Source organism: Festucalex cinctus, chromosome 11, assembly GCF_051991245.1.
Source record: "Festucalex cinctus isolate MCC-2025b chromosome 11, RoL_Fcin_1.0, whole genome shotgun sequence".
In the NCBI taxonomy this organism is placed as follows: Eukaryota; Metazoa; Chordata; class Actinopteri; order Syngnathiformes; family Syngnathidae; genus Festucalex; species Festucalex cinctus.
Genome location: NC_135421.1, coordinates 12623327 through 12767505, shown reverse-complemented (window position 1 = coordinate 12767505; position 144179 = coordinate 12623327). Strand labels below are relative to the sequence as shown.

Below are 144179 nucleotides of genomic sequence, written 5' to 3'. Positions count from 1 at the left end.
TTTTTCTAGCCTGTACGACTGTATGCTTAGATGCCCAACATTTCCAACTTATTGAAATCTTCAGACTATACAAGAATTTAATAGAAAACACACAAACAATTCCATAGTGGAAGGGCATCGATCAATTTAATAGATTTCAGCACACTTCAGCAACATACTAAAAGTTCCTACAGCATCGGAGAAGGTGGACTTAAACCACAGTCTGTCCGCAGGTGTAAATAACCAAAATGCCACATCGTGGTCCCGACATTGAAGGTTCCCTGACATGCAGGAGGCATCCTGCTATTGTTACAGCTTTGCTAGAATCTCGAAAGGAGAAACATTGCTTTGCACCCCCATTCACTGTCAGTGAGGATTATACAGTACAGCAACACAGAAACTGTGTGAAAGCTTGTCTGCATTCTGCATTTTTTTTAAAAAGGCATAAATTGATTATTATTGTTAACACTCCTTCACCCCGAACCAAACTCGGACATCCAGGCTTCATATCTTTCCAGGTCTGCAGCAGACACAGACTTGGAGATCTTCTTCAGTGTGAGCGTGAAGTCCTCCATCATCACGGGCATCTGCAGTTCTTCTTTGGACAAGGCTTGGATCTCCTTGGGGCTCAGACCATGGATTCGCCGCCGCATGGCCATCATGGAAGCATCCCTGAGGGAAACGAATGAAAAGATGGAATTTGTCTTTTGTTCTCGGACCAACAACATCCTGTTGACAAACCTGCAGACGTTGGTAATGTCGGCTCCGGAGTAGCCCTCCGTCTTCTCGGCAATCTGGTCCAGGTCCACGTCAGCGGCCAACTCCACCTCCCGCAAATTGATCTTTAGAAGCTCCACGCGACCCACAGCTACAGTTTACAAAAAAAAAGCAACGTTAAGATGGCACACATAAGGAAATTAAGTGACCAAGTATCACACTTTCTTTCACACTGCGTAGAACATTGACTATGTTTCTGTGTAACTTATTTCATGATCAACGAAACGCAGAAAGGGGGGGCAAGTCAACTATGTGTCCTTTGTAGCATTAACTGTAGGAATAATTGTAAATAATAAGTTATCATACATTTGCTGCAATGAAGAATGCTTTGCTTTGCACTCACATTCACATAGCCTAACCATATATGTTGTCTCATCATATTTGCTGCCATGAAGGGCTGCTTTGCTTGCAAAGAAGAATTGCTTCTGCTTGCAATGAAGAATGCTTTGCTCTGTTCCCACTCACAATCACATAGCCTGGCTATTTGAAGATGACTCAAAAAGCTGAAGAACCACAAAATCTAACGCAGCAGAATGGTTCCAGCATGTCTGCTGAGCTCGCCTGTTTTCTGTTAAGAAATGATTGCAAACTTGACATCACATGTACTCAGCAATCTTTCACTCACATGCACAACACATAGACAAACAGCTACACTATGTTCCAACTACGCCTTGTATTTGCATTTTTAGGGTTGGAACACCCATGTGTGGAAAGGGCGTGGAAAACCAAATAACTCGGGTGAGGAGAGGAATCTTCAGAGTGCAGGAGTGAATTGTATCAGTCAGTTACTCTCCTCTCTCCTCGCGAGCCCTGAACTGTTTTCCTGTTCTCCTTTTTTTGTCGTGTTTAATAGATGTCATACAGGTAACCTTGACATTTACATTGATGATTGACAGGTCACCTGTTGGCAGAGGGATGTAGATCCTCTTCTCCAGGCGTCGGCGCAACGCCTCGTCAATGTCCCACGGGAAGTTGGTTGCGGCGAGGACCATGACCATCTTGGAAGGGTCGTCACTGTGCTGGGCGCCACCCACACCTGGAGGAAGGAAAAAAAAAGAAACAATGTGATGCGAATATAGGTTGAAATTTGAAAAAAAAAATTAATAAATCCTGCTGTCAAAGTGAAAGCTTTAACTCATTGATTAACCACAAAATAAATTAATCATGTATTCACACAGATTAATCACACTATTAAACTTCAGTCTTATAACTACGAGCCACTGCATTTAACAAACAGGTTGTAATCTGGTTCATGTTTGAACAGCATTGAAATAAAATATTAAGGTGTAATTTTCCATTAATATAACATTCTTCCATGCTTAACTTATTTCCTCCCAAAAACGTATAAATACGTTCTATTTTAAATGTTTTAAGTGTCCCAAAGACGTATTTATACATTGTTTTTTTTTTATGTTTTTTTTTTTTTTTTTTACGCTAGAGCAAACAGATGGCTTTGATGCAGCCTCTCAACTGCAAAGATCAGTTGAAGAAATGATAGTTATTACTCAAACGGCCAGCAGGTGGGAGCAGAGCAAAGGAGATCAACCAGGGCCACGGGGAAAAAAGCTCAATTACTCAAAATTCTAAATAGATTTGTGAATAATCCATCCATCCATCCATCCATCCATTTTCTTGACCGCTTATTCCTCACAAGGGTCGCGGGGGGTGCTGGCGCCTATCTCAGCTGGCTCTGGGCAGTAGGCGGGGGACACCCTGGACTGGTTGCCAGCCAATCGCAGGGCACACAGAGATGAACAACCATCCACACTCACAAGCACACCTTGGGACACTTCGGAGCGCCCAATTAGCCTGCCATGCATGTCTTTGGAATGTGGGAGGAGACCAGAGTACCCGGAGAAGACCCACGCAGGCACGGGGAGAACATGCAAACTCCACCCAGGAAGGCTGGAGCCTGGACTCGAACCGGAGTCCTCAGAACTAGGAGGCGGACGTGCTAACCACTCGACCACCGTGCCGCCCGATTTGTGAATAATGATTAGCTCTATTCAAAAGCTAATTGCTGCAAAAGGGAACCAGATGGAAAATGCATTTTTTTTTCCTGATGAAAGAAGAGACTTTAATCTTTCTTTTGGTCGTTTCCATGTTTATAGAATAATAGAACACAATATTCTGTGGGCCTTGAAAAATTAGTCAAAATCCAGTAAAACAGCTGGGAGTGAAGGGGATTACTTCTGTGAAAATGGCTGGGAGTGAATGAGTTAAGATTTGAACCCTAACCCTAAGTAAGACGTTTTGTTGAACATTTTTCTATCAAAAATGAATGTCTATATATATACATATACATATAGATATACATATATATATATATACACACATAATTCTCTTTACCATCCATTTGAATTAGAAGCTCAGATTTGACTCTGCGACTGGCTTCATGTTCATTGGACGTTCCTCTTCTGCTGCAGATGGAGTCGATCTCATCTATGAAGATGGTCGTTGGCGCATAGAAGCGAGCCTGTGTGAAGCACACAAATCATTGCCTTGAATTGTATTCTAGTCAATCGCGAGTTGTCACAATAAATGTGATGTTACCATTTCAAAGAGCAGACGGACGAGTTTCTCCGACTCGCCTCTGTATTTGGAAGTCAGGGTGGACGAGGACATGTTGAAGAAAGTCGTCTCGCATTCTGTCGCCACAGCTTTGGCTAACATGGTTTTGCCTGTACCCGGGGGGCCCACCATTAGCACGCCCTGTGATATAGGAAGTTCTGTCGATGAATACAAACATGATGCCATTTTCGACAAGGCAGTGCTTCTTCAATTAGTTTTGGCTAGGCCCCCACAGGAAGAAGAAAATATTTTGCGCCTCTCACCACTGTGACTATAAATAGTATCATTTTCTACAAAATGGGTCTAAGTAAACCTTGGAAGAGAAGCTAATACTGTTTGTGCGTGCTATGACAGTGAGAGTGCCACTGCCACCTACTGTAGTGGATGTACAATTACACTTGATTCTTTTTCTACACTCAACAAAAATATAAATACCGCACTTTTGTTTTTGCTCCCATTTTGTATGAGATTAACTCAAAGATCGAAAACTTCTTCCACATCCACAATATATCTCAAATATTGAGCACTTCTCCTTTCCATCCCACCTCACAGGTGTGCCATATCAAGATGCTGATTGGACACCATGATTAGTACACACTTGCACTGCCCATAACATAAGTGTTGCGTTTATATTTTTATTGAGCATATATGGTACAAAAACAAAAAAACAAAAACACGTTCTTTGGAGTCACACCCGCCCCTCCTGTAATCGCATCATGTGTGTGTATGTACCTTCCATGGCCGTCGAATGCCCTTGAAGAAGTCAGGCATCCACATGGGCAGCACCACAGCTTCTCTTAGCAGCTTCTTAGCTTCCTCCAGATCAGCAATGTCGTTCCTTTCCAAAGAATTAAGCGGTCAGAAATGTGTGGCGGGAAAAACAAACAAACACTGCAGTACTGTGTACGTGTGCCTTTTCATACCAGTGTACATTAAGGTTGCGGGACACAATGTCTCGCTCGAGTGATTCCACCAGCTCGGAGTCGTGTCCCGCACCATCAAACTTTTTCTGCTCTTTTTCACCTTTCTTACCCTTATGATTGAAAAAAGGACAATCGTTAGCGTGCGGATAACAGTTTGTGACCTAGCAAATCCCAGATTTTCCTGACAATTACTTCGAAGCTAACCTCGCCGTTAGATTTCATGCTGCGAGCGTCTCTGGCACCCGGCCGTTCTGCTTTAGATTTGGCCTGCCCGCGACCTTCATGTCCTTCCCCTCGATGATGCAGACCAGGCGAGTCTTTCTTCTGCTGCTTCACTCCACTGCTGGGACGCTTAATCGCAACAGGATTCCTACATAGTGGAGGTCCATTACATGTCAGCACAGTCTCATTCTGATCAAGTTCATTTATTATTATTATTTAGTATTATTACTGCATATCTAACAATCTTTTTTTTTTTTTTGCCTAAACACCTAAGGAAAAATATCCTCTAAAGTGGGACAAAATGTCAGCTTTCAAACTGCCATTAATTGAGATGTCAATAAACTTCAGCTAACATTAAAGGACTGTTTTTTGACTCTTTTCTGATTTTAGTCAGCCCCATTGTTTCACGTCCTATCTGCCTGCCATTTCGTTGAGTTTTCCCAACCTGTCTTTGTTGTGCGCCAGTTAGTCTTCTTGTAATTTGTTAATTGCTTTCTTTGAATCTGTGTCAGTTCCTTTTGTTTATCTTGTGAGTTGTCTTGTGTAAATTGCCATTATCAAATGCTAATCCCAGGAAGCATCTTTACTAGGGGTGTGAATTGCCTAGTACCTGACGATTCGATTCGTATCACGATTCACAGGTCACGATTCGATTCGATACCGATTAATCTCGATACGAATCTATAAGTCGATTGTTGCGATTTTTTTCATTCAAATTTAGAAAATACTAATCAGTAAGCTTGTAGAGTGTAAGATTTATATGAAAATGTATTATTTATTTATCTGAAATTTCAGTCTTATAGAGGTTGTAATCTGTTTCATGTTTGAACAGTATTAAAATAAAATATTAAGGCTTAATGTTCCGTTCATATAACATTCTTCCATGCTCAAGGTGTGAATCCTTAAAAAAAAAAAAAAAAAAAAAAAAAAAAAAAATCGATTCTGCCGATTATTGAATCGATTCGAGAATCGCGCGATGTAGTATCGCGATATATCGCCGAATCGATTTTTTTTTTAACACCCCTAATCTTTACCCTATGCAGCTTTTGCATTTTTTTTCTGTCAGTCCTCCAGTTTTCTCTCCTGGTATTGATTTCTATGTAAAATAGATCCTCAACAGTGCAATCGCCTGAAGATTATACAAATGTATAAAAGAGTAATATAACGTGACATAGAATTGAATTGACTTTCAGATTTAGTCCTTGTGAGGATTGAGTGGTGAAGAAAATGGATGGATGGGTGTAGGGCTTCCCATTATGGAAAAAATAATGATCCTGATTATTTTTGGCAATAATTGAAACAAAAAACGGCCAGCAGGTGGCAGACGAGTATAAGAGATCAACCAGGGCCATGTTGCAACAAGCTCTTTTCCCCAGTGTCTTCAACAGTTTTGTGAATAATGATTAAACTTAGCTATATTCTAATGCTAATTGCTGCAAAACAACAGATACAAATATACCTTTTCTTCCTGACAAAAGAAGAGACTCTAATTTTTATTTTGGTAGGTTCCATGTTCTTATAGCAATAGAAAACAATATTGTGTGGGCCTTGCAAAATCAATCAAAATCCAGTAAAACAGCTGGGAGCGAAGGGGGTTGGCTTCAGTGAAAATGGCTAGGAGGGAATGAGTTAATAAACAGCTGAAAATTGCATTGGTGACTATGGTAACAGTAAAACGTCCTAAAAAAACAATTTCTTATTTGCATTGGCAGTCATTTAAAATGTCCAATTTGTATCCATATTCGGAAGAGGCCTGATTCCAACTGATGATATCTGATGTTTTTTACTTTTCTATTTGCACTGCCATGATACATATCGAAATTGTGCCACTTGAACCATACAGTGTAAATCCACCCACAGAGCAGAAACCATATCAAACCATCAAGCATTACTAAAACAAATAGTATGGCGGCACAACACTTTTGCACACAACCCTATGCTCACTTGTGTTCCGCAGGCGTGGGTGGCGGCCACGCTGCCAGGTCCTCGGCACTTCCCCCGGACTGAGGGACCGGTACGGTCACTGGCTTCAAGGTCTTGAAGGCTTCCAGCACAGCCACGATACTCTTAATTTGCTCCCACTCCTCAGTCAGCTCCTGTTTCACCTGCTCAAACAGAAAACTCCAATTAGCCGATTTGAGACGGCGTCATGAAACAAAGCACCCACCTGCTGCCAACGGACTTTAAGCGCTGGGTCCTTGAGGGTCTGGCAGTGCTTGTTGATCTGCTGCAGCACGCCCTGGTAGTACACGCTGGATGAGTCGTAGTTGCCCAGCAAAGCATACTCGCGACCCTTTTTGGCGTTGTCATCGATCTCAGACAAATTCATGGTGCATGACAGCTAAGAGACAAAGACGAGAAGAAGAAGAAATTGATTTACTGGTCAGTAATAGGGATGCACATAATTGCTGTACTGCATTCTTAAGTTGGGAATGATGCTAATCGGGTTTTGAAGGAAATGAGGTTAAAAAAATAGCACAGGTTCATCAATTAGTTGATCGTCTCAAGTGAGATTCACACACAATAACTGGTCCAGATTTGAGCATTACGCACATGCTTACAGATTTTTTTTTCCCACCGGTCATCCATCCAAATCAGTTATGATGTTAAAAATTGGTATGTGTGTACCGTGCTGAAAGAACGCACCACGGTACTGTCAACTACAGGGAGTGAGCAGTGATGACAATTCTGAAGGCCCATTACTGACAAGAGCACTAGAAAATGTTATTTTCAATGTGCAACATTTAGCCACAAATGAATATAAATCAATAGCTGCACTCAAACATGCTCTTATCTCGTTTTAAAGAGGAGCTAATGCACATGTACAACTTTAAAGACAGTCTATGGAGTTTTGTGTCCCCTGGGTAGATTAATCAATAAACATTTTTGATAATTGATTAATTGTTTCAAGTTGTTATTTAATTTAAAAATGTCCAAATCCTCAGAATTTCAGATTGTCAACAGTAAATAACCTCCAATTTCTGTTCTCGTCCATTTCTTCTGACATATTATGTGGCCAAACCAGTTACCTGGATCTTGCCCTGTTTATGAATAAGGGCATGAAAATGAAAACTTGTTTTCAAATCAGATTCATTTATTAATTTACAAAATAATTAACAGATTAATACAATTATTAAAATAATTGCTAGTTGCAGGCTTGCAGCCCTAGAAACAACTTTACCCATCATTAAAGTAACAGTGCGCAGAAACTTTTGCCATCTAGTGGTGAACTAATAGAATACAATGACCTAAGTTTAAAACACTTCAGTGGCTCAGAGAGACCACACTTTGCAAGCCTATCACCAATTACTACATTCGCTATGTTTGTCTCTTTTGCGTATGATATGCGTAGTAGAAAGATGGTGGCGGAACATGTCAGACTGATGAGGCATGACTATGAGTATAATATAATAAGCGATTACTACACCTAAGATTATATATGAAAAAAAAGTCTGTTGATGTGATTGAGCATATATTTTTTGCATTTTATTTAAATATTGTTTCTTTTAAATGAATTGAACATTGAAAAATCAAAAATATTCTACACACTGTCCCTTTAACTATAACTACATGTATTTTTAAAATGTGTTTATTTTTCTACTTCATTTCTATTCCATAATGTGGTGGGACGGCTGGCCTCTACCTACCCACGCCGCTCCCCCAATAAGATCTAATACATGAGCTGCATTGACGAAATCTGCCTTTACAGATAAACTAATGCTCGCTCATATTGTTTATTATGGTGGTTTGTAGTGGTTTCTAGTTTTATATATTTTCAAGCCTGATAACGTAACCATCTGAACACCATTTGCATGCACCTGTTTGCCACATCCATCCACTCGCCTGCAATCCACTTCATTGAGTCCACAATCATTGTAATGTGGCTAGCTGTTGCTAATAGCATCGCTTCCAGGCTATGAAGACAGCAACAAAACGGGTGGCGTTAAATAATTTTTTTTTAAAAAGACACACCTCGTCGTTTGAAAAAACGAACAGCAGCAGAAGCAACAGAGACTGTAAGCGCCTACTGGTATTGTTGACAACAAAAGCAACAAGAAAATAATCGTCATACTTGCGTTAAAAGCATATGATTGTGGTCTCCTCTTGAATCGGAAGTCCACCATGAAGTGTTACCATGGCCGCGGAGACGCCTGGTGAAGAATACAGATGGCGCGATTACTGTGCTGCGTTCACGTACTGCAGAAACGTACGTAAGTGTAACACTTATTATATTCGCAGATTGCACATCAAAACTCATTTGTTTTTTAAATTATACATACGTTGATCGTGCTAAAAGTCTATCTCTCAACAGTAAATACGAACATTTTCATTTATCACACTAAAATATGCAAATTAAAAAGATTGTCACGTATTTATCATATTCATGTTCTCCTTTAATTTGATATGCAAAACTAACATGAGGTGGTTCTTCGCATAATTCCTTCCATTTTTATGGCTTAACTACTTCTTAAAGTTACACATAGTAAACCGACCAGTGGTTAAAATTGTTTTGACGTCATAAAACTCACACGCTCCGAGGTTATTTGAACGCAGCATTAATAATGTCAGCGTTGAGTAGGCAGTACCAGATGCCCAAGCTAGACGGTTTATTTTACTGAAAACATAAACAGTAAATATACTGCAGTGTGGAGGTAAAATGTAGCGTAAGCTTATGCTATAAAAAAATATATAGATTTTGTATTGTAAAAAAAACAACAACAACAACTTGTAGCTGTTTAGAACGTACCACACACAAAAAAAATATGATTAAAAAATAGGCAATACATGCAAATTACATTTGGCCTGCTTGTTAATCCACATAAAAAAAAAAAAGTGGGAATCAATTTTACAAATTACACATACAGAATGTTGCAAGAAAAAAAATATGGCAACAAAATGAAACTATTAACTACCAGCAATATGTTGAATTAAATATAGTCAACCCAACCTCAACTATCTGCATCAAACCATTTTTATTTTACTAGTTCACACACAAGACAACAATCACTTCTAAGTTACATCAGTCACTTCTGTGGCATGTTCCGAAATTCAAGGTGGTCCAGAGGAATGACTGCATTTCAAGGCTTGTGCACCAAAATGAGAGAGACTGAGAGAGAGAGAGCGAAATCACATATCAGTATCGTTCATTGTATTTTAGTGAGAAGCTGAGATATAGCTGCTTATAATAATATACATGTTGAAGAAAAACACTTAAGCACAGTCTATTTCACTTAAAAAAAATAAAATAAAAAAATCATTGTCCCTTTAAAACATTTTTAAAGGATTGCACTTGGATGCATAGTTGTGTTAATAGTGTCGCTACATTGCTGATAGCTTATCATCTTACTTACGCCATACTACAGCGGAACCTCCAGTTGAACATTTTAAAGCGTGACCAAAATTTGGGGGAAAATATCTTGTTAAATTGTTAATGAACCTGTTAGATTCAACTAGGGCTGCTTGGTTATGAAGAAAATATTAATCACAATTATTTTGGTAATAATTTAAATCATGAATAGAATGATTATTTATTTTTTGGTACAAAACAAGAAAATGTTTAAAAACATTAAGACAAATATAATTCTTTGAAACAAGATAATTATGGTAATTATGCAAGTTCCTTTTGGATGAAACAAATTAATTAAATTAGTTATTTTAAAATTTAAAAAAAAAGATTCAAATTGTATAAATTTAAACAACTCAACTCAAATTAGTAGGGCTATTAATATATATTTTTTTTATGATTATGCTGATTTTGTAATTGTGGAGTGTAAAAATTGAAATTGAATTTCTATTTATTGCACTACTGTTAAAATATTATGAAAAACATTGTACAGTCAATGAAGCTTTGATATTGCTGGAATGAATTAGCAAAATTATAATGTGCTCAACTTCAGAGATGCCACTCTAAACATAAAGTGCACCCAATTCTATTTTGTAAGCTAAAAAAATATTTGCTACACCACATGTATATTTTTGCATGCATTTCATAAAAATATAGTGCAAACTGGTCCCTCTGCGCTGCCTGTGAAGTGCAGAACAACAGGCAGATGACAGTATTACTATAAAGTCATAGAGGAAGCTTGTGGTTGGAGGCTAACTATCAACACTGACAAGTTACCGCTTCCTGCTCTCTGGCTTTCCAAAGATGCCTCACGTCGCTCTCCGAGGGCGGCTTCAGTCTCAGAGGTTTGTGGCTCTTGAGCCTGTAGGCCAGCGTCAGGAAAATGGCATCCACGTGCTCCTTCTCGGCAGGGTCCTTGGCCGAGGTCTCGAACAGGGGAATGTTGTGCCCGTCGGCGAGGCGCTGCGCCGCCGACGTGGGCACCTCGCGGCGGTCCCGCAGGTCGCACTTGTTGCCCACCACCACGCGGGGCACCAGCGGCCCCACGGCGTGACGGCCGCACTCCTCGATCCAGTCGGGGATGCTCTGGAAGGTGGTCAGGCTGGTGACGTCGTACACGAAGATGACGGCGTGGACGCTGCGGTAATAGTGCTCCACCATGCTCTTCCGGAAACGCTCCTGGCCTGCCGTGTCCCAGATCTGCAACTGGTCGCAAAGTAACAAATATTAAAAACACTGAATGGCTGAATTAAGGATATATATATGGATTTTTTTTTTCAACCTGATGCAGATTCTGATATTAGGCAGAACAAATTACAATAAATAATGAATCTGTAGGTCAATTAAAAGAAATGTTTTGGCCCCTAACACAACAAAGATATGAATTACAGGCACAACATTTGACAGTTTTAGTGTTTACCAAAACAGAGAGCTTTCTAGTACAAAAACCTGCAAAAAAATAAATTAAAAAAAAGAAGCATGAAATAATTATTATTTTTTATTTAGGCTATAAATAGGCACGGACATAAGCAACATAATGTGAAGTTACTGGCATTCACAGTTCTTCTACTTCATTATTTGGACCATCTAAACATTTTACCTTGTACTGCCACTTGCTGCCGACTGAAAATGACATCACAGTTCCTGTTTTCTGGGTTTGGTCATGTGACGTTCGCAAAATGAGCCCTCGGGCGCTATGATGTCATTTTCAGTCGACGGCATGTGGTATCACAAGATTATCCTGTGGTCTGAGGTATGTTGAGAGTGAAGTTGTTTTGAATTTGAGGAACAAGGAAACAGATGTGCAGTAAATAAAAACAAACATGTCTTACCTGTGTTACGAGGATAACCTCACCAGCAATTAGCTTAATTTGATAACTCACCTCGCTCAGATTATAAAACTCACTTTCCACTGTCACTTCCCATAATCTTTTTTTTTTCATTAAAGGGATTACACCACAGTATTTTAAGCCCTTCCAACAGTTAACTATAGGCATATAATGATTAAATCTTACCATTGACATCATGGCGATGTATTTTTTAAAAAAATTTTTTTTAATGAAACATTAGGTGTTTTGCCAGTTATTTTTCTAACGCGGAAGTAAAACACCCGGTTCAGTAAAACTCCGCCTCTCCCCATGTGACTGCTGCGCCCCCTGCGAGCCGACTGCAGTATGCTGTTGGAGCACTCCTCTGAATGCAAACCATCAATTCTTCAATAAACATTTGAAACAAAATGGCTCCTTGCCGCAAGAAATTGTGGAGGACGAGAGAGAAGAGAGAGGAAAAAAACAAACCTGAGCTGGTTCCGAACCGGGGACTTGGTGCTTATAGAGCTAGCACACTAACCTCTATACTATTCACTCAGTTAGGTTCAACAGTCCAAAAGAATTACTTGTAGTTTACACAAGTGTCAGACAGAACCTTTGTGGGATTTTAAAACAATTGTCAATGAACTTACCTTACCTTACAGATGTTGGCTACACCGGGTAAGTACAAATTCATATTTGTATATACAGTAGATACACTGAAACTAACATATTCTTGTAATAAAACAAAACAGCGTGTCAACGTTGAACAGTCACCATCCTCCATGCTCTACAATTGTTTGGGTACTCTCGGAGAATGCTCCGTGCTGTCTTATATCAGGATTAATTTTCACAGAGAGCCTTCAGTGTAATGTAACAGTCGAGGTCTTACCTTAATGATTTCTCCATCAAGCTCCAGTGTCCTCTCCCTAAAGTCAACACCAATGGTCGCCTCGGGGTTCTTCAGGAAAGACCCGCCGCAGAATCTGTACGTCAAACACGTCTTCCCCACGTTGGTGTCTCCTATGACGATAATTTTAAACACGCGACACGGAGAGGTGCTGCCGTCATATTGCGACGACGACGACAACTCCAGGGAGTCGAAAAAAACAGAGTCAAATTCCTCACCGTCGGTTTTGTTTTCTATTGCCATCGCTCATCGTCTCACCGAGTGCAGTGTGGACTGTTCATGGACTGGTGTGAAATCTCGCGAGAGTGGTGCGAGAATTAGAGCGAATATACACCGGAAATGAAAATTCGATTTGACTGACTACTGTAAATGTTAAATAAATAAATAAATAAATAAATAAATAAATAAATAAAAAAAGTTTTAGGTTTTTGTATTCATTTATAATTATTAAAAAACAAAAACCCAATTCTATTTGATTTAATTCTGTTTTTAAGACCGATTAAGTTTTAACAAATGCAAACATATAAATACATTAAAAATAGTAAATTAATGATCAAAAGGTAATATATTTTTATTCAAATTATCTTTTCTATTTTTAAACTGAAAGCTGTATCTTAATTTTTTGTTTAGAAAAAATGAGAGCATAATGTATTCCACATCCCAATCCTTTTAAAATGGGAATATACTTTTTAATTTGCTTGGTCTGTTGTGTATTATTCACTTAAAATGAAAATTTCTCATTAACATATTATTATAAACATCCTATTATAAACAAACCTATCATGATGCCTGCGATTGGCTGGCAACCAGTCCAGGGTGTATCCCGCCTACTGCCCAAAGCCAGCTGAGATAGGCTCCAGCACCCCCCCACCCGCGACTCTTGTGAGGAATAAGCGGTCAAGAAAATGGATGGATGGATATCATGATGCAGTAAAATTAAACACCACTCACCTACAACTCCAAATATAATCATCTACAAATTGATAAAAGCAATTGAAACTATTATCATTCAAATATATTGAATCTTGTTCAAATCTAGTGAGACTAACATTTTAATGTAGTAATCAAAATGCAATTAAAATGCAAAGTGAGTATAACAATATTAAATGTTAGAATGTTTTTGGATTGTGTGATTCTTCCATGTAAAACAAAGCACTGCTATTCAATTACACGGTTGGTTTATTGACAGGTACAGTATAACTGCCATTGTAATCCAGTTTGTTTTTCGCACACATCAAAAATATATTAAAGTTGCATTTATTCACCATATAAAACACACGCACGCACACACACACGTACTGATACACATTTGTAAGTAACTAATATGATATCACGAATATAATACATGGAACAGAACAATTGAAGTTGTACTGTAGTTTGTGTTAATGAACATATCAGTGGGAACAATAACTATTAATCAGATAACATTGGAAAATAACTGAGGGTAAAATTAGGCAAAATTACAAAAATTAGGAGAGCAACGAAACAGAATTAAAAAAAAAAAAAAAAAAAAAACACAGATAGAACCCCCCACCAATGTCATAATTTTGTTAGAAAGTACAAAAAACAAAACAAAAAAACCTGAGTATGCATAATGCACTCACTAGCCATGTCGTTATGTGCAATAACCGCACCCAAAATTATCAAATTTGAAAAAGAACAGTGCTCAGTTTTGACTGACACAATGGAGGTATTAATCTAACAATATGTGTATTACATTTTGTAAGAGTAATGTAACCAATATAAAACAACTCAGTATGATGCAGTGCAGGTCTAGTAAGCACAAGAATAAAGATACAATATTGTTAAATTAATACCTCCCTGAAATGTTTTGGCCCCTGTGAGTGCGGTGCATAATTGGCTACAATTCAACACAGCACATATGTGCAATCTTCATACGCGTTAAATACAAAGATGGCAAAATCGCTAATATGATATCCAGAAACAAAATGGCCACCTTCCACAAAGCTGAAGTGCAAGAAAATACACTTCACAACATGTTTGGTTGGTGTCAGCCGCCTCGCTCGTCTGCTCGCTTTGAACTTGGCACACGCTTTGCTCCCTGAATAAACATCGGAAAGCCGGACTAGCTTTGCTGGGCCGTTTTTGCAATTTGACAAACTGGAAATTGAACAGGTAGAAGCAGCCTGACCTGCACACTGGTCTGGAGTCAATTTTAAAGATCATTTTGATCCCTGCATTCAGATTGCAAACAGTCCAGTGTGTACAACACCTCGCAGCATCTTAAACACAGGACAAGCCAGGAAAAAAAAAATGAGTCAAGACAGGCTTTCTTGGCAAATGACTTTGAGCCCTGCGATTAACTGTTCATTTCAGGGTGTACTCCGCACCGCTTGCCCAAAGCCAGCTGAGTTATAACGATTCACCCCGCCACCAAATGAGGACAAGCACTATGAAAAATGGATCAATGACTTTTTGGTTCATATTCAAGTCATTCAATGTGTTGGAATACTTTGTCAAAATGTGATGTATTTTAGTAAGTTGCAGTACTGGGAAGGAACCAAAAGTTTTGAGGAAAGCCTGCCCTAAAGAATAAACTCCATCTTCCCTGTGAAGTGGCACAGAAGACGGATCTACGTATTTAGCTTGAACCCCGCAAAAGTCCGACTACCAGTTTTCATCCGAAAACGAGCTGGAGCTGGCGGAGTCGGAATCCGGGTCCGTCAAGCCGTCCAGGTCCCAGTCGGCGCTGGACCCGCTGTCGTCGTCCTCCTCGGTCGAGAAGCTGTGCGCCGAGCCGAGGCACGCCGGGTAGACGCGTGTGGAAACGCACACGGGCCCCAGCGTGGACACGTAGACGGCCATAACGCTCTTCCAGCTCTCCCGCGTTGGCTCGTACTCGTGCATGAGGACGCGGTTCTTGTTGTGCTGCAGCAGCGTTTGAGTGAGCAGCAGCAGCTTGCCGCCGTGCTGGATCACCTGGTAGTTGAGGGCGCGGCTGTCGATCGGGATGTCGGCCAGGCGCCGCCACTCGCCCCGCGCCGGGCTGTAGGCCTTCACCACAGGGATGTCGCACACGCAGACGATCTGGTCCTGGTACACGCACGCCTTGTGCAGCTTGTCGCGCCGGAGCGAGCCGCAGTGGCGCCAGCGGTTGCGGCGCGGGTCGTAGCATAACATGCGGCGCTTGTTCACGACATACAGGTGGTCGTTCAACGCCACCACCTGCATTTTGCTGAAAGAGTGCGGCAGAGGAGCCACGAAGGTCCACTGGTTCCTCTGGACGCTGTAGCATTCCACCTCTTTCAGCCGAGCGTCCGTTACGGGGTTCCTTCCTCCCAGGAGGTACACATGACCGTTGAGGTAGCCCATCCCGGAGTGAATCCTCCCGAGCGGTCTCTCCGCTAGCTCCTGCCAGCTGTTCTGCACCGGATTGTACTGCCAGAAGTGTTTGGAGAGGTGAGAAGCCAAATAAAGGTTGTTTTCTGGGCTGGAGCATGCAATGAGGGACTCCATGGTGGAGCGTTTGTAATCCTGGCTGCTGAGATCCAGGAGAGGAGGCGTGACAAAGTAGAGGTCCTCGGAGTACGGGTCGCAACACATGATGTTGTCGTTGGGAAGACCGAAGAACAAGATCATTTCTTTGGCGCTCACACCGATCCGATGCTTGGGAACGTCCAGAGACGCGGCCACGCCGCAGGGCCTGTTGAAGAACGACTCCAGGTACTTCTCGATGAAGGACCTCGCCGCCAGTCCTTCCAGGTAGCGCCTGTCCCTCTCGGTGAACAAATTCCAGCGTACGCACCTCAGCGCCCGCAGTGTGTCCTCCTTCTTGGGCGGCGCGTTGGCCTCGATCCAGCGCAAGGCGGCCGAGCACACCTCGCGTTCGCAGGCCACGTCCAGCGTGTCAAGGGAGAGCAGCTCCTCCAACTGGTGCAGCTCCAGCTCACACAGCTCCCCCGCGATGCACAGCTGGCCGAAGTTCCTGGCGATGAAGGCCCGAGCGCTCTCCTTCAACTCGGGGTTGTCATAGGTGTCGGCGAACTTCAGAACACCCACGCAGTTGGTGAGATCCAGCCTACGGGTCATGAAGCCAGAGCAGGCCTTCCTGATGTACTCCAGTTGGAGCATGTTGGCGGCGGCATACAGTCTCTGCACGTTGCCCTCCGTGATGGTCACCTTACCCGTGTAGCAGTAGTCCACGATGACCGTCATGGACTCTGCGTCCACCCCACGTATGGCCACCCTCTCCTGAACACTCTCGGTCAAGCCGCCGGTGAACATGCTCTTGAAATAAGGGCTGGCGGCGGCGAGGACGTTGCGGCTGCAGTGGAACAGCTGGACGAGGTCGTCACCCGATGGCCCTCCACGTACACCACCTCCGCCGGGCTCAAGGGGTTCTCCGTCAGGGTCCACTTCTATGGTAACGTCCGAGAGGAGGCGGCTGTCGTACAACGCCTTCAACTCCCCAATCAAACCTAAAGCGTGACTGACGTCCTCCAACACTTCGGGTCCATTGAAGCAACCTAGCACCGAAGCCATTTTTGGGTCTAGTTTTTATCTCACGTCGCGGAAGCTTTCTGATAAGACACCGCCTCGCGCTCCACCTCCACGGCTAGCTGACAAGGACACATCCGCTTCACAAGAAAACGTCAAACATATGCTTTAAAAAAAATGGGGGGGAAAAATTACCAGCTACCTCACGCTTTAGGTCGACGTTAGGGTACCTCAAAGTTGGTTTTAGCTTCCAAATGACCATAATGTCCACTTGAAGTCCACCGTAAACACGTTAGTTTTCTCCATTCAACTCCGTGTGCGTTAATGCGTTTGAGAGAAACGGAGTCCGACAGACGGATGAAGGCGGGGGACAGTGATAAAAATACACACTGTGGAGTGTCAAAATAAAAGAAATACAAGTGTGTTTATCTTACATCGTTTTTGAATAACTCTGTTTTACAATTTAAATTAATAAGTTTGCTAAATGTATCCAAAATAGTTGTGTTTTACACATTTTATTTGACATTTAGCCTCAAATTGGAAGAATCAAGCCCTTGTTCTGAAGGCACCAAATACCACTTCCGCTCTCCCCCACCGCAAACTCATACATTTTACGTCAGAGCAAAAGGACGACTGTGATGGGCTGTCATAACTGGGTCAATTTCACATGGATAAACATCATTATGATAAAATAACTTAGCAGATTTATACACTTTAATTTTAACTGCCCCCACCCCTATATATTCGAATACAATACATGAAAACAATGTTCGGGGAGAGAAAAAAACAACAACAATAACAACATATCATTATTATGACATTTATTTAGCATTTAATTTCAAATTTAATGTAAAGTTTTATTATTATTTTTTTGGTCGCAGTTTGCCAGGAGTATTTGCACTTGAGGTCTCCCTGTGAAGTTCATCCTGGTACTGGTGTGTTGTGGATGGCGATGAGGAAGGTGGAGGGCAGCAATATTTTGTAGCACAACCTTTGAGGCAATCAATGCAATTAAAAGACGTTTGAAACATTCAATAAGGTTTCAGCATCTTTCAGTCAGTATTTTGGCCCTCTCGTCTTGAGCAAACTACTCCAGTTGTCTCAGGTTTTGAAGAGTGCCTTCTCCAGACAGCTTGCTTCAGCTCCTTCAGCAGACATTCTAAAGGACGTAGTGCTCAGAAGACCGCTTCGGGATAGTTCAATGTTTATAGCAATGTTCATAGCAATTCTTGGGTGTTTTTAGCTGTGTATTTTGGGTCATTATCCTGTTGCAAGCTTTCATAAACTACCTGTTGTCCACAGGAACCATGTTGGTGAGCCATGTGATAAGTGGCATAGAACACAGAAGCATGGTTTTAATTTTAGTTGAAAAATATAATTTAATCATAATAAAGTATTTCCAAAAATAAAACAATAATAAGATAATAAAACAAATGGAAAGAAAATAATCAAGAATTATTTCAATAATGTATTTATTTAATTTTTGTTAAATGGAAGAAACACAATGTTTTCAAAACCTTTTTATTTCACCTTAAAAATTCACCGTCTCCTTCAACTCCTCATCATACAGATGGAAAACTCATCAAAGATGATGTGCAATATCAATGCAGCGGATGATTACATTAAGTAAAGTACTTTTTGAAAAACAAACCTCAATAAAAAAAATAAATAAAAAAATAAAAACACCAAAAATTCACATCAAGAATTGTCATCATTTAAGTAACCCAAAACAAACAAAAAATGTTAGTGTTATTCACATAATTTTGATAAAAGTGCTGCCGGATGAGGCCAGTAAATAGAAGTGATATGAATATGATGAATGTGACACCACTTCCAAACAGGCACAGGATGTAGCAAAACAGTTTTCATAATTTTTATACCACAGTGACAAAAGTTTGTGAGATATTTGAAAAATGCATGTACAGTACAAAAGCGTGACTCTTTTTTTTTTTTTAGTTTTTAGCTTGCAGACGACCAATCAATGCGCACACTTACAGTAGTAAAGAGTTCACATTTAACAACTGGTTAGCGGAATATTGCAAGTGTCTATAACAGGGGTGGGGAACCTTTTTCTTATCAGAGGCATTGTCAATTTTATAAAGTCCTTAGTAAATGTATAAGAAAATATGATGTGCCCATCAAACAAATGTTTATTAGTATACTGTGTATTTGAGTTTTGGGGAGTTCTTTTTTTTGTTTTTTTTGTTTTACAATACTTCCTCTGAGTTTTTATTTGTTTTTGGTCCGGCTCAAATGCTCTGGTGGGCCATATCTGGCCACCGGTTTCCCACCCCTGCTTTCTATTATTACGATCCAGCCTGCTGGATCCATTTATTTCATCCCTCAGACAAGAAAAAAAACAGTCATTCTTTCTTGGGTGGCAGCTCAACAAATGCTGTTACAGTCAGTAATGCAGCGAGAGACCCTGTTTATTACGAGTAGTAATGTTATCATTATGACGATACCTGTGGAACTTTAATAGCAGCCGTCTTTCCAGCTGGCATCCCTCAGGGTACTTAGAGGGGTTAGGCTCTTTGGGGGTGTCAGCAAACTGCAAGGGAGAGGAATGAAAGGAATAATCAATGACTCGTCTCTCATATTTTAACCATTAGTAAAATTCTTCAAAGTAAATTAAGTGTAAAAAAAATTAGGGCTGTTCAATAACACTTTTTTTTTTTTTCAGACCAATACCGGTACTGAACTCTTGATTAGTCACCAATACCAGATACCGATACCACTAGTACATCCCCCCAAAAATGATATTTTTAATGAAAGAACTATGAATCCCAATATAGTATTTTTCCTTAAAATTAGATGAAATTAATCGCAATTTTCTATTCCTCACATTTGTAATTTCTATTTCCTGATTGTAAAACGGCCACGAGAGGGCGGCCGATACTGGTATCGGCCACCGTCACGAGTATAGATACCTTAAAATAAGACTGGTATCGGGACCCATACCTAGTATCGGTACTCTCTCATCCCTAAAAAAAAATAATGAAAAAAAAATACATATTTCATAAACTATTTTGAGTTAAAAATATATTTTTATTGAACCAAAATGATTAAAATAAGACAAAAACAAAATTTAATATTAAATAACATAACAAAATAATTAGCATTTAGACTTAGACTGATTTTATTTGATAGATTTGATTTTATTAAAGGCCCCATGCCACCAATGTTTTGCTTTTTTAATCTTGATGTCCTTTTATTAAGTTTGCAAGACAATTTGGATTGGAAATGCATCTTAATCATTTTCAAGCTATTTTAGTTGGTCTTAAATGTCTGAGATGTAAGAAAGTTGAATTCCTGACATGTAAATAAGCTTTGCTCTGATTGGGTCACTGTTTTCCTTAATTTGGACTAGGAAACAGCTGTCCTCTGATTGATAGATGCCAATATGCCGGTAACCTGGGCCCATCATTTCCTTAACATTGTGTTGGATGTTTTGAAATTTAGAGGGCCGTCTGCATAGTTGTGGCCAGCCAAGTTGCACTCCGAAGTGGCCATGGTAGACCGGAGGAAAATTTGTCCTGCTTTTTTTCTCCTCCAAGGTGGCACCCAATAGCCACCCAGTGAGCACACTAGCAAACAAATATATTTATTAAAAATTGGGCCTTCTTCTGAATCTTACCTGCGGGTGGGTTGTGTGAGTTTGCTCGAGCGCGGCACTCCACCAAGGCCCACAAAGGAGGCGGGGCGAGGGAGCGAGCTGCGGGGGACAGCGGACTGAGTGGTTGCAGCGGGGGTCTTTAGGGGCTGTGGTAGAGAGCTGGCGGCAGGCTTGAGGGGCTGAGGCAGTGACGTGCTGCCGGGGATGGAGTGCAGGCTGGTGGAAGTGGACAAGGCGGAGGGGCCCTGCAGGACAGTGGGGCTGACGTAGGCTGTGGCTTTGAGCGGGTGACGACGGGCAGCGGGGAAGTTGCCGACACTCTGGACGCGTTGACTCAGCTGGCCTGGAGAAGGAACTGTAGCGCATAAGGCGGATGTTGTAAAATCAAGGTAAAATAGGCTAAGATGAAATTCCCTTAATTAATAAAATAAAATATGCTATGTTGGTTCAGAAAATGGATGGATGCATGAAAACTTGAAACAATGCTAAGCTAATATTAGCAAAGTTAAGACAAGAAACTCTAAACTAATGCTTGTGCAGTATTGGTCAAATACAATATTGTCATAGATAAAGCATGTTAAAAAATCATCTAGGGAGCTGAAATTTCAACCAGATTGTCCAAACATGTTGACTTTCAAAATGGCACCATCCATCATTTCTAAATTATTATTGCGATTATTTTATGTGGGAGACAAATTTTTTTATTGACGCAGGTAGTATTTGTCCAATGTTTGACCCTATTGACTCCCATTATAAATCATATTTGTTTCATATGTTTGATGCACTGTACACCTGATGTGTTATAGTTCATTTCCCATGATTACCCAATTTATATAATAATCCATCAAGTGGTGCTAGGGAGAAACTTTTTAGTTTTGCTTGTGCTAATGTATGTCTTTGTCAAGTGACCATACTTGCACCAAAACAAGCCGGCGTGGTCTGGATTGAAAGAACAGGCCTGTGTATTTGTGTGTACGCAGTAACACTAATATTCTCTCTAATTTTCCGTGTGACTGTGCATTCACGCAAACTTCTTGAGCAATCCATGGATTACGGTGAGTGACATCCACGGATTTATATACAGACTCACAATGCCACTTATTCACCATAGCGAGAAGTGAAGTCACCGGCAGCCATCTTACGTTGCCACCCACTAACTTGAAAATATTCGTTTATTCGTGTGTGGCGTATGGTTGTACCAATAAGACTGCAAGAAGTGCTACATGCACATTTAATTGTTATGAAATTAATGCACATATAAATTTTCTCTTATAAGCTATATCTATGAGGGCTATTCAAAGACTTGTCTGCATCATGTTGTCAGAACCATGAACAATTAAATGAACACAAAGGTCATCAGGAAAAAAATTAGCTGTGAAATGTAAACCCAACTGAGTCCATTTATATACAGTAAGCTCTTGACAACATCAGACATGCACATGGCAGCCAAACCAGTATTACACCTGTCCAAAACCTGAGATCATAAATTACATGATGTATGTATGTAACAAAAAAAATTCAAACCACTTGTATGTCATGTGTCAGACGATTAGATTCAGCCCTAGTTTGTTACTTGTTTTTTATCACAGGTTATTTTAAGCTTAAGTCTCAAAACATTTTTTTTTATAAATATGGGCCCACATCGTCCACTCAAAAATAATGGAAAACGTAATTTATTAAAGCGTGAACATTTCTGAAACACGTGAAGAGACTCATTGAAGAGGCTCGTAAACTCCGCCCATATTTGGACCTCCTGAATGGTGCGGTTGCGTGTCGCTTGCAGTCTCGTCAGTGCTGAGTGTGAGTGTTTGCATCATGTATACATGCTTCAAAGTGCAGTAGAACAACTGTGTGCGCACCCAAACTGCTATTAAAACTGTAAGTGAAGTGGGAATGGTGTCCTGTTGTGTGCGTGGTACGCGCGCCGGCTGGCGTCACCGTAGTGACGTGATGCCAGTTCATTTTGAACGGAGTCGCTCCGTCCCACAACACGACATGGCTGTTCCCCTTGCATTTAACATTTAAGCTTTTATGTCACATTTTACTTTCCCACTCCATTAACCACATGTACTATATAACGTTTTAATTTGTTTATAGGAAGATAATATAAAAAATACAAACAGTAAATACAGCTGCAGGTTTGGATTTTTTTTTACTGCACTACAAGACACTTGCTGTGCACTGAGGTGGTGAGAGCACTGCGCAATTGCGCATGCGCACAGCTTACCCCGGGTTTTCACCGGATGCGGTTGCGGTGCGGTCCGGCGACGCAAGCAATTAGATTCCATTCATTCGAATGGTGCAGTTTACACCGCTTGCGGGTGCGTTGCGTGTCGACTGCGGAAGGCCTGCGGCGTGCCGCAAGCCTTCCGCAAGGATAGACCTATTTTCTATTTTTGCCGGACGCCGCAGCGGTAGGCCTCCGGCAAATGGCAAGCTAGCACAAAACACATCGAGCGGGACAGGAAGACCGAGGCAGTGTCAAAATAAATTTCCGGTTACCTTTCAGAATAAAACACTCGCCAGCTCCTATTTCGCAAGTTTTTCAGCAAAACGTGACGTGGGCGTCGCCGGGCCATGTGCTCATTCACGGTTTAGACACCAGCGAACATGGACGAGGAGAGGTTTATATTGGAGGTGGAAAACTACAAAATAATATATGACACGGCACATCCTTTTTATAAGGACTGTAATGTATTGTGAGTTTGATGTTCGCGATTGCTTGTTGTGCCCGTCTCGCTTGCCGTACTGAGCGGCAGCCGGACGCGGAAGACAGAAATAAAGAGTGGACCCGCACTGACCCGACTCTCGTTATTAATATACTTTACAAGGACAACCAAAAAAAAGGATGCTGCATGGAATCTCATAGCAGAAGAAGAAGAAAAGGTTAAATCAAAAGAAGTCCACCTCTCTTTCTGCTTCTCTGTTGAGCACAGACTTTCTGTATGTTTGTCGTTGTGAAATGCCACATGATCGCGCGCGCGCGGTCCCGCGAGACACGTTGGGAAGTGGGCGGCGACGGAGCTGCCGGACCGCAGCTGTGCGGAGCCGGTGTGGATTGACAAAAAAATTGACCCGTCCGGAGCACGCAGTCAAGACGCACCGCACCGCAACCGCATCCGGTGAAAAACCCGGGGTTAGAGGGAACATTGAGTAACACTCACGTACGTGCACACATGTATGTGTGCGCGACGTGTATGTGCACGCACGTGAGTGGTCAAGGGGACTATTATGACAAAATGTGATTCAAATACATAGTTAGTTTTGCTCATTGCCCACTGCTAAATAAATAAACACATAAAACTATATATGTATGGATAGATCTGATGCCACTGAACATTTTGAGTGGTCAAAGTAAAAAAAAAAAATTCATAAATGACTTAGTTATCACACTTCAAAGAGGGTGCCAATTCTTGACTGAAATACCACGAGAGGGGCATTTTTTTTTTTTCGCACAAGGGCTATTAGGTTAGGCCAAACTAAATCAAGACACTTTTATCTCAGATAAAATAAGCTAGTATTTTCTAAAATAACATATGCTAAGAAAACAAAAGTTGAGCTGAAGTAAGCAAAGCTAGCATAAGATACACTAGGATAAGAAGCCTTAACCATGGATGTGGTCGTAAATTGGGCGTCACGTCACACATGAACGCACATACAGGAGCTAGTAGGGTCTTACTGGAGGACTGGAGGCGTGCGAGGCTGCTTGATGAGTCAAAGCTGAGGCTGCTGCGCAGGGAGGACATGGTTGGCAGGGAGGAGGGGCCATGGGATGAGGGGTTGACTGGGGACGTCAGGCATTGCATACTGGGAACACTCGGGATACTGGGAACACTTGGCATGCTGGGTGCTCGCATCAGGTTGGGCATGCTCCTCCGCAGCCTAATGTCTATACAACCATGGCAAAACAAAACAAAACAACGTAAGCTAAAGTATGCTAGGATACTTAGCTCTGTTATATGCTAAGATAAGTTAAAATTAAATGACCAAAATCTTACCCAAACAAAACATAGCTAAGCTAAGACAAAACAACATATGCAAATATGACACGTGATACATTCCAAGCGCCCCAGCAATAAGTGAATTTCCGCAAAGTAGAGTTTAAGTGACCAAAAAATGTTTACTTGCCACATAAGGGTTTTTTCTGTGAAGAGCAAACCGACCTGCATTGTTCCTGTACGCCGTCTGTGTTTCCCCGCTCAGGCTCGCGGCCCCTGTGTAGGGTGCCAGCCCCCCGAGCGAGAAGGTCGAGGCGGTGGAGCTGCGCCTGCAGTCTCTGAAGCTAGAGAAGGTGTGCGAGTGAGGCAGGCCGCCTCGCTGCACGGAGCCCGTGCGGAAGAGTCGAGGTTGGGGAGGAGGGAGCTGGTCGTAACCCTCATCCTCGTCCTCCTCGTCGTCCTCCTCCAAATCCACGTCGCTACGCCGGAGCGAGTTCAGAGAGAAGCTGGAGCAGCGACGACTGACTGTCGCTGAGGTAGACGCATAGTCTTGACGCAGACCTAGTAGGAGGAATTTTTAACATTTTATTTTAATACAAGTACAATTTTGGGATGACTTTCAGTGTGAAAAGTTGACTCACTCTCCTCCTGAAGACGGGCCATGACCTCCACGTCTGTCATGTCCTGGAGTTTGTACCCCATAGAGATGGAGTCATCCTCCAGCTCCGAAATGCCTGCCTCGCTGTCCAGGGAAGACTGAGGGCTGATGGCTGCGTGCCGCCGGCCAACATCTAAAACGCACCAGAGGTATAGCTTGTCATGTCATTTTTTCCTATCAGAAATCATACAAATAATCCATAGGACAATGATGTAATTAATTATAGACCACTGACGTTTTAATTGATTGTATGCAAATAGTTGGGTCTGCCCATCATCAAGTCAGAAATTATATAACCAAGGAAGTCTTGTTATCTGCCTGTTTCTGAAAATATGACTGCAAGCGAGCCATCCTGCACTAAACTAAAGGTAAGCGGAGCTGCATCGAATTTTGTTGGATGCACAAATAAGCTTCGGCTAACAATATATTTATTTTGGCACAACGATACATGTAAGATGTGCATATAGTTGAATGTCTTACGGTGCAGGGTGGAGTTGGACAGGAAGGTGGGGGCCCTGTCAAGGCTGAGGCTGGGCCTGAGTGGGAGGGCGGGGCCGGACGATGACGGAGACGGCGGCAGAGCTTGGAGGGGAAAAGGATAACAGAGATTTTAATCCCACTGAGGATAACATGCAAATCCAAAGTGCGCTGGCACGCCACCTTATACGTGCAAAATATAACATGAAAATGTGGATGAAATTCAATTTTCATATTAGCCATGTTTGAGCTCTCAATCTCTTTTTCTGCCCATCTAAGCTGCTCACTTAGGAAAAATAGAGTGCACTACTCTGTTGTGACCAGCAGATGCGTTGTTGAATCACTCTCAAATAAGGTTGCTGTCTCCGGAAGCGTTGAACTGCCATTGTGGAGTAAACATTTTTGAGTAGCAAATACGTTCAAAAATACTTGCAAATATTCTTCAAACGTATTTGCAAGTATGTTTAAATGTACTTTTAGGCGAAATGCTAAAAACCTTTTTTTTCCCCATAATGCCATGGTGCAAGTAAAAAAATAAATAAAAAAAAAAGTCAATGGATTGCTCAATTTGTTTAGCATTTGGCCTACATTATAATAATAAGTTCATAAATTAAGCAAATAAACATTGTTTATTCATAATTTTTATGTAAAAAATGCCAAACAGATCATCCACTTCAGACAAAAAAAAAATAAAATTCTGAGTAAACAATATTTACTTACTTAATTTATGAACGTACTGGTCTATTGTGGACGAAATGCTACTTTTTTTTTTTTTTTTTTTTTTTTTTTTTACTTTCGCAAGCACAATTCAATACACTGTGGCATTATGGGATTTATTTATTTATTTATTTTTTGCATTTAGCCTACAAGTACATTCAAACGTATTGGCAAATACATTTCAAGGTATTTGGTAGCTAAGTATTTTTTTTCCCAAGCTGCTGCACCTTCCCTAAAGTCTTCTGGTACATCCAAGTCAAGTCAAGTCAAGTCAAGTCAAGTCAAGTCAAGTCATCTTTATTTATATAGTGCTTTCAAAAATTCAAACAGCCTTAGAAGGGAAGCATTCAGTAATAGATAGGCAATGTTAGCGCATGTTATGTGTTGACATAGTGATTGTGCATTAAAAAGAGCACATGAATGATTTTCTTATTTTTTTCCAAGCTGCTTTGCCTTCCCAGACGTCCACTGCTGTGCCCCAGGGGAACATCGGGTTAGCTGTGTTTGTGTAGGGTTAGGAGGCGTTCAAAGCATATTACTTTGTGTTTACATTGTGTGTATGTAAGAAATTTTGTTATTTTTCTCAATTCTTTTCAAGCTGTTGTAGTTTTAAAACATAAAAAAAAAACACTGGGTCAAACATAACCTAAATTGGGTCAAGAAGGGAGTGAAACCAATTTCACCACAAAAGTTGTGTCAAATGGATAACCCACAAAACACTTCAAACAAAACAATTTTGGGATTGTTTAGTGGGTTATTATTTATTTGGCCCAACTTTTTGAGTTAAACCAACAAATAACCCAAAAAGTTGGGTTTGTCCTTTGTTGACCCAACTGGTTTTGTTACCTGTGGCCTCGGATACTGCAGGAGGTTTGGAGTAAGGCAGGACGGGGCAGCTGAGTGTGGACATCCCATCTATGCAGCTGTACGGTCGGACGGTGGAGACGCCTCGCCACCGCTTGGCTGGACACACAAACACAGTGAGAGGGGTCGTCAGCAGTAGCACGGCAGATTGATTATACTGTCAGCAGTCAGCCCAAATATTAATCTTCGGCCGACATACCACTTTTGATGTCGTACATGCATTGAGATGAGCATTAGATTACGAAAACAGATTACTAGATTTTTTTTTTTTTTGGAGGGATCGTAGGATAAGCAGGGATTGCATATGTATGTTGGTTGAAACCCAAAACACAATCAGACCTACTTAAATGTATATTTATGTATTAATAGTTCAATTTCATTAGGTTTATGAAGCATTATTGGTCAATTTAAATTTAATCCGAATCCAGAGGCTTTGCTTGTGCCTCTCGGAGAGCTTGAAAGGGATACCAAGAGACAGGCTGCAATGTGTTATTTGTTGTTTACTTTTACTTCAGTGCATAAGTATTTATTTTTTCAACTGCAGAGACAACATAGCTTAGTTGTACAAGTGGTCTCTTTTGGACCCAACACTGGGTTAGCTATTTCACACAGTTGGGTTACTTTTAACCTATAAATTTTAAGAGTGTAAGATACAATATCATAGAGTGCTATTTTTATGATTAAAAAAAAACAAAGTTTAGCGTTATGAATATAGTCATGGAATGAATTCAACTCGGAATTCATGGCACCACTGCGTCAAATTTTCACAAATAATGATCTGGTTGTTTATTAACTCACAGCCATTTATTAAGGGCATGCATTGATGTTTAAATTAATTTCTGTAATAAAGCCTATTTTCCTTTTACTGTGGCCTGGGCGTTTAATTATTAGAGGGGAGGTTGCAATTTACAGGCTATACAGTACAGAACTGATTTGTTCATCACTGACAACTACAGAGCAAATAATCTTTATTAGATTTCATGTTCAGTGTTACAAGGTGTTTGTTGGCGCACGTGTAGGATGCGGAGCAACATGTGTCACAGCTTAACATCACATGTCCACAGCCAGAGGGACAGCTGTCCACATGTGGCTGCTAATCCAAGGGGTCGGGCGGTGCTCGTGCAGGTTACCTTGGTCCAATCTGTGGCACAGCGTCATCCTTGCCAGCTCCACTTCTGGTCCCGGGTGGTCCAGGACCTGCCTGCACCACTGGAGAGGGCTGAGACCGCTGTCACCATCTCCGCTGCGCAGTTTGGCTTTGGTGCTCACATAAAGCCTGACACACACACACAAGCAGCAGTTTTATTGCTGACACTGACAATGTCTCTCACTGTTGCTTGAAATGTCAGCGCCTTTTACAGGGCCACCTTTTAAACAGCATATAAATGGCAGGGAGCTTTTATGGGGTCATCCTCCCGTGTGGCTTATTAATGTCCATCAACTGATTCATTGTCTTGAGGTGCCATTTCCTAAAACAGATCTATAAAGTAAGACATCGTAATAATAAATTACACATCTTATTATCTTTATATGGCAAATCTATTGCTATTTAGTCCATGCAATTTCAATAAAGCATTTGAAAACCTAAAATGCTCATAAAGTGTCAAAAGGTCTTTATTGAGAACCGAGCGTCAATTAAAGCCAGCATCTCACTGAGCAGTGCAGGCTTGCGAGGGTGCGCACACATTGCAAGTGTTCAAAATTACGGTACTCTTCAACAAGAAAAAAATAGTAGTATAAAGGGGGTTTGAGAGCATCTGACAAATGTGTTTGCAACATTTTGCAACACTGAACGAAGCCTGCCGAAAAAACAACACTCACGCATGCAGGCACCCTCGCAAGCTTGCATCCATCCATCCATCTATTTTCTTGACCGCCAATTCCTCACAAGGGTTGCGGAGAAACTAATATACTACTACTACTACTACTACTACTACTACTACTACTACTACTACTACTACTACTACTACTACTAATAATAATAATAATAATAATAATAATAATAATGATCATTTACTCAACTGCTGATGGAATCAAATGTCTAACTCTAATATGGATAAAGTGTTCATTAGGCACATTTATTTGTATAATTAAAATAATAAAAGTGTATTTGTATTTGTTCATGTGGTGTCCATATTATTTACTAACTCCTGATAGGACCAGGTATCTATCGGGGTAGTTTGTTTATTTGGAGGCAGGGAGAATTTACTAGTAAAAAAAAAAATTGCATTTTCATTATAAAACCATATTTGCTTATGTAGGGGCCTGGGGCATTTATTTACTCAAATTCAAAGTGTTTTTTTTTTTTTCGAGGGGACTGCTTCAAATAAAGACTTATTAAAGGGGAAGTCAACACACACACAAAAAATAATTATTGACAATGATATGTTCTATGCAGCCCCACTAGTCTAAATATGGTATTCTGTTTATTATTGTGTCAGTGGAATATGAGTTAGGCAACAAAACACAGCAGTTTTTACAAGTATCAGGAGGTGGCCATTTTGCCAACAACCAATCACAGCTCCTGTTTTCTGAAGCTGACCTGTGATTGGTTGTTACCTGAGACCTGAGCAACTGTGATGTCATCTTCAGTTGACAGCAAATGGCAAAACGGCCGCCCCCTAAGATGGATAAAAACTGCTGGATTTTGGTTCATAACTCTTATTCCACAAATGTAATATTAATCAGAATGTCATGTTTAGACTAGTGAGGTCATATATATAACATATTGTCAAGAAATGTTTAAGGTTGATTTTCCATTTAATAAAAAAATATACAGTATACAATGAAAAAATACTCCATATTCAATCGAATATATTGAATTAAATTATTTTGACCACCACTCAATAAAGGGTCACTGATCATTTTTGTTGACATTACTCACTTGTGTATTTTCCCCTGCACTGTAATTGTCAGCGTTACAAATGCCACTTCTGTTCATGGCCTGACATCAGTCATAGAAAACGTTAATTACATGTACCTGAGAGGAAAATGGCGGCATCTTATTTGTTAACGTGGCGATGAATTGAGGCTGCGATTGGCTGGCAAACAGTCCAGGGTGTACCCCGCCTACTGCCCAAAGCCAGCTGAGATAGGCTCCAGCACCCCCGCGACCCTAGTGAGGAATAAGCGGTCAAGAAAATGGATGGATGGATGAATTGAGCTACGGTGTGTGAGCGTGGGCCACCATTTCACCAATACAAATATCCTGATCTGACTATATACAAATTCACAGAGTTCAATGAGAGTGCATCTCAACTGATGCCGACCCATTTTATTAGCATCTAGGTCACAGTTAAACGCCTACACGGGGCCATTGCTTGTCTTCTAAATGGAGGATGTCGGCGAGGCAAGCGGCCCAATGTTGCCTCCTGTCATGGCTGCATTCATCCGTGTGCTCCACTTTCCACATCATCACGTCACACATGAGCAGCAGTTGGCGTTGTCATCGCAGATGCGAAATACTGGCCTGCTTTCAAACCCATAACGTTGCTCTCATGCCTGAAAGTGTATACACTGGCAAGGATCTCTTAAGTCTTCGGAGAAAAAAAAGTGCACTCAACGCAACACCCTCCCCACAATGCACAGCTTCATCTTTCATTCTTGGCAGAGAATTTGTTTATCATCCACAGTTAAATTCATCGGAGAAACTGTATACATGCTTCATAGGGGCTGCTGTTTTGGTTCGCAGCAGAGTTCAAGCGCCCATCAACTGAGAAATACATATTTCCGTATATATTAAACCAGATCCTTATTTATTAATTTACATACATTTATTAAGGAGAATGCCTTTCAATATACTTTTAGAATAACATGTATCCTGAAATATGTGAATATTTGTGTGGAGGCCTTCACTTTTACTCCAACATTTTTCCTCATATATTCTAAGTGTCAAAAGTGTTTATTCAACTGCAGCCTATCAATCAGCTATACGGTGTTTTGTACAAACCCATTTTGGAATAATGCTGATCTCTTATACTCTATTTCTAAATGCACCAACCGTCTATTAGAGGTAAGGCGTCCATTAGGGAAAAGTGCTTAATTTGCAAAAACTGACTTTAATGATTACATACTGTATTTATTTATATCCTGTAGGTGTTTATTGACTGAACTACAGAGGGGAATAATCTATTAGGGGTAAGGCATTCGTTTTTACAAAAACATTTTAAAGTACAATATCTAATCATATAGATGCCGGTGGTGTTTGTTAACTTAAATGCAAATAAAAATCATGTAATAGGGGTAAGGTGTTTAATCAGGGGGAGTGTTGACTTAATGTAATATACAGTAGAAGCATGTTTCGGAAGACTACCACATTTCCTAACATAGTGACAAGACAGGACCTATCTTTTATACTCAACGGCTGAGCGTATCAGGCAACTATTAAGAGTATTGGGTTCAATGAAGAGGAGGTATTTGTTTAATAAAATACACAGAGACAATTGGAATAGTAACGAAATTCTTCATATCGTGGCAGAAGGTAATATTTTTCTAACCCACCAGGTATCTATCTGGGGTAAGTTAGCCATTTAGTGTTGTGGGGTCCCTTTTATAACCTCCTTGGCTGGGTGGATTCACTGCAACTGCAGACAAGGCATTTATTATGGGGGACTTGTGCAAATGCATTTGATGTAAACAGTTCAACCCACAAATGACATTACAACATAATATACACACACACGGGCTCATAAATAAACATACTCTGGCAATTTTTGCATTTTTTTTTCCCTCGTCATGATATTGCTATTCTGATGATATTTTTATTTGAATCTCAATTAAAAAAATGAAATGAATATATTTTGTCTAATCACTCATGTTAATGATGGTACAAAATCTACCACTGTAAATAATCTTTGGAGCAAAATGTAGGCGATTGATTACAAGAAAAAATTATGTGTAGGGCAGGCAATGTAACAGTTCTATACGTCTCACAGATGGATAAATATCTGATTAATATAGTGATGTAGGCCTAACACAAGGCCTTTTTGCATTTAGGCAATCTTTAACTTCAATTTGAGGGAGGAAAAAAAAACATCAATTTTGCATTCTGCAAATCAAAAGTATGAAAATACAAGATATGATCTTATAACTAATAGTATTTAAAAAGAGTATTACCAGCTATCCGGTTCCGAGACAGTGAGGACGATGCTAAGGTCCAACACGTCAACCTCATCCAGAACCGTCGTGCCTCCATCCTCCTCCTCATCCTCCTCCACAACCCCGTCGTCCTCCTCCTCCTCGGCGGCATCGATAGACGACGAGCTGGGTTGAAAATAGGCGAAGGGCTCCCGAGGGCTTTGGCTCTCCCACTTAGCCGGGAAAGGCTCCTTGGCTGGGGGCAGACAAGCGGCCGGCGAGCCCGTCTGGAGATGGAGGTGGTTGTTGTGGAGATGGTGATGGCGGGAGGCGACGGGACAATTGTTTACCGCGTTGGCCCTGCTCCGCAGCTGCTCGTTTTGCTTCTCCAGCTTGCGGACGAGCTCTTGCAGCTTGAGCACCTCCAACTCGGCGTTGGCCAGTTTATTGTTGCCGTTCACGTCCGCCATCACGGGGGGGCCCAGAAGCACCTCGGCGTCCATTTGCCTCCGACCAGCACATGGAGAGACGGCCACGTTCGCGTCAAGCTCTTGACACTAAATAGATTCCTTTCTGGTTTAATTCGAATGGAGGCTGCCCACGTACACGGTTTGAACACGCAACACACACGCACATGCACACGCATTCACTCACACTCACACACAATCACACACATGCGCGAAGGATGCTGATGCTGGCATGACTTACAAGCTGTTTTCTGATTGGTCAGCAGCTTCCTGGACACCGCATGGCCAGGAAGTGTTTCTTTTTTTTCTTTTTCTTTTTCTATGTGGGGTGGGCATTTTCAAGGAGAGACTAAACATCGCATGTTAGACAATAAACCTCATGTGTGCACTTTTTCTGTTGTATTTTTACTAAGATCTCCTCAAATAAGTGCTAAAACTGATTGGTGTTTGCTATTTGCTACAAATATACCAACACACAATTTTGGAAAAAAGTTGTGTAGGTAAAGCAAAACGCCAGGCTTTTCATTCAGTTTGGACTGGTTGCGACAGAAGACAAATTGTTTTTATATACTTGGCCAATAAATTTTATTCAGATTTCTATGTACATACACATTTTGGAAAACTGCAATATTTCATCATATATGGCTGAAGGTCTCTTTTATATTCAACTCCGGAGGCGTCTAATAGAGGCTATTAGAGCGGAGGTCCTTATTTGTAAAAACTGACCCTTGCATATTTCCTCACATGGGCAAAAATGTGGTTAAGCCCTCTCTTAATGAAAGAATAACCAACAGTGGTCACACAAATAAATAACATTTATTGAAAATGAGCCAATGAAAATCAGACATTGCTTTTGAATTGTGGTTGAACATAATTGTTTAAAAATCAAACAAACTCATGAAAAGGCCTGGACAAAAATGATGGAACTACTACAAAAGACTAAAAAAAATAATTGGCCCAATAGGGACATGTTCAACTAAGGTGTATGCTCTAGCACATCACTGGATTTTTTAATATTTATAATGTTAATGTCTATCACAATTTCAACTGCAAACATCATCGTCCATGGGGATTCCAGTCTAACCTCATATGTCATCATTATTGCAAAGCGGATCTGATTGATCCCTGGTGCAGTCCCACTTCTGCTGTGATATGACAAAAAAGATTATTCTATTTCTATACTTCTCTGTCAGACACACCTGACAGCTACCGTATTTTCCGCACTATAAGGCGCACCGCATCATAAGGCGCATCTTCAATGAATGACATATTTTAAAACTTTTTCCATATATAAGGCGCTATAGTAGAGGCTGGGGTTACGTTATGCATCCATTAGATGGTGCTGCGCTAAAGGGACTGTCAACAAAACAGTAAGATAGGTCAGTCAAACTTTATTAATAGATTACAAACCAGCTTTCTGATAACTCCATTCACTCCCAAAATGAATAAACAGCTGTTTTATTATTTTCTCTGAGGTAAAGTATCAGTATTAGCTAGCGATCCAAGATGGCGGGATCTTCTGCACATGCGCGTCACCGATCGTGCAGGGTCACCGATAGCGTCTTGACAGCGGACCTGTTGCAGCTCAATATCGATCCATATATAAGGCGCACTGGATTATAAGGCGCATGGTCGGCTTTTGAAAATATTGAAGGCTTTTAGGTGCGCCTTATAGTGCGGAAAATACGGTATTCTGCTGTCCTCCTACATGTCTAGACTATTCTAACATATTTTTCTGCCACTATAGATTTCCTCATGCAGTTAAGGCTTTCTCTACATCTTCAAAGACACAAGGCAGCACCTTTTGCCAGTTATGCTCTATATAAGTCGTTTGGTTTCTTACTCTTACCTGTTTTTTTTTAATCCCCGTAAGGGCAAAATGCTTGTTTTGTATTTGTTTATAACTATGGAGGACTTACTATAAGAATGACAATGACACAATAGCCTTATATCAATACAGTGACTGCTTTTATTGCACACAAGGAATAACAACCCCGGCCATCCACATCACAGTATTGTTATCACATCACAAACAAAGAGTCCCTTAAAAACCATCAGAGAATATTAGAAATAACATATTGAATATATTATCCATTGAAACGGTCTGCTTTAATATGTGCTACACAGACTTGTCCATCCTTCATGATCATCCCAAAACACCTGAATTGATACAAACATAAATGCAGCAGAACCCTTATGGCCAACCCCCTATAAATTTTTATTTATGTATTTAATTACTTGCTTTTTTTTTTCACCGTTGTAGTTGAGGTGCCAAATCAGTGACGCCATTTCTCTGCGGGGATGAAACATATATTTTATTTCTTACTCATCTGCCTTTCCTTTGTATTTAAAAGCTTTGAGATGTGTTTCTTACCTCTAGTCACATCAAAGCAGTTCTCGCAGTGCACCATGTGGTTGTACACCCACATGCAGTCACCCGCTTTTAGGTGGCCCAGCGTGCCATTGCACACCTCACACTGCATTGAAAGGACACACATCAGTTTTCCATGTTTAATTGAAATACAAAAAGTTGGAGGTCTGGTCTGGTGAGGGATGTGGGAGAACAACTATGTGAAGTGAAGCCTATGTGGAGTGGTGCATAATTATGAAGTAACATTAGTCTGTGTGGAAAAATGTGAAGCTTTGAGGCAGAGATTTTGCATTCAGTTGTTTTTGAAAGAAAACTATTCAATTAATCCTTTCAGTCCTTATCTCATTCACTCACAGCCATTTTCACTGAAGCAGCCCCCTTTTACTGGATTTTGACTGATATTGCAAGGCGCCACAGAATATTGTGTACTACTGCTATAAAAATGGAACCTACCAAAAGAAATATTGAATCTCTTCTTTCATCAGAAAAAAAGTATATTTGTATCTGTTTCCGTTTTGCAACAATTAGAATTAGAATATAACTAAGTTTCACCATTATTCACAAATCTGTTTAAAACTGTGGGGAAAACAACTTGTTTTCCCATGGCCATGGTTGATCTCTTATACTGTTTCCACCTGCTGGTCATTTTTGCAATAACAACCATTGCTTCAACCGTTCTCTTCAGTTTAAAGGCTGCATCAAAGCCTTCTGTATGCTGTTGCATAAACAAAACACGTATAAATCCGTCTTTGGGACACTGGTAATATTTAAAATAGAATGTATTTATATGTTTTTGGGAGCAAATGAGTTAATTGCCTCGAGCTTTAAGTAGCTGAAATATTTAAAAAGTTGTTAAAATAAAGGTAATAAATTTTACCCCTCTCGTCTCCCATGGAACTGTATTTTGAGTAAAAAAAAACAAAAACAAATAAAAAACCTCACCTTGAAGCAGAACGCATGGCAGCTTATCTTCATGTCATCAAGGATCATCTTGGCATCACCATTGCAGGGCTTATGGCAGTAGGTGCAAAGGTCCCTATCAAGGGTTGACCTACATTTTTGACAATATGATATGTGATATACAGTATGCAAGCACTACTGAAGTCAATTTTAATGCATGAAAAGCATTGAAATCTAAAGCTGAAGCACTTTTCTAACCTATCAGAGCTGGAGTAGACGGTCTTGACGGATGACGACATGGGCATGTTGCTGCTGCTGTAAGAGTAACATTAGAATTTTTTCTCATTTTAGAAAAAAAAAAAATCAAGTTTATACCACAATCATGTACCTCCTGTATGTAGTGGAGGTGTATTCAGTGGGGCCACTGATACTATTGTATTCATAGGTGGGCTTGGATGAGGTGGAGGAGGAAGTGTAGTAGTAGCTGCCGCTTTTGCTGCCATATTCGTCACTGAGTGCACAGACATACATACAGCAGCACGTTAGTGAACAAATAAAAAAGTGTGTATGTGTGTGAGTGTGAGTGTGTGTACCCGGGCAGGCTGCTGACAGTGTAAGAGGTGACACGGGCGCTGGGAATTTCATCAGTGTAAGAGCGGCTGCATAAGAGGAAAGTATGGTATCGTCATTTATTGGTGTAAAGTAAGTTGACGGAATTTCAATGTGTTGTAAAGAGCACAAGTACTCAAATTTATTAAACTTCATGTACTGTATCAAATATAATGGCTAAAGTCCTAAAAAATAGTAATACAAAAATACAATAAATAAGTACATTGCATTCTCCATGCATGCATGTTTACCTGGTGGAGCGCAGGGAGGACGAAGAAGTTAGCGGCACTATGCTCTCCATCGTCACTAACTCTCTCTTTGTCACGCTCGAGGTGCTGACACAAAGACTCAACTCAACTCAACTCAACTCAACTCAACTTCATTCACAAGAACAATGTGAACGAGTCGTGTCCATTATGGGATGTGAGCTCGTCGCACAACCATGGATTTTATCTTACCTGTAAGATGAAGACTGAGTGGAGGAGATGTTCTTTGGCAGCAGGGTGTCATACAGCTCATTTTCAGCCCTGTGAACACATGAAAACATTCACATACATGACTCATGTATACAGTCCAGTTTATCATTTATTTCACTGATTAAATGTAAGACTTACCCATTAATGCTTCTTGTCACAGTCCTAGTCTCGCTGCTGGAGAGACTTGTTCTACTGCAGGGAAAATAATGGCATTTTTACTCAGTTTGTCACTACTTTTAACAAATAAAAATCAATGTATTCAATGTGACTAGTGGATGAATGTCTCACCTGTCTCCAATGTCATCTCTGATAGTATTGGGGATGAGCGAATCATAAAGTTTGTCCTCAGCACTGAGGACATACAAAAATACAAAATCTTTTTGCCATTTCATGCCATTAAAGCAATAGAAAGGGAGCTAATGGTTATATACTGTGACAACCACCTCCCTCACTGTCACACCTAAAGATATTTTAGAGCAGGGATTGGCAACTGGCAGCTAGCCCCCTCATTAATTTACAATCAAATAAAATAAAATAAATTGAAAACAAATCTTAAAAAAAAAATGCTGATGAACACTCAATACACGTTTTCCACAACACAACAAATTGGGTGTAAATGGGGGTGGGGTACTGAGAAATCGGGTCCGAGTCCAGGCTCCGGCCTTCCTAGGTGGAGTTTGCATGTTCTCCCTGTGCCTCCGTGGGTCTTCTCCGGGTGTTCCGGTCTCCTCCCACAAAAATTCCAAAGACATGCGCGGCACTTGGCAGGTTAATTGGGCGCTCTGAATTGTCCCTAGGTGTGCTTGCAAGTGCAAGTGGTTGTTCGTCTCTGTGTGCCCTGCAATTGGCTGGCCACCAGTCCAGGGTGTACCCCGCCTACTGCCCAAAGACAGCTGAGATAGGCTCCAGCACCCCCCGCAACCCTTGTGACGATTAAGCGGTCAAGAAAATGGATGGATGGATGGAGGTGGAGTTGGGGGGCAGAAAATAACAAAATATAAATAATATAAACCAAAAAAGAAATCTGTTAAAATGCAAATTTGTGGGTGCCAAACTGAAAATGTGCATCGTCTGTAGTTTTAAGTTGTACATGCACCATTCACCACTACATGGCAGACATGGCTCCGTTGGACAAACAGTGCCTAAATAATATTAATATTTTGAGTGAGTGTATTTTTGTGAGAAAAAAAATGTATAAAATGAATTCTTGCACTAGCTGGTTTGATGTTCAGCAGTTTTGTGCCATCCTTGAATGGTAATTTTAGGCACTGGTAAAACAACAACAAAACAAAACAGTATGTGCTTATTTTGTTGTTTGCGTCAAACCCTTTGTTGTTGAGTTAGGATAGTGAATTTTTTATATATGCATAGAGAAAGGTAATATGACAAATGATATACATTAAGAACACACATATTACACATATGCATGTATTTTGTCCATATCTAAAAGAGCATTTTTGTCAAGCATCTTGTTCGAAAGTATGTGGTCCTACAGAATGTGGCCCATGAGAAGCACTGATGACAAATTGTGGTTCCCCCAAGCCTTTAAGTTGCCATCCTAGATTTTGAGTCTTCAATTAATCTACCATGCATCTTTTACGAATGTGGGAAGAAACCAGAGAAAACCCACACATTCACAGCAGGAACATGCAAACTCCATGAAGAGCCCACATTAAAACCTATATGACCCATGAACTGTGAGAAGGATGTACTAGTCAGCAGATATATCTTTTGGAATTATAGCTCAATAGTTCAACCTTGGTCTCATTGGACCATATGACAATCTCCCAAATACGTGAGAAAATGTGTTATTGAAATCAACAGTAAAAAAAAAAAAAAAAAAAGAATGAATAGATTTAATTAATCAGTTTTATGGGGAAAATTGCTAAACTAAGGCAACAAATATTATACAGGACTCTAGAGGTCACTGATGTGGTACCCAAGTGCACTAATGACCACGTGAGTAGCCTGCAAGCCTGTTCTAAATATATCTAACCAGTAGGGATGTAATGATAACGGTAATATCGTGATATCGCGATATTAAAACTCCCACAATATATCGTCATTGTCATGTCACAATATTATAAGCAGCACATCTGTTAAAAAGTCAGATTGATTTCCATTTGTGCAGTTCTAGCACCCCTTGGTGGCTATTTTTTTAATGCAGTTTAATTTTCACAAGGCATGTTTTGGCCCTTCTATGTTTAAAATCCACACTAATGGTTAGATGAATATGCATGTGAACCGAGTCAATATGCGTAGGAACTCACTGTGTGCGTGCATTAGCATAAGTGCATCAATATTTTTTATATATATTACAGTTATATATATTTTTATATATAATATTTATATTTTTTATATTTTTCATTGCTTTAATGTACAAAAGCATGATATTTATTGTGTGTGTGTGTTTTTTGTTTTTATATGAGCTCTTTTTTTTTTTTTTACAATATTGTGACCTTTTTTTTGCATCGCAGACGGGGGTTGAAGACGGCCTCCAAGTTCCCATCCAGAGACTGAGGCCAACTGTACATCAACTGCAAGTAGAGATCTTCTTGCAGTTCCTTTTAAATACATTGGATCTCATTCTACTTTGAATTTAAAGGGAATGAGGGAAGCAGCTTCCAATTGGCCGGAATTCGACTGCGTTCTCACCCAGTGAAATGTTTTTTGATGCACCACATATTTGTCATTCTTTTAAATAGCTTTTACCCTTTGCTGAAGGAGTGCACTCGCTCGCTGAATGTCCTGGTAGGACTTGTTCTGCAAATAAAAACACAACAGTTTTGTTATAATCTGACAAACAACAATCCAATGACATGACGGGGCACTCTCTACCTAACACCTTGGCTGGTGGTGACCGTGGTTTCGGTGATTTTACCATCCTTGCTTACTGTGGTGGTGGTGGTGCTGAAGACAGAATACAAGTAGAAAAAACTAGGGCTTGCCGCCAACCTCACGATACGATACGTATCACGATACAGGGGTCACGATACGATACGTATCGCGATACATGTTATTTTATAGTAACAGTCATGTATACCTAAACGATATGTTTGTTATACTGACTGACAACAATATTTTTGTTAGCAGCTCTTAAATGTGCACGCACTGCAGAGCAAGGAGTAGCTTTCACAGACACACCGGGAAAATGTATTAAGAAGCATAAGCAGATATGAGCAAAAATATCAAAGTATTAAAATTACACCTCTAAAATGTACTTATTTGAAATATTTGGGGAAATAAAAACAACATTTTTTTTTCATGTAACACATTCTATTTCTTTTTTCAACAAAATATACGAAAATTGGTACATTAAGAGTAAGACACATGGCATGTTAAGTTTAGAAGTAAATTGATATTCTTCCTTTGCTTTCATTTTTCTTAGCAAGACAGTGTCCAATCACTGGTGAGCTATTTTTGCATTAATTGAAGGCAATTAACTTCAAAGACGCTGCTCTTTTAAAAACATTTTTTTAGGTACAATGCAAGCTGCAACGGCAAACGTTAACTGCATATTTAAAGTTAACGAGCAATATCGATTCTGACGCCTGCGTATCGATATGTGTATTGTAATGAGGCCCGCAACGATATATTGCCATATCGATTTTTTGAGCACACCCCTAGCAAAAACATATTTTCTCGTGTTTTTTTTTTTCCTAGTTTGGATGCATGAATGACTGTTGCTGGCGCACCTTGAATCCGGTTCATCGGTTCTCCTGTAGGAGGGCGAGCTGGCGGAGACACATTAACACTTATAATTTGCATAAAGGGCTGGAAATTACAATATGTGCTGTAAATTTTAATATTTGCAGCCGCTTTACTTCTTGCAAAGTCAACTTGCTTGATATTTCTTTTTTTTTTCTTTTTAGGAAAATCTACCTCTGAGTGTAGGTGACTCGGGACTTGGAGTAAGAACTGCGTGTGTAAGGCAGAAAAGTAATAAATTAAAGGCCTTACGGCACTTTTCGTGAACATTTTTTGAAACAAATTTGACACAAACCTGGATGGCAGCTCATCCTGACTTCCGCTGAATCTATGACAATAGAAATGACAATCAGTGGTTCATATCGACATCCTTGCACTACAATTTCACATTGTTAGTTTGGCTGATTTAATTCATTATTTACAGTAGTGTTAGTGGGCTCTACAGTATGTTGGTCAAATGCCATTTCCTCTTTCTGTGGTCCTGGCATGTTAATGAAATAGCAACAAAATCCCTGCAAACGCCTGAAAATGCTAAAAAATGACAACCTGCTGAACCAGATTTTTACCTCTTGCTGAGAGACTGTACAGATGATGACCTGGTCATTTGTGTTTTGTCTGTCACAGGGCTGTAGGCAACACGCAAAAAAATAAAATAAATAAAATAAAAAGAAATAAATAATACTTTAGTCCGAAATTAAATAAAAATCAGCCACTAATTGAAGTTTAAAGTCCCACACGATGGCAGAAAAAAAAAGAAATAACTAACTGATAAAAGCAAGTCACACCACAACAACATTCCACATACATGGTGACATGTCCATTATTATTGTCATTATTATGACATTTTTATACAGTAGAACCTTCAACATGGAAAACTCAGGGGTAGATTCACTAAAGGTTTGCGTGGTGCTTACCGGTAAAAATGGAGCAATCCGGGAGCGCCTATTTCACTAAACAAGCGCAGATGGGGAAATCTGTCACCAATGCTGCATTCGAGGATAGTCGGAACTCGGACTTTCCCAAGTTCAAACCAGGAAGTGTGTACGAGAACGCCACCTTGAACCCGGAAATTTCACTTGCGAAGTCGGAAAAAAAGAAAGACACCGACTTCACCGACGGACTACAAGTGACGTCGTTCTACACACACCACAGGCCGTGAATGGTAAAACACAATTCACTCGAGTATAAAACTCGATAGCTTTCTTCATTCATAAATATTCGAAATATAACGTCACGTAACACAACTTACGTGACAGTATGCCACTATCTCCCTGCATGAAATTATACGATGAACTACTGAACTGTATGAAATGAATATGAAATAAGATAAAAACAATAAATGAAGCAAAATTGCGACAAGTTAAGTTTGCTGGAGGTCAAAATGAGTTTTGAGGACCAAAATAAAAATGAACTTTTCACTATCCGCCATTTTGGTTGTTTACGTTCGCCTCGAACGCTTTCAGGTCGGAACTGGAAAAAAACAACTAGGATATATGCAACTTCCGACCACCCTCGAATGCAGCATTAGTGCGCTGCACACCACATTGCGTCACGGCGCGCCGGTGTTATTTGCGTGTATGTAAATTAGGTAATTTGCATACATTTAACGCAAAATATGCCTACTATGCAAATGAGACTCATTGATATGCAGCGTCTAATTCACTAACGCTAGCGCAAATAGCTACACAGAGTTTGCGTGACGCAAATAACGTTTATGGAAAGCATGTATAAACCTGCCGCACCATGATCATGACAGCAGTGCATGGTATGGAGACGCATGGTGCACGTTATGAATGAATGACGTTGTTGTCGTCCTCTCTGCTCTGTACAACTTTGGCGCTATAAACGCTTACTCTCGGTCCAACCTCGCTTTCTGATAATGTCATCTTTCTCGCAACTGTTACTATACCACGTTCTTGGCGCAAATCTGTTGCCATGTGTGGTAAATCAGGTGCAAATTTGCTCCAAGCTGTCAGTTTTGTGGGCGTGTTTGCGCCGGTATATGATTAGAGCAATATATAGTGAATATCTGGGTAACTGGGCGCAGACTGCGGGTGCAGTCGTAGTGCAATATTTCGTGCTATTAGCGGACGCAGTGCATTCTTAGTGAATCTATCCCTTAGTGGGTTTTTTTTTCTCCAAAAAAATGCCTAAAAAGTCAAACAAAATAAAGCTCAACTTGACTGATGCTTGGTAAGCATCCAAATGCTTCACACTCCCCAAGTGTTTACTTGTTCTTTTTAATTATTATACAGTGGTTCAACTTGTTATTATTATTTTTTTACACTTGCATGCAGTGGAAATTTAAAATGCTAAAATGCTTTTGGAATTGGAACATCATGGAAGTCAACCAGCTACACAGAATCGATTGTGTTAAACTTTGGATGTTCTGCTGTCACAGAATAAAAAGTCAAACCGTGTACAAAAATGAGCCATTATAGTATATTCACACTGGGCTGTTTTCCAGTAACATTAGCGCCGTCCGTCTTGACTATCCAATGAATAGCATAGACTGTACAATATTGTATTTTCAAATGTTGTGAAGTGTTCTTTTTTTTCTTTTTTTTTTTTACCCTACAGAAAAAGTAACATTTTACCTGCTGAGACTATCAGTGGATCTGTAGTGGCTGAGAACAGTTGAGCCATAGTTTGCATCTCGGCTGTGGAAGAAGAAGACAACAAACGAAGGCAGACGTAAAAGTTACACCCAAAACTGATCTGTACCTTCATCTCACCCCCCTCCCATGTTTGTGTTAGGTAATAACTGTACTCACTCGACAGCTTCGTACTCATCCACGTCTTTTCTGATCCAACTGCTATCTTTCAGCAGAGACATGGTGCGGACGCTCTTGGCTTTAAAAAAAATATGATTATGAATAATAATAATAATAATAATAATGTTATCTTATTATACAGTAAATATATAAGGATTTTGTGGTGAAAAGAGAAGGACAAGAGAACGACATTTTCAAAACCAACACTGTAAATCCAGTACACACTACCGTACGATGGCCACTAGATGTCACTGTGGGCTGGGCTTCTCAATGGCTCTCCTACTGTATGAGTCCTATGCCTCAAACTGGTAACACCTGAGATGTTATGTGTTGAATAAAAGAGCTGCCTATTTAAAACTGGTTTGTCTGGATCCCAGCCCACATTGAACACACCTCCACGTTCCATCCAACACACACCCTCGCTAAACACAGAAATACATAGTAGAACATATGAATAACGTGAGTCATCATTAGTGACACTGGTGATCGCTTCTGCATTTTTTAAAGATGTGTGTAAAGCTTCAATGAGCGTTTCTACACTAATGGGAAAGGGATGAGCACCTAGCACACCCATAATAAAACTAAATATGACTTATTTCGAGTTTTTACATTCAGACTTAAATGTAGCCTATTGAAAAATAGTAAAACATTTAGAGTACAGTAGACTCTAGACGCAAACATTTGCATACTTTGTGACAGGGGTGCGCAACGTATGGCCCGTGGAGTATCTGGAGCCCCCCGAAAACATTTGACATTAAGAAATATAATCTCAAAGGAGCTGTTATTAAAAAGTAATATAATAAATGCTTGTTAGGCATAGCTTCAAAAGGGTGAGTAGTTTTACATCATTTGAATTTTATTATACAGTAGCTTATTTCGTTGCACGTGTGTGAGAGTTATGAATGGTAAAATGTTCCTTTAAAGAGGATAAAGTGAGCTACCCCCCCCAACACACACACATAATAAATTTTGTATAGCCCTCAGACAACTAAAAAGGTTCCTGATCAGTCTCTCATAATTAAGTCCCGAGAATTGACAGCCAACTTAATAACCCTAACCCTCTGTAATGTGTGAGCTAATGAATAACACAAGCAAGTCAATGAGGCGCGAATTTCATTACTCAATATTTGTTCTTAATTACCGCATTATAATAATGTAAGCAAGAGAAGTTGGATCGAGTTTCGTTAATCAAGTGTGGAGTCTGTTGACATTAAACAGTAAGTCAATATTTGATATTTTGGGAGTGCATACTAATCAAAGCAAAGGAAAGTGCGTACCTCTATGGTAAGTTGTGAGTCCCAAGCAGGGCGGAAACGAAATGGAGCTCTAAATCCTTCCTTAACGCCTGTATATTACAGTGCAGTGTGCAATTACACCCTCGTCAAAGCACTTTTAACCCGAGGGGAGGGGAGTGCAAAGTCACCCTGGGGCAGGCGGGGCCTCACTAAAAGAGAAAAGTGAGCTTTCTGTCGCCTCGCCGTCAACGTGGAGCAAGTTTATCGGCCGTCGAGCCCGCTGAGACGCGGGTGGAATTAAGGTGGAGCGCTTTGAAGGACCTGAACGTCAACTACAGACGTCAGAGTGGGTGTGGGAGTGCATGTCAACGCGTCACTAAAAATGTGTCAAATGTGTCAAATCAACTTGTTTTCTAGTAGGTTTCACTTTGCATTACATGTCTGTTCCTTTAATAGATCACCTGGGGACTTTGCACTGTATAATAGTAGTAGCTCACAAGGTGAGTCTAGTGATTATTCACTGAGCAACGTCAACAGCCTATACACTCACAGGCCACAATATTGGGTACACGTGTAGGCAACTACCTACAGTAAATCAATGATTCCCAAACACATTAGTGTGTCAGGAGAGATCATCAGATGTGGGAAATATTATTTACTTTGATATGAAATGATTTTTTTATTTACTACAAATGATCTTTATCTTTCAATGGACAAAATCAAAAACAAAAGAAAATCAAAAACTATTACAGAAAAACTACTAAAAAAACTACTACCGTCCACTCTAAAATTACAAAATCGGTATACAGTGTTCCCTCGTTTTCCTCTGGGGTTAGGTTACAAAAAATACCCGCAATAAATGAAATCCGCGAAGTAGTTAGCTTTATGTTTTACAATTCTTATAAATGTTTTAAGGCTCTAAAATCCCCTACCACACAATTTAGACACTTTTCTCATTGAGGCATTTACATGTTCTCACATTTCTCTCTTGTTCAATCATTGATAATGTTCAAACCTTCATAAATTTTATAAAATGGGTATATTACTGCAAAAAAATATGCAAAATTGCACTTAAAAAAAAAAAAAAAAAAAATCCGCGATACAGCAAGACCGCGAAAAGTGAACCGCGTTATAGCGAGGGAAGACTGTAATCGTAAAAAAATGATAAAAGATTAATAATGTTTTAAAACAACTACTATAATTTAATAAATATTGTTTAGTCCAAAAGGAACTTGCATAATTATTGTGTTTTTTTCTGTACAACCCCCCCCCCCCAAAAAAAAATTTCTAATCGCGATTGCAATTATTACCAAATTAACCCTGATTTATATTGTCTTCATAATTGAGCAGCCCTAATCTGAAGGGCCATTACTGTAGAACCTCGAAGAGTGTGCAGACATAATTCTAGGATTGATGGATAACGATATGAATCAATGACTATCAAAATCAATGTATATGACTGATGCATTTCTTAAGAATTGATGCTGATGCGTTATTAATAAACCATGGCTTCAAACCGTCAGTTTTTCGGATATTAATGTTGCAAATGATGTGATCGATGTGGCCTGTTGTAATAATGTGTCCGAAAGGAAAAATGAATAAAACAAATAAAACAAACAAACCTCAAATCCAATGTTGAAGACCACTTTGCGGGTACAACTGCTCCAGAAAAGCTGAATAATTACAGTGGAGCTGCAAAAGTGGCACAAAAATTATTTGGAGTTACAAATGTGCTTTCAGAAAAAAATATGTCCCAAAAGTCAAATAAAAACATGAAGTATACAAAATCACCCCACACATTTTCTTGCCCCTTGCCAATAATTTCTAATCAAATAACTTTAAGGTCATAGTGATACTACATTTTTTCATTATTTAGGGTTTCAAGATTAATCATGAATTTTATCGATTATTTCAAGTTAATTTGTCTCGACCACTCAACGAGGGGGCTCAAGACAAGAAGGAGAAACCAGCTCGCAATGGTTCAGTTCTTTAGACTGAATGTCACTTTATATTTTTGAAAAGTGTTTTTTTTTTTTTTTTTATCAATTAATTAATAAAAGCTCTACATTGAAACAGTTTGGCCATGCCCATAAAATTACTTCATTTAGATTAATTTTGCAGTGTTAGATTGCATAGAAATGAAATGTCTGAAAATAAATACGATAGAAGCTGGGTAATGGGTCATCACAAACACACACAAATTTTTTTTCCATTAAAGTTTTACCACTGGAACGCTACCAACACATTACTGTACAAGTTTAGAATCCAAAGCTTCTTTTTCTGCTATGGAACTGTGACTAGTTGAATGATCAAAAGTTTGAAAGGCTCATAGCATGCCAGGGTGTGACAACATGATGCTGATAGGCAAGCCTCGGTTGCGATGACAGGAATGCAGACTACCCAGAAATGAGCTCGCTATTGTGTTTTGTTATGCTAGGTTAAGCCATTAAAATGGTTATCGGAGAGGAAATAAGGAAGCACGCATTTGCAAGAAAGCATTTGGCAAAAAATATCTATATCAACACACGACCTAGATTATTTTCTACCAGCCACAAAAATAGTGTCCGTATGATGTACACCAGGACACCCCAGACAGGTTCGATTTGTGGTTGTCATAAGAGTAAAGGGCACATATTTTGGATACTTTGCTGAAGTGAGGGGGCGGAGTTATGGTGGGGGAAGATTCTGGAAAATACTTGGCAAACATTTTGTGAGGGTCTGCTAGGAACGTCTAGCAGACTCCTGTCAAAAGGAGCCCCATCAACTCCCATCTCTGACAGAACTGTGACCCGTACCGGGGGCGGTGGAGGATGATGAGTCCAGGTGGGCAATGCCCCCATTGTTAAGGCGGTCAACAGGACAATAAATGGCTGTACGGTGGTCGTGGTGGTTTTGGCCTAGGTGTTAAATGGGCAGTTTGTTTGAGACGAAATTTACCGATCAATCTACAATCTCACCCTCACCCATGGTAATGCTGTGGATCATGACCAAAAGAACAAGACGAGCGACCTAAATGACGTTCACGTAAGAGATAGGGTGAGAAGCTTAGTTGTTCTGATAGACTGGTAGACAAAAATGAATAAAAAAATCCAAACAGGTGAATCCTCATTCTCATTCCTCAGACTAGTGTTGGACATTCTCTACCAGTGACGCACCCCGTAATACTGAAATGACGTACACTAGGCGGTGAGATTGTTTTGCATTTAAAGACAACATAGATGGCTGTGGAACACTAAAAACAAAAGCAAAACGCAATTAAGTTGGTGCAGCAAAAGTGTGGCGTTCAAACATTTTCTGTAAAGATACACCTCAAAAGTTGAATGAAACTTGCAGTTCAAGCCATCATGTGTGAATCAGTAAATCTAATAAGAATTCAACTCGGTGAGCATTTAATAGATCAATAACTCTATAACTGGGTTTTGCTTTTTCCTTATTTTTTTGTGATATTTACCCATAAGGAAATGTTAAACAAGTTATTAATTCCAACCATACCTATGAAACTCCACTAGGTGACAGTATTGATCTGACTACCCCTTTTAGTTCATTTTCTGTCACGCATCTATGGGCGTTAGGTAGCTTTAAGGGTGAGAAGTTTTACTTTATTTTAGTTTTTTTTTACGGCAACAGTTCCGGCCATCCATTTTATATATCACTGGTCCTCACTTAGAATCAGAATCAGATTGTGAACAGGCAGGTTTTTGTAATTTGAGAGGAAGTCAAGAGTACCTATATAAAGGAAATTCAACGCAAGCATGGTGAGAACATGCAACTTCCACACAGAGCCAAGATTTGAGTACAGAACTTTGAACTAAAATGTAAAGCTGAATGTAATGTTTGTTTGTATGCCCCGCTAGTGGCTGGCGACCAGTCCAGTGTGTCTCTCACGCCACAGTCAGCTGTGACAAACTAAAACTCAACTCAACCATCCATCCATCCATCCATCCATCCATCCATCCATCCATCCATCCATCCATCCATCCATCCATCCATCCATCCATCCATCCCTTTCTTGACCACTTACTCCTTACAAGGGTCACAGGGGTGCTGGAGCCTATCCCAGTCGGCTTCGGGCAGTAGGCGGGGTACACCCTGAACTGGTTGCCAGCCAATGAGCAGGCCACTAAAACTCAACCACTACAGAAAATGAGCAGATTGATGGATTTGTATGTGTACCTACCTGTAAGGCCAGAAGCTGAACTGAAAGCCATGGGTGACGCATCAGGGCATTCTGAGAAAAACAAACAAACACGAAAGACAACATTAACGAACAAAAATTTATTCATTTCATTTTGTTTATTTAGCATTAATTATATTATTTATATTAATTTATGTGTTTGGTGATTTCTAAGTATGTTCTTTTATATTTTATCTTGTTTTATTTTCCTATTTTATGTGCAGCACTTTGGTTCCACTGTGGATTTTTTAAATGTGCTATACAAATAAAGTTAATTGATTGATTGATTGATATAAATTATGGTGTGGGTAAACTTTTGCTCAAATAGCCACGTTTGAATTTTAAAACAGACAATCAGGCGAGGTAACTTGTTAAAAAAAAAAATGTTAAACTTTCAAAAAGAAACTATTACTTAATTTTAATTTAATTTCATTTTATTTATTTTTTATTACAATTAATTAACCATTTATTCAAAAAAGTATATAGCATAAATGGCGATGGACATGATCAATATGAGAAGTAGACAGTGAATTGTTTAGTAAAGTGGCTTCCCCTGTTGAAGGTTTGTTTTGTTTGTATTTTATACATAACAATGGTTGTGTGTGTTCAAAAAGGAAATAAAAATTGAAGTGAAAAAAAAGTATATAGCAATTATTAAACATATATGTACACTTGTTTATTTTACAATACAAGAGTTTTAACAATAAAACCCATCCATCTATTCTCTGTACTACTCACTAGAGTGACTTGCTCACATTTACATTTATAGACATTTTTGGAATGTGGGAGGAGACCGAAATACCCTGACAAAACTGACGCAGCCATATAGGGAGAACATGCAAGCTCCAACAGAAATGCTGGTGTAGGTACAACAGAGCCTGGATTTGAACTCACAACCTTACAACTGTGAACTCGGCCCCGACATGGCACTCCACCCTTTTCCGACTGGGGACCATGGTCTCGGATTTGGAGGTGCTGATTCCCATCTCAACTGCTTCACACTCGGCTGCAAACCGCTCCAGTGAGAGTTGGAGGTTGATGAAGCCAACAGCACCACATCATCTGCAAAAAGCAGAGATGCAATGCTGAGGCCACAAAACCAGACTCCCTCGACGCCTCGGCTGCGCCTAGAAATTCTGTCCATGAAAGTTATAAAATAAGATCAATAAATATATTTTAAGTTCACAATTTTAACAGGAAGGGAATGAAAATAACTGTGGGGCCTATTTTGTCCAACCCTGATCTACATTATACTGATCTGGAAAAAAAATTAAGAGAACCTTGCAAGATGATCAGTTTCCCAGGTTTAGCTATTTATCAGTATGCATTTAAGTAAAAAAAAAAAAAAAAAAAAAATCGATCTCGATTTTTGCAGATACAGATTTTTTTCATAACAAGGAGCATAAACCTTCAGTGTTCTAATCTTGTTTTATAGGAAAACATTGAACAATACGGCGAAATAATACAAATGGGTTGTTTTAACTGCACATGAAATAGTTATCTCAAATAAAAATCATATTAGTCATCTCAGCAGAAGAGGACAGTGGCTGACTTTTTCAGACCTCGTAGGAGGGAGATGAGATTGGTGGAAAAAATCGGTTTATTTTTAAGGGATTGGCCGATCTTCCAAAATTAAGGAAATGGGGGCCGATAAATCAGCCGGCCGATCGATTGGTGCACCCCTAAAAAACAAAAACATTTTTGTTTCATTCAATTAACAACTGGATACATAAGTAACTAAACAATGTCATAAACCCCACATTTCCTTTTTTTTTGGGGGGGGGGGGGGGGGGGGGGGGGTATGGTTTCTAGAGTAGATACACAGCAGACACAACAAAACCGTTTAAAAATAGAATGTCAACTTGTTGTACACTGGGAGATATTCCACAGAAATTCTTATTTATCTGCAAACATGCTGCATAGTTAAAATACCAAAGGATGATGATAATGTTCCTGAAGGCTAATAATAATCCCATAATGAAAATGTTCCGGCGTGCAGGCGAAGCGACGCAGCACACAGTGCAAGGGAGGGGAGGGATGATGGAGCTAAGATGGCAGACCGTCTGAGGGTGCAGCCGCTCGGGGGTCAACGCATTTCCGAGGGACAAATGGCAACGAAACCACAAAACAACGAATACTCTTGATATCTTTGACATTTTATAGGGAATGTTTTTGTAGTGCGACGAAGAGGCGCGGAGGAGGAGAAGCAGAAAAGGGAGGAGGAGGAGGAGGAAGACCTCGGTCGCTGAATTAGCCCTGATAACAAGCGCCGATCCCGGATACAGTTTGTGCCATTATCCGCAACGGTAAAAAGGACATATTATAGGCGCGCGGTGGATTTAACAATACACATATTGTACCCGATGGCCGGGCGGGATCTAGCTGCTTTCTGTTTTGCGTGATTCATTTATGCATTGTGCTCCTAAACGATGATGTGTGCCGCTGCGGCAGCGGCCGCCGCCTGTGGGGGGATTCTGCCCATTTCTTCGCCGTCGATGGGGCTGGGAGTCCGGGTCATTTACGGACTAGGAGCCGACCTCTCCACCATTGGGCCAGGCATGGGTCCCTGCCCGACACCCGGAACCCAGTCCGACTGTCGGACTCGGTACCAGCTTTTACTCTCAGGGAGAGCCCTGGCGGAAAGATACAGGAGGATTTATACGACTGCCATTAACGATAAAGAGCAAGGAATAAATCCAGGAAGGTGAGTGGGGATATTTGGCTGTTCGGGTAGAAGCTGGCTTGTCATTCGCGGGACTAGCTTGGAGCTAAGCTTAGCTCAACGTCAAAGCCCTGGCTCGACACAGCTATCTTAACGAAATGTCATTTATGTATCATGAGTTAGGCTAGATTTGATGGTTCATACCGCTGTCGCATTAGCTCCCTAAATAAATAAATAAATAAATAAATGAACCCAAGAAGTGCGCTGTTTTGAGAAGGGGTGGGGGCACTCCCGGTGAGGTCAGCTTGCGAAGGTAGCATTTGGTCCGGCGACTTCCTTAGCCTCTCGAAGCCCAAAGTAGCTCCTGTTAGCTTCGGTCAACATGCACGAGGGAGTTGTTTGGCTAATGTTTTTTTTTCTTTTCTTCCTTTCTTTTTTTAACCAATACAGCACTTGTCATTTAAATAACACAACCTACTCTGTCTGACGTGTAATGGCACGCACCTTAGGTTCATATTTAAAGCCCAAGCTATGCCGCTCTCAGCTCAGCTGTCATGAGAGCAATTTAAAAGATTTATTTCCTAATATACCACACCACAACTTAAAGCGACCAAACGTGACAATTATATCACAAACTGTCCAGGATGTATATTGTTACTTGAGTCGTGGCCATTCGTGTGTGTTTAGGCCCAACGGCGTCACTATTTATTGCTAGCTAGTTAGCTTGTCAGCTAGGTGGACATCACCTAACATGGGAGTAGCGTTAGACCTTCTTCGTCTCAAGGATTTTTTTTAAGACTACACAATAATGACAGTGACACGATAAAGTGCCTGTTTTTTTTGTGCGTGGAGGTGGGGGGTGATCTGAAGTGGCATTTTCTTTTTGGTCTAAGTGGGTAATAGAGTTACGTCATTTATTGTCAGTCAGGTTGGAGAGGAGCAGGGCATTGCAGCATCCTCCCTCACTCTCTGCTCTTGTGTTGTCAGCAGCCCTCAATGTCAGTTTGTAATGAGGAGACTTTTCTTTACTACAAGATGGTGTGATAATGAAACACGATTACAGTTTTGGTAAATATTGTACATGCTGGGTCAAATGTTGGTATGCACTATACAGTTTCATGATTAATGGCCAATAATTTCAAGTCAAGAACAACAATTATTCTAAAGCAGTCTTGAATGAGTAGCAAAGGAAGAAAAAAAAGTAGTTTTAAGCATGCAAGGGAGGATGCAAAGTATAAAGCAGGTTTGAAGGTAGCCAGAAAGCAATGTAGGATGGCATGAAGGAGGTTATGTAGGAAAGAGGAAACATCAGGGGGAATGAGGTTAGGAAGGATGGCAAAGAAGCAGGTTTAAGTGATAGAATGATGGATGCACGAATATAAATAAGTGTGATGGAAGGAAGGAAAGAGGAAGTGGAGGAAGGAAATCTGAAAAGTAGTTTTAAGTAAAAGAAAGAAGGATGCAAAATAAAAAAGCAGGTCTGAGGGAAGGAATGAATTTAGAAGTGAAGGAATGAGGTCAGGAAGGAAAGAAGAAAAATAGGGCAAAGGTGGAAGGAAGGAGGTGAGAATGGAAGGCAGAAAAGCAGGCATAAGCGATGAAAGGAAGGATCCATGAATAAAAATGGGTGTGATGAAAGGAGGGCACGAAGGACTCAAGGGAGAAAAGTAGGTTTAAGCAAAGGATGGAAAGATGCATGATTGATTTAGAAGGAAGGCAGGAAGGAAATAAAAGTGTAAGGAAATCAGAAAGTAAAAGATGCCAGAAAAAAAATAAGAAATTCAAGAAAGAGGTCAGAAAAGAAGGAGGGAAGGTAGGAATAAAGGAGAGCAGAAAAGTAGGTTTCAGTGATGGAAGGAGTGGACTTAGTGAAGTATATAAAAAAGATGCAATAATAATAAGTAACTCTGTGGTAAGGTAGGAAGTTAGGAAGCCAGTAAAGAAAAGATGGCCGGACAAACCTGTATTTCTTAATAAAATAATCTATTAAAGTGTATACCTATTTGTCTCACCCTCTATTAGATTAACCTTCTCATTGGCGTCCGTATACTATTGTTCTCCCCTCTAAATGGCCGTGCTTGAGGACAAAACACATGTTAGTGTTGTTATACATGAATGCACAGATGTGTATTGTAATTTTTCAGTCATGGTCTCTCAAGTTCACATTTTCATTGACCAAGAACACAAGCAAACCTGTGTAGCATATCAAATAAGACTTGGAACGGCGGCATAGTGTGACTCAATTAGAAAGTGAAGTCCCACAGCCACCAATACTTTCATTTACGTAAGATCAGGGATCTGTGTTTGACTATAATTCTTTGGTTGCCTCTGGGGAAAATGAATAATAAATTAATTGATTTGTAACCAGACCCAGACCCCCTAAATGTATGCTTTTAAATGTTGCATCTTATCTAACAAATAGCATAGCAGACATCATGCAAGTCAAGAGTAAATGGACATTGCCTCTGCTGCTTGCAATCAATTGCTTCAATCAACAATCAATTTCCCATGCTATTTTTTTAATTTATTTTTTACGATGTTAGTGTCTAATCGCTAGTTATGCATCCTGAATTGAAGTTCAATGGTTAATTATGAAGTGCACCTATTGCGCAAATAACATCACATCCTCAGATAGAGGGCGGGAAATTCAAAACCAAATCCAGTCTTAAAACTATTGGCCACAGACTTGCAGGGACTGGGAGTATCCATTGTAAACAGCTATGGTGGTAATCTGCCAATTGGAAGATGTTTGAGTCATAAACGGTCAAATAAAAAACCTATTGTAAAGATATTTTGGGGCAAATTGCTCCACCATAGAGAAGCTTTCAGCTCTTTTTGTATAGTCCTCTCCCAAGTTTTCAATTTTTTTTGTTTTCACTTCAGTGTCTCTATTACCACTTATTTTTTCCTGTTGTAATATCACTAAATCACAAATAATAATTCCCTTTGATTCTATAGAGTGAACACATTTAAAATTTGAACTGTAACGCTCTCAAAAATAGAGCACAAAAGCAATTAAATAGTTTTTGATGTATCTGTCAAAATGTGGAATATGCAGTGTAGTGACAACACTGCGAGAACAATTAAAGGTGTTTTGGATTGATATATGTCTTTTAATTCACGAAAATCATCTTTGTTGACAAGTTACTGCAAAAATGATTTGCATATCATGTTAGCTGGGATTTTACTTTTAAGCTTATTGTTCAATTTTGCTCCCATTAAAGTACAAAGCATTACTCACTGGCACTGCAAAACATAAGCATAATTGCATCCTCGCTTTTGGAGAACATCGTAATAGTTCAAGCTATAGAAAGCCGTTTGACAGGTGTCGTTTGCACTCAAGCTTCTATGAATACAGAGACCTTGTCAGGGGCGAATTCAACTTTATAAAGTCTTCCCACGGGCCATGCTAAAATTTATTAAACGTATAAAAAATATATATAATGTCTTATGATTATATATTTGGGGAATTACTTTGAGATTTAATTTGTTTTCAGAATTGCTTGACTATGGTCCTCTTGCTGTAGGTTTCCCTGTAGATATTCTTGATGGATATTCCTTGTGATGGATGATTTGTTTCTCTCAGGGGGAAGAAAGCCTTGAACAAGAAGAAGCTGAAAAGGCGACAAAAGGTGAAGTCCAAAGTCAAATCGAGGACGAAGGTAAGAGATGCTTGTCAATTTGATGTCATTTGTCATCTTCCTGTATGCACAAACAAACCCGCATAAAATTCAAATAATCAAGTGTAATTTTACTGATAGAAATCATGATTGGTGCTGGACTCCATCTCATCCTCAAACGCTGCCAGGGGTGTGCCAAAAGGCACAAATACACCGGAGGGGGGGCTTCGGAGGCTCATCCATGTTAGTGACGGCCTGTTGCCAAGCGACCCAATGTGTTGCGCATCGCCACGGCAACAGTTGCCTGGCTCCAACTCTTCCATCCGAAGGGGACACCTTGTCTGTACTCTGTGAGGATGGTGGGGGGCGGTTTCCTGCCTCTCTTTGCAGACTGAACATTTGTTTTTGTGTGGTACAAGATCTGTTTTCTCTCCTCAAGGTCAAACACAATCTGCTTGACCTCTGGTTTGCTTGCATTTTGAAGCTATTTTCCCCAAGGGATTGAATGGAAATAGAAATCATGTGTTTCAGGGTGAAATTGTCCAAAAGTTGAAGTCGATGTGGTGGTATAGTGTTTTTTTAATTTCAACTACTCAACCACCAACTTTTGATGCAAATGAGGCTAAATGGAGCACACTATGTCTCTGAAAGAAACTGGCACTGTGCAATCACTCAACAGTTTTGTGTAATAAAGGACAACTTGACAAGTTGTCAGGGCTGTACAGTAGAAGTTCAGTTTTGTTCCCAAGTTTTTTGCTGCAGTGTTTCCTCATGGGGCAGCCTCCACACTGGGAGGGATGGCTGGTCTTCCCCTGCGGGTGGGCGGTCGTCCTGGGGGCCCCTTGGCCCCAGGGGACTGTGGCATGCTTCACTCTGTGTGTGGCGAGCCGCAGTCAATCTGGCCCGGGGTCTCTGGGATGACATTGCTCGTTGTGGTGTTTGGCAGTCATCCCTCTCAGTGTGGATGAACTCCTCCTGGGTGCCTTTCCTCACAGGGTTATTCTGTGCCCCACCATGTTGTGGTTTGCGTGTGTGTTTGCATTTGTGGGTATGATCATGGGGAGGGCTGGGTTATCTTTTTATTGTACTATGGATGCTTTAACTGTTCAGCACCTTGAGTTGCATTTTAATGTATGAAAGGTGCTATATAAATATAGTTTGATTTGATTTTGGAAGTTTAGAATACAGTGGTCCCTCGCGACTTTGCGGTTCACTTATTGCAGATTCACGCTATCGCAGATTTTTAACCCCCCCATTTTAAATAGTGTATACGCCATATAATTCTTTATTTATGCTGCCATTGTTGTCATTTGTGATATTTGAGTAAATATAAACAGCTCATTGTTCCATTCAACACAATCTATTACACTTTTATCAAAATATAGTATATTTGGTAAATTAAGAAATGTGTATCATGATAACTTTTTAAAAAAAGTTGACATTTTTCTTTTTAATGGGGTAGATGTCACGGACTTCGGACTTACGGGTTTCACACATCAGCGCCGTTTCCGGCCACTGCTGGCCGCGTTCCAACACTCGCACTCCCACCCCTGCGCCCCCCAACCTCGCGCTCTTGCTGATGAGTTAATTGAATGTACATAACTTCAAAAAGGCCGTGTGTTTACCAACTCCACCTATTAGTGTTATTGAAGAGGGGGATAACATTTTTTTTTTTAAACGACCTTCTACTTCACGGAAATTCCCCTATCACGGCTAGGCGTGGAACATAACACCTGCGAAAAGTGAGGGAACACTGTATTCAGAAAACATTTCTTATATCCTATTCACAAAAAACAATAATTAAAGCTGGAATTAACAATGAACAGGTCTTTGCATCCTCTCTTTAATGGTGAATCTTCGAAATAATAATAAAGCTTTAGCTTTTAATGCTATGCAATATTTTTTGTGTGTGTTTCATGTTATTTATATATGTATATATATATATATATATATATATATGTATGTCCAACAAAATCTGCTTTTATCAGTTAAAACGATTCACGGGGGATATTTTCTCAACTTTTCAAGAAGCGCTACTGAGTGGGTTTTGGGGGATCTTGTTGGAGACTGCTAAAATCTGTATTTACAGAAGCATATATTTGTGGGCAAAAATTGGTTAGTTTTTCAGACTGTTGAGAGTGAAACTCCCAAAATCCACTTGTATATCAAAATTATGTCAATTAAAGAGGGTCTCTCTTGGTGCTTGGGTTCTAATGATGCAAATAGCTGTTAATTTTCCTGTAAGGAAAGGAAAGTAGTAGTAGTCAGGCATGGTTGTCATTCTGACCATGATTGCCACCAGGATGTTGTGGAGGAAGTTCAATCCTTTGAAAATTTTGGTAACATTACACTTGTTTTAACAGTTCCTTGTTTTTTTTTTTGTTTTTTTTTTTGTTTATCTGTCTTAAATTCTTAAGAGAACTGGTGATCAAGCATTTTGCAGTTTAATCAATGAATACCACTCGTGTGAATGATTGATTAACTTAATATTCACACAATTAAACAATGGTGCACTGGTCCTCATGTTTTTTCCCTCCCGCCAGTGCCAAACACATCACAGCTGATTAGAAATTAATCCTGAATAACAGCCGCCTCCTCCTCCCACTTCGTCTTAAAATGACTGAGTGCAGCGTCTATACATTTCCTACACAGTAAATTCTGTAGAGTCAATTGACTCTATTGAGATACGGACCAAATAGACTCAGTTTTAGAGTAATATTTACACTTGGAAGAGAGTAATATAAAGAATTGGAAAAAATACAAAATAAAAGTGACTCAAGGTAGGAACAAACTCACGACCTTCAGCTTGCCGACCTACTGCCTGAGCCACGCAGCTCCTGCTTTCTGCTTAGTATATTGCTCATGTCATCTGCAGCTGATTCCATGATTGCATGGAATCTTCCTAACTCCAACAGACCAAAAACGATCTTTGGTCGCTCGGAGAAAAGCAAACAGTAGGAGGGGCATAGCTCAGGTGGTAGTGTGGCAGTCTCCCAAGGTCCTGAGTTTGAACCTTTACCCTTGAGTCAGTTTTATTTCTCTTCCTAGTGTAAATCTTAGTTTAGTCTAAAACTGAGTCTATTTGGTCCCTATCTGAATAGAGTCAAAATTTACTCCAACAGAGTCAAATTTACACTTCAGAATTTACTGTGTACGTAATATTATTTTGAATTATTAAATGATGTGTGATGCACATTATCTAATCACACCTCCAGGGATGAATAGATCACATTAAATGAAACACTCACGTGAATAGTGCACCGCAGGCCAGGTTACATACATATGCAGCGTTGCAGCAATTATGGGAAAAAAAAAAAGTGTCAGACAGCCAGCATCTTTGATAAATACTGAAGTGGTTTATATAGCCCAGTTTTACTGTAAACTATGTAAACGAGATCTGCTCAAATAACTGTGAAAAAACATTTAACAGATTTTGAAAAGTGCTATACAATTTAGAGTTTATATTTAAACTTTTTTCGTTATTTCTTTATTTTTCATTTTTTCCAAATTCTAAATTGCAGGCTAAGTTACATATGCAGCGTTGCAGCAATTGTGGCGAAAAAAAGTGTCAGACAGGCAGCGTCTTCTAATACAGAAGTGACTTAAATAGCACAGTTTTACTGTGAACTCTGTAAACGAGTTTAAACCACTCAAATAATTGGGGAAAACATTTCACTCATTTAGATTTTCTGTTATTATTGTTACTTAATTTTATTTCATTTCTTTCTTCTTCTTCTTCTTCTTCTTTTTTTTTTTTTTTTTTTTTTTTTTTTTTTCTTAAGGACTGCATTCTGTCTCTGGTAGAAACTGCCTGCCTTTCATGGAATTCTGACAAGAGCACCAGATATAGTAAACACATGTTTTGGGATAGAAAAATATTGTGGCTACAGTTCAGTACTTAAACTAAAATATCTTTTAAAGACAAAAAACAAATGTTGCCATGTGATTGCTGCTGCTCCTGGCGGCATCATATTTTTGTACTGTGCATGTGCAGAGCTTTTTTCTTCTTGAGCAATCAGTCTTCTTAAGAAGCAGCTAATATTAGCTGTTAGACTTTTTCACCAGAAGAAAAAAGTATATATAGATGTGTGTGTGTGTGTGTGTGTGTGTGTATATGTATATATATATATATATATATATATATATATATATATATATATATATATATATATATATATAGAATTATTTTTTTACCTTTATCTCATTCATTTGTAATCGGCAGTAGTACAGTGGTAGACTGGTTAGCGCATCTACCTCACAGTGCAGAGGTTGAGAGTTCGAATCCGGGCTATGTCATGTGCTGTCGTCTGTGTCTGCTCAAAGATGTCCACATTTCTGCCTTACAATAGTTCCATTTCAAGAAACATATTGTGGTTTTCTTTTTAAGCTCTCTTTGGTGAGCCTCTTATGCTGTTTCACAAGTGAAAACAAAGAAATTTAAAATCATTTTCGAATTCTTGTGGCTGAATTGGCCCAAAGTTGGTCTTTCATAAGGATTTAATTTGTTTAGTTTGTGATATTGTTGGGCAATATCTGAAGTTGCACATTCTGGCTTTGTAATTTTGTGTATTTGGCGTTCATGCATTGATGAAAAAACAAATCTGAAGTCACTCACCATTTACTCAGCACTGGAGGTGTTTTCTTTTCACTGAGAACTTACTCTTAAGTAATTATTAGAGAACTATTTTTTATGTAAATGTCTTATGAATGAGTTATGTTTTTCCAAAGGTGGTAGATCCTCTAAGAATGTGCTGCGTCCTCTAAGATCGCTAAATATTGCTCCACAACTGCACCCGCAGTCTGCTCCCTGTTAAACACCTATTCATTAAGGATATTGCTCTAATCATATACCATATCAGCAATTATCGACCAATTTGAATACAGATAAACCGGATAATAAAGAAATCCGCCAATAATAATAGACTGCCACGTAGGTCCATCTGTTGTGGTTGTTGCTCAAGTTGTGCCCAACTCCTCAACCCCTCCCCTCTCCGATGATAGTGTTGTATGTTTGTGACATCATAATGCTCTCGACCTCATGTTCACAGAAGATGCATCATGGCGACATGGAAGTCGCCAGTGTGGGCTTTCTTTACTGTCCTGTTATGGAAAATAACTATTTAAAACATATTAACACAACTTTATACTGTATTGTGGACACCTGTATTTTTTTTAACAATGGGCTTATCACTTCTTGTACATGAAGCAATATCAAAGTGACCTTGACTGATAAGTCTGCTCGGAACAGACCGCTTGCTTTCCTGTCTAGGTGAACCTCCCTTTCTCCTCCCAAAACCTAACCATCCTGCATAAAAATGTTCCCATGATAATTTACTATGCACACTTCTTGTAGACTGCTCTCTAAGACTTGTGTATATTTGAATCTTCAAATATAAAGAAACCCAAAAGACAAATTGTTTTTCAGACTGTTTTATTCATCTCGCCTAACTACTGGAAATTCCACAACACTCCCCAAAATGTTACCCTCGCAGTTTTTTGTTGCATTTTTAAAACGTGACTTTTTTTTGTTTTGGCAAACTCAAAATGAATTACTATTTGTATTTGAAGTAGATATATCAATAAAATACAGATTCCTGGTGCTTTACACAATGTTTCAATATATTTTCAATATATTTAATTTTTGGCTACTCTACCGATGTTTGCCTCTCCCACGTTTGCACAGTTGTCAGGGGTTATGTAGATTGTAGATTGTTTTTTGAGACCCATTGACTCCAGCATATCATTTAATCCTTCTGTTATCTGCTTCACCTGCATGCTCATAAGGGAAATCTGTTAGAAAAAAAAGTCTGTTAGAATCGGCTGGCCAGTACCCAATCATCAGTTATGAATTGGCTCATGAGGCTGATATAAGGCACAATGGTTTGCATGTTGAAATGCTTTAATTCACAAACTTCCTCTTGCAGCACAGTTTGGGTATTTCTGTCTCTTTAGAGTACCTGTGTCTCAAATGGCGGATCAAGGGTTTGTCTTGTCTTAAAGCCTGCCATGTTCCATTGTTTTTTAAAGGTACCATGTCTTTGCCTAAGTGTATTGTAAGCCTAATGGCTTTTGTAATGTGATTCCAACCCTTAGTCTTTTTGTCATAGGGAGTATAAGCTTGTGCGTTATAAAACTCAGTTGTTGGGTAGTACAATAAAGCAAATCTTTCCTTCCTTCCTGTTTCGAGGCAACCTGGGCATTTAAATCAGTCGTACTTTCGATGGTAGAGTGAATTTCTGATGTTATTTCAGTTTGCAGGCACGGTCACTCGACAAATCCTGCAAATGAGATTTTTGTGATCACAAGCTGTTATCTGACTTTTTAAATCAATACCAAGTCCAAATCACTGACATAGCCTACTTACCTACATCTGATCTTTTTTTATTTTTATTTTTTTATTTTTATTTTTTTAGCACAACGTCCTTCAGCACGTTCCACATCAATTGTCCTATCTTTCCTTTCAACTGTCCTCCTCTGTTTTGTTCACTGACATTAGCACCATTTTGATTATAACATCTAATAATTTTCCGTGGTCTTTGCTTGAAGTCATAGCCACATTGAGTTGAGGGAGATGATGATGATGTTGGCAACAAGTCTTAGCACGATTGGTTGTTAGAGTTCAGAACCAGATTTGTATCATTTATACCGTCTACCTTACGCCTGAAGTTGTTTGCCTTTTTGGCGGAACTATCAGCTAGCTGGCTGCAGTGCGTCGGTTAGCGCTCTATAGGGCGCCGCGCAGTGATACGAACGAACAGAAAAGTAGTGGCTGGCGGTAATGGCGTCTGACTTTATTCAGGAAAGGAGCATTGTGATGGAAATGTATCACACTTTTGAAAACAAATAGTTTTTAGAAGAAAAACACTTTATTTCCGAGACCCCAGCCAGCTTGCTGGACTATTTTCCTCTCGTCCAACGCCGAACCAGAACGCGTGTCATAGAACGCTGTCAGTGCTGATCGTACACACAGGAGGTGAGGATCAAGTTGAGATTCATGTTAAAGAATCCGAACGATCCCTTTAAAGTCCTCGTCTTCTGTATCCAAAACAAACTGGGCAAGTTGTCCATCAAACACACCAGGCTGAGGCTCCGTCTCGTTGACGTGCGCTCCTCGGAAATCATGCCGGCTTTTGCGTTCGCCCAAGCATTCACGAACCATTGATAAATTGTGGTGTAACTCACGGCACTGCCTCCCAGTCTCCCATTCCCGGTCATCCAGACCAATTTGAACACCTTGTTGACACCGATGTCCAGCGGCTGAAGAAAGTTTCTTCTTCGTTGAATCTCACGGCCACGGCGGCCCCCTCTCTCTCTCTCTCCCTCCCCACGCTCATCACGTAATCTTCGCATATTAGTGTCAATCAAACAATTAACTTTAAGTGGCTCGTTAAGCCCTAAAACAAGTGAAAAAGAAAAAACAAAAAGAGGACACATGCTCACTGAACATGCACGCTTTAACTTAAAGGCAGAAGTTCCCCCCCTTCTTTTCATGTATCCTTCCGCCGATGGCCTCATTCACAGTGAATTTGTCGATGGGAAATCCTCCCACACAGAAAGAGAAAAAGATCAAATATTGTTTCGCTTCCAGTGTTAATTTAATTAATTTTATGACAACAAATGCTTGTTACGGTTCAAATTCATATATTAGCCGCATCATTGTATAAGCCGCAGGATTGAAAGCGTGAGAAAAAAGTCGCGGCTTATAGTCCGGCAATTACGGTATATGCTTATACCTATCACACATGCTTCAAATGATGTAACACTACTACCAACCTCAACGTGGAGTGTTGAAGAACATGAGCTCAGAAGCATAAATTTTGTAAGTTATTTGTCAAAATAAAGGCCAAGTGTTTGTTTTTGGTGAACCTTTTTCGCACTTGTGTATATTAAGCACCTGAAAAAAATAGGATGTGCATCTGTGACACAAATCAACTTTGCATTTCACCCTCATCTTTTATTGTTTTTAACATGTTAATTTCACAGTGTGTGACAGTTGTCACTTCATAAAACTACAGCTAATGAAGACTTTATGATGTGACAGTTTGGCCTGTGATTTTCTATGAGGCAAACTGTGGTTGACAAGCATACCAGCGAGCGCACGTACAAACTTGGAGGTCTCGCTGCATTCAGAATATCTCTTCATTCCGAGAATGGCCCATTTCAAAATCAAGCCTTCTCTGCTCATTTACAGCATGGGATTTGTATTACATGCCTTTCTAAACCCTTGTCCTTTTAAACTGTACACTAAGTGCTACAGGCAAGAGAGCAGCAGACGCCCTGCTAGATGGAACTAATATCCTCCCTGTTGCTTTGAGCTGAGTATGAATGACCTCGTCCCAACGCCCGCTCTTGCCTCCCCCTCCCAAACAGATGACATCACCTCCTGTGATGGGTATGCCCAAAGGGCAATGAGAGGCAGTGGCGATCGATCATTGAGCTTCGTCCTCCCTTGGGGTTGTGTGGCTAAAAATGCTGCCTCAATGGAGAAAGCTAATCATTCAGTGCGCTCATCCTGATTATTATTTGATGGACACTCTTAGATGTACTTCATGGCGATTCTTTTACACCCCACTGCTTCATATTTCTATCCTCCAAATCAATAGGGGTAGCGCTGGTAACATATCGGGGCGTGACTATAAACGACTCACAACACGCCCTAAACATATCCCTAAGTACTACTACAGTACATATAATTAATGATATGAATTGGTAATATCAATTAGTAATGACCGATTCCTACTTAAAGTGTGACTGCCACAAATGCCAACTTTGCTGACTCGACTGACAACTTCCCCTTTGTCAACTTGGCTCCTACAGATGGAGAGTTTCGATGGCACCCTCTGCGTGCCCGACATCAAACTGCACAGCAACCCGTCCGCATTCAACGTCTACTGCAACGTGCGCCACTGCGTGCTGGAGTGGCAACAGAGAGAGGCCTCGTTGGCGCTGGCCTCCAGGAGCTCGGTGCAGAGCGGGGACTCAGACAGTGAGGAGGAGGAGGAGTACCGCGAGCCAGCCATCAAGCTGCCAAAGGTAAGGACACTCTTTTATCATTATGCAGTAAGCTTGCTATAGGATTATTATTATTATTTTTTTTAAGAAATATAATGAATGGTTTGATATCACCTTTCCAGACTGTTATAATCTCTATCATGAGAATTAACAACGTTGCCCGGCCCACATTTCCCTTGGACTAATTTTAATTTCCATTCATGAGGAGCTACCAGTCTAACATAAGGAGTGAGATACTGTTAAAAAATGATTGTCATCATTTACTGTTCATGGCCCGTTAAATCTAACATCTGCACACGTGCAATGCTCCTGTATGTATCACACAGCCGTTAATTTGTTTACTGCCTGATTATTATATTCAATCACAAGATAAATCTGGTAAGACTTCAAGTTACACTGTATTTGGTTGCTTACAAGCACTGAGAAAGAAAGCATCCGTATACTGTATCTAATACAAGCCTTCTTTGTTCATTTCTCCATGTTCTCAAATGGGAGCGATACACAAACTCGTAATGGTGATTGCAAAAGTACACCAGAGGATATTTTTATAAATGCTATAATTGGGCGTGTGAAGCCTGGTTCATACGGCAAGATTTTAAAATTGTCGGCCGATTTCCAATCTTTGACAGACCCCACACGTGAAGAGAAAAAATCACGGGAGTTCCAGTTTTGAACGTACCATGCGTGGTGTGCGGCCACACTGCACAATCAACACACTCCACACGAGCCGAGTTCATTCAAGAATGTGACGGGAAGTCTCGCAAAACCTCTCGAGATTAAACGTGGCTTCCGAGTCGTCAACATGAGTCGATCCTGGTTTTCAGCCTAAAAAGCGGCATAAAAAGAAAAGGTGTTGTTTAAAGGAGTGTAAATTGGCACTGGCGAGACATCGCTTGCCCTCTGTTCGGTGCTGGCGGCGCGGGTTGGCGTCCCACCCAGAGACCACGTTTATTTGTGGCGAATGTGTGTGCTTGTATAAAAAAATAAAATGATAATAATAATAATTAATTTAAAAAATATAAAATAAAAAGAGTGTAATAGCGCCAGCACGGACTTTCTGCTGCGTAATGACTTTTTTGATTTTGGATTCACCACCGGCTTCCTCGCTGGCTCGCTTTCTGATTGGCTGCATGTCACCGTCAATCATCTACACGGAGCGAAGTCAGGCCAAAAAATCCAACATGTTGGATATGCCCGATGTCAAGTCGGGGGTCCGATATCGGGAGGCGCCGTGTGTGGTGACAAGACACACGGCACGATTATCTGTGAAGATTATCGCTTGCATCTCGGCGCGTCCTTACGATTGTCGGGAGGGGAAATTCGGGGCTAAAATCGGGCCAATTCTCCTGCCGTGTGAACCAGGCTTAAGTTTAGACCGAGAGTTAAATAAATAATTTAAGAATGAAACGGTATGAACAGTAGCCTATAGCTAGTTTAGCTTTCTGCTCTGATTTGTCTGTGCCCGTAGATCATCGGTATCGGCCTGTGTGGGGTCTTTGAGCTGATAAAGGAGACACGCTTCTCGCACCCCTCGCTGTGCCTGCGCAGTCTTCAGGCCTTGTTGGACATGCTGCAGGGGCAACAGCCTGAGGGTTTCCAGACTGAGCCTCCCGACGTGCTAGGTGAGGAGTGCTCATTGATGTTGGAGAAATAATGAGGGAAATATTTTGTATTGGGATAAAGTGTGTGTATTGACCCTGTGTTGTAATTTTATGCCACAGTGTAACCTGTGGTGTATCTGTGCTTTCATAGTGTGGCGATTTTTTATTTTTTATTTTTTATCTTTTAATTGTGTGTACAGACCACAGCCTGCAACTTTATATTTGTTAAAAAATAGCTTAGTGTGTTTTTAACAGTGCTTGAGATGAATGTGTCACAAAATGTTATGGCATTTCTTCATCTTAAAATTGAATGCCAGTTTACATCAACTTTACCTTATTGAAATGAAATTAAATTGAATAAGTTGTTGCTTAATGTTTATGGACCACTGACAATGTTTAACTCATTTGCTCTCAAAAACATATAAATACATTCTATTTTAAATGTATTAAGTGTCCCAAAGACGTATTTATACGTTTTTTTTTTTTTTATTGTTTTTTTTTATGCTAGAGCATACAGAAGCCTTTGATGCCGCCTCCCAACAGCACAGAATGGGTGAAAAATGGTACTAATTACAAAAACGGGCAGCAGGTGGCAGCAGAGTATAATAGATCAGCCAGGGCCATGACGAAAACAAGCTGTTTCCCCACAATTCTCAGCAGATTTGTGAATAATGATGAAACTTAGCTATATTCTAATGCTAATTGCTACAAAACAGGAAAAGATAGATATACTTTTTTTCATGAAAGAAGAGACTCTAATCTTTCTTTTGGTAGGTTCCATGTTTTTATAGCAATAGACCACAATATTCTGTGGGCCTTGCAAAATCAGTCAAAATCCAGTAAGACAGCCGGGAGCAAAGGGGGTGCTTTAGTAAAAATGGCTGGGAGTGAATGAGTTATGGTAATAAATGTATTAGCCCAACTGTCATAAAAACAAGGTGTCATCCAGCAGCATTTACTACACAGTAAATTCTGTGTAAATGTGACTCTATTTAGAGTGGGACCAAATAAAATAAGTTTTAAAGTAATAGTTACACTTGGAAGAATAAAATAAAGAATTGAAAAAAAAATAAAAGTCACATGGGATGAGGAACGAACTCAGGACCTTCAGTTTGGGAGACAGCCAATCTACTCCCTGAGCCACGCAGCTCCTGCTGTTAGTATATCGCTCGTGTCAGCTGGCATCTTCGGAACTCCAAAAGACCAAAAACAATGCGTTTGGTCTCCTCTTGGAGATAAGCAGTAGGGAGGGGTATAGCTCAGATGGTAGTGTGGCAGTCTCCCAAACTGAAGGTCGTGAGTTTGTTCTTCAACCCTTGAGTGACTTATTTTACTCCATTCCTAGTGTAAATATCAGTCTACTCTAAAATTGAGTCTATTTGGTCCCTCTTTGAATAGAGTCAAATTTACTCTACAGAATTTACTCTGTACTTAATGCAGACTTTCAATTTTAGTGAGATCTCAATATTTTGCCATTTAGAACTGGTGCGCAAGAAAATCTTTGTAATTTGACATCTTAAAGTGTACCTGTGGCATTTAGAAGGAGAAATGTATGCATGGTTTATCAAGAAAAACTGCATCCAAATGTGTTTTTTTTTGTTTTTGTTTTTGTTATACTGGTTGTATTAAAGCAAGCATGTAATAGCTCGCGGAACGTAACGTTCATTGAATACATGTTGTCCTCCAGAATCCCTTTTCCAGCTGCTGCTGGAGACCACAGTCCGAAGCACGGGCCCCAATGACCCGACGGGACAGGCCATCACTGCCCTGTCCTGTGCCTGCCTCTTCAGTCTGGTGGTATCCTGGGGGGACACCGGCAAGATTCTGCAGGCTGTCTCCGCCATCCTCACCAACAATGGCAGCCACGCTTGCCAGACGATACAGGTGACTGGCCAATAGTGGTGTCTTGAGATATGACTTTAATTTTCTCCATTACCATGCTACTCCATGACTTTGCGCCTGCAAGTCAAAGCAAAAAAAATAAAACAACAGCTGACGGATCACTCGTATCTCAATATTCCTAAAGTCAGGTTACTCATATCGCAAGGCACTACTGTAGTTGGAAAATTTATATTTCGTTAACCAGCAACAGTGAGGAAGTGTTATGTTTGTTTGTTTACAAGTCATTACAGAAAACATCACTGCAACTCCTTTGTGCATTTCTTTTAAGCAATATGGACAGACCAAATTGAGTTTGGGAAAATGTCAGCCGGCAAGCAGTCCCCTCACTAATTAGTTTACCCTTCCTGATGACTTCTTCTGTTTTGCCAAGACACTGGTCCTCTCTCTCTCGTCTGATTGCATCTTTAGCTTTATACCGTATTTCTCAAGACTTCCTCGCACATTCTTGAAACATGCATGTTAGGTTCATTGGAGGCTGAAAATTGTCCATAGGTGTGAAAGTGAAATCTGTTTGTCAAAGTCATCTTGGATTTGCCAGTTTAGTGCGGTAGAAAATGAGTGGTTGGACTATTCCGAATGACTTCTTCCATCTGCAGTTCAATACATACAGTCTCTCAGCCATACCTGCGCTAGTCATACTCCCTGACTTTAACATTAGCTACCCCTAAATGTACCCTAATGTGTGTATTTAAAAAAAAAGAAAAAAAAAAATTCTGCCCATTTGAAGATGACTACAATGGCACTAAGTAGAGCACAAACTAGATTTTAATATTTTGTTCTGCATTTGTAATTTAGCCATGGATGTATTTAAGTAACCAAAACAACTGATTACTTTAAAATGCCATTGATACAGTGGTTCACAATAAACAATTTTAATAAACAGTCTGACGGCATCAATCAAAATTGAGCATTATTATACTTTTAAAGATTTATTTATTTATTTTTTGCTTTTGTATTGGATCCAATTAGATTGTCTAGGTTTACCTAATATAGTGTCAGTTTCCCGCCAACAGACTACTTGTACAAGCTGTATTTTCCTTCTGGGTTCTTGACTTTAAAGCTTTGACGATGCTGAGTCATCACAGAAGCAGGCTGGCGGGAAGTGTGTGCCTCTGCACACCGCACATTTGTGTGTGTGTGTGTGCTATAACTGCCGTGGTAATGTGATGTTGAGCTCAATGAGACGAGGGAAAACTCACACTGCAGGTCGTAATACTATTTAAACGAGTCATCAGCAGCGCCAGGAGCATCACTTGCTTCCCATAATAACTCCCAATTATGTCACTAAAGGGCCAATGTCATGCATTCTATAAGCTTTACTCACACATGTGATTCCTTTAGGTGCCCACCATATTGAACGCCCTGCAGAGAAGCGTGCAAGCAGTTTTGGTGGGAAAGATCCAAATCCAGGACTGGTTTGGGAACGGCATCAAACGTGCGGCATTGATGAGCAAATGGGTGCTGAAAGGCGTGACCATCGATGAGGACGAGCGTTGCCTCCTGCAGACCGATGGCTCCTTTCTCTACCTGCTCTGCAAGGACGGACTTTACAAAGTGGGCTCGGGGTACAGCGGCACTGTCAGGGTACGTGACACCAAAAAGAAGTTCCACAATTGTACCTGTAAAATAAAGAAGAAAAAAAGAAAAATCTTCTGTGAGACTCCATAACCACTTGATAACGTTTTTTTTGTTTTTTGTTTTTTTTTGCAATTGAACAGAGATGCTCATAACCATAAATAAATGCAAAAAATAAGTTTACATTTTTGTTATATGGTTATGTGAAAAAAAATAAAAAATGAGTAGAGATTGTTCATCCTTTTGTTGCTGACTGAGTGGAGTCTCAGGAGATTTGCATTTTTAGTAGTCATATCGAGAAGTCAGGACAGAAATGCAGAGTGCTTTCCTACGTGGCAAGTTCAATTTGCTGTTCTACTGTCATTGTCATGCTTTCTTTTTGCCATTCTGTTCTGTGTTAACAATCACAAAATGTTTTTGTCTGTCTTCGTGAAGTTTGCTTTTATAGTATTTTTAACCATCTGTCCCGAGATGCCTAGACAGAGACAAATGCAGCAGCTTTCTAACAGTGAAATTGTTGTTCCATTCCTTAACCCATGGTTATCTAATTTCCCTCAGCTATCAGTGGCCTTTTGTATTGAGACTAAGCAGAAATATATATCTCATAGTTGCTCACAGAGTTGAAATCTCATGAGATTTGCTTTTATTGTAGTTTGTCATCACGTTTCCTTTATGTGGTGGTATCCCAAAAACATACAAAAGAGCAACAATTTAGTTAATCATTGTGATGATTACTGACCTAAATTCTATTGAAAATTATTTTCCGACACAAGGCAGAAACGTGTGTAAACGTTCTCCGGCGTCGCAACAAGTTTAATTTCCTGCTCATTCAACTTTAGAGGTTCTCCCATACTTAAAACTGCCTGAAATTCAAATTTATTTATTCCCTTTTTATGCATCAAGTGTTGGCTTGTATGTGGGCTTTTTTTGCTGATGTATGACTTCTATATCTTTTCCTCAGGGTCATGTTTACAACTCCACATCTCGCATCAGGAATCGAACAGAGAAGAGGTCGTGGTTGGGCTTCGCGCAAGTAATTTCAGCTCATGAGTTTGACTCGGCAACTACATATTGGGGTGTAAAATGTTTTCAGCTAAACCGCATCAAGAATTTATACTTACTAAGCCTACATTAGTGATAATTGTTTTGAGAGTAAAAATGAGCAGCACATTTGTTTTGTCCCTTAGGGCTACTTGCTGTACCGGGACACAGGTAACCACAGTTTGTCAGCCATCAAGATCAATCCGGAGACACTGGAGCCTGAGGGGGCTGTCACCATGCCAGGTGCTGACATGTTTGTTTACTTGCTTAACTGTCTTTGGATTTTTACTTTTATGAATAGCACTTTGTATGTTTGTTTTTGAGTTGAGTTTATTTGATGCCAGTCCCCCATGTATTGTACATTCTGAGGTTTTTTGCTTCTCGTTGACGTAAGAAGACTATTGATTTTGCAGTCATCGACAGAAAGATTGATTAAAGTAGCACATGCGATAAATAGTGAATCTTGACAGTCATGTTCCTCTCTTCAGGTCAACACTCAGATGGACAGAACATACTCTTCACGGACGGCGAGCACATCAACCAAATAGCAGCTTGCAAAGATGTAAGTCTTAACATTCTCCAAGTCATTTACATGGGAATTCCTCAACATCTATAATGAATTCCAGACATAAACAAGTACTTTATTATGAATCACACTGAATCACTTTTAAATTCCCCAGCAGTCAAAAGCTCTTTACATTTGTACGAAGCTTCTTCTCGTATAATGCTGTCATTTATTATACCGAGAGAGCGCTTAGCACAGCGACGAGGGTCGTGCTTGCGTATTTGCCAGAGTTTAATGTCAGAAGCTATCTGCATAAGCACATAAACACTGCGCTGTGATGCAGGTGGGGGGAGGGGACCATGTGAAATCATATAACTGCCATTGCAGTACAGCTTCCAACAAGGGAGCAGCTTTGGGGAAGCAAATCAAGAGGGCTGCTGCGCATATGGTAAATTATTTTTCATATCCCTCGCTGTCTGCTAAATCTTGAGATTTATTGCCATTAATATAGGTGCAGAGCTGTGTTTTATTGTTTTGATTTAATTAATAAGGTTTGAGAGCAAAGTCTAAAAGATAAAGATTTCAGAGAACAAACACACATTCTAATTAGATTGAAAATTGAACATTTTCCCCAGCAGATGCTAATATAGATAAACTTATTTCACTGTACAAGATAACATGCACTTTCATTCCAGCAGTACCGACAGAACACATTACTCTCATGTTTCCTATCTATTATGTGTTGGGCATCTTCAAAGCATGAATAGTTTTACTTTATTTTAGTTGTATTTAGTTTTATAACATAGCAGTTAACTTCCCTTAGGTTAAGGATATTAAATAGTAGGGCTGCTCAATTCTGGAAAAAAAATAATAATCACAGTTATTTTGGCAATAATTGAAATCACGATTATTCAAACGACTATGGGGTATATTCGCTAAGAATGCGCTGCGTTCGGTAATAGCGCGAAATATTGCACCACAACTGCACCCGCAGTCTGCGCCCAGTTACCCACCTATTCACTAAGGATTTTGCTCTAATCATACAAACGCGCAAACACGCCCACAAAACTGACAGCTTGGAGCAAATTTGCACCTGATTTACAACACATGGAAATGGATTTGCGCCAAGAACATGGTTGTTATAGTAACAGTTGCGAGAAAGATGACATTATCAGAAACCGAGCTTGGACCGAGAGTAAGCGTTTATAGCGCCATTAAGCTGTACAGAGCAGAGAGGACGACAACGGTGTCATTCATTCTTTGTACAAATTATTGGTGCGATCGTTTTTTAGAAATATATTTTCAGAGGTTGGCGTTGGCCGTACAGTATGCATCTAGCACGTAAAAATATTCGTAAAATGCCTCCCCGCCATTGCCGATCAGCCCGGGTTACGTTGTCCTAAACCAACATTGAGGAATGTCCCTTTCTCTCTCTCTCTCTCTCTCTCTCTCTCTCTCTCGCTCTCTCGCTCTCTCGCTCTCTCGCTCTCTCGCTCTCTCGCTCTCTCTCTCTCTCTCTCGCTCGCACTCTCTCTCGCTCTCGCTCTCTGCGTGAACAGCCAGAGAGCGACGTTGCACCGTGCCATGCACTGCTGTCATGATCCCGGGATCGAGTTTGCGTCAGGTTAATACATGCGTTCTAAAAATTTTATTTGCGTCACACAAACTCTGTGTGGCTATTTGCGCTGGCGTTAGTGAATTAGACGCTGCATATCAATGAGTCTCATTTGCATTGGAGTGGGCATATTTTGCGTCAAATGTATGTAAATTACCTAATTTACATACGCGCAAATAACACCGGTGGACCGTGGCGCAATCTGGTTGGCTGCGCACTTAGTGACGGATTTCCCTATCTGTGCGTGTTTAGTGAATTAGACGCTCCCCGGATAGCTCCATTTTAAACAGTTAGCGCCGTGCAAAGGCGACGCAAACATTTAGTGAATAGTAGGGGTCTGCCAAAAAATCGATTCATAAAAGAATCGAGATTCTCATTTATTAATCGAATCGAATCGATATTAATATCTAAAAATCAATTTGATTTAAATTAGAAATGAAGAAGAAGGGGAAATGGCAGTTGTAGCCCACATGCTGTTTTTGTGGAAAAAAGGCACTTACAATACAAAATTAATAAACGTTTGAACAAAAAAACAAAAACAAAACAAAAAAAAAAAAAACAAAAAAAAGACACTTTAAAGGTCTCTATTTGTCGTTTTGTCTTGCAAGGCAGACTGGAGTAGATCATGACAATGTTGCGCATATCTGTAAATTGAGGCAGAAATCATTTGTCAATCAAATAATTTTGAATCGAAAATCATTTGAATCGAGAATCAAAAATCGATTCTGAATCGAATCGTAGACCCAAAAATCGCAGTCGAATCGAATCGTGAGACAGTCAAAGATTCCCAGCCCTAGTGAATAGGCCCCTATGTATTTTTTTTTTTGTACAAAACAAGAAAAAAATTAAGACCAATTACAAAAATTAGAAACACTGTAATTATGTAAGTTCCTTTTGGATCAAATAGAATATATAATAATATATATTTATAATCCCGCGACCCTTGTGAGGAATAAGCGGGCAAGAAAATGGATGGATATATTTATAATAATATTTATTTATTTATTTATGTTTGCAAGAACTTGAACTTGAAGTTGGAGTGCAGCATGGGCACTGCAGTCGGACGATCATTTTTTTTTGGATACAAAATAAGAATATGATTAAAAGTAAAAAACAAAAGAAATATTAAGACATAAAAATTTTTGAACACTTAATTATGCAAGTTCCTTTTGGATGAAGCAAAATTTATTAAATTAGTTATTTTAAAATTTAAAAAGGTGCAAATGTATAAATTTAAACAACTGAAAAATTTGTATTAGTAATCTGTTTTATGGTTTTGCTGATTTTTTTTTTGTGTAGTGTAATTGAAATTGTAATTGAATTTCGATTAATTGCACAACCTTATTAAATAGTACTTAAAACATGCAATACGTGTGCTCAGCGGCATTATGAGTGTCAGCAATCAAATGACTGTAAAACAAGCTAGTGCGTTATCGTGTGGTGTTCCTTTAGCAGGACGGTTTTGTGGTGCGCATCTATACTATGAGCTCCGATCCAAGTCTGCAACAGGAACTGCAGCTGAAACTGGCGAGGAAGTGTCTGCACGCCTGTGGCATCTCCCTCTTTGACCTTGAGAAGGATCTGCACATCATCAGTGAGTTTATGCTAAACTGACGTGACGGTGTTTTCAAATAAACCTTATTTTCTCATATCCACACCTTAAAATAATCGCCCCAAGTCATTTTTTTTTTCAGATTTTTCAGGAAACACAATTTTTTTTTTTAAACATTTGCATCATGAGGAGATGATTTAGGCAAAATAAAATAACTTGGGCAATTATTTTAAGAGGGTGACGATATAGTGGCTGGAGCGGGGTCTGGGGTCTATGGTGTTGAGAGTACTCTAGTATATGCTTATTATTACTGTTTCAACTGCATTGTACAATATTAGCATTACTGGTGTATTCATCCTTGCATCCATTATCTGAACCATTTATCCTCATGAGAGTCGTGGGCGTGGTGGAGCCATTGAACTTATGGTCCAGTATAAACCATGGATGCACAGTACATAGTTGAGCGATCACATTCAATTAATGGTGCCCCACTTGATCAGCTACTGATCATTATTGCCAGATTTCCCTGGAAAACTACTTGATCAACATATTTCGATCAATACCTTTCAGTGCCGGTCACAAATAATCAGCAGCTCATACTTTGCGGCCTACACCCAACTAGAGACCAGCCTGTGTGCAGTGTAGCATCATTTCTCCCTTCACTTAAAGGGGAAGTCAACCCCAGTAGTCTAAACACGGCATTCATTGTGTTTGTGGACTATAAAATAAGCCACAAAATCCATCCGTTTCTATCCATCAGCGGGCGGCCATTTGCAACTTGCTTTTGACTGAAAATGACATCACAGTTGCTCAGTGCTCAGGTAATAACCAATCATGGCTTGGAGCTCATAAATGTCACATCACCAAACTCAGAAAAATAGATGAGCCAAGTTTGCTTGTTACCTGAGTACTGGGCAACTGTGATGTCATTTTCAGGCGACAGCAAGTGGGAAAATGGCCGTTCCTGGTATGCATAAAAACGGGGGAATTTTGCTGCTTAATTCATATTCCATGAACACAGTATTAATAAGAATGTTGTGTTAAGACTAGAGGGTGTGCATACAACATTATGTGGTAAACAACATTTTTGGGTTGACTTCCCCTTTTAACACTGCACGTTAAGACCAAATCAGTAACTGAATCAAACATATGTTGTTGCATTTTCTGCATTGTCAATTTGAAGTAATGCCACATTTTTGTACAATAAAGGAATGTAATGTGTATATTGGATATACAATGATCAACTCTAAAATTGAAAAAAATATATTGATAATCCATGTGACCAATGTCAGAATTGGAATCAGCCGATCTCACGCATGGATGATTGGTATTGGAATCGTTAGCATAAAACCCTAATCAGAACATTCCTAGAGTTTGATTATTTTACAGATGATTATGCTTCATTAAAGTGCATATATTACAATATGATAAGTGTCTATTTGAGGGAGGGATTTGTTTATTCAAGCTGATGCTACATGTGGTTATTTGTAAATGCAGTCGATTAGAGTCTAGTCCACTATGAAGGAAATACAGTATGTATCTCACTGTAGTTGTAGTGTGTGTTGGCCAGAAACTATCTTGAGCCCATGAGGCGATAACTCAAAACACTGTGTTGATGTCACAGGCACGGGCTTTGATGAGGAGGCGGCGTTGCTTGGAGCTGGCAGGGAATTTGCACTGATGAAAACTGCCTCTGGGAAGGTGAGAGTGAATATCATGTATTATTTAAGTCACACACTCACTGACCACATCGTTCAGTCTACCCACACAATCAAAAAGTGTCAGATTGATTTGATCAACACACAAAATAGTAGAGATGACCTAGCCTTTCTATCTATTTAGGGCTTAATTAGATGCACGTCTACCTAATGTTACAGGGATAAAGAGGCTGAGAAACACTTTCTTCATACAAACAGGAGTCGATGCCGAGTATGTTGTTAGGCAGGGGTGTGGGCAAGGCGTAGCTGGTTGCTTCTGTGCAGTGGGTGTGACACAGTGTGAGGCCTCGCCAGATAACAAGAGGCCAGCTTGGTTGTTGATCATTTCTTTGGACCCGATTGGACAAGGGTCAGCCTGTCTTGCAACACTTCTAAGTACCTGCCCATAGACATATGACCTGCGCACACACCCTTCAGAGAAACCGAAGTCCTGAATATATATCTTTTTAAATTTATTAATACTACAGTTTTTCACTTGTGTTCGCTTATCCTCCCATGCCAGATCTACTACACAGGAAAGTATCAAAGCCTGGGTATAAAGCAAGGAGGCCCTTCCGCTGGAAAATGGGTGGAACTTCCTGTCACCAAATCTCCCAAGATCCTTCAGTTCTCCGTCGGCCACGATGGCTCCCACGCATTGTTAGTGGCCGAAGACGGAAGCGTTTTCTTTACCGGTTCTGCGAGCAAAGGAGAGGATGGAGAGTCCAGTATGAGAGATGTCCACATTTATTTAGTTAGGGCTCAGATTGCAAGATAACAGAATTAATGTGATGTGTTATTTCCCCTGCCACCCTGCGCAGCTAAAAGCCGGCGACAGCCCAAACCCTACAAGCCGAAGAAGATGATCAAATTAGAGACCAAGATGGCGGTGTACACGGCGTGCAACAACGGCAGCAGCAGCATCGTCACCAAAGACGGCGAGCTGTACATGTTCGGAAAGGACGCCATTTACAGCGACAGCACTTGTGAGTTAATCGGCAATAAAAACACAGTGGAACCCCCAAAGTCAAATGCCCCTGTAGGGTAGTATTTTGAAGTTTAAACAGATTTTTGTTTTATTTTTATATTGTTGTATTATACACATTACAAAGGTATGTTGATTTACAAGTGCCCCAACTTACAAGTCTGTCCACTTACGAGCCATTGTCTTGGTTGATTTATTTTTATTTTTTCATTGTGAGTCAAAATTTGAATTACCGTACGTAATAGACTCAGATACACTGCCGCTTGACTGAAGTGAAAATAAAGGAGAGTGACCCGTCTACTGAACAGGACCAACAGTCAAACACACAAATCTAAAATTGAGACACTTGCAAAGAGCATGGAGAAAATGCTAACAGAATGCTTGAGTCAAAACTCATGACATCACTCACTTGGTCACACTTTATAAATGCACATGTCAACACAAATACTACTGTGTGTGTGTGTGGATGTGTTTTTTACACTCTTTTTAAATATCTTAATAGTTTATATTTTACAATATGTTGATATCTTTATTAAAAAACAAAGAAATTGTGATCTTTGGATGAGGCTTGAATGGAGTAATGACATTTTAATTAATTACAATGAATGGGGAGAACCAATTTTTTAACTGAGTAAAAACTTATTAGCCTAATCAGATTTAAATTAAACACGTATGTCCACTGACTTCTCGACACTCTTATATGACAGTTCAGAATGTTAAAATGTAACTTTAAACAAAGACTGTACCATTCAGTGTTTCTTATATTCACACTGTTTTTCGTTATTAATTCCCTTGTCTTACCATCATCACCGTCTGCTCTCCTCAGGCCAGGTGACCGACCTGAAAGGCCACGTCGTCACCCAGGTTGCAATGGGAAAGGCCCACACATGCGTCCTGACCAAGAGTGGGGAGGTGTGGACATTCGGGGTAAACAACAAAGGCCAGTGTGGCAGAGACACAGGGGCCATGAGCCAGGCTGGGAAAGGTGGGGAAAATAAAACAATCACCTAGTAAAGTGAATTCAGAGATTTGTTTCTAAATACATTTTACATGGTTGAAGATTAACTGCTGCCAACTATGTATAAAGTAGTTCTGGATTATGGAGATTATTTCAGTTTCCCTTTTGGGTGTGGCTCAAACAGGGCCCGATGATGCACTTTGGAGTCCGGCATTAGTTGAACCTCCCACTCTATAGAAGAACTTGAATGCCCGTGTTCGCATCAGTGGTTATCCAGCACAATTGCGGATGCACAGTTAGCTAGCTAGCTAGCTAGCTAGCCATTCCTGCACCCTGAAAATGTATTTTCGATGCTAGATGAAGTACCATCCATTTTTCCATATCATAGAAGTGGCATTTGATTGACATTTGGCAAATTTGCCCAGAGCGTAAATACTATTCTCTGCGATGTATCAAATTTAAAATAAATATTTATTTTCACCATAATTGGCATAATTGTTTCTTTGATATTGCTAACTTGCTTCCTTGGCATATCTGTTGCAGCGTTCGGCGTGGAAAACATGGCCACCGCCATGGACGAGGACCTGGAGGACGAGCTAGAGGAGAAGGAAGAGAAGAGCATGATGTGTCAGTCTGGCATGCACAAGTGGAAGCTGGACCAATGCATGGTTTGCACCGTGTGCGGCGACTGCACGGGCTACGGTGCCAGCTGTGTCAGCAGTGGGAGGCCTGATAGAGTACCAGGAGGGTAAGATGACACAGATTGTACATATTTCTCATCTTTGAAATTACATTTGCAACTGTTTTTTTTTTTTTTGTTTTTGTTTACCAGCATCTGTGGCTGTGGGTCGGGAGAGTCTGGTTGCTCGGCATGCGGTTGCTGCAAGGCTTGTGCCAGGGAACTGGATGGTCAGGAGGCTCGGCAGAGAGGCATCTTTGATGCAGTCAAAGAGATGATCCCATTGGATCTACTTCTAGGTAATGCCCTTTTCTCACCTTGTAACACTTGAGCCTCTTTAACAGATCCGTGAAATTTGGCGCAGTAGATCCCACATTTAGTCACCTTTGCTGCAACTCTGTGAGAGTTCAACCACATTACACATTACACTATTAAATACATAATACATGAAAAAAATTAAGGCAGAATATGAGAAGTCATAATTTCATTAAAAAAATCATGAAATGTTAAAATTGAGGCTCGAATATTAAAAAAGTAATATTTAATTTATGCCTAATAAAGGTATATTACAATTTTACACAAGAAAAAAAAGTCAGAAAAAAATTCTCAAGAGCATCATGTTGTTAATGTTTAAAGATGTATGAATACATAGAGTACGCTACATAAAAAGGTAAAAATAATTTATAAAATAATAAAAAAAAAATCACAATTTTGCAAACAACTTGTTGAAAATGAGTTTATAATAATATTACAAAATAGCCGGGTCAATTCCATCCATTGCATGTTGGTGACATTTGCGCACAACGGCAGGAAAAGGACGTCTTTTACAGGCAGTGTAGAAGAGCATTTGTTGTCCTGTCCCGCAAAATTACCTTTCACTCACAAGATGTCCCTCTTACATGTACTTACTTACATGATAAGCATGGTTAACTCTCATTCATCTACTTGTTATATAAGGTGTTTAAAGGTGATTTTTCAGGTTTCAGGAGTATGTATGCAGGTTCACAGGAATTCTTTGAACAAGGATGAGAGAAAACTATGTTATTTTTGAGTCTGTTCCGCACACACTGCCTTGCCTGTTGCTTTTCTGTTGCATTCCATGTGCCTGTGTCACCCATTTTGTTCTCGTGTTGAGCTGAGTCATTGTTAGTCCATTGCGTCTCTCCATCATCATTCATTCATTGATGTGTGTCTTGTTTTGTTCTGCTCTGCTCCTCCTTCTCCCATCCTGCATCTGTCTGGCCTGGCTGCGCCCCTCGCACCCCCTCCCTTTTTTTTGTTATCAGCTGTGCCTGTTCCCCCCCCTCCAGGAGTGAACATCGAGGAGCACATTCAGATCCGTCAGGAGGAGAAACGGCAAAGGATCAACCGCCGACACAGGCTGGAGGAGGGACGAGGTAGGAATCAGGTTAAGACAGATGGGGGCCATCCATTTATCTTAGTCAATCTGTCTAAAATTTCCCTTAAGAACTATGGCGGTTCATTAGGGATTTTGTTGTTTTTTAATTATGTGCAGATTGGCCTGCCTTAAAAAGTAATAGTATTTTGGCCACACTGAAAACTCAAAAACGAATATTATTTTGAGACTAAATTTGTAGAATTAAGATAATACAATTGTATTTAACTGAATAAAATTTAATTTCTTAGAGAAATAAAATAGAATTTTATGAAAGTATGGTAAAAATATATATCTATATAAAGGGGGGGGAGCTACATTTTACGTGAATCAATCAAAATATAAAGAATAAAATAGAATTCTACAAGCCTAAAGTTGGAATTGTTTGTGGTTTCCTGTTTTTGTTTTTTTAAATAAATAAAAGATTAAGTTGCAATATTAGAAAAGAAAAACACAAACACCCAAAATTCAGACAGGAGAAAATGAATTAAGCAAGAATCTGGTAAGATTTTTTTTTTTTTACAACATATTAAAATATAATAAAGTTGGAAATTACAAGTAGTTGTAATTTGCATGAATGAGGTCAGAACGTTTTTGGAAGTTGGAGATAAAAAAACAAAAAACAAACAGACTAAAAATCATCTTATAAAAAAATTGTAATTTTGAAAGACTGAAGTAATATTGCAGGGAAAAAGAATAAAAATTTTACAAGATTAAAGTGAAATTTTACTAGAATAAATTCCTATTATTACCGGAGAAATTTTAGCAATATTACAAGAAATAAATTTCTCATAATTCTCCTAGAATAAAGTCATAATATTACCATATGTAAATCTATGAGAAAGTTGTTATATTAGGTCAGACCTCTCCTAGAATAAAGTCAATATTTCCTTTTTATTTAATTTTAGTATTAGGAGAGAAACTCAAACTTTAATAGCATTAATATTTCTAATATTCAGAGAAAAAAAGTCTACATTTTATGACATTGTATTTTACAAGAATTCCAGTGCAAAGGCTTAATTTTCAAAAATAAATAAATCTTGAATTTATTCTGTTGTTTTTTTTTTTTTCTTTTTCCCCAGTATGTTTTTTCAGTGTGGCTAATCCTGTCTTGTATAACACCACATGAACTCCTGGTACACATACAAACACACCTGTCCATCACAAAAATAATACAAAATTTACGTTAAAATTACAGACAACTGTGATTATTAACTAATATTTCAACTGGTTGTCATTTTAACCACTATGCACATTCGTATTACAAAGTAAGTGTAATGACTTTCCAAACTCCAAGGTACAGTTGGAGTTGCCATGTGTGGCTGGACGTATGGCAGCCCTGGGGCAAATCCAGAATAAAATGCGTTAATGAAGAGTCAGGGAGTGTTAGAAATTGTGTGAATGGCATGAATATCAAACAATGCGTTCATCTCCTTTCATTTCAAATATCTTTAAGGTGCTGCGCTAGCTTGGGTGCCTTGGTGACTTCCCCCATGCTTTTTTATTTCTGTGAGCGTGCATGGTCGTGGCGTAGCAGTATTTATCCTGTGCTGTTTCCCATTGATTTGTGAGCGTTGTTGCATGCATGTGAAAGTTTCTTTCTCCCCCAGGCCCCATTGTTTTCCCCGGTACCATTTTAATGAACCAGCGTGAGCAAGCCCTAGCCAGAATAAGACCCCTTCAGGCGCTAAGGCATAAACGGGACAAGCACAAAGGTACTACGGTCTTACACTACCTCAACGGGCAGGGAGACACTCCCCCCACTTTTTTTTTGACTCATTTTCCCCCATCTGGCTGTCCCGCCCACTTCCTCTCTCACTCTCTGATGGGGGTCATTCAAGTGTGTTTTTTTAACGAAATTGCATGATGGGCCGGATCAAACGCTTATGGTAGACTTTTTGCCCACATAGTGCTTTTTATTTTGACTTAAGCCAGGGAGAAGGAAACCCCTTCACCATTCCCGTTTAATAAAAACTACACTGGACCCTCGGAAGTGGAACACAAGTTGTGTTCTGGGAGGCTTTTTGACTTCATATTGAATGATAGTGAATTTTGTGACAATGCTACTTTAAAATATAGTTAATATAAAGTTGCATGCTGCCACAGGTTCAGAGTTCTCATTAAGCTTTCAAATTATATTTCCATTAAATTTATGTTTGATGCAGCGAGAGTTCTGAGGGTCCACTGTGTATGCTTGACAATTTTTAGAATCCTTCCTGAAGAGGAGGAAGCTATCCCTCGTTGTAGTCGTGTGCTTTTCCCTTTGACTTCCAACAGCTTTGAGCAACATCACTGACACACTCTTGCGCACCACTGTTTTATTCTTGCTTAACTTTTCAGCCCTGCGTGGTAAGTCATGGGGCCGTGAGCCAGTCCATATTTATTTTGATAGTCAGGGCCAACCAGTATTCTCTGATCTTCTGTTGGTTTGGTAAATCACAAACAGTTGGTAGTTCTTGTGTTCAATGTGATTCATGGGCATTGACACAGATTTTTCAACTCCCACAGCTCAAGTCAGATCTTTTACACAAGACTCTCCGTAGACCACATTTTCTCCCAATAGTTAAAAAAAAAAAAAAAAAAAAAAAACTAATACAAAAAACAGTCTGTTGTGTTCATGCAGAAGATCTTTATTTTATTTTATTTTGGGACTGTTTGACAGAAACTTCTGTTATTTACCCCTTCTTTCATTCTCAGCATGTGATTTCAACCTCTCCTTTTCCCTCCAGTGTAGTTCCTCCCAGGAGTGTAGACACGAGACTTCTGGAAGTTGGAGCTGAGCAGCTTTCGCCACCCTCTCTTGCCCTTAAAACAGGACCGCTTGTGTGATGCTTTGTCTTCTCTTTTAGATGGCAGCAGTGAGCGTGGTGAGAAAGATGCCAGTAAAATCACAACCTACCCACCCGGGGCGGTCAGGTTTGACTGTGAAGTGCGAGCTGTGCAGGTCAGCTGCGGTTTTCACCACTCAGGTAGGTTACTTCTCGCAACCTTAAACCATAATCTTAAATATGGACAGTCAGGGTTTCAAGCATGTCAAATCAGTAATATGATTGTGATGAATCACTACGGTTACGGTTTTTAGTCGAGCAGATTAACATTTAATTACTGTATATTATTTAGTATTTTCTGATACTAATATTAACTAAGGTGAGCTTACCCTATGGCTGTGCCTTAGCTATGGATGCTGCACTATGACTCTTCTCAGTCTCCACTTTATCTCCATCCATCCATCCATTTTCCTGACCACTTATTCCTCACAAGGGTCGCGGGGGGTGCTGGAGCCTATCTCAGCTGGCTTTGGGCAGTAGGCCGATCACACCCTGAACTGGTCGCTAGCCAATCGCAGGGCACACAGAGACGAACAACTATCCACACTCACAAGCGCACCTAGGGACAATTCAGAGCGCCCAATTAACCTGCCATGCATGTCTTTGGAATGTGGGAGGAGACCGGAGTACCCGGAGAAGACCCACGCAGACACGGGGACAACGTGCAAACTCCACCCAGGAAGGCCGGAGCCTGGACTCGAACCAGAGTCCTCAGAATTGGGAGGCGGACGTGCTAACCACTCGTCCACCGTGCCGCCCCACTTTAGCTCCTTGTATAAAATCAAATACTGTAGTGATAAGTTTAATACTACTGTCAGACTGAACGTAAGCTGAGGCGTTTCTGGCGGCGCGTTTCCATTTATAGCCAATGAAATTTGTGCTGTCAGGTGTAAATGTGTGGATGAAGCGTTTGAAGTGAACATTTTTGACAGAGGTTTGCAAAATGTGAACTTTTTGTAGTGTTGCGTTGTCGGCAGCCAGTCAGTGTCGAGAATATACTTTCTAGACACACGCAGCAAAAGCAGACACACACAGCGTGGTGAAATAAAAACAATGTAGGACAATATCATTTTTAAATATCTATAATAATATATTTTAAATAGATTATTTAATAATATATAATTAATACATTTTTTTTATATATGTACACATATATTTCAATATGACATTTTAGGACCAATTTACCCTGTTGCTGTGCCTTAGTTTTGGCTACCGGAGCATTTTACTCCACTGTCTCAACTTTGCCGCAGCATGTTGTTTTCTTGCTGCTCTCAGTCTCCACTCAGATGAAATTTGTCTCCTTATGTAACGGATGCCAGTTTGAACTGCGTATTTGTGTGTTTATAAATCCTCACAACCCCATTCCTTCAACGAGGCTGCTGGTTGCTGAGCTGGTGGCTTTTGGCTCAGTGGTGAGCACTCTCCGCTCCCAAGCCGGAGATGTGTTAGCGTTGTGGGTTGGTTCCTTGAGTTGCATGGACACTGCAGGGTAAAACCACTACCGGTTTACATTTAACAACCACATGCCACTTAGTAAATACAAGCCGACTCTTATTCTCCTCCGATTATTAACATGTTTCATACCAACTGATGCATTCAATGCCTTTTTTTTTTTTTTCTGTTTTCCCCTGTGGTTTTATCTTGCAGTGGTGCTGATGGAGAATGGAGATGTATATACATTTGGTTATGGACAACATGGTCAGCTTGGACATGGTGACGTAAACTCCAGGTAACTGCAATATAGTTAATCACTAGCTGGTCATAACACCAAAATGTCTGAATTACTGTAATACTATAAAAACACTTCTAGGCAAGGCTCTAAATGAGTTTTTTTCTTTGAAGAGCAATATTGCTAATCAATAACTTCACTTCGGGAGCAATTTACTACGTTTTTAGTTTACTACGATTTACGTGATCTCATGTTCTTGTGCACCATTCATAATCTCAAAATATCATATTTGTAAACCTAAAAATGCTATGCAAATGCATATCGTATTCACAAAAACTCGTGTTTCTACCTTGTAGGGGCTCTCCAACGCTGATCCAAGCTCTCCCGGGTCCAAGTGTCCAAGTGACGGCAGGCAGTAACCACACTGTTGTTCTTCTCGTAGACGGGCAGGTCTTCACTTTTGGTAGTTTCTCGGTAAGAAAACAACAATTTCCACAATGAACTCAATACATGAGTCACGTTGAAACCCCGAAACACACAATTGATCTCTCAGAAAGGGCAGCTTGGGCGACCTATCCTTGACATGCCCTACTGGAATGCCAAGCCGTCCCCCATGCCCAACATCGGTGCCAAATACGGACGAAAGGCCACCTGGATCGGCGCCAGCGGAGATCAGACGTTCCTGCGCATCGACGAGGCGCTCATCAACTCCCACGTGCTGGCCACTTCCGAGATCTTTGCCAGCAAACACATCATTGGTCTCGTGCCCTCCTCTGTGTCTGAGCCGCCACCATTCAAATGTTTGCTCATCAACAAAATGGACGGAAGCTGCCGCACCTTCAACGATTCTGAGCAGGAGGACCTACAAGGGTTTGGACTCTGTCTGGACCCTGTGTATGATGTCATATGGAGGTCAGTCTCAGGACTTTATGTGCTATTATTTTCCATTAAAAACCTTCTAATTAAAAATGTATCAATTGAACAGGTAGCGTTCTAACTCTAAGCAAAATTTTAACGTTGTCGCCAAATGCAGGTGCGGGAAAAGTATGACAGACTGCTTTAATCAGGCCCGACAAGTTAATTTAGTGTTAATTTTGTCTGCCATTTTTAAATTTAGTCTCAGTTTTAGTCCAATTTCAGTCATGCTTGTTATTTTTTTTTATTACAGTTCGTCAACCTCATCACATTTTTTATTTAGTCAATTTTTAGTTGACTGTAAAGCTAGCATTTTAGTCTTTATTTTAGTCTGAAAAAGCAGTTCTATTCATCTAGTTTTCAGTCAACAAAAACTCAACGTTTTAGTCTAGTTTTAGTTAGGACAACCACCCTTGTATTTTATTTTTTATTTTTTATTTTTTTATTTTTATTGTTTTGTTTGTCAGCAGATTATATTGAACCTTTTCAGATCTAAAAACAATTTCACATAAAATGTTCTCGTCTTTTTGATGAAAAACATCTTCACACACAATTACAGTGGCTACTATGGCTCCATGCTTAATGTTAAGTCATAACTACAATTTGCGTGTTTTTTTTTTTTTTTTTTTTAACCTTTCAACTTGAATCCCCCTCCTGTCTGTCCCATGTGTTTGTGCTGTGTCACATGACAGTGTCACAGATGTGACAGATTAGCAGACAAGATTTTATAAAATCATAAAATGTTAATCTTGTTTTTGTTTATAAACTAAAATGTCCATAGATTTTAGTCTAGTTTTTATTAAGTGAAGGACATTTTCATCTCATCTTCATTAGTCAAAAATGCATACTGATTTAGTCCCAGTTATTAAATGTGTGTTGACGAAATTATTTTTGATTAATTTTGGTTGACGAAATTAACACTAGTTACATTAAAAAGAGTCCTGCAATATTTGTTGCATTAATTTAGTCATTGCTTTTCTCTCAAAATTAGCTAAATAAAGGATATTTACTTTTTCAAATGAAATATTTAACATTTATTTTATCGTAAATGCTAAAATATAAAACTGTATGGAAACATAAAGAATATTACTAAAATTAAAAAAAAAAAGCATTTTGCATTTGTTTAATTAAATAATTGCTAAATTTATAACTGCAGAGTGCATGTGTTTATTCTTTTAATAAAAAAATGAAATAATAATTAGTTGATTGATTGTTTATTTATTAATAAAATAAGTACAGAAATGCATGGTCAGTTTATTACAGTTCATAATACAATTTTAAATGAGAAGTCATTATTATTAAAATACTGAACTATATACTACTGTATTTTATAGCCTCACTTTAACATTTTTTTTTCTTCAAATATCCTGGCACACCTCTTTGTTATAAAAATGAAATGTGGCCATTGACCTCAAATGTTTGTCCACCGCTGCACTGAAGTAATAAAAGTAAGATTAAAACCCAACACATATAAACTTAATCTTTTGAACATCTTTTGAGTAACAAACATATATGGCAGCTAACCAATCCACATATTCACTCTATGCTCCTTCAAAAAAACCTGACAACTAATCTCCATGTTCATCTCTATCATCAGGTTCTTACCAGCTTCAAGAGAGATGTGGTGTTACAATGCGGTGATAGCAGATGCCAGAATGCCTTCCGCCACAGACCTCCAGGCCCGTTGCAGCATCCTCAGCCCGGAGCTCGCCCTGCCTGCGGGGTCACACGCCACCACGACACGCTCACATGGCGCCTTACACATCCTTGGTAATGCCAGAGCTTCGTTTTCTGTTCTGTTGTTAGCGTTTACCAGAATGCCAGAAGGTTTCGTGCTAAAGGGGACGTATGCTGCTGTCGACAGGTTGCCTGGACACCTTGGCGGCTATGCAGGAGTTGAAGATGGGTGTGGCTAACGCTGAGGAAGAAACACAGGCAGTGATGAAGGTATACTCCAAGGAGGACTACAGTGTGGTGAACCGCTTTGAAAGTAAGTGTTTGCTTGGAAATATGAATCAGTCTCCTTTGAGCTGTGATTTATTGCGTGTTAGCTTCTGAACCTTATAGCTCTCAGCACATTGCATAGTCTTAACGATATGGGATGTTTTAGGTCACGGTGGCGGTTGGGGCTACTCAGCCCACTCTGTGGAAGCCATTCGCTTTTGTGCTGATGCTGACATCTTGCTGGGGGGGCTGGGCCTGTTTGGTGGACGAGGAGAGTATACCGCTAAGATCAAGGTAAACAACCCTTATTTCAAATTAAGGCTGTATTTATTTGCGTTTTAATTTAATCTTTTCATAACATTTTGACAGCTTTTTGAACTGGGGCCCGATGGAGGCGACCATGAGACAGATGGAGATCTGCTTGCTGAGACTGACGTACTGGCCTATGACTGTGCTGCCAGGTACACTTAACTTCGATTATGTATTGCATATTTCTCAAGTAATGGCCTAATCCACTTGACGTGAGTAAATAAACACATGGCTTAAGTAGACACTTCTTCCTGGTAGGAAACAAATAAAAGTGTGGTATTGCATGGCTATAATAAACTGATACCATTATTTGTGGCGATGGTCATCTTTACCACAATAACCATTTTTCTTTTATTGAAATGTATTACCTATTTTATTAATAATGAAATAAGTCAAAAGATGCAACGAATAAGGGGTAGGATAGGGGTTAGGGATAGGGGAAGGGGTTTTCACCTTCTTCCTACTCCCTTTGACCATGTAAATAAACTGTCACTAATGATTGTATAAGTTTCTTCTTTCTTTCATTTTTTTTCTGCTACTTGTTTATGTTTAGATGTGTATATGTTCAATCAACAAACAAACAAACAAACAAACACACCGCTGCTAAACGGGAGACAAAGCTTCTGTAAAGCTCTATTGATACAATACTTTGTATTTGTTGACATTTTTTTATAATATATATTATTTTATAACTATCAGTATATATTTGTGGAAAAAAGACAAGTTTTGAAAATAAATTTCTACAAATAAAGCATCCCCACCAAACGCCTGATCTGTAATAGATGCCAATTACAGCTGAAAACATTACTGTAATATGCATTTTAACATGAATAATGATGTTAATTGTTGGCATTCAAAGAAAAATATTTACTTAGAAAATATTTGTTTTATATTACATAAATATTATGTTATATATTCATAACAATAACATTATTATAGGTGCCATGTTAGGTGTAAAAACAACAAAATACTTAGAAAAAACAACCTGGTCTACAGTTGGATAAATATGTTATTATATAATATAAATAACTAATGTATCATTACTTATTATTGGAAAATAACCACTATTTAATGTTATAATATATTCTCTGAAGTAAATCTTATTTTTGGGGAAAAAAAAAATTATTGCATGTATTTTTGGTTTTTATTAGTGGTTTTTCGATACCGGTATTGGGAGAGGCCCCGATATTGTACTAACAAGTAACATGCCGACACCATTATTTCCGACACTAATATAGGATTTTGATTTGATTTGATTTGATTTATTTGTTCATTTTTCCTTTCGGACAGCATTGTTGACAATCAAACATTACATCATACAATTTTGACATATAATAACCGAAAAGAAAAAGGGCTGGCAGGAAGAAGCATAAAGCTTATAAATTCCCGCCCCCATACTAAACTAGGACGCAAAAAATCAAGCAATAATAATAAAAATCAGCAGAGATGAAAAGTTTCACTTTTTTTTTCACTTTTGGATGCAGCATCTTGTGTCTTGCTTGTGCACGACATTCACTGATGTGTGACATGATCACTGCATGCCGAATGCTGCCCTTGAATGCTCTGAACCAATGTCAGGGCAGCATTTTCATGCTGGAAAAAAACAACAACGTTGGTATCGGTGCCGATACCGCAAAACTGGGTATCGTAACGGGGCCCAAAAAACGGTATCGGAACAACACTAGTTTTTATTGCATGCGCACAAGTCTCCCTCCATAATACATATTATTAAGAAGACGCATGGTACTCACTGCACTTGAGTGAAAAAATGCTGCTGAACACTATATGAAAAAAGTATTCTTCCCAACAACTTTCAAGCAATTTGCAGTCTTTGTTCATTTTAATTTAAAAGTTGTTTGTATTTTGAATGTAATTCCAGGGAGAAATATGCCATGATGTTTGATGAGCCAGTTTTGCTGCAGTTAGGCTGGTGGTACGTGGCCTGGGCCCGGGTGTCTGGTCCCAGCAGTGACTGTGGGTCCCACGGACAAGCGACTATTACCACTGATGATGGGTACAATGCACTTCATGTTTATTTACTATGCAATGTGTATAACATACCTTGAAAGACATATATACTGTTATCTATTTTTTCTCTTTAGTGTTGTATTCCAGTTCAAAAGCTCCAAGAAGTCAAACAACGGTACAGATGTCAATGCGGGTCAAATACCTCAGCTACTTTATAGGCAAGTAACAGCTGTTAATAGTGATTTATGCTTCTTTTTTATATGTTGTCAATTAAATGTAAACATATACAATGTTATTTTACATTAGGCTTCCTTCAAATGATGGGAATGCATCGAAAGGGAAGCAGCAGACCAGTGAGCCGGTTCACATCCTGAAGCGCTCATTTGCTCGAACAGTCTCTGTGGTAACTATGTCACAGTAATTTGATGAGGGTGGGGGGGACATCTCATAGCTCAGTAGTTACACTTTTTATTCCCCATAGGAGTGCTTTGAGTCCCTGCTCAGTATCCTCCACTGGAGCTGGACCACCTTGGTTCTGGGTGTTGAGGAATTGCGAGGCCTCAAGGGGTTCCAGTACACAGCCACCTTGCTCGATTTGGAGAGGTTGCGTTTTGTGGGTACTTGCTGCCTCCGCCTGCTCCGGGTCTACATCTGTGAGATTTTCCCCATTGCTGGTAAGACCCACGTGGAAGTTAAATGTCTTCAGGAGTCCTCCGAGGCTTTTTAATTTGCTTAGCGATCAAATGCTCACACTTTATTAGGCCCTTTTTTGGCCCATGGACTGCTTTATAATAGCAGAAGAGGTTTAAATTCAAGAGGGTGTTCTCACTTTTGACGATGTGATCCGGTTCCTAGCCAGCACCAAAGCAGTGGTGGAGGAGTCGAGCAAGCTGGCTGAGTGTGTTGGGAAGACGCGCAGCCTGCTGAAGAAAATCCTGTCGGAGAGCACGGACAACTGCTTGACCAAGCTGGACAACGACCCGCAAGGCTACCTGTCCCAGCCCCTAACCCTGCTGGAGGCCGTGTTGCAAGAGTGTCACAACACCTTCACCGCCTGCTTCCACTCTTTCTATCCAACCCCGGCACTGCAGTGGGCCTGCCTCTGTGACCTGCTCAACTGCCTTGATCAGGTTAGTCATCATTTTGTTTTATTTTGCACTTTTCATACAATCATAGCCATTCAGTGAGCTGGTTGTCTTTCAAAAACAGATTCTTATTGGCATAAATTATGGGTTGACTATTTTGCTCCATAGTTCACACATTCCCTAATAAAATCTTTTTTTTTTTTTTAAATAACACAAGTATAAGCATAACTAGTCTAAATCCTCTCACATTTGTGCTGTACATATACTGTATATATGACTTAATGGTAACGTCTTCTCTACAAATTTTTAAGTCCTTTTTAGAAAAAAAAAAAAAAAAAAAATCCACTGTTAATTCTTTGATGCATGCTGAAATGAGGTTTAGTACAGTGCACATTCTGATGGCATTTTAGAATGAAAATAAATTTTAAATTAAATTATAAATAAATAATAAATTCAATTACATTTTAAAATGAATAAAAAAAAAAATCTGTAAACTTTCTCCAAGTTATATAAGATATTAGCTAAAGAAACACCATGCCGAATAAGACCCATAACACTACTGCAATGTGTTTAAATGAACACCTGGAAAAAAAGAACACTAAAAGCAGTTCTGTCATTTTGTTGTTGTTGTTGTTTCCAGGACATTGCTGAGGCTAACTTTCGCACATCCAGCAGCCGTCTGCTGGCGGCGGTGATGTCAGCTCTGTGCAACACTTCGGTCAAGCTGACGTCAATTCTGCCCATCGCGTACGACGGCGAAGTCCTGCTGCGCTCGCTAGTCAAGCAAGTCAGCACGGAGAACGACTCAGCCCTCGCTCACCGCTTTCCCCTGCTCGTGGCCCACATGGAGAAGCTAAGTCATGTAAGTATCATGTGCACGTTGTAAACTGTTTTAATTCAAGAAATTGTTGAAAGGCTTGAATTGTCCATCCATCCATCCATCCATTCATCCATCCATTTTCTTGACCGCTTATTCCTCACAAGGGTCACAGGGGGTGCTGGAGCCTATCTCAGCTGGTTTTGGGCAGTAAGTGGGGTACACCCTGAACTGGTTACCAACAAATCGCAGGGCTTTAATTGTCATTGTGGTCCATCTTAGACCGAGGAGAACCTGATGGGAATGACCAGCTTCCGAGAGGTCCTGGAGAAGATGCTGGTGATTGTGGTGCTTCCGGTCAGGAAGAGCCTAAGGAAAGAGGTGGAACTCTTCTCTCCACACCTGGTGTCCAACACCTGTGGCCTTCTGGCCTCCATCGTTTCTGAGCTCACCGCTTCTGCCCTGGGCTCCGAGGTAAAGAATTTGATCATTTTTCACTGTGACGTGCTAAAGCTCTTTCTATGGTTAAGAGAAATTGCTGGCAGCTAAAGTGAGGTTAGTATTCTGTTTGTACGCTTTGCTGAGTCATGAAGTACTCACTGTCTTGGTTAGGGGTGTGAATTGCCTAGTACCTGACGATTCGATTCGTATCACGATTCACAGGTCACGATTCGATTCGATACCGATTAATCCCGATACGAATGGTCACGATTCGATACCGATTAATCCCGATACGAATTTATAAGTCGATTGTTGCGATTTTTTTCCATTCAAATTTAGAAAATACTATCAGTAAATTTGTACATGTACACTGTAAGATTTGTATGAATATATTTATCTAAAACTTGAGGCTTATATCCGTGAGCCACTGTACACAAACAGTTTGCAATCTGTTTCACATTTGAACAGCATTAAAATAAAAATATCAAGGCTTAATGTGCCGTTCATATAACATTCTTCCATGCTCAAGGTGTGAATCCTAAAAAATAATAAAAAAAAATAATAAAAAAAATAAAATAAAAAATCGATTCTGCCGATTATTGAATCGATTCGAGAATCGCGCGATGTAGTATCGCGATATATCGCCGAATCGATTTTTTTTTAACACCCCTAGTCTTGGTTATCTTCACCTTCCCTCTATAGCACCATAAGCCAAAGTCAGGAATCAGCTGCCCCCGTAGTAACCGCCACACAACAGCAGATCTTAGCATCAGCAATTTGTCACCCCTTGTTAAGGAGACATGTCTTGTCCTTTAGAAAAGTGCATTGTTTGAAGTGAGCAGCCCCCTGGCAATCATAAAACTCATTGATTTAAACAAGTAAAATGGACATGGGCATGATGGGAAATTTCCTTTTTAATAGCTTGTATACAAATTATTGTATCTCTAGAGGGCCAGCCTACTCATCAAGTTTACAATTAAGTAAATTTAACAATTTAACAATTTATGAAAATCTGTGAGTGAGTCGGAAATTCTGCCCACTGTTGGGTAACTGTAGTTGGCTAATTTATCCCCAAACCAAGTTCTTCCGCCCATGACTTGGAAGGTGGGTTGAGTGAATCAAGGCTGATTAAAGGGCCGTTATTTTTAATCGACAGGCAAAGTAACTATATTTGGCCTTGCTCCACCACCGGTCGTCATGGTAACAAAAGGCGTACTAATTTGCACTGGATTTGCATGAGACAAAATGACCTCATGTCACCAGAGGTTCGTTTGTTGCAGAATCTTGTCGCGTGAACACGAGGATTCCGAGTGACGGGACGCTTTGGCGGTCGTCCGGGACTCATAGAACTGTAGTTATAGTCGGAACTTTAGATTTAAATAACCTGCTCCAAAATCAAATTGGAAAAAAAAAAATAATAAAAAAAAATAATACAAAATTTGCTGTAGTTGTTTTTGCCATTAATTGAACCCTTTCTGCTGTGACATCACAAAAACACAAAAAACAAAGAAACATTAAAACATAGATAATTAATTCTTTCTTGTCTCTTCTCTATTAGGTTGATGGTCTGAACTCACTCCATTCTGTGAAGGCCTCTCCCAACCGTTTCACCAAGACGAGCCAGGGCCGCAGCTGGAACACTGGCAATGGTTCCCCGGATGCCATCTGCATGACGGTAGACAAGCCGGGTGTGGTCTTGGTGGGCGTCTGTGTGTACGGAGGTGGCGGCATCCACGAATATGAGCTGGAGGTGCTCGCTGATGATGTAAGAAAGAGTATTCAGGTGGATTTGTGATTCACTGGCACTATTTCAAACTATTTTAACTTCTCCGTTTTCACACAGGCACAGACAGAGCACCCAGGGGACTCAGCGCACTCTCACAGGTGGACATCTCTTGAGCTAGTGAAAGGAACTTACAGCACTGATGATTCTCCCAGTGATATTGCCGAGATTCGTCTGGACAAGGCCGTGCCGCTCAAGGTACATGCATGCATTATTTGTAAGGATGCACCAATCCCAGTACCAATATCAGATGAGTATTGGTGTCGATACTGTACAGCTGTACTCGAACTTAAAAAAAAAAAAAAAAAAAAGCTCCAGTATTACGACATTAATAATTTATGGTAACCACAACACTTTGTTTGCGGTCTGCGAGTTATTCTTTGCAAAATGGATGAAGTCCACTCGGGTAATTTTGGAGATCAACTAAGTTTTTCAGGCCCCAATTGCTATCAGCTCCCCACTGCTTAGCTTTAGCTTAGTAAGCCGCTTTTTGTCTCATACCTACTGTATGTATTGCTTTTACCTTGTGCCCCTTAGTGGTCAGAATGAGACACATGCAACTGAAATGTCTTGTGTTACAGGCTACACTTAAGTGAAATGTGTGGCAAGACAGAAAAACATGCAGTTGGCAGTTAAAATGTCAGTGATGAGTGATGACAAGTTGTTACATTAAAAAGAGTTTGTTTAGTGAAACAGCCATGTTCAAGTTCTTGTTGTTGCTTTGGAACAATATTTGATTAAATTGAAACACATTTTCATCACATTTGCGAAATGTAGAGGCGTTATCAAATTGAAACACATTTTCATCACATTTGCAAAATGTAGTGACGTTATCAAGTTATGTCCTCGATGCTGGTGAATATGCAAATACAGTATACACCAAGTACGTGTGCTCGGCACTCGCACTTGATATTTGCTAGAATGGTGAGATGCGCGTTGCAAATACTTGCAAAGTGGAACCATGTCCACTTTCAAAGTGTTCTAATTTCAAAAAGATATTCCCATAGGAAATAATATATAATTGAATTAATCCGTTCCATTCAATTAATTTTAATGTGCACGTTGTAATGAGCAGCCAGACCCTTTCCCGTGTCGCTGTAATCTAATGCATTATTCTTATTAAGTTACGTTTCAGGTTGTAGGGTCATTATTACACCTTTTTCTCTTTGCCTTTTGCGGTGGATTCACAAAAAACGTAGAGCACATTTGTGAAGTTCATTGTGTCGACCAGGGGTCACCGACCTATTTTAAAATGTGAGCTATGACTTTGATACTGATTAATGCGAAGGACTGCCAGTTTGATACGCACTTCTCAAATAATGAATTTGCATTTGAATTGAACTGCCAATTTAACTTTTGGGACATTCCACTGTGAAACTGATGTTTTCTCATGTAGGAAGGAGTGAAGTACGCTGTGCGATTGCGCAACTACGGCAGCCGCACTGCAAACGGGGATGGCGGCATGACCACGGTCCAGTGCACAGATGGCGTGTCGTTTACCTTCAGCACTTGTAGCTTGAGCAGCAATGGCACCAACCAGACACGAGGACAGATCCCTCAAATTCTCTATTACAGGTAAACCCAAATCTATCTCTGTGAGAAGACATCCCCTGACTACTATATTTTGTCCCCTTGACGTTTGTCTTCTGACTTAATCAAGGAGCGAGTATGATGGCGATCTCCAATCCCAGCTGCTGAGCAAAGCCAACGAAGAGGACAAAAATTGCAGCCGGGCGCTGTCTGTGGTCAGTGCTGTGGTCAGAGCGGCCAAGGACTTGCTTCATAGGGCTTTTGCTGTCGATGGTAAGCCGGATAATCAGATGCCTTCATTTGCAAACACAACTTCAAGGCACCAGAATAGATTTTTTTTCCCCTAATCTAATTTGCTCAACTTGCTCTCAGCTTTATCAATATCCATTTTCTCTTTAGTGGATGACATCCCTGAGCTGTTAAGCTCCTCCAGCCTCTTCTCCATGCTGCTTCCCCTCATCCTGGCCTACATCGGTCCTGTGGCTGCATCTGTACCAAAGGTACGTTTCCAAGCACCCTAAATATCATAGCATTGTTTCCCTTCATTTGGATGGTATTGAACTTCTGGCTCGTCTTGTAGGCTGCCGTCGAGGTCTTCGGGCTCGTCCAAGAGCTGCTTCCCGCTGTCTCGGCCCTCAACCAAAAGTACGCTCCGCCCACATTTAACCCCAACCAATCGACGGACAGCACAACTGGCAACCAGCTGGAGCAAGGACTGTCTGCTTGCACAACCTCCAATCACTACTCTGTGATAGAAAGTGACCACCCCTACAGACAGGCCGGGGTCACACAATACAAGGTACAATATTCTTCAAGTGAAAGCCAGTGTTTTTATTTTGTTGTTGTTGTATTCCATAAAACTGGGAAATCTCTGAAATCTGATTTGGAGTTCCTACTTGGGGCAGGTCGATGTAATCTAATGTCACATAAAATGACTGCACACACTGAGATTCACTGAAAGACTTGAACTATATTTATCTATATTTATTGATTTTACTTGATATGACCACACAACCAGGTTTGCACGGAAAATGGTTCAGGGAATCTTAAATTTGATTTTCCTTTCTAAATGAAGACCTTGATCATCTTAAAAAAAATAAAATAAATCTTCAAGCCACTGAAAAGATTTAAAGTGCCCATTTTTGTTCAGAAGAGATGGATTAAAGATTTTAGTTTGACTATAGATAAGAGATTGCATCATTGCACTGTAAAAAAATAAATAAATCTCATTTTATTTAGTGTGTCAAAAAAAAAAAAAAAAAAATGAAGGGAGTCGCATTAAAAAGTAATATATTCGGCTTCCTTAAACCTATCCCTACCCGTGTATGACTATATCCTCTCAGCATGAAATTATTTGCTAAAATGACAATTTCTTTTGAAAAAAAAAAAAAAAGCCAAAAAAGGATTTGTTTTTAATTTGAATTGTCTGCAGTAAAAGGATCTATTCACAAATAGTGTTGTTGTTGCCAGCCATTCTTTTTGCTTACGTTTGACAGGATAAATTTGATGTTACATCCTGTCAAGTAACGTATTTCTTTTTTCCCAGCAATATTGAATTCCTCTTGAAAGTCTCTTTCATGTTTGTTCCCTCACCTGCCTTCAGGTGTCGTTTCCCGAATGTGTGCGTTGGACGAGCATTGAGTTCGACCCACAGTGTGGCACCGCTCAGCCAGAGGACGTCCTCCGGCTGCTCATCCCCAGCCGCACCCTGCACTTGTCCTGCTTGGGCGGCAAACCTCTGGTCCATGACACCATCAACACCTGGACCGAGCTCAGGAAGTTCTCTGGCTCAACAGGCTGGCCGACCGCAGTGCTTGTGCTTCCGGGTGAGAAGATTGTGTCTTTCCACCTCTGTCATGTTTTTTTTTTGCTTTCTTAATTTATTAAGAAAATTAATATGATATTAAACTTCTTGTACAGGAAATGAAGTCCTCTTTTCACTGGAAACTGCCTCAGATTATGTGAAGGATGAGAAGGCGTCCTTCTACGGCTTTAAGTGTGTTGCGGTGGGGTATGAATTCAACCCAGGTCCTGATGAGGTAATGTCTGCTTCTTCATTTTTCTGCATTAATAGTCTTCGTTATCTCAAAGTAAAAGCAGAATGTCATAGTCTCTATCTGACAAAGTCTTTTGGGACATTTCAGGGAATCATCCAGCTGGAGAAAGAGTTGGCATACTTGGGTAGTGTATGTGCTGCAGCTCTAATGAAGAAAGACCTGGCGCTCCCGATAGGTATTTGGGGGGAGGATAGACACACTGTTGGGCAAGTTACAACTCACTGTGATGTATTATAGTGTATATTGCTAGTTAATGTCTTTTAAATATTAATACCTCTGACTTTCGTATAAACAACTGCATAAGCGCTCAGGCATTTAACCTTTATACGTGCATCAATGCACTTGAACAAAACAACCATGGCCAAAAACCCATAACATATTGCACGTGTTAATATTCATAGGCCTACTTTCCATTGAACTTATGTGCTTTTTAACAAAATCAAACATTATTTAATTAAAAAAAACTTGCCAGACTAAAATAACCAGTTGTCACTTTCATTCCTCCTGATATGCTTTGCAGCCGTCTTCTTCAATGAACTGTTTTCTGGCCAGTTAATCCTAATTCTAACTTCATATATTTAAAACGCAACAATTTACGAGTCAGCTGACTGTTCATAAAAATTGTCTTGAAAACACTATAATCACAAAAGCTACACTAAATTATAACAAAGATGCACAAGTTGTTCTATTACCAAAATTATTGGTATATCCTTATATTAGTGCTTTTACAGCAAGAGGAGTTTTACTTTAATTGCATCACTTTTTTACTTTAAATACATAACTTAAAAAGTGATGATGTATCATTTGCACTCCCTTATTGTTGTGATCTTAATTAGAATGGCAATCTTGTTTTTTTAGGCAATGAACTAGAGGAGGACCTTGAGATTCTCGAGGAGGCCTCTCTCCAGGTAAGTGACTATTTTTCCCCCTTATTATCAGATGCTTTTATTGATCCATATGCCCCGCGTTTAGGTGTGTAAAGCCCATGCAGGGATCCTGGGGAAGGGTCTGGCGCTCTCCCATCCCCCGATCATCCTTGAGGCCTTGGAGGGGAACCTGCCCTTGCACCTCCAAACCAATGAGCACTCCTTCCTTGAGGACTTCATCACGTGTGTGCAGAACTCAAGCGGAGGACGTCTAGCGAGGTATGAATCAGTGTTACTGCCACAAATTTTCACCGCAGAGGACTTACTTTTTTTTTACTTGATATTGAAGCCTTTTCGTTTGGCAAAACCAGGTACTGCAAGTTACTATTTCTACCTGGTCAGCTGGGTTTCCAAGTGTGATGAGCAGCTACCAAAGAGATGACATAAGCCACTATTGGTTGCTCATTGTTCGAACAGATTGATCATTGTATTATTTGACGATAACATAACTACGGTACAAGTGACCAAAATAACCGTGCTAATGTGAGCTTAGCTTTAGCTTAGCTACCTTGGTCTGTATTCTTTTCTGTCCTTCTGTCCTTTTCTCATCCATTGTTACTTTTTACTGCTTCTCATTCTGACGGACGTGTTCAGTGTGGCAGTATTGATTTTAAAGTGCAAAACCAAGATTAGAAACCAGCCAAACTGATAATGCACTATATAAAAGCAGCATTAGATAATCCCACAATGAGAGATCCGGCTCATGCCTTTCACAAGAAGTAACCCCACATTTTGATTACGACTTGCCATCTCTTCCTTCAAGGTGGCTGCAACCAGACTCCTACGCCGACCCCCAGAAGACATCTCTGATATTAAACAAAGACGACATACGCTGTGGATGGCCAGCTACTATCGTTGTGCAGACCAAAGATCAATACGGAGATGTGGTGCATGTTCCGAACATGAAGGTTGGGAAAAATGCTGACTTGCATGTAGAGAAAACTGTACTGGCAGAGATTTATAATTTGACTAAAATTCCTCATCTGTTTCATCACCAGGTGGAAGTAAAAGCCGTGCCTGTTTCTCAAAAGAAATCGCTGCAGCCCGAAAATGTGAAAAAACTGCAGCGACTAACTGGAAGTACCTCCCCGGCATCTTCAGGTCCCGACCTCACCTTTGGAGGTCTGCCAGCACCCAAACTGGAGGCCACGTACGAGCCCATGATCGTGAAAGAAGCTCGCTACATCGCCATCACCATGATGAAGGTCAGCCCCCATTCACACCCACGAATGTCTTTCCTCTAGCTCGCCTAATATGAGTACTTTGTTTGCTTATATATATTTATAGGCATATGAAAGCTACTCTTTTGAGGAGCTACGGTTCGCTTCCCCAACTCCAAAGAGGTACGTGACAGGACAAGATTTGCATTGAAGTACAATGGCAGTTTCAAAGTTATTCTCGTTTCAAAACAATTAGAAATAATAAAACAAATTGTTCAATGCTCAACGTGTTGCCAGCTTTAACTGTACTTTTTTTTTTTTTTTTGAATTTATTACTCACCATACAGAGCTGCCAGAACCTTTCCTATGTGGTTCCTGTGTTCTATATCCTGTTCTGTGGTCATCATTACATATTTACATTTCCTTTTTCAGGCCCAGTGAGAACATGCTGATACGTGCCAACACAGATGGAACCTACAGTGCCAACTGGACCCCGGGAGCAATCGGTCTCTACACAATCCACGTCACCATTGATGGAATTGAAATAGGTGTGAAAACACAGCTTGATTTCATAATTGTATCTCACTGGGGAAATGTTTGTGTGTGCTGATTTTGGGGAAACACTATGTGGTCGGTCGTCTATGGCCAGGTCATGTTGTTTATATTAAATTTAAATAAAGTGCATGTCTCCTACAGATGCTGGTTTGGAGGTAGAAGTCAAAGACCCTCCCAAAGGCATGATACCGCCTGGGGCGCAGATGGTCAAACCCAAGGCAGAGCCTCAGCCAAGCAAGGTTAGCTTTTATTTTAAATTACCTTAGTTGTAACTACGTCCATGCTAGCAATCGCGTTACGGAAAGCCCAAGTGATCTTCTTGCCTCAAACACTTGCTGATAATCCCCTTGCACACTCAAAACGTTTTAGTAGGGATCATCTCAACAACTTGCATCTTTGGTGGAGGTAGTCCTTGACACCTGTCAAGGTATCAGATGTTTAAAAAACAATGCTGTGAGTTCTGAATAACAGGAGTGTATGAGAATGAATGGTCATGTAATGAATAATTAACGTGAATGCACTTAAAATGTGAGGTAATGTTTCTTTTTTGTTATATTACTCAACTATTCACTAAGAATCAATCTTAATCAGTCTACTACTGTACTTGTCTTTCATGTGTACTCATCACTACACAAAATCTTATACATTTATTTTCCATTATATACCTTTATATATCTGTGACCTCAAATTAACAGCTCATTTTTATAAATTACCATATATTCCAAACTTTTACCGACATTGAATATTTCCTCAAATTCCCCCAGCCATACCCGCCATGAAATTTTCTGGAATATTTCCAGAAATTTACTGAATATGTCCCATTCATTTGCTAACCTAGTAAGACAATCGTCAAAGCAACACCTTAAAGTTATCCCCCGTCCTCGTTTTTTGTCATTTAAGTGTAATAACCTTAAGTATGATACTCTCCCTGCGAACATAAGACAGAATGTCCTGCACTGAGGCCTTGGCTGTATTGCTTTAAGATCAGCTTTTAACCTCAGCCTTTTTTCAAGGAACGAGTCAGGGTAATGTTTGACCTGTTGCAATTATTGTGCGCCAGGGTTCTTCATTTGGAAAATGGGGAAACAAGCAACATTGTATACCCTCTCTCTTGTTTGTGTATCCACCTCTCCAAGCGTGTTTGTCATAATGAGATCAAGAAAGAAAGCAGGACTGAAGCAGATCTCGTCCAAATGGTGTTTGGTGTTTGTCCTTCAGTGCATGCGCGCCTGCTTTCTTTCCCTCTTGCTCTGCTTCAGTGACTGTCCTTCTTTCCTGGGTTGTCTTCATCTTTTGCTGCTGTGGCTCACACACAGTCTCCCCTCTGCTTCTCTCAGGTCCGCAAATTTGCGTCCAAGGATAGCGCAGGCCTGCGTGTGCGCAGTCACCCCTCCCTGCAGAGCGAACAAATAGGCATAGTGCATGTCAATGGCACCATCACTTTCATTGACGAGGTAATTAAGCCCCAAAAAGATGATTGTTTTGCATTTATTGTCAGCCGATAGACACAAATGTACACAAATGCACTAGGACTTCAAAATCGTACAGTTTAGAATTCAGACAAATATGAAATCCAGTCCCAGCTGTCACTGTTGCTGTGTCCAAAGTGCACAATCACTCAAATGTTGTGGATTTGCAGTCAGATTATTTACTAAATGTGTGGGACAGCAACATTTGCTCTTGTTCCAAAGGTGTGTGCACACTGAGTCTTGGGTGCTAAATTTGAAGTTTGCGTTACACGCAGAAGGCGTCCCACCTCTGTTACACCTCTTATATGACTCTGAAATTTGCAGTTCGAATTCAAACCCAGGGAGCTTGGTGGGCTAGTTCTGAGGTTGATTCTTGGCTCCTGCCATCCTGTGCAGGATATGAACCGGTTTCTCCGGATACTCCGGCTTCCTCACGCTAGCTAAAAACATGCTTCGAAGGTTAATTGAAGACTATTAATTGACCAGTGTAAATGGTTGGTTGTTTTATGTTTCACATCTCATTTGCTGGCAACCAGTCCATAGTGTTCAACACCTCACGTCCAATAAGACACAGGCATTGGCCTTACTGTGTTGGTGCCAGCGTGTATGAAAAACAACTTTGGTCTGTTCTAAAAATAGCTCGCCAGTGATGGGACACTAACTTGCTAAGAAGAATTAAAAAAAGAAAAACTGTTTTTAAACTTATCATGGAACATGTTTTTTTAATTTAACAAATATTCTATTATTAATTCACCAAATATTCTACATAGTAGATTGTGTTGCATGAAGGAGAGATGTGTCAGATATTACAAAAAAATGACCTGCAGCAGTAATGGACCCAATCAAAAATCCGCGATTAGAGTGAATCCACAGTATTTGAACTGCGAAGTAGTGAGGGACCACTGCATATAATCATTGAATACAATATCGTGTGGGTATTGAAAAAGTCAAAATGCTCTAAAATGGAATTGCATTTGCGGAATAAGAGTTAAGCAGGTTATTCCATCCATTTTCATCAATAAATAAAACATTACCTGGACAGTTACTAGAGATGACAGTTTTAGGACTGATTCAATTTAGATTAGGAAAAATGGGGATTTTGGTCAATCTTTGAGGTTCCTCTGTGCAGTACACAAACCATCATCAACTTTCTCCAGATAGTCTAGTTTATGAATCCTCTTTTGCTTCTAAATGTTGTGGTGATTACCTCTTGCCCAAAATATTTACACTTTTCTTTTAAACATTCTTCCTTACAAAGCATTCGGAGGCTGCTTGAAAGTCTAAAAATAAAACACATTCATAAGAAAATGGTTTGATGTTCATACAATGGACAGTATATCCTACTCACAAAAAGTTCAGATATTTTGCTCTGGGGTGAAATTTCAGGATGAAGTTAAAATGTGCTGTAACCTTTGCTGGTGAACTTAATTTGAGCTTCTTTAAACTTTTGACTGTAGTTGTCCAACTAAACATCTTTGTGTTCTCTCACAATTAGCTATATAGCAAAATTCACAACAGGTATTTGATCCCAAAAAAAGCTTCAAAGATATACTCTTGTCGGCATTTCTGTTGTCAAGCTGATGACACTTTCCTCTGAGAACATCCTGCTTGAAGCCTCACAAGTAGTAGTACTAAAAGATTCATCAGTTGGATTATGAATTTAAAAGAAGTCAAATTATGTTCGCCGGTAAAAGTTATTCGTGGAATCTAGATTCATCCTCTAATTTAACTCTAAATATCCCTCCTTTTTTTTAGACATTCTTGCGGCCTCAGAGTTGCTTAGGCTTGTTTTTCGTGCCCCTCCTGTTTCCATAGTAACGGGACGGCATGGCTGTGTTCTGCTCTGTTGCTTGTTTCCCTCTTCCCCCTTCCCCTACTCTAGATCCACAATGATGATGGCGTGTGGCTCAAGCTCAATGACGAAACCGTAAAGAAGTACGTGCCCAGCATGAATGGGTACACCGAGGCCTGGTGCCTCTCTTTTAACCAGCATCTGGGCAGGAGCCTTCTGGTCCCCGCCGATGTAAGTAAGAAGAAGGCAGTCTGACAGAAGATGTTCATTTGGGGAGAATCTCAGCTCCCCTTTTCGTTACGTGTCAAAACTGCTTTTACATGGTTCCTGTTTTGGTGCCCTCTCCCCAAATGTACACGGAGCATGTTTAATTGGACCTAATGAAGGGCGGTGCGCTTGCATGTAATATCTGTTTGAATAACAGTTTCTACTGAGGCACAGCAAAGGAAAAGCGTGCATGTAGCTAAGTGATGTTTAAAGGTGGTTAAAGTTTTACCAAAATGTACCGTATTTTCTCATATAGTGACCCCAGAGGTTTATTTACTTATAATTCAGTGAGCACATGTAAGGCCCGTTGGACATTTATTAGGGGGCAGGGCTGTAGTTTGATAGTTTGTTTTATTTGTTTATTTTTATAAATGTGAATGTTATTAAATGTTGTTTTTATGGATTTTTTTCCCCCACACGAATAAATGATACTTTAACTACTACAGTATAGTAAATTCTGATATATGACTCGATCAATAAATAAACTGTCAGAATTGCCAGGTGCCTGTAAGGGAAGGCGACTATTAAGATTTTATTTATTTTTAATAAAATGTAAAATCATACTGTTTCCACAGTACTTCAGTAAAATGTTACAACATGTAATATGAATAATATTAAACATGGCCATAGTCGCTCAGCCCTGTTGTCGAGAGTACCAGGCATCTATTCGCCGTTTTTATTATGAGGGAAGCCATTTTGTTTTTATTTTGTGTTACATAAATACAGGTAGCATCTCAATAAATTTGAATATTGCGGAAAAGCTCATTTATTTTTCCGGTTCAGTCAAAAAAGTGTCGTATTTGATACGTAGATTCTTTAAAAATAGGAGTTTTAGAAGGCCAATTCCTAGCTAATATCTATCTTAAAAATTTAACTAATAATTATATTATTTCTTATATTATATACTAAATTCTTGAGGTGGTGAATTTTTGTCAGCTGTAAGCTATAATCATCAAAAATAATAACTAATTTATGGAAAAAAAAAAAAAAACTAAGTAGTTAAACTCTTGGAATTGAATCCTGAAACAAATGACATTTTCCACCATACCCCAGTTCATTAAGAAGATGCACATTTAAGTAATCACAATTCAAAGAGCTGCAAAAATATTAATTATATAAATTTGTTATACTACAGCTTTGTAGATGCCATGTAATGTAGTGGTCATGATGTCAATACATGGTGGTATAATTGTAGACATAGTAGTATAGTAACAGTAGTATGTACTGTATATACTGTACAGTATATGTTTAGGAAAATATGTCTATATACCTGTCCTAGTAATAGTAACATAATAAAAGGAATTGCAACCATTGTTTTAGTTAAAAACAGTTGAGGAATCTATTTGACAAGTTGTGTTTATTGATGTGAATAATTCAGCTAGTGATTAATTGCAACTCTGTGTCCATGGAGACCACTATTTGAGGAAATATGGTACATCTTGAAATGGAAAGCACCTCTTGTAAGTGCTCATGCACTCAGATAAGCACACTTTTAAGTGCATTGACTAACACGGAAAAATAAGATGCAACTTTAATCCTGTGGTAAATTAGCTGAGTGGGCTCTTTCTGCATTCCCTCACAGTCCATTAGCACTGATGCATTACGGCATGCCGCAATGAAGTTTTTTTGTTTTGTTTTTTTCTTTTGCTTTTTGCTGCTCCATGCCCTGACCAGCAACATAAGTCACTATGAATGTGATGCTCCTCAGTTGTTTGAGTGACATGGGAGATGTCCAAAAAATGAGATCCATACGGTTATGAAGCTTTTAAGTGAGATAATTGCAGCTCCACAGTTCCACCTTTGCATCGGTTCGCTTTCGGGGCTCCAAGGCTTTCCAGTGCACGGTCTCTTGTCTGAACAGCATGACACACCGTATCATCCAAGTGGGGGGATTTTTTTGGAAGTGCTTTCCATTCTTCCTTTTTCAAATTCTGCTGTCTCTCCTGATTTTTTTCAAAGAGCCAAACTGGCGAGAAAACTGTTCTTCTTCCAAAAAAATATTTCAGCGCCCCTTCCCCTTGTTCCTCCATCCTGTTTTTCTCTTCTTTCTCTGCTGTGTGTCTTGACTGTCTCACGATCTGTTGCTCAGAGTGTCTTTAACGCTAGCCATGGAGTCAGGGATGTCGGCTTTTTGTCGTGGACCCCGTTAACTATATTCCCACCACAGGTGAGTTGTATTTATAAGGAGAGGGTTGAATAGCTTGTCTGCCTCCACACCTCTCCCACACCATTTATAGCATCTCATTTATTTCTCACGGTCTCTGTAGTTGTGTCAAAAGGAAGAGGAGCCAAAGTTGCATGGTTGTCTATTTACTTCTTGTATCTTTGTGTCAGCCGAAGGTGATCATAATGTCTCCACAGTGTCCTGAAGCGATTAGTGTTGTTTTTTAACTGCATGGAACTGAAGCCTTCTATACCAGTCCTCGCATGATTGGCCAGTTTGTCATGTTTGTGTTCTAGCATGTTATGAAAATGACATACAGTAATTATGTGGGTCCTTCACATTTAGTCGGTGATTGTTTATTTTCCTCTTAAATGGTTTGAAAACAACTGGACAAAATTGTTGAGATGCATGTCATAATGAATTAATCAATAGAAATCAGTTCCGTCTGAATGTTAATTTTCCGGCGCACCTGGTAATATGGACTTTTGATTTCCTCAATCATTAATGGGAAAAATACTGATAAATGTTGGTTTCATAGCATCATTTGAATAGGATGGTCAGTTCATATGCAATCCCAAGAGATTTAGGACAGTTGTGTATTTCTATCGTTATAGAAAAGACAACACTCTTCATATCTATTCGAAAGACCTCGAGTAGCAGTTATATTTACATTTCTACATTTTGTTCTAATTGTCACAATAGTTTTGTCCAAATTGTTTTTGATACACTATTACAAGTGTACAAGGGGCAATCTGCTGGGATTCATTAGGATAGTGTTGCGTTTCTTTATACTTTGAAATAAGATTGAACTTGGTATTGTTTCAAGTCACACAGTACTTGGTGTGCTTTCCCACTCATTCTTATTCCCGCTCTTACCTCTTGCAGGAGGTCAGGGACCAGACGGAGGATACCACAAAGGAGGTGAGCAGCTGCCCTTCCCACGAAGCTCCCGCTCGGGTGCAGGGCGGGGCAGGGCAGGGCGGCGGACCGGGGCTTTATAAGGTAGTGAAGACCGGCCCCTCTGGTCACAACATCAGAAGCTGCCCAAACCTTAGGGGTATCCCCATTGGAATGTTAGTACTTGGCAACATGGTCAAGGCCATAGGCGAGGTACGCACTCATCCCAAATGCAAAGTCTTAATGAAGTAAATCAGGGTTGATGGAATTTTTTTTCCGTAATGAACTGCATTGGTCAAATAAAACGAAACCACACTCAAAGAAATTTCCGGTGTAACCTGGGTGTCTTGTGGATACATGCTCTTTATCTTTCACACTGTGCCTGTGCCTTTTTATATTAATTCCCAGTTTGCTCAGGTTATCACAGCTGCGGGTGGAATCTCTTGCACTTTGATTTTTCAAACTTTCAATTTTGTTGAACGGATCGTCGTCCTACTCTTCTCTTTTTTGTTTTTTGTTTTGGCCGCTGTAGTGTGTCATGCTGTTCACAAGCCTGCACTAGAATGGCCCATCCGGACCGGGGAGGTGCAGCCTGCACTTAATATTTCCCATCTGTGTTCTGTTTTTTTTTTTTTTTTTTCAAAAAAAATGATATAGTGTTTCAGGGAGTTGAGTGCATTTAACTGGCAATAACTAACCTCTCAATGAGTAAGTTTTGCTCAAGCCACATTGGTTTTATAGTGTGGCGTGCTGACAACAAAATTATTGAATCCTCCTGTTGTGTTCCAATATTGCACATTGTGTATATAAATTGATTCATTTTATGTTGCATGTGAAAGATCGGCTCCAGTCAAATTATTGTCATGGTCTGTGCAGTTACACTGGGATTGATGAAGTGTCCATAGACTGTATCAAATGTGGATGTACCCTCTGTGACTAAGATTGACTCTTTTAACCATATAGTATTTGGAAAAGAGGGTGGACGTGAGTGACAAATACCAAATCTAGTGAAACATTTGCAGTAGAAAACAGTTTTCTAAATCAAATTTTACCTGTAGGAAATGTACAGTGGACGCAAGCTGATTGGGGGGGATAGTGAGTAGTGACCGAGCTACCCCACAATTAGCGGAAATCCATGTAGAATTCACAACCATTGAAATCTTCAAAAACACCGGTAAACCTCCGATATGCGCTTTCCATGAATAATGAAGGTTGGTTCCCAACAAAAAAAACTTCATTTTTTTTCCACCGCCGGAATTTTGGAGAACTTTTCAGTTTACCTTAGTAAAATCCATTTTGGGCGTTTTTCCACCAATAACAATTACCAGGGTAATTAAAATCCCCAGGGGGCATCCAAGTACTAACTCAGCAACAGGGTCTTGCTGAGCCAGGCAGGAACTTTGAGGGGGCGGCCTGCAATGGCCACGGCTGATTGGTCAAATTTGGGGGCGTTGTTTTTACATTAGCTGGACTCAATCAAACTCATTTTAATTAATTACTGAGAACTCGAAGATGCTGTGGAAACACAATTCTAAATTCCCTGCAGAACTTTTACAACCAAGAACTCCCTTTACCCAGAACTCAAAGTTCCTGGGATTGTTGGTGGAAAAACGCCTAAATATTGAAGAAAAAAAAAATAAAAATAATATATTTATATATATATATATATATATATATATATATATATATATATATATATATATATATATATATATATATATATATATATATATATATGAAAAAACATATGGGTGCCAAACCTGTCGTCAATGTAAAATGTTTTCTTAACGCCAGAGGCGTTCTAAAGTAACATGGTAACATACAATATACATTGCATACAAGTGTAAAAATAAGATATGCATTTAACTTGCATGAGGAGCTGTCAACGTGATGTGACCGCCTACATTAACTGCGAGATTTTGCGAGAGTCGAGGCGGGACATGACGAGACCTATGCCTCAGAAGCAAATCACTCTTCAATGTAAACACCTACAAGGCAAATTTGTACTTTATTGAAATAGAAGAAATGTCGCTTTTATTTTGATGTTGGTTTTGCACAACAACAAGCCTCGATCACTCTATATCAGCAAAAAAATCTTCACTGTAGCCGCCATGTTTCTAACCACTTCATGACGAAGCAGTCTACTAGACAAGATTTGAGTGAATTGGGCTTTAGCCACTGACGGGCGAGTTTGACAGATAAAATAATTCATGAAACACTGCAAAACAGGACCATGAAATAAATCAATACAAATAATTTTATACATACATATATATATATATATATATATATATATATATATATATATATATATATATATTAGGGGTGTTAAAAAAATCGATTCGGCGATATATCGCGATACTACATCGCGCGATTCTCGAATCGATTCAATAATCGGCAGAATCGATTTTTTTTTTTTTTTTTTTTTTTTAGGATTCACACCTTGAGCATGGAAGAATGTTATATGAACGGCACATTAAGCCTTAATATTTTTATTTTAATGCTGTTCAAATGTGAAACAGATTGCAAACTGTTTGTGTACAGTGGCTCACGGTTATAAGCCTCAAGTTTTAGATAAATATATTCATACAAATCTTACAGTGTACATGTACAAATTTACTGATAGTATTTTCTAAATTTGAATGGAAAAAAATCGCAACAATCGACTTATAAATTCGTATCGGGATTAATCGGTATCGAATCGTGACCATTCGTATCGGGATTAATCGGTATCGAATCGAATCGTGACCTGTGAATCGTGATACGAATCGAATCGTCAGGTACTAGGCAATTCACACCCCTAATATATATATATATATATATATATATATATATATATATATATATATATATATATAGGTAATTTAAATAATGAACGACACATTTATTTAATTATTGGTTTATTTAATTCCATATTTAATTAATAAATGACACATTTAATTATTTCATGACACATTTATTTAATTATTGGTTTATTTAATTCCATATTTAATTAATAAATAACACATTTAATTATTTGACAATTTAATTTAATTATTTAATGTTGGCACTTTTGGTCCTCCATACCGACACAAGTCAAATTTGTTCTTAAGATGAAATGTTCCATTGTCTATGACTAACCTATGCTAACTCGGTGCTAAAGTCAGTTACATACAAGGAACCCTTCTATTTGTGTGGTCAGAACCAAGCCCTGCCATGAAAATCAACAATCCACCAGTAATTGCTCCTAGTTTGCAATTAGCTTTAAATGCTACAAGAAAGTGGCAACAAAAAAAAAACATCCATCCATCCATCCATCCATCCATCCATCTTTTATCTAACTGAGCATGCAGTTCATTGCCCATGTCGGTATCAATTTAAAAGCGAGGACCCCCTACACCCTTATCCGACTTTGTTTTTGTCCATTGATACAGCCCTCTTTTGCCACTGAAATAAATACACTTTAAGCTTGTTGCTTCCAGATCCAAAGGCTACATCCACTCTCATACAGTCTATGTTTTGATTTGAATAAATAAGGATTAAGACAAAGCATGTGTCAGCTAGAGAATTTGGATAAAGAGTGTTGTGTGTGTACCAGGTGGTCAACTCTGAGGGAACATGGGTGCAGTTGGATAAAAACAGCGTTGTGGAGTACTGTGAGAGTGATGAAGGAGAGGCCTGGTCACTGGCCAGAGACCGTGGCGGAAACCAGTACCTTCGCCATGACGAGGGTAAGCCACATCCTCCATCATTATCACTGTACAGCAAATGCAATCGCTGTCTTGATAACATGATTAAATTTGCTCTTGCAGAACAAGCGCTGCTGGAACACGGCGCCCAGACCCCTCCGCCGAGCCCTTTCTCAGTGCAGGCTTTCAACAGAGCTGCAACATCCAATGGCGCTCAGGGCTTTGACTATGGAATCTCCAACAACAAAGGTCGGTTTAGGGATGGAATAGTTGTCAACGCCAACTCTTATGGTCCAACACATTTTGACTGCTGTTCTACCATAACCAGGGCTCCAGACTTATTTTATTTTTATTTTTTTTAAACTAGGAGCACACTTGAAAAATTAAGGGCGCAAGTAAAAGCTTTAGGGGCACACACTGTAACTTGACTTTAAATATTCATCTCACTCATTTTCACTATATGACTGAGAAATGGGATGAAGTGTGAAGCGGACGTTTGTCAGCAGAAAAACAAATAAATAAATCTGCAAATGTACTAGTTGCACCGACGTGAGTAGATTAAAACGTCTGCATTGCCTCATACTTTATAGGCAGAATGGCACCATTTCGAGGCAGTCTAGAGCCCTGATGACTGATAGTCAGTCGACACTCACCTACCTCAACGTTAGGTACACCTGCACTTTTCTTTACAGAGATTTTAGTGCTCAGTTTTGATTGACACTGTCAGATATGTTTTCATTTAACAATACACACACATTTCAATTTGTATTTTAATTTAAATGTTTGCTAATTCAAATCCCTCAAGAGTGATTAAAATTTCACTTTGCTGTATCCACTGCTTACACCGGTGGTTGTGATCGTGTCTGACTGCAGCAATGTGTGCTCTATTCTTTTGTTTTGCACACCTGTCGACTTTAACCACATTAATAAACACATGGTTATATGTAGAACTGAGCATTATTGCATCCTACTGCTGTAAACACAGAGGATTTCAATCTTAAAGATCTTAATTAACCAAAAAAGGTTTTAATTCTGATAGCAATGACATTTGATCAACAATTTCTGTGAGGTTGATGACAGGTGGTGCCATAGGTGAGGTTACAAAGTCATGTTTCAGCCATTCATACATATATATTCTTCAACAATCGACAGGTGTGCCGACATGATATGGCTGCATGTCAAGATTAAATCCTAAAGGGGAAATTCAATTTTTACTCTTTTGTATATTTTGTGTTGCAAGCAACATAATAGCTAATCTCACTTCTGACACCCATGTGGCAAGCAACCTTGCTATGGGTGTGTACTATAATTTGGAGGGAAAAAAAATCACGGTATTATGTGATGCAATTTGTATACCTCTGCAAACCTTTAGCCATAAATTGACTATCAAAACTGTAGCAGTTACATTTGCAAAGGAAGAATGCTTGATGCAGCTCTTGTATTGATCTCATTATTTGGTGCAGGTGTACCTAATGAAGTCTCGCCTCAAACATCACTAATTTCGCTTGTGCCTCATTAAAATTGATTTCATGGCTTTGTCCGCTTTTTCCATACTCACAACTTTTAAAAGAGAACAATGTGAAGTTGTTTTCCCCAAGATTTTTGAGTTAGCCTTTTTTTTTCCTCTCCCACAGATTTCATTGTGCTCGTTCACAAGCTACATTCTAATATCACCAATCCATTCAAACGTCACTTTTTTTTAATGTATGTTTGAAGAACTGGGATGTAGATAAGTGATGCCTAACACCTCTGCAATGCCAATCATCACGTCTGTGGGTTTCTTCAGTTCAGCCTACTTTAATTTTTCTGGGCCATGCCACTCCATACATATGTCACACTTACTTAAAATGAAGATTGAGCTACCCACACCCTCAATTGTGGTGTCCCTCCTCTGTCCCAGTCGTCCCCAATAGTTGAAGCTGTAGTTTTTCCCACCTCCTCTGTCTCCATGTTTGCAGGTGACCGGCTGAGTGCCATACTGAATTCCATTCAGTCTGGGCCCTTCGTCTCAGCAGCTCCTTCCTCAATGTTTGAGCAAGCCGCGCAACCTCCCTCCTCTTCTTCCTCTTCCTCTTCTTCCTCCTCCTCCTCCTCTTGCTCCTCCTCCTCTTCCCTTGTCCACAGTCCATTTGTGTTTGGACAGTCCCCCTCCCAACTGTCTCAACCGCAACCACAGCTTCTGAGTAAGTGTGTCCAGTGATTAGACAGCTCCTTTTATTTTATTTATTTTTTATTTTTTTAAACCTCCCTCATTGTCCTCATTCACTCAGAATGTGTTGTAAGGCATCACATGCACTCATGTGTTGGTCCTTCAGCAGGAATACCTTTAACAAGTTCACCAGTCTATCATTGAATTGTTGTTTTAAAAAGTAGCAGGTGACATTGGATTGAAGTAAATATTGAACATTTCTTCAAACATTGGCTTCTAATCTAATAAACTTCACCCCTCGAAAGGATCCCCCCTTCAGGAAAAAAAAAAAAAAAAAAAAAAAACAGGTAGTAGTAGTTACCTTTACTAGACGTATCGTATTAACAACATTGAAATGTGTATAATAGAATGTATTTGTGCAAATAAAAGCCTGCCACTTGAAATAGTACTCTGCAGTTGAGTGAATATGAGGAAATATGGTAGTCACCTTTTTAAAACAAGAATTAGAATCTCAATTGTAGACTGTCTTGTTAAAACTTATTTTTCATGGGCATGTGCAAACTTAAGAGGCTGAGTTATTTCTTTTTAGCTTGTTCTGATGATTAGATGATGAGACTCCCCCCCCCCCCTGCATTTTGCATCAATTTTCCTTCTCCTCCATTTCCATTCTTGGGAACTTGTCTTTAGCTGCCCCGACAACCGCGGGTGTTGCCGCCCTTGCGCACAAAAGTACTTTTAATTATTGTCTCTGATGACCTCCTTAAACTGTTTTTTTTCCTTCAGTTTTTAATACAATTACAGAGCTCGTAAGTGTGAAATTGGCATTGGACAGAACCCAAAGTAGTAGCTCTCTTCTTGTTTGACATTTTTTTTTGTGTCATGCTTATTTTCTGCCTTAAAAACTAATTTCACTATCAGCTTCTCTTTAGAACACTTTAATGCATTGCCTCTTTCAATTTCATCATCTTTATTAAACCCATTTCCTCTTTAGTGCTTTCTCTGGCTCTCTCCTTCTCTCTCACTTTCTGGCTCTGGTGGCCTCCTTGCATTCCATGCTTTGTTTGTTTACCTTGCCACTTGTTTTCCGCTGTAGATGATTCACCACGCAGCCTTGCTTCTCACGAGCGTGCACGCAAAAGCGGCGTGGCTGCGGCTGGGCATGCCACCGCTCTCTCATCTCTCGCTCTGAGGCAAAAGGGTGGGTAGTCAAATCACGCAATGCCCTTCCTCAGACCGATCAGAGGTTGGGTAGAAAGTGATTTTTCTGTGCTTGTATTTTCTAAGCTTGACATAAACATTTTCAAATCGGATTTGGCCACTCCGCCCCCCAAAAAAGGAGGTCTTGATGAAACGTTGTAATTGTGATGAACAGGCTCAATACATACTCATGTGTTCATTCACTTTTGTTTGGACCTTTCATATCAGTTTACATCTTTTATTGTCACATGTCAGCATGTTATGTTGTCATTCAATGAATTAAAGGGGATTTATCATGTTTGCCAGAATGTCTCAGTTATACAGTCTTAAAATGTAACCTGCTTACAGATTCACACAGTGAAGTCGTCGTGTTAAGAAAAGACAACCTTATAACAAACGGTAGCTATTTTCAACTACTTGTCATTGTTGGCATTATTTCCCGTGTCACTGTTGTGTACAAAGTGTACTGGCGAGCCTACATGTTAATTTTCAGCCTTTTGTCGAGTTTATTAGCTGCAACTGAGGTAAGTGTGAAGTTACCAGACACCTAGCCTACTTCTCCCTCCCAGTGTTCAATGTCTGATAAAGTATTTTGTACGTCACACCAGACAATGACTCTGATGTCATCTAATTATCTGACTGTGCGATCCCATGTCAGTATGTTGAAAGCCCACAATTGTGGTAATATCCCACAAAGGAAAGGAAACATTTTTTTTAATTGTTATATATAAGAGCTGAATAATATTTTATTTTTCCCGGAAATGCTATACTTCATAAACTACACTGCTCAACATTGATAAGAGCCTCTCCACAGCAGGCATGATCAGTTGAAATTGCTATTAAAATACTAAAATAAAATTGATTTGTCATGTAAAGCTTGTAACCAATACATAAAAAATGCACATCCATTCAAAACAAATCTGAGACTTAGCATCGTGTATCCCCTTTAATTGTGTATAATGGTTTCTCTTGAGTTTTCTGTTTTCTGTTTAATGTAACTGAGTTATTTACATTTAGGTGAGCGAGGGAATCTGATGCTCGGTGCACGGTCCATGTCCCCAGCCTCCAAACACCGCCAGGAGAACCGTTCGCTCAAACAAGAAAGTCGAGGGAGCCGCACACTGGAACACGGCAGAATCAAGACGAGTCAAGAGGGGTCACTCTCGGCCAGCGAAGCCCTCATACTGCGCTCCGATACGGCCAAACTGCGCTCTGACTCTCATAGCCGTTCTCATTCGCCGAATCACAACACTCTCCAGGCCCTCAAGTCAGACGTCAGAACGTCGGGACATAGGTCTGAGTCTCCCAATTCCAGCTCCCGCTCCTCCTCGCCTAAACAAAAAGGAGTGTCCTCTTCTGGCAGGTCCAGTCCTTCCAGCACCTCCTCCCAACATTCCTCTTCAACACACCATGACAAGAACATACCACCTAAAGTTAGCCCATCATCCAAAGCTCGTCTAGAACCACCTAGAGAGAGATCCAAGTCTGATTCCTACACTCTGGACCCAGACACTCTTAGGAAGAAGAAGATTCCTCTTACAGAGCCTTTAAGAGGCAGATCTACCTCCCCTAAACCAAAACTGTCTCCCAAAGATCCAAACCAAGATGTTGTCGGTAACACAGAGAACCGTGTTCCTTCCCCCCAGGTGACCCAAGAAAACCTGCACAGTGAGGTGGTGGAGGTGTGTTCCTCGAGCACTCTTCTTTCAAACGAGGATGCAAATGATGAAAATGTGGAGGTGCAGGACTCTGAGGAGGCCTCATGCAAGGTGCACTTTAGCATTGGCAAGGCACCAGTCAAGGAGGAGCTGGAGAGCCGCTCTTCGCCCAAAGTCAGCCGCAAAACCTCCAGTCGGCACGCCCGGCCAAAGAAGGACAAATCAGGACCTCTTTTCAAAGGTGAGAGCACGCAGAGGATATGCGAGCCTGCCAAGCAGGCCATGTCTCCATCTGTGGCAGAATGCTCCCGGGCGGTCTTTGCAGCATTTCTTTGGCATGAAGGTATTGTCCACGACGCCATGGCCTGTTCGTCCTTCCTCAAATTCAACCCGGATTTGACCAAAGAGCACGCACCCATACGCAGCTCCCTCGGAGGTCAGGGTGCCGAGGAGAAGGAGAGCAAACTCAAGAACCGCCACTCCCTTGAGATTTCCTCCGCACTTAACATGTTTAACATCGCTCCGCATGGTCCGGACATCTCCAAAATGGGCAGCATCAACAAAAACAAGGTTCTCTCCATGTTAAAGGAACCGCCATTGCCAGAAAAGTGCGAGGATGGCAAAGGGGATGCTGTTTCCTATGAAATGACGTCCCATCCCGCCATGAGAGCAAAATCCATCCTGCCTCTGACCCTGCAGCACTTGGTCGCGTTCTGGGAGGATATCTCCTTGGCAACCATCAAGGCAGCAACTCAGAACATGATCTTCCCCAGTCCAGGTTCGAGCGCCATCCTAAAGAAGAAGGAGAATGAAAAGGACAGCAAAAAGGCCAAGAAGGAGAAGAAGAAGCGGGAAAAAGCTGAAGTGCGGCCGAGGGGAAATCTATTTGGAGAGATGGCACAGCTCGCAATGGGCGGACCGGAGAAGGACACCATCTGTGAGCTGTGTGGGGAATCTCATCCTTATCCCGTCACCTACCATATGAGACAAGCGCACCCAGGTAAAGCGAGAGAACCTGTAATTGGAGAGTTTTCACAGAAAGTGACTCGTTCCTAAAAGGAATAACTATCATCCATTCCTCAGGCTGTGGCCGCTATGCTGGAGGTCAAGGGTACAACAGCATCGGTCATTTCTGCGGTGGCTGGGCTGGCAACTGTGGAGATGGAGGCATTGGAGGCAGCACCTGGTATCTGGTGTGTGATCGCTGCCGGGAGAAATATCTGCGAGAGAAGCAGACTGCAGCCAGGGAGAAGGTATCTTGTACTTTAACATTTTATACTGTATACCAGCATTTGGTGTACTTTACATCTATGTTCTTCTCTGCTAATCTGGGTGTGGGTTATACCCAGACTGTCCCAGCTCACTACATCCTGTGAATGGGGTATTGAGTGGGAACTAATCCCACACCTGCCCTATGACTATGCACAACTGACCCATTTTAACCACTCATTCCTAAAACAGTTGTGTTAAGGAAAAATTACACAAGCTGAGCCAAAAAGGGACCGACCCAACTTTTAGGATTATCCATTTAACCCACAAAACAGCTGCAAAAATTGTGTAGCTTTGTGGGTTATTAATTTAATTTGACCCAAATTTTTGGGTTAAATAGTTCAAAAAGTTGGATCAAATGAATAACCCACAACGCTACCCAATTTTTGCAGCTATTTTGTAGGTTAAATGGATAATCCAAAAAGCCCAAAACCCAATAACCACAGATGCTTAGAGAACACGTTCTTTCCATTCAGGTCGACTCACAGTCAAATAATGGATATTTGTTACATGGAGCCGCCAAAACAAAACGGCGAAAAATCTTGCGGTACCTCCAAAACCTCATGCACATAAGCTGTAAGAAAAACACAACTTAACAACTTTGACTTCACGCATGGGCCAATATTAGATTCTAACGGTATGATAAATGTGAGCAAAAATATCGCGGTGTCATGGGTATCACAGTATTGTGGTGTGATCAGGGGATGTCTTTGCTATTTGTTATCTGTGGGCATGTGAAGCCCTTTGAGACTTTTGTGTGATTAAGGGCTATAGAAATAAACTTGACTTGACTATTAAAATTACAGCTCTTAAATGTCCTTCCCAGTAAGGACATGTTGGTAAAAATATTTGGTTGAATAAAACATTGAACACAATCTATTTCATTTTTAAACAAAATGTAGACTGTTTGGTACATAAAAAAACATGTACCAAAATAATAAATAATGTAATAATAATAATAATAATAATAATAATAATAAGTAAATGTTGACATTTTCTTTTGTTTAAATTCTTAGCAACTCGCAGTGTCTCAGACCCCAGCTACTCGTGTTCAAAATGAGATGTTGGCACCTACACATGTACATGTTTTGTTTTGTTTTTGTTTTTTGTTTTTTAAGCCAATGCAAACTGGGAAGACCACCCTTGTGTCTCTTTCTTCAGCCCTCAAAACAACTCCAAAAATCGTGTTGTTTTATGGGTAGTTACTTCAAATTGACCCAACTTTTGGGTTAAATAACTTAAAACAAAAAAAGAAACTTTTTGGATTAAATAACTCAATTGAGTCGCTCCATTTTTAACCCAACTGTTCTTAGAGTGTATCTGCTTGATGCAATCTTGAACAGGATAAGTGGTATTGAAAATATATAACTCGATAAAAGAAGACTGAATTCCTTAATGTCCCATAAGGGCTTGGACAGTTTTCAGTGTGAGGGCAGCTGGTCTTGAACTGGGCCCTAAACCAAGTCCTTAATACCAGGTAATAAAGGAGCTCTGACTGCCATTGTGGTCTCAAACCATGCGTTTCCACCGAATCGTCCAGTGAGTGTAATAATTCTGCTAGCTGTCTTATTCGACTTACTTAAATATTTATTCCTTGCCAGGTGAAGCAGTCCAGGAAGAAGCCACTGCAGGTGAAGACGCCGAGAGCCCTGCCAACCATGGAGGCCCACCAAGTGATCCGGGCGAACGCTTTGTTCCTGCTGTCCCTCAGCAGCGCCGCCGAGCCCAGCGTGCTGTGCCACCTCCCTCCCCGGCCGCTTCATTCCCAACTGCTCCCCAGCCTTAAGGAAGGCGTGTCGGCCGAGCTTCCCAATAAAATGAGCTGCCTCTACCTCCAGACGCTCGCCAGGTAGCAAACCAACTTAAAGAATAGAGCTTGTATTTTTATAGGTAAATGTGTACGTGTAATAAATAATTACACGTTCATCTTTAAGGCAACACACAGAGAACTTTGGCGCCTATCAAGATGACAATCTCTTCCAAGATGAGATGAGATACTTGCGATCCACGTCTGTTCCTGCTCCCTACATTTCGGTTACCCCCGACGCCTGCCCTAATGTATTTGAAGAACCGGAGAGCAACATGAAGTCAATGCCCCCCAGGTAAATGACTCCAAACGCTTACTCTTAACCTCAAATATATCATTTCAGATATTAAATTTCTTTCTGTTTTGTTATTTTTGTTTTTGTACAATAGTTCAGGCTAAGACACAATATGTTGCTTCTTTTGTTTGTCTGCATTACTTGCATCTCATTTGTTTTTTGACTGTTTACCTTGATCTTGAGGAGATTTCCTAAATTTGCTTGTAAAGCGGTATACAAATAAATAAGTTTGTCAATAAATAAAGGCTAAATATATCTCGTCTATCATGTGCTGTCTTTCAGTCTCGAGACCAGCCCAATCACAGATAGTGACACAGCCAAACGCACCGTTTTCCAGAGGTCTTACTCCGTTGTTGCCTCAGAGTATGACAAGCAGCACTCACCCTCTCCGGCCAGAGTCAAAGCCGTGCCCAGGCGCAGAGTACACAGCGGTGATGCAGGTAATTCAGCTTGACGCGTTGAACATTTGTATATTTTGTGCGAGCATCATTTCTTATTACCCATTTCTGGTCCTCTCTATAGAGGTGGGTTCTTCCCTGTTGCGCCACCCATCTCCTGAGCTATCCAGGTTGATCTCCGCCCATGGCTCCCTCAGCAAAGGGGAGAGGAACTTCCAGTGGCCTGTGCTGGCATTTGTCATCCAGCATCATGATCTGGAGGGCCTGGAGGTAGCCATGCGGCATGCATTGAGGAAGTCCGCGTGCCGGGTTTTTGCCATGGAGGTACAGCAGTTACTTCTTCAATATCCAGTTGTATTTAATCTTTAGAAATGCAGTGTTTTACAATAATTACTGGTTTCATATGTACCTGTAACTAAAAAGCAGTGTGTGGAGAGTCTACAGTATGTCTCCGAAATACATAAATGCACTCAGTCAATAGGTTGATCCTTGCCAACTGCTTCTCAGATATCCACTCTCTCAACTTAATTCTCGTTTGTTTCTTCTTTTTTATTACTATATCTACCACAACCAGAGATCTGCTTCTTCCTCAACCATTACACACTGTTGCTTGTCATTCAGTAAAAATATAATTCAGTAAAGTACATGTGGCGCCTTAAAACGTTTCCACGGAAAGAACACCAGAGGTCTCAATTTTTCAGTTGCAGCGAGTTGATATGCATTTGAGGATCAAATGACGAGGTTGTGGAGATGTAAGTCGCGGACTGTAATTTGTTCGCCACTCGGTTTGCATTGGGGTTAATATAAGCGTCTCTTCATCTACAGTTGAATATATAAAAGTCCCAAGTATCTATTTGCAGAAATACAATAATAAGGTAATGCCATATTTTGATTGCTAGACACTCCACTGTTTTACAATCCAGATTGTTCCACAGACTGACACCTTCATTTGAAATACATTGTTCTTTTTGTTTTGTTCTATATTTAAGTTTGGAATTTTTTTCCCCCCTTTTTCTAAGTTTGGTTTGTATCTTAACTGGTAAAATTTCATGATGGGCTTCATACAATATTTTAAGGCAGTTAAACTCCATCACATCATTAAGTTTTAAATTTTTTAGTTGTATAAATAATGGATTAGTGTGGTCTCTGTACAAACGAACCGCAAACGACATGAATAGCACGTTTCTGTAAAAGAAAAATGGGTTCATTGTAAGTTTTGGCTGCACATCCCCACACTTCAATGCAATAAGTCAGGTATGGAACAATCAATGAATTATATAACAATAACAAAGCATTCATGTTCCATGATTCTTTAACCTTGTGCAAAACGGCTACGGTTTGTGACACCTTAGATTTGACATACTGTATTCTATATACGCTTTCCATGTTAAATGTTCATCAATAATGATACCAAGAAACTTAATTTCATTAGTCCTTTCTATTTCTATGCCTTGTACAGTCAGTGTTGCTTCAACAGCTATATTTCTCCAACTGAAAATCATACATCTGGTTTTACTAATATTTAACTCAACCAACTTTGATCATTTCAATATGATAATAAAAGCACTAATGTGTTCCTGGGGTCCCCTCAGGCGTTCAACTGGCTCCTGTGCAACGTGATCCAGACCACTTCCTTGCATGACATCCTGTGGCATTTTGTCGCGTCTCTCACGCCATCTCCCTTTGAACCAGAGGACGAGGAAGATGACGAGAACAAGGGCAACAAAGAAAACCTTGAACAGGTGTGGAGTTGTTAAAAAGTGCTTCTTTTGTTTGAGTGAGGCTGCATCTTAATGTGGATTATCGTCACACCTCACAGGAACGAGACCTCGGCGTTTGTGAGCACCCTCTGTCCGACATAGTTATCGCAGGGGAGGCGGCCCACCCGCTCCCCCACACCTTCCACCGCCTCCTCCAGACCATCTCAGACCTCATGATGTCACTTCCGAGTGGAAGCTCACTTCAGCAGATGGCACTAAGGTATGATCCCGCCTTGATTTTTTTCTGCTTTTAAGCATTTTGCAGCTTTGAAAGTTTTTTTCTCACTCTTGTAGGTGTTGGAGTCTTAAGTTCAAGCAGTCCGACCACCAGTTCCTACACCAGAGCAACGTCTTCCACCACATCAACAACATACTGTCCAAGTCAGATGACGGCGACAGCGAGGAAAGCTTCAACATCAGCGTTCAGTCGGGCTACGAGGCCATTAGCCAGGCAAGAAACCCAACACTTGGTACTGCTGCTGATATATTCACAACATGCACTGACTGTAATGGCTCGTTGCACGATAGGATCTCTGCCTGGTGACCTGCTTGAAGGACCTGACCAGCGTGGTGGACATCAAGACGTCCAGTCGTCCCGCCATGATTGGCAGCCTGACGGACGGCTCCACTGAGACATTCTGGGAATCCGGGGACGAGGACAAAAACAAAACAAAGAGCGTCACCATCAGCTGTGTGAAAGGCATTAATGCCTCCAACGTGTCTGTTCACGTGGACAACTCCAGAGACCTTGGGGTAAGAGACAACATTGTTTGTGGGATGTTTCCTATATATCTTCAATTTTTTCCCCTCCTAATTCATAGAACAAAGTAACCTCGGTGACGTTCCTGTGTGGAAAAGCTATAGAAGACCTTTGCAGGATTAAGCAGGTGAGAAAATATCTTTATACTTAGATTGATCTATGCACAACATAAATAGTTGATCATAGCGTGCACCCTAAATGTAAACCATTTTCCATCTCAGGTCGACCTAGACTCACGTCACATGGGTTGGGTGACGAGCGAGCTCCCTGGGGGAGATCATCACGTAATTAAGGTGGAGCTGAAAGGGCCCGAGAACACATTGAGGGTGCGCCAGGTGAAGGTGCTGGGCTGGAAGGAGGGCGACAGCATCAAGATTGCTGGTCAGATCTCAGCCAGCATGGCGCAGCAGAAGAACTGTGAGGGTGAAACATTGCGTGTGTTTCGCCTCATCACCTCACAGGTAAACATAAACGTCCATCATTACATGTGTAAAGAAAATCCACATTTTTGTTGAGTCGCGACAAATGGTGAGGCAGATGTATTGACATTGAAGTGTTTTTTTTTTTTTTTTTGCTTATTCCATCCATCCATCCATTCATCCATCCATCCATTTTCTTGACCGCTTATTCCTCACAAGGGTCACGGGGGTGCTGGAGCCTATCCCAGCTGGCTTTGGGCAGTAGGCGGGGTACACCCTGAACTGGTTGCCAGCCATTCGCAGTTGTTTATGCTACTGTTTTCATATTGATTCAATCATCAAGAATGTTAAAACTTCATTTAATAAAATACTATAAATTACTAGCCAGGTGTACATGGAGCCTTGTGTTCCAATTTGAATCGTGTTAAAAGTTCACAGCAAATGAAACACCTCATTCGGAATGAATGATTGGTTCATTCAGATTTGGGAGTTGGGGGCTATATTACTTTATATTACCAGTCTGATCAGGAGAAAAAAAGATAGTCGTGTTAACGGAAAATTGGAATATTGCGAAGCTGCACTCTATCTTCGCATACTCTGTGAATATAGATACAGATGTCGCGTAACTATTCCCCGAATATGCCTCCCTCTTCCAGGATAGGAGCGTATTACTGTATTGAACTTCAGGGGAAAAGTCCTTAAAAAATTCAGCAAAGACAGACAGGATAAATTGTTATGGGATACTGCTCGGTGTTCCGTGAATGGTGAATGAAAATATGCACTGTGAGACAAATTGATCATGTGAGTCAACACAGTTGTTTGATTAGCATTATGTCACTGTGTCTTCTTCATGCAAAGGAAAACATAAAATGCTTACATAGATCTGTGCATGTCACCCACCTAAGGAATGATATATAAATAAAAATGACAAATGTGTCTGCAAGTAAACCCGGCTAATGTTCAATTTTCTACCCGAAGTAAATTCAACTGAATTGTGTTTGGTCATGAGGGATTAAAATGAGTATTCAATTCAATGAAATTCTTAATTTAAAAAAAAGCTTCCAGCACATCTATTTTTTTTTTACTTTACTGATGTAATGTTATTCTTATAATGTAGTTATGACGTTAACTTTCTTCTAAATAGTTTAATTACGGAGGCATGTGGTGTAGATTGCGATTCCCAAATATGCCAAAATATAATTTCTTGATCTACGATGTAAAATTTACATTGTAAATGTTTAACCAAGACCTCTTCTTGGGTGTGTTCACGTAGGTGTTTGGGAAGCTTATTTGTGGAGATGCAGAGCCAACCCCAGAACAGGAGGAGAAAAATCTGCTTTCGTCGCCAGAAGGAGAGGAAAAGGTCTGCACTGAGAAGTTCAACCATATACTTCTCAACTTTTTTTGTTATGCCTCACTGAAATTGATCCAATTTTTGAAAAGGTTCCATCAGATGCAGACCTCAAAGAGCACATGGTCGGAATCATTTTCAGCAGGAGCAAACTTACCAACCTGCAGAAACAGGTCAGGTTCAAGACACAATCAGCATAGGATTAAATTCAACTGGAAAAGACATTCATTTTTTTCTTTACAGGTGTGTGCACACATCGTCCAGGCCATCCGCATGGAGGCGACGCGTGTGAGAGAGGAGTGGGAGCACGCTATCTCCAGCAAGGAGAATGCCAACTCGCAGCCCAATGATGACGATGCCTCTTCTGACGCATACTGCTTTGAGTTGCTGTCCATGGTGCTGGCGCTGAGCGGCTCCAATGTGGGGCGTCAATACCTCGCGCAGCAGCTGACGCTCATGCAGGACCTCTTCTCGCTGCTGCACACGGCCTCACCACGAGTGCAGAGACAGGTGAGTGAGGCGAAACAATAACCTGTAGGCTTGTAAGCATGCATGTTGTCCATTGAACTGATTTCCAACTTTTATCTAATTTCTCAATTTGCTTCAATAAGGGTTGGGAAACGGCAGTCGAATGATGGCCTACATCTACACTATGGAAAGTCCTCTGGGCAGCATTATTGTTAGAATTAACTTATTTACTCGCAAAAACGGATAAATACGTACTATTTTAAATGTTCTAAGTGTCCCAAAGACATATTTATATGGGTTTTGTTTTATTTTGTTTTTTTTTATGCTAGAGCATACAGAAGACTTTGATGCAGCCTCTCTCTACTGCAGAGAATGGTTGAAGCCGGTAGTTATTACAAAAGCGGCCAGCAGGTGGCAGCAGAGTATAAGAGATCAACCAGGGCCATGTTAAAACAAGCTGATTTCCCCGAAGTTCAATGCAGATTTGTGAATAATGATGAAATTTAGCTATATTCTAATCCTAATTGCCGCAACGGAAACAGATAGAAATACACTTTTTTTTTCCCCTGATCAAAGAAGAGACTAATCTTTCTTTTAGTAGGTTTTAATGTTTTTATATCAATAGAACACAATATTCTGTGAGCCTTGCAAAATCAGTCAAAATCCAGTAAAACAGCCGGGAGCGAAGGGGATTGCTTCAGTGAAAATGGCTGTGAGTGAATGAGTTAAAATTAAATAATATCTAAGAGACCTTGATAAGCTTAGAAATTATATATTCTTGCATGATGGAACAAGAATCATACAGCAAAGGTAGCTAACACAGGAACTGTGTTCTGATGACCAATATTTTTTCTTTTCCCAAGAAGATGGTCTTGTTTGACTTTCACATCCTTTGATTTTAATCAAACAGGATCTATTTCCCACACCTAAACATACTCAACAATCTCCAGAACAATTACAGAAACCAATCATTAAATACTGTTTATATCATTTATTTGTTTTAGTACCGCACAAGCACAGCAGAAGATCCTCCCATACCTTAATAAATATTTAAAAATACCCATTCCCAGTCAAAAATGACAATAAATCCATCTCCATTCCATCCACAGTGACATTTTATGTTGTGTGTGTCTTATCCCAGGTAACGTCATTGCTCCGACGGGTCCTTCCGGAGGTGACACCGGTGCGACTCGCCAGCATCATCGGGGTGAAGTGTCTGCCGCCGGCGGACATCAGCGACATTATTCACTCTACGGAGAAGGGCGACTGGAACAAGCTAGGAATCCTGGACATGTTCTTGGGTTGTATCGCCAAAGCGCTCACTGTGCAGCTGAAGGCCAAAGGGACCACCATCTCTGGCACTGCCGGCATGGCCGCCGGCAAAGGGGTGACCACTGTCACCCTGCCAATGATCTTCAACTCCAGGTGAGTTGACTCCCTGTGGTAAAAAGATTGTGGATCTTGCTGCCTTTGCTTTTGTAATTAGTTTGTGGAAGCATGCCTTATTGGGTTGATACCAAGCCCATAAATGACTATTGAAGAATTCTCTGTTTGAGAAGGGTTGGACGATTAACCAAAATTTTATCACAATTTCGATTTTGGCTTGTCTCGATCATTAAAAGAGTAATGATAGAGGAAAAACTATTAATGTGCAGAACGCTATGGCGTGTTTACATGTTCCCCACGTTGTGAAAGGACCCTGAATGCATCATGTAGCGTGTAGCTAGCCCGGCGCGAATCAGTGTGATTCTGCCGTCCCTAAGCATCCTTTAAGCTGTTTTTTTTTTTTTTTTTTTTTTTTCTTCCCCCCCTTTAAGCTGTTTAATGACACTACAGTTGGAGTTAACTGTAAAACTAAACACACGAGAAGGACAACTGCATTACAGTGTGTATTTACAAAACATGCTTTGTTTAAAACATCTGGAGCCTAGCACTAACGCTAATGCAAATGAGTGACGGATCCCATTCAAATGCTAACAGAAAGTTAGCATCGTGAGCAACTTCGTGAGTCATAGTCCTTCAAATAAGAAATATTCACACACAAAGGCTGTGGAAACACACACCCACGGGTAAGTTTAGGATAGAGATAGACCGATATGCTTTTTTCAGGGCCGATACCGATTCCGATTATCGGTAGTCAAGGAGGCAGATAACCGATATTTGAAGCCGATATTCATTTGCAGTAAAAGTTAAAATGTTGGCACCAAATTTTTGAATAATGCAAACCCTAACCGTTCTTTACAATGGATTCTCACACTGCACTTTTCATTTTACATCCTTCTATCTGCAATAAGACGTTGGTGGCGGGGGGAGTTAAATGTGGGGGCCAATGTGACATTACCTTTTATAGCATTTGGGATACTTGTAGTTTTATTCTATAAATGTTATATTTTTATATTTTGAAGTAATAGGAGGAACCCTGTCATTCAAAATGTGCATCAGCTGTGGCATTACTTATTACTACAGCAAAAAATAAATAAAAAAAATTCCATGAGAAAAACTATTCATCCCTGAACACCATACAGTTCTTGTAGACCTTATTATAATTATTGTTATTGTTACCATATAGACAGTTTTGATAAGCTGAGGATCTTAAATCGAGAACAGCAATATCATGCTACTCCTCTCTACAAGAGAACTGTCAAAGGACACTTCATCATGTAGTTTACTGCCACTTAGGATGCCCCAATCAACGCAGAAAAAGGTCGAGTAAAATAACTTGGTTATAATAATAGTAAGAATAACTTGGTTAAACAGACATTGTTGCGGTGGACCGCTGCCACTTTCTGCTGTTTAATGTGTTTTACACTTATAGACACGTGTGTGTATATGGGCACACTATTCTCTCACTACTGTACTGTACTGTATCACTTAATGGCACAGATGTACTTGTCTAAATAATAACTGGGCTGCAACATTGCTAATTCACATTAACAAGCACTATCTTAGCTGTCCACATGAATAGTTACTAACACACGAGAAAGTTATACAACACACCAAACATGAGCTCATTATTCAAAGTATGATGCACGTAACGAAATTACATCACTGAACATTAATTGCAGCCGACTACGGCCGTAGATGTTACATATTAGTGGCATCCATTGAGAGGATAATGTCCCAACTGACGGCAGACATGACGTGAAAAGAGAGACAAAACGAGCAAATAAGCACACTATACTTTAGTGCACTTCTCTACTAATGCCAAACATACGGAAGAGAACACGTTCGTGTAGTTAGTTAAACGGTGTTTGAGACACTTAATTTGTTACGGAGCGGACTTTAACGAGGTGCACAACGAGCTGTCAATCAAATCGACGTCGAAGCTTAAGGCACACAATGGCAAACCAGTGCGACAAATAAACACAATATAAAGTAACTAAACGCTATTTAGTGTCACTGTGGCATCTCACTGCATAATAACCGCTATGCAACAAGTAGTGGACGTGACCAAGAATGCAATGTGTGCGTCACGAGAGGTAAATATAATGACGTTACTCTACTCTTAACATGGAACTAGACAATATAATAATGACAACTGTTAATATTTGGAACCTTTCTAACAAACATTATTTACTTAATTAAGTGAAAATGTGTGTGATTCCCTCCCCGAGTAGTTCAAGTAGCAAATTAGCTACTGGGTGTTAGCCTACATGCTAAGCTGAACACACCACTGTTAGCTAGCGGGGATTCAATGCAAGGCAATGCAGCTCCATTCATATAGTGCATTTAATACACAACATAATTCAATGTGTTTAGCTTATCATGGTGAAACGATCGGCGGAGTCTCTTCTCTTTTAACTTACCTTCGAAGCATGTGTCTCGCGTTGTGTCCGTGGGTGCGTGTGTGACCGGATACTGTGATACACGGCATACACTACTGATTGGTTCTGGCTCTTGCACGGCTAACCAATCAAATGCTGCTATGGGCGTTACATTGCTGGAGTTGGACTCCATAACAGACAGAGACGCTCTGGGCTGCATTCGAAGCGACAAGACGGAGTTTTAAATGGATCGCTCATATCGGCCGTCAGATTAATAAAACAGACCGATACCGATACTGATATGTACCAATATGTCAAATATCGGCCCCGATTATCGGCCCGACCGATTATCGGTCTATCTCTAGTTTAGGACAGGTAACACTACTCAAAGGCACAAATTCTTCCCAATTTGTGAGTTATTTTAATACAATTAAATCGCAACTTTCTTCTGTTCTCGTTGTAATGTGTACGCCATGGATGCACGGGTACCACACAATATTTTTTTTTAGTTTAAAAATTCACAGAATTTTCTTTTCGTCCAATTTCAAGGATACAAAATATCCAAATATCCAAGGACTTTTTTTTTTTTTTTTTTGGTCGTACTAACCCACATAGCCCACTAAGTCCCCAGACTTGTGAAAATAACGAGATAAAATAAATATGATAAGGCTATGTTATACTTGACAAAAGGAATACTGTAGTGTCCAAGTGTTCAATGTGAAGGGATGAATGGGTGTAAGGCTATGATCATAGTTTTGAGTAGTTGAGTTCCAAGTTGAAAACAAATATTATGTTTTAATATCAATGAATGATTGTTTTATTAATCTTGATTTCAATCTCTGACTCAGTCAAAATAATCGTGACTAATAATCGTCTAGCCCTAATTTGACATGACATATTATGACATGAGTGAAGGCAGCAAGCGCAAGACTCAAACAGAAAACGAAGGGTAATGGTGAAGGCCTTTCTATAATCTCTCAATCATCTTTTTATTATTTATTTTATTTTATTTATTTATTCATTTTTCTTTTTTGTATTTGTGTTCAGCTATATCCGGCGAGGGGAGAGCCACTGGTGGATGAAGGGCTCCACTCCTCCTCAGATTGCAGAGATCATCATCAAACTGGTCAAAGACATGGCAGGAGTAAGCACCTTCCTTTGTCACTGTGTGCACTCGTTTAACGCCAATGCGCCTCTAAGGTGGCCATGATTGCCGTTTACAGGGTCACCTTTCTGACGCGTGGTCACGAGTCACGAAAAACGCAATAGCTGAGACTATCATAGCGCTCACCAAAATGGAGGAGGAGCATCGGTCGCCTGTGCGCTGCATTGCCACCACAAGGGTATGCAGTTACTAGGCTTAAATTAGACTTCTTCTTATTCTTCTTTTTAATGTATCATGTGCTGTTTTCTTATGTGTCTGCTAGCTGTGGCTGGCATTAGCTTCCCTTTGTGTGCTGGACCAAGACCATGTTGACCGGCTGTCTTCTGGTCGATGGATGGGCAAAGATGGACAGCAGAAGCAGATGGTAGGAATTACATGAAAAGAAAAAAAGTTGTTTAAAAAATAGTATTATAGATCTAAAAATAGATCTACAATCAATGTACCTTTTTCCACCACCTGTTTACTGAAGTTGAGCCATGATTGGTCGTTACCTGAGCCCTGAGAAGCTCTTGTTTTTAGTTGACAGAAAGTGTCAAAACGGATGCTACCTTAGATGGACAAACACAAGTGGATTTTGCTGCTTAATTCATATTCTTCAAACAAAATATTCATCATAATGCTATGTTTAAACTAGTGAGGCACGCAGCATGTTATTTAAAAAAAAATATTTGAGTTGACTTCACCATTAATTCTTTAATAGTACAATCTTATCAAGTCATGTCAATTCGTGTCCCACTGGTCATTGATTAAATTTGAAGACAAGACAAAATATACAAACTGCAAAAAAAGCACTATAAGGATTATGATACATTTGCAACTAAATAACTGCTCTGTATTATTATTATTTATTTATTTTTTTTATTAATTTTAGGGAAGGCAAACCTCCCCATTACTTCTAAATAGCTTTTCGTTGGCGTCGTGCTGAAACCTAATAAGTCCCAATTTAGTAAATGTCACACTTTTTCAAAAATTTATACTATTGGTCAGTTCAAACATGAGGGTCTTACTTTTACAAATTATTGACCAAGCTAATGTGTTAAATGGTTTGTTAATAGTTGATCAAGCATGCCATTTTGGGGGTCTCCTGAAAAGTGACTATTTTGGAAGAACAAGTATTCCGCCCGACGCCAGCGTTATGTTACTTCAAACACTGTTAGACTGTTTCCATATTCATGGGAGAAGCGACCCATCATCAATACAGAATGCAATAAGGAACTGTTGACAGGAAGTTGTGTGACAATTTGATATGACAACCCAAAAAACAGGAATGTGGAATAATCCATCAACTATAGTTACATTTCTTTTTGTTTGTTTGTTCGTTCACAGCCAATGTGCGACAACCACGATGATGGCGAGACGGCGGCCATCATCCTGTGCAACATGTGTGGCAACCTGTGCACTGACTGCGACCGTTTCCTCCACCTGCACAGACGCACGCGCTCTCACCAGAGACAGGTCAGCTTTTGGCAGCTTTTTTTCTCTTCTGAATATGTCCTATTATTACATGAGAGTTGGTCTTTACCTGCCTTCATGATGGCGGCTGTCAGGTGTTCAAGGAGGAAGAAGAGGCCATCAAGGTGGACCTCCACGAAGGCTGTGGTAGGACCAAGCTCTTCTGGCTCATGGCGCTGGCCGACTCCAAAACAATGAAGGCCATGGTGGAGTTCAGAGAACACACAGGTAAACTGACGTGCTACGCGCAATGCGCCGCAGGTATACTTTTCCTTCTAACCTTCAAGGACATGTTTTTCCAGGAAAACCTGCATCCAGCAGCTCGGATGCATGCAGGTTCTGCGGAACAAGGAATGGAACCGAGCTGTCGGCAGTTGGAAGTGTCTGTTCTGATCCTGATTGTCAGGTAAACCGTCTTCCCAGATTCCAAAATAATCTTTTGTTGTGACAACAGAGCAGCATCCCTCAGACATGTGATCACTCCACAATGTTGTGTGTGTCCTTGCTTGTCTTCCCGAAAGCCATGCAATTTATTTGCTCCATCCGGTCTCACATTTTTATTTTGTTTGTTCCGCTTAACATTTGACATCAAATCTAGTATACTGCTAATATTGTTTAATATTTTTCCCCTCGTTCGGGGACCACAATTTACATTCAAAACATGTCATTTTTTCCCTTCCAATTTCCCTTTTTCCTCCCACAGGAATACTCCAAACTGGCGTGCAGCAAGACGCACCCATGCGGGCACCCGTGTGGCGGAGTCAAAAATGAGGAGTCGTGCCTCCCGTGCTTGCACGGCTGCGACAAGAACACGGGCTGCTTGAAGCAAGACGCCGATGACATGTGTATGATCTGCTTCACCGAGGCGCTCTCTGCCGCCCCCGCTGTACAGGTATGCCCTGCTGCATGGATTCCATCAAGGAAATCACAGACTAAGAGTGCAATAACTATACTTACTAGTTAGTACCTTATTTTTCATCTGGTGAGAAAATTTAAATAACTATTTGTGGGGTTACGATTTGTTTGTTAGACTAGGAGCTATTTGAACAAAGCACATTTAAACTCTGTTGATAACCAAAACAGCAGCACCTATCAAGGCATGTAAACAATCTATTTATTAGATGAAGTGCGGAGTCTTACCGTTTGATGTTCCCTCCACAACATTCAAGATGATCTTAGGTTTATGCAGAGATGACGTTTGACGCTAATGTGGTCACTCTACAATATCATATATATGTTTATGTGAGGTATGTTTCATTTAGTTTCAAACTGCTTTCATTTGCAACGAAATACAAAATGTAATACAAAATGTGGCTAACGTTTATTTTAACAATAAAAGTATCCCGCAATTTGCTGTTGTGTAAATAAATTACTCCATCCACTCTATAGAAAAAGCATATCTAATATTAATTTTTAAATGACAGGTTTACAAGACCTATCTAATAGATGATCGCTTTACAGAAGTGACCCGTCTGTTAAAAAGGGCACATTTAATAAATAAATAAATATATATATATATATATATATATATATATATATATATATATATATATATATATATATATATATATATATATATAAAATAAAAAATGCATTTATACAAAAAAAATCATTTATACAAAAAAAAGGCCTCCTCTTTAATAAATGCACTCTTGCAGCTGTATAAATAAACTCTTTATAAAAAGAAATCTTAGAAAATGTGTTTTGTTAGCCTACGAGAATAATTGCCCAAGTCATATTTAAAGGTTTATGAAAAAAGAAAAAAAACAACAACATGCTTTTTATTATCTAATGACCTTGGCAATTATTGTGCTAATAAATGTTAAATGCACTCACTGCAGTTTAAGGTTTTGGAAAACAAGAAAAGAACATGCTTTTTATTGATTTGGTAACAGTAAATCTAAAATGAATTCGGCAGTTAAGGTATGGAGCAAACGTTTTGACTTGTTGAATTTAAAACAAAACAAAACAAAAAAAAACGTAAAAGACTTTTTTTTTCTTTTTTTTTTTTCTTTTTTTTTTTTTAAGCACCATTCTCATGACATTTTCAAAAATATATTATCCCCAGCTGGACTGCACTCACGTGTTCCACCTTCAGTGCACCCGGCGTGTTCTGGAGAACCGGTGGCTCGGGCCTCGCATCACCTTTGGCTTCATGTTGTGTCCAATTTGCAAGGTAAGGTGACCTGAGCGGATTTTCTCTGTAACAACGAGGCGCAATTTAATCCAAAGTTTTCTTTCATCCTCGTACGAAACCACCTTTTCAAATGTTTTGCCCTTTAGAACAAGATCAACCACTCTGTGATCAAAGACCTGCTGGACCCCATCAAGGAGCTCTATGAGGACGTGAGGCGGAAGGCGCTGATGAGGTTAGAGTACGAGGGTCTACACAAGAGCGAGGCCATAACCACGCCAGGGGCGCGCTTCCACAACGACCCGGCGGGCTTTGCCATGAACAGATACGCCTACTATGTCTGCTACAAGTGCAAGAAGGTACCCATTAAACTGAACAGCATTTTAACTCTTTTACTGCCGTAGTTTTTGCCCTTTAGCCCATTGACCAGGTAGCGCTGTACTTACGTTGCACTGCCCATTGATGAGAGAGAGAGAGAGAGAGAGAGAGAGAGAGAGAGAGAGAGAGAGAGAGAGAGAGAGACAGACAGACAGAGAGAGAGAGAGAGAGACAGAGAGAGAGACAGAGAAAAACTTAGTTGACATCATTTAACGTTTATGGCGGCATACGTCGTGATTTTACTCATCGTGATTAAACGTTTTTGGCGGTCAAAGAGTTAAATGGTGGCAATGTGAGCTAATGTGTTTATTTTCAGGCCTATTTTGGGGGAGAGGCCCGCTGTGACGCCGAGGCGGGGCAAGGTGATGACTATGACCCTAGCGAGCTGATTTGTGGAGCCTGCTCTGACGTCTCCAGGGCTCAGGTAGGTCAACGATACCCAGTACGTCAGGTTGGAAACAAGTGACTGGGATAATGTTAACTTTTAGTGAGTTTTTTTTTAATGTTCAGAACAAAAAATAAAATAAAAAATCCTTTGGCTTTAAAAAAAAAAAAAAAAAATTAAATGAAACAGCCTGTGATTTTCTTTTTACCCTTTCCATTTGCATAAGGCAGTTCATATTTAATTTGACCTTTTACGGCAAATACAAAAAGTTAAGCAACTTTTACTTAGTAAATATTCAACAGTGGACAAGTTTTTGACAACATGGTCATTTCTAGGAATTAACAGGAAATGATTTAGGTTTGAATTTTCTCGTGAATAACAAATTTTTCTTAGACTTTCTTGCAAGATTTATTCCAAATGATGGACTTGTGTCTTGGGGAAAAAAAAGACAAATAAAAAATGTCAGTATAAACTTATAATATTATGAACAGCTTGAACATTAAATGTAGGAAGATAAAAACCGTATGAATGGGAACTAGAGGAGGCCATGTACCAAGAACCTCACCTTGAGAATCATCGGTTAATGAGCGTACCTGTAAATGATATACTTCAATCTCCTTAAAGCTGCACTTTGCAACAATTTATCTAAAAATATATTTACAATAGCCTTTTTATTTGACCATTTATGATTAAAACTTTTTTTTTTTCAACTCACTACCATTGACGGCAAAACATGTCAAAAGATGCATTTTTCCTGGGATGGCAGTGAATGTGTTAATTTGTAAATTAACACTTTAGCTGTTCCTAATGGGAAGTCCTGCGAGCCTTTGGCCAAGAGACTGGATCCGGGTTTGAATTTCCCGCCATCTGTCTGCAAATGTGACATCATCTGCACGTTGTGTACGTAAAGAAGGGAAACTGCAGTTTCATTTTCCGGCCACAGGTGGCAGAAGTGATTCGAAATTCAATTTTTTTGCATTCAGTAGCTTTAGAATAACATTGGGTGTTTTATGTGTGTGGAAATGTTGAAAATGCTGAGTTGTGTTTTGGCTGTCCTCCCACCAGATGTGCTCCAAGCACGGCACGGACTTCCTGGAGTACAAATGTCGCTACTGCTGCTCGGTGGCCGTCTTCTTCTGCTTCGGCACCACGCACTTCTGTAACGCCTGCCACGACGACTTCCAGAGGATGACCAGCGTCCCCAAGGAGGAGTTGCCGCATTGCCCCGCGGGTATGAAACTCTTCTTCTCGTGATGTTGGAACCGTCATTCATAACCTCGAAATGCCGTATATGACACCTTGTAATGCATATTTGAGATTGTATCGCTCTGCTCATCTTTGTCACAGGACCCAAAGGCAAGCAGCTGGAGGGCACCGAATGTCCCCTTCATGTGGTCCACCCGCCAACGGGGGAGGAGTTTGCTTTGGGATGCGGCGTGTGCAGGAACGCGCACACCTTCTAACCAAGAGTTCCGCAATTGGGAACCGTTGTTGTCCACTGTGATCTCTGGCCTGCTGGCTGGCTGGTTGGCTGCTGAAGCGCATTCAGCATGTGAAGCTTGGCTCCTCCCTGCAGGAAAGGCGCTCAGATTCCCGAGCTAGCCGAGGGCCCTCAGGTCTGCTGTTCTACCAACCCAGTCAGTATCCAGGCTCCGTTTCGGATCCTTTGGGATACCTGCGCGGAAAAGCTGAACAATGATAACATTATATATTATATATACATAACGAAAGAAGAAAATAACCTGTGGCGTGTTTGCATGCGGCCGTCGTATTCCCTCGGCTTCTCTCCACGTTGCACACCTCCTGATCACCCAAATGAAATAAGTTTGTCTGGGTTATTTAAAGAAGAAGAAGAGAAAAAAAAAGGAACAGGCCGTATTTCCAGCTTCCTTATTATTATACATTCAAAATGTTGTTGTATGTAAAACACTTTTCGTAATCTTGTACAGTATTCTCCAACTGTCAAGTGCATAAAAAAAAAAAAAGGTTGTCAGGTAAGACTGTTATAAGAATATTGTTTGGAAGGAAAATAGTGTACGATTTATCTAATCTTGTATATAATGTTACTATTCAAATTAGCTGTATTCCGAAAGTTGCTACTTTTCACTTCACTTTTCTTTGGTATATTCTGGATTATGTTTTGAGCCAGAACTTTTAATGAAGTGCAATACTGGGCGTGCCTCCTGTTTTGCAGCTGTTAAAAAAACAAAAACAAAAAAAAAAAACTCTGGAATGTATGTCAATAAAGCCACTGTACATTTTTATACAGTCGACGGCCTTGCTCTTGTAATTGTTACGTCTCCTGTTATCGAGGATAAGAAGAAATAATGGTGGATGTGCATCCTATGAATTTACCAAATATTTTACGCTATACAAACAAACTAATGTGAGAATGCCAACAACGGAGCAATGATGGAGTTGAATAGGTTGTCTGTTTGGTAAAATTATTTTACACATAGCCTTTTATAAGGAGGTGTTACAACTAAGCAGATCCAAATATGTGCTTTTTGGTCATTATATACTGTATATGGATTTGATAAGTCAAAGAAAGCAAAAATTTAGATAGAAAAATGTTCCAATTAAAACAGTTCCCAATGTTGCTGCCTGACAAAAAAAAAGCATGTGTATCTGAACTTGTTTTTAGTTTATTATTTTTATAATTAACCAAGAATTTATTTATTTTTTTCTGGGGGGGGCAAACATTAACTCACAAAATTTGTAATCACATCGCATGCTTTTGGTTGGATTGTAGTGGGTGAAAAGTAAGTTGGCTATACTGTACAATGTACACTTAAAAAACACAATTTTATTATAAAGGGCCCTCGCAACCCGTGCCACGTTGGGGTATTTGCACGTCGGGGTACTGGCACGTTAGGGTACTGTTTCATAAGAAACCGTCTAAATTGTAAATGTTTTGCCATGCTTTTTGTGTTTGTTCACATTGCTATGGAATGCTTTGTCGAGGTATTCGGCTGATAGGTATGCCTCCCAATATTCACACATCTAGCTGAATCATATAAAAAAAAAAATTCTTTGCAAACAATGCATCGCTACAGCAAAGGCGTGCCACGTTGGGGTACTTGCACGTCGGGGTACTGGCACGTTGGGGTACTGTCAAATAGGACAAGGAGCATCTAAAATGTTTTTGACAAGCCTTGTGTGTGCAAAGTTTAATCAAAACGCAAAATATGGTGCGCAATTCCCAAAATAAATTCAAAATGGCGGACTTCCTTTTAGGTTTAGCATACGGCTACAGAATACTTTTTGTAGGTCTTAAGCTAATAGGTATGCCTCCCAGTTTTCACAAATCTAGGTCAAGTCATCTTTTGTTGTGTATCGCTTGAATCATACAATTGGAAATGCTCCATAAAAATGCATAGAGGGCGCTATTGAGCACAACGTTGGGTTACTTGCACGTCAGGGTACTGGCACGTTGGGGTACTGTTACATGGAACAAGGACCATTTAAAATGTTAGTTTTTTCCATGCCTTGTCTGTGCAAAGTTGAATGAAAAAGGCCAAAAATGATGTATAATTCCCAAAATAAAATCAAAATAGCGGACTTCCTCTTTGGTTTGGCAAATGGCTACATAATACTTTTTTGTAGGTCTAGCATAATCATACAATCGGAAATGCTTCATAAAAAGGTCTAGAGGGCGCTATTTATTGCAAATTGCACAATAAATCTCTGAAAATTCATGTTCATGACAAGTCTGATGTGTTTGCAAAGTTCCATGAGTTTTCATGTGTATAAAAAAAAAAAAGCAGCACTTGACAAACAATGCATTGCTATGGCAACAGCGTGTTACAAAATAAAAAACTTTCGATTACTTTGCATCTTAAACATCTTAAGATGAAACACACCAAGTTTGAAGACAGTCGGATAAATTTTGTAGGAGGGGTTCGTTAAAATATGACCCCTGAAAGTTTTTCCTTGTTCGGTTGGAGGGTTAGATCAGGGGATGTCGCAACTTGTTTGTGGTTAAGTGCTACAGAAGTAAATGTGTCTTAACAACCTCATGATTGAATGTGTTTTCAATTCTCTAGGATGTGATTGGATTGTATCAATTAAATGTTCTTATAACTGATTCAGTGAGTAGTAAAAATAGTGTGTCAAGTATAATGACATGAAATATAAGGAATACAAAAAACAAAACAAGAACCCTCTAAATTACACATTTTGTTCCAGGCTTTATGTGCGTGCATAGTTTGAGTATACACCTAGGTTTAGGCCAGGAGTGTTCAAACCTTTTGCAAAGAGGGCCGGGTATGGTAAGGTGAAAATGTGTGGGGCCTAATCAACCATTTAGTTTAGCCTGACATAATTTTTTTACATGCATATGTAAATATATATATGTGGACAAATGTGTACATATGTCTACAAATTTTTGTAGCTCGAGCTGCTTCGTCCAACTGGGAACGCTGCATTAAGAAGGATTTTTTTTTCCTTTGCCAACAGTGCATGCCACGACAACAGCGTGCGACGAAATAAAAAGCTTTCAATAACTTTTCATCGTCAACATCTTAAGATGAATCACACCAAGTTTGAAGATGATCGGATAAACTCTGTAGGAGGAGTTCGTTAAAATAAGACCCCTATGAAATGGCCAAAAAAATGGCAACATGTTCCAAAGTAAATCAAAATGGCAGACTTCCTGTTAGGTTTAGCATATGGTTCAAAAAGAGTTTTTTGTACCTCGAGGGCTGTTACATATGTCTTCAAATTTTGGTCACTCTAGGTGAAACGTACAGCCGGAAATGCTTCATTAAGTAAAAATTTTGAAATGCAAAATTTGATGCCCTGCCTCTGGCGGACTTCCTGTTAGGTTTAGCATATGGCACCAACAGGCTTTTTTGTAGATCATAGTCTGTTACATATGTGTACCAATTTTCGTAGCTCTAGATTAAACGTATAACCGGCAATACTTCAGATGAAACATGCCAAAGAATGAAGACAATCTGATAAGTTTTGTAGAAAATATGAGGCCTATAAAAGGCCCCCAAAAAATGGCTACAAATAGCAAAGTAAATCAAAATGCCGGACTTCCTGTTTGGCTTAGCATATGGTTCTAAAAGACTTTTTTGTACATCGTGGGCTCTTATGTATGCCTCCAAATTATCATAGCGCTAGGTGAAAGGTACAACCGGGAATGCTTCGTTAAAGAGGAGTTTTTTAGCTCAAAAAGTGATGGCCGGCCCTTGCGGGACTTCCTGTTGGGTTTAGCACAAAGCAGCAAGAGACTTTTTTGTACATCGTGGGCTGTTACATATGTCTACAAATTTTCGTAGCTCTAGCTGCTTCGTACAACTGAGAATTCTTCATTAAGAAGAATTTTTTTCCTTTGCAAACAAGTGCATGCCACGACAACAGCGTGCAGCGAAATAAAAAGCTTTCAATAACTTTTCATCTTCAACATCTTAAGATGAATCACACCAAGTTTGAAGATGATCGGATAAACTCTGTAAGAGGAGTTCGTTAAAATAGGACCCCTATGAAATGGCCAAAAAAATGGGAACACGTTCCAAAGTAAATCAAAATGGTGGACTTTCTGTTAGGTTTAGCATATGGTTCAAAAAGAGTTTTTTGTACCTTGAGGGCTGTTACATATGTCTTTAAATTTTGGTAACTCTAGGTGAAACGTACAGCCGGGAATGCTTCATTAAGTAAGAATTTTGAAACTCAAAATTTGATGCCCCGCCTCTGGCGGACTTCCTGTTGGGTTTAGCATATGGCACCAACAGACTTTTTTGTAGGTCATAGTCTGTTACATATGTGTACCAATTTCCGTAGCTCTAGGTTAAACATACAACCGGCAATACTACGTTTAGTAAGAGTTTTGAAACTCTAAATTTGATGCCCCACCGCCGTCATATAGTATGTCGAAAACTTTAGATTTTTTACCATGGTGTTGTCCCAGGTCTTGAGATGGTACATCCCAAGTTTGAAGTCAATTGGATTAACCGTGTAGGAGAAGCATTCAAAAGTATGACCCCTGTAAATGTGCAAAAATTTGCCAAAATTGGACATTTAAATACTCATATCTCACTTCCTGTCTATTTTAGGGTACACACATCAAAGAGGTTTTTGTTCATCTGGATGTGCTACAGGTGCCACACAATTTTCATAGCCGTCGGACAATCGTAGCGGGCCAGGGATCTGTTTAACCTATGTAGGTGGCGCTATGGAGCCATTTTTCTGTTATCACCTATGGCGACTTTAAAATATCAAATTTTTCGCCAGGCCTGACGTGTGTGTAAAGTTTGGTGAGTTTTCGTTCACGTTTAGTGTCTCAAAAATGTGATTGTTTGCGGAAAAGAATAATAACAAATAAAAAGAAGAACTAGAGCTGCGAGCAGCTATAAAGGGCCCTCGCAACCCGGGCCACGTTGGGGTATTTGCACGTCGGGGTACTGGCATGTTGGGGTACTGTCAAATAGGAAACCATCTAAATTTTAAACGTTTTTTCCATGCTTTGTGTTTGTAAAGTTTCATGGAAAGGCCAAAAATGATGCACAATTAACAAAATAAAATCAAAATGGATTGGCACATGCCTATATAGAATACTTTTTGATTAGGCATGCCTGCCAATATTCACACATCTAGCTGAATCATATAATCGGAAAGACTTCATAAAAATGTCTAGAGGGCGCTATTGAAGCATTTATTGCAAATTTAATAAGAAATCTCTAAAATATTCATGCTTATGACAAGCCTGATGTGTGTGTAAAGTTTCATGAGTTTTTGCACATGTTTAGACCAAAAAAAAAAAAAGCAGCATTTTACTTGGCAAACAATGCATCGCCATGAAACGGCGTGCGACAAAATAAATAACTTTCGATAACTTTGTATCTTAAACATCTTAAGATGAAGCACACCAAGTTTGAAGACAGTCGGATAAATTTTGTAGGAGGAGTTCGTTAAAATATGACCCCTAAAAAAGGCCACAAAAAATGGCTACAAATCCCAACGTAAATCAAAATGGCGGACTTCCTGTTTGGTTTAGCAGATAGTTCCAAGAGACTTTTTTGTACATCGTGGGCTCTTATGTATGCCTCTAAATTATCATAGCGCTAGGTGAAACGTACAACCGGGAATGCTTCGTTAAAGAGGAGTTTTTTACCTCAAAATGTGATGACCGGCCCCTACGGGACTTCCTGTTGGGTTTAGCACATGGCACCAAGAGACTTTTTTGTACATCGTGGGCTGTTAAATTTGTCTGCAAATTTACGTAACTCTAGCTGCTTCGTACAACTGGGAATGCTTCATTAAGAGGGAATTTTTTCCTTTGCAAACTGTGCATGCCACGGCAACAGCGTGCGACGAAATAAAAAGCTTTCAATAACTTTTCATCTTCAACATTTTAAGATGAATCACACCAAGTTTGGAGATGATCGGATAAACTCTGTAGGAGGAGTTCGTTAAAATAAGACCCCTATGAAATGGCCCAAAAAATGGCAACACATTCCAAAGTAAATCAAAATGGCGGACTTCCTGTTCGGTTTAGCATATGGTTCAAAAAGAGTTTTTTGTACCTTGAGGGCTGTTACATATGTCTTCAAATGTTGGTAACTCTAGGTGAAATGTACAGCCGGGAATGCTTCATTAAATAAGAATTTTGAAACACAAAATTTGATGCCTCGCCTCTGGCGGACTTCCTGTTAGGTTTAGCATATGGCACCAACAGGTTTTTTTGTAGATCATAGTCTGTTACATATGTGTACCAATTTTCGTGGCTCTCAATTAAACGTACCACCGGCAATGCTTTGTTAAGTAAGAATTTTGAAACTGTAAATTTGATACCCCGCCACCGTCATATAGTATGTCCAAAACTTTAGATTTTTTACCATGATGTTGTCCCAGGTGTTGAGATGGTACAGCCCAAGTTTAAAGTCAATCGGGTTAACCGTGTAGGAGAAGCGGGCAAAAGTATGACCCCTGTAAATGTGCAAAAATGGGCCAAAATTGGACATTCAAATACTCATACCTCACTTCCTGTCTATTTTAGGGTACACATATCAAAGAGGTTTTTGTTCATCTGGATATGCTACAGGTGCCACACAATTTTCGTAGCCATAGGACAATCGTAGCGGGACAGGGATCCGTTAAACCTATGTAGGTGGCGCTACAGAGCCATTTTTCTGTTACCATGTATGGCGACTTTAAAATATCAAATTTTTCGCCAGGCCCGATCTGCGTGTAAAGTTTGGTGAGTTTTCGTTCATGTTTAGTGCCTCAAAAATGTGGTTGTTTGCGGAAAAGAATAATAACAAAGAAAAAGAAGAAGAAGAAGAATAATAATAAGAATTCCTTCAGGAACAATAGGGACCTCGCAGCGGTCGCTGCTCGGGCCCTAACTAGAGCTGCGAGCAGCTATAAAGGGCCCTCGCAACCCGGGCCACGTTGGGGTACTTGCACGTCGGGGTACTGGCACGTTGGGGTACTGTAAAATAGGACAAGGACCATCTAAAATGTTTTTGACAAGCCTTGTGTGTGCAAAGTTTAATCAAAACGCAAAATATGGTGCGCAATTCCCAAAATAAATTCAAAATGGCGGACTTCCTTTTAGGTTTAGCATACGGCTACAGAATACTTTTTGTAGGTCTTAAGCTAATAGGTATGCCTCCCAGTTTTCACAAATCTAGGTCAAGTCATCTTTAGTTGTGTATCGCTTGAATCATACAATTGGAAATGCTCCATAAAAATGCATAGAGGGCGCTATTGAGCACAACGTTGGGTTACTTGCACGTCAGGGTACTGGCACGTTGGGGTACTGTTACATGGAACAAGGACCATTTAAAATGTTAGTTTTTTCCATGCCTTGTCTGTGCAAAGTTTAATGAAAAAGGCCAAAAATGATGTATAGTTCCCAAAATAAAATCAAAATAGCGGACTTCCTCTTTGGTTTGGCAAATGGCTACATAATACTTTTTTGTAGGTCTAGCATAATCATACAATCGGAAATGCTTCATAAAAATGCCTAGAGGGCGCTATTTATTGCAAATTGCACAATAAATCTCTGAAAATTCATGTTCATGACAAGTCTGATGTGTTTGCAAAGTTTCATGAGTTTTCATGTGTATAAAAAAAAAAAAAAAGCAGCACTTGACAACTGTTACATGGAACAAGGACCATTTAAAATGTTAGTTTTTTCCATGCCTTTTCTGTGCAAAGTTGAATGAAAAAGGCCAAAAATGATGTATATTTCCCAAAATAAAATCAAAATAGCGGACTTCCTCTTTGGTTTGGCAAATGGCTACATAATACTTTTTTGTAGGTCTAGCATAATCATACAATCGGAAATGCTTCATAAAAATGTCTAGAGGGCGCTATTTATTGCAAATTGCACAATAAATCTCTGAAAATTCATGTTCATGACAAGTCTGATGTGTTTGCAAAGTTTCATGAGTTTTCATGTGTATAAAAAAAAAAAAAAGCAGCACTTGACAAACAATGCATTGCTATGGCAACAGCGTGTTACAAAATAAAAAACTTTCGATTACTTTGCATCTTAAACATCTTAAGATGAAACACACCAAGTTTGAAGACAGTCGGATAAATTTTGTAGGAGGGGTTCGTTAAAATATGACCCCTGAAAAAGGCCACAAAAAATGGCAACAAATCCCATCATAAATCAAAATGGCAGACTTCCTGTTTTGTTTAGCACATGGTTCCAAGAGACTTTTTTTGTACATCACGGGCTCTTATGTATGCCTGCAAATTATCATAGCGCTAGGTGAAACGTACAACCGGGAATGCTTCGTTAAAGAGGAGTTTTTTAGCTCAAAATGTGATGCCCGGCCCCTGGGGGACTTCCTGTTGGGTTTAGCACATGGCACCAAGAGACTTTTTTGTACATCCTGGGCTGTTACATATGTCTACAATTTTTCGTCGCTCTAGCTGCTTCGTACAACTGGGAATGCTTCATTAAGAAGGATTTTTTTTCCTTTGCAAAAAGTGCATGCCACGACAACAGCGTGTGACGAAATAAAAAACTTTCAATAACTTTTCATTTTCAACATCTTAAGATGAATCACACCAAGTTTGAAGATGATCGGATAAACTCTGTAGGAGGAGTTTGTTAAAATATGACCCCTATGAAATGGCCAAAAAAAATGGCAACACATTCCAAAGTAAATCAAAATAGCGGACGTCATGTTAGGTTTAGCATATGGTTCAAAAAGAGTTTTTTGTACCTCGAGGGCTGTTATACACCTCTACAAATGTTGGTAACTCTATGTGAAACGTACAGCCGGGTATGCTTTGTTAAAGAGGAGTTTTTTAGCTCAAAATGTGATGCCCGGCCCCTGGGGGACTTCCTGTTGGGTTTAGCACAGGGCACCAAGAGACTTTTTTGTACATCTTGGGCTGTTACATATGTCTACAAATTTTCATAGCTCTAGCTGCTTCGTACAAATGGGAATGCTTCTTGAAGGATATATTTTTTTCCTTTAAAAACAGTGCATGCCATGACAACAGCGTGCGACGAAATACAAAGCTTTCAATAACTTTTCATCTTCAACATCTTAAGATGAATCACACCAAGTTTGAAGATGATCGGATAAACACTGTAGGAGGAGTTCGTTAAAATAAGACCCCAATGAAATGGCCAAAAAAATGGCAACACGTTCCAAAATAAATCAAAATGGTGGACTTCCTGTTAGGTTTAGCATATGGTTCAAAAAGAGTTTTTTGTAGGTCATAGCCTGTTACATATGTGTACCAATTTTTGTAGCTCTAGATTAAACGTACAACCGGCAATGCTTCGTGAAGTAAGAATTTTTAAACTCTAAATTTGATGCGCCGCCGCCGTCATATAGTATATCAAAAACTTTTCATTTTTCACAATGATGTTGTCCCAGGAGTTGAGATGGTACATCCCAAGTTTGAAGTCAATCGGGTTAACCGTGTAGGAGAAGCGGGCAAAAGTATGACCCCTGTAAATGTGCAAAAATTGGCAAAAATTGGACATTTAAATACTCATACCTCACTTTCTGTCTATTTTAGGGTACACACTTCAAAGAGGTTTTTGTTCATTGGGATGTGCTACAGGTGCCACACAATTTTCATAGCCGTCGGACAATCGTAGCGGGACAGGGATCCGTTTAACCTATGTAGGGGGCGCTAAGGAACCATTTTTCTGTTATCATGTATGGCGACTTTAAAATATCAAATTTTTCGCCAGGCCTGATGTGCGTGTAAAGTTTGGTGAGTTTTTGGTCACGTTTAGTGTCTCAAAAATGCGATTGTTTGCGGAGAAGAATAATAATAAGAATA

At 39.9% G+C, this 144179-nt stretch overlaps 6 protein-coding genes and 1 long non-coding RNA gene across 38 annotated transcripts in view; 2 read left to right on the top strand and 5 right to left on the bottom strand.

The window, feature by feature from the left end:
* Positions 1-1883, top strand: part of LOC144030059 (uncharacterized) — a 6802-nt gene extending 4919 nt beyond the window's left edge. The window contains exons 2-3 of the long non-coding RNA XR_013287181.1: positions 498-732; positions 1446-1883. This is a non-coding gene — a long non-coding RNA (uncharacterized LOC144030059). The remainder of the gene's footprint in view (positions 1-497; positions 733-1445) is intronic.
* On the bottom strand, positions 100-8664 carry katnal1 (katanin p60 subunit A-like 1). Of its 2 annotated transcripts, none has more exons than XM_077535966.1 (11): positions 8545-8664; positions 6640-6813; positions 6417-6577; positions 4455-4620; positions 4251-4360; positions 4060-4165; positions 3310-3468; positions 3106-3232; positions 1658-1792; positions 721-847; positions 100-651 (listed from the first exon to the last, which is right to left on the bottom strand). In XM_077535966.1, the coding sequence occupies exons 1-11, from the start codon at positions 8557-8559 to the stop codon at positions 453-455; spliced, it is 1479 nt and encodes a 492-aa protein (XP_077392092.1). In that variant the 5' UTR covers positions 8560-8664; the 3' UTR covers positions 100-452. The 2 variants fall into 2 exon arrangements, with proteins under 2 accessions (XP_077392092.1, XP_077392093.1); XM_077535967.1 differs by lacking the exon at positions 8545-8664 and adding an exon at positions 8291-8470.
* A 762-nt stretch (positions 8665-9426) lies between these two features.
* Positions 9427-12824, bottom strand: LOC144030058 (ras-related protein Rab-33B). Of its 2 annotated transcripts, XM_077535976.1 has the most exons (3): positions 12753-12824; positions 12517-12647; positions 9427-11022 (listed from the first exon to the last, which is right to left on the bottom strand). In XM_077535976.1, exons 1-3 carry the CDS (start codon positions 12775-12777, stop codon positions 10576-10578), a joined length of 603 nt encoding a protein of 200 aa, XP_077392102.1. In that variant the 5' UTR covers positions 12778-12824; the 3' UTR covers positions 9427-10575. The 2 variants fall into 2 exon arrangements, with proteins under 2 accessions (XP_077392102.1, XP_077392101.1); XM_077535975.1 differs by having other exon boundaries at positions 12517-12813.
* An 871-nt stretch (positions 12825-13695) lies between these two features.
* Positions 13696-17338, bottom strand: kbtbd7 (kelch repeat and BTB (POZ) domain containing 7). Its single transcript, XM_077535965.1, has one exon. It carries the CDS (start codon positions 17035-17037, stop codon positions 15163-15165), a length of 1875 nt encoding a protein of 624 aa, XP_077392091.1. The 5' UTR covers positions 17038-17338; the 3' UTR covers positions 13696-15162.
* Positions 17339-18509: 1171 nt separating this feature from the next.
* Positions 18510-33023, bottom strand: slain1a (SLAIN motif family, member 1a). Of its 3 annotated transcripts, none has more exons than XM_077537538.1 (9): positions 32378-33023; positions 28393-28538; positions 27245-27361; positions 25685-25786; positions 25188-25337; positions 24772-25107; positions 24288-24497; positions 20630-20963; positions 18510-19543 (listed from the first exon to the last, which is right to left on the bottom strand). In XM_077537538.1, exons 1-9 carry the CDS (start codon positions 32839-32841, stop codon positions 19468-19470), a joined length of 1935 nt encoding a protein of 644 aa, XP_077393664.1. In that variant the 5' UTR covers positions 32842-33023; the 3' UTR covers positions 18510-19467. The 3 variants fall into 3 exon arrangements, with proteins under 3 accessions (XP_077393664.1, XP_077393665.1, XP_077393666.1); XM_077537539.1 differs by having other exon boundaries at positions 20630-20951; XM_077537540.1 differs by lacking the exon at positions 24288-24497.
* Positions 33024-34751: 1728 nt separating this feature from the next.
* On the bottom strand, positions 34752-50062 carry scel (sciellin). 9 transcript variants are annotated; one of them, XM_077537210.1, is made up of 21 exons: positions 49950-50062; positions 49056-49106; positions 46501-46570; positions 43644-43722; positions 43467-43529; positions 41436-41495; positions 41165-41197; positions 41044-41079; positions 40857-40895; positions 40000-40071; positions 39874-39924; positions 37450-37512; positions 37300-37353; positions 37144-37212; positions 36937-37020; positions 36670-36735; positions 36465-36587; positions 36335-36391; positions 36119-36227; positions 35180-35282; positions 34752-35098 (listed from the first exon to the last, which is right to left on the bottom strand). In XM_077537210.1, exons 4-21 carry the CDS (start codon positions 43703-43705, stop codon positions 35082-35084), a joined length of 1161 nt encoding a protein of 386 aa, XP_077393336.1. In that variant the 5' UTR covers positions 43706-43722; positions 46501-46570; positions 49056-49106; positions 49950-50062; the 3' UTR covers positions 34752-35081. The 9 variants fall into 9 exon arrangements, with proteins under 9 accessions (XP_077393336.1, XP_077393337.1, XP_077393335.1 ...); XM_077537211.1 differs by lacking the exons at positions 46501-46570; positions 49056-49106; positions 49950-50062 and adding an exon at positions 44921-45119 and having other exon boundaries at positions 36335-36388; XM_077537209.1 differs by lacking the exons at positions 46501-46570; positions 49056-49106; positions 49950-50062 and adding an exon at positions 44921-45110.
* Positions 50063-51068: 1006 nt separating this feature from the next.
* mycbp2 (MYC binding protein 2) lies at positions 51069-135176 on the top strand. Of its 20 annotated transcripts, none has more exons than XM_077537188.1 (85): positions 51069-51756; positions 55301-55376; positions 64152-64367; positions 65815-65968; positions 67635-67831; positions 69191-69433; positions 70386-70457; positions 70612-70708; positions 70954-71027; positions 74041-74179; positions 75762-75838; positions 76358-76562; positions 76656-76820; positions 77646-77804; positions 78321-78525; positions 78610-78755; positions 79743-79853; positions 81463-81567; positions 82702-82821; positions 84328-84409; positions 84706-84823; positions 84903-85261; positions 86862-87034; positions 87129-87254; positions 87375-87502; positions 87578-87669; positions 89397-89531; positions 89620-89703; positions 89792-89888; positions 89967-90159; positions 90341-90615; positions 91211-91432; positions 91670-91861; positions 93387-93593; positions 93672-93809; positions 95008-95186; positions 95272-95414; positions 95541-95641; positions 95722-95940; positions 96745-96967; positions 97062-97180; positions 97286-97373; positions 98057-98106; positions 98171-98343; positions 98888-99032; positions 99123-99329; positions 99412-99467; positions 99717-99832; positions 99981-100078; positions 101177-101293; positions 103191-103331; positions 105457-105534; positions 106417-106641; positions 110006-110138; positions 110220-110345; positions 112055-112279; positions 113339-113443; positions 114460-116100; positions 116184-116353; positions 117971-118218; positions 118304-118471; positions 118754-118911; positions 118994-119193; positions 120462-120611; positions 120689-120849; positions 120924-121080; positions 121158-121382; positions 121451-121516; positions 121611-121850; positions 123082-123171; positions 123252-123332; positions 123403-123669; positions 124769-125052; positions 128439-128535; positions 128615-128734; positions 128819-128920; positions 129883-130011; positions 130104-130236; positions 130311-130414; positions 130712-130900; positions 132077-132184; positions 132292-132501; positions 132837-132944; positions 133971-134136; positions 134253-135176. In XM_077537188.1, exons 1-85 carry the CDS (start codon positions 51482-51484, stop codon positions 134366-134368), a joined length of 14412 nt encoding a protein of 4803 aa, XP_077393314.1. In that variant the 5' UTR covers positions 51069-51481; the 3' UTR covers positions 134369-135176. The 20 variants fall into 20 exon arrangements, with proteins under 20 accessions (XP_077393314.1, XP_077393315.1, XP_077393322.1 ...); XM_077537189.1 differs by having other exon boundaries at positions 74038-74179; positions 79767-79853; XM_077537196.1 differs by having other exon boundaries at positions 74038-74179; positions 106417-106452.
* Positions 135177-144179: the final 9003 nt, after the last annotated feature.

Coding starts and splice junctions, on each gene's coding strand:
- kbtbd7 (XM_077535965.1), bottom strand. CDS start 17,037: ATGGCTTCGGTGCTAGGTTGCTTCAATGGACCCGAAGTGTTGGAGGAC.
- scel (XM_077537210.1), bottom strand. CDS start 43,705: ATGTCTCTGCTGAAAGATAGCAGTTGGATCAGAAAAGACGTGGATGAG. Junction 36,588..36,669: donor ACTGTCAGCAGCCTGCCCGG/GTACACACACTC, acceptor CTGTGCACTCAG/TGACGAATATGGCAGCAAAA. Junction 36,228..36,334: donor GTCTACTCCAGCTCTGATAG/GTTAGAAAAGTG, acceptor TCAAAAATGTAG/GTCAACCCTTGATAGGGACC.
- mycbp2 (XM_077537186.1), top strand. CDS start 51,482: ATGATGTGTGCCGCTGCGGCAGCGGCCGCCGCCTGTGGGGGGATTCTG. Junction 87,503..87,577: donor AGTATACCGCTAAGATCAAG/GTAAACAACCCT, acceptor ACATTTTGACAG/CTTTTTGAACTGGGGCCCGA. Junction 118,219..118,303: donor TACCTCCAGACGCTCGCCAG/GTAGCAAACCAA, acceptor TTCATCTTTAAG/GCAACACACAGAGAACTTTG.
- katnal1 (XM_077535966.1), bottom strand. Junction 4,621..6,416: donor CCCACGCCTGCGGAACACAA/GTGAGCATAGGG, acceptor TCCACTATGTAG/GAATCCTGTTGCGATTAAGC. Junction 3,469..4,059: donor GCATTCGACGGCCATGGAAG/GTACATACACAC, acceptor CCTATATCACAG/GGCGTGCTAATGGTGGGCCC.
- slain1a (XM_077537538.1), bottom strand. CDS start 32,841: ATGGACGCCGAGGTGCTTCTGGGCCCCCCCGTGATGGCGGACGTGAAC. Junction 27,362..28,392: donor GTGCCACAGATTGGACCAAG/GTAACCTGCACG, acceptor TTGTGTGTCCAG/CCAAGCGGTGGCGAGGCGTC. Junction 25,338..25,684: donor GTCCAACTCCACCCTGCACC/GTAAGACATTCA, acceptor GGTGCGTTTTAG/ATGTTGGCCGGCGGCACGCA.
- LOC144030058 (XM_077535975.1), bottom strand. CDS start 12,777: ATGGCAATAGAAAACAAAACCGACGGTGAGGAATTTGACTCTGTTTTT. Junction 11,023..12,516: donor TTGATGGAGAAATCATTAAG/GTAAGACCTCGA, acceptor CTTTGCGACCAG/TTGCAGATCTGGGACACGGC.